Source organism: Chiloscyllium plagiosum, unplaced genomic scaffold, assembly GCF_037043375.1.
Source record: "Chiloscyllium plagiosum isolate Xiang-an unplaced genomic scaffold, Cpla_swu_hap1 HiC_scaffold_32, whole genome shotgun sequence".
Lineage (NCBI taxonomy): Eukaryota > Metazoa > Chordata > Chondrichthyes > Orectolobiformes > Hemiscylliidae > Chiloscyllium > Chiloscyllium plagiosum.
The window spans coordinates 31,944,535-32,065,076 of NW_028270170.1; the positions used below are offsets into that span (position 1 = coordinate 31,944,535).

Consider the following 120,542-nt stretch of genomic DNA (forward strand, 5'->3'; position numbering starts at 1 on the left):
AATTTAGAATATGGCTGCAATTAAATTATTCTACAGTTTAGCAGTAATTAATTCTGGCACTGTATGTAAGTGTAACTTTTTTGTTGACTATTTGCAACAGACATTATTAAAATTATAATCGGAAAGATCACTAGAAATTATAGAATAATTTAGTAAACCGAGACGCTGATGTGGAGATCATCTCAATGTGTAAAATTAGTTCATAAATTATGAATGAAATTTAATGCTAATGTGAAAGAGGAAAAGGTTCTATGGAAATCTCAAATGATTTGTTGTTTTGGTATTATGTTGATAATGATCCCTGTCTAACTGATGTCAATAAATCTATTGGAAAAAAATGGGACTCCATTCTGATCTGCTTTATGTAAAGCATTTCTGATGCTTTTTTCGTATGTTCTTATTTCCTTCCTCTTGTGCTTCTCTTCCATACTACATGGTATGTAATCTTTCCTATCCTCAGCAGTAGTCACATTAAACTATGGCTTCTTCAGTGCTAGATGCTCATAGGTGGTCCTTTAGTTTTTCATTTCAGTATAATTTGAGAAAACACTTAGCCTTCAAGCTTTGTTTGGATTGAAATTGGAATAACTCCATAGAGGCTAATATCCCATTACCAATTATCCTTGACACTAATATTAGCTCCCTAAGAGCCAGCTCTCTGAGTGAACAGAACCTCTGACAGTCCTGTTTATTTTTAAAAAATCTTCTTTTTTCCTTTTTCTTTTTTTTAATTACCCTCCTACTACCGCCTAATTGTGGTAGTGCTTATTCTTTCCCCAGCATCCATGTCGTGTGTGTGCGGGTGAGACAGTCCTGTTTATTTTTTTTCTGTTCTTTTTTTTAAACATGGAGAGTGTCTTTGCCACTGAGCCAGCTCCCTCAGAAACAGTTCTCAGAGTGAACAGAATCTCTGACATTTCTGGGTTTTTTTCAGAGCCAGCTCTGAGTAAGCAGGATGTTGAACATTTCTGATATTTTTATTGTTGTCTTTTTTTTTAAACCCCCACACTGCCGCCTAACTGCAGTAGTGCTTATTTTATTCCCCAGCACCCATGTTGTGTGTGTGCAGGTGAGACAGGCCTGTTTATTTTTTTTCTTTCTTTTTTGTCTTAATCTAGTCAAACCGCCTGATAGGGTTTCCCTGTTCCTTGAATTGAGTAGTAAAAACCGATAGCGTCTCAAAGTTTGGCTCTTAATACCAAAAAAACTGCCGGTCCACAAGCTGTCAGGAAAATTACTCATTGCTTTTCATCTGCCCCAACATCATTTGCCCAGAAAATCATAATGGCATCTTTCCACATACTGGGCCCAGTCTTTGATGGCAGGGTCAAATGAGTCAAGCTTCTCAGATAACAGCATGATGCCAGAATTGCTTACCCCAACTCAAAGATGACTGTTGTAAGTGAATTTCTTCAGGAGCATGCTTGTTTCTCATTGCAACTGCAATAACTCCACAGGGACCAGTATCCCGTCACCATGTCACCCTTTGTTTACACATGACAAGTCCTTGACACTGATCCAGCTCCCTCAGAGCCAGCTCTTAGAATGAACAGAACCTCTGACATTTCTGGGTTTTTTTTTCTTTTTCTTAACAGGATGTCTGACCCACCTGTTTATTTTTTTTTATTTACCCCCACACTACTGCCTAATTGCAGTAGTGCTTATTTATTCCCCAGCACCCATGTTGTGTGTGCAGGTGATACAGGCCTGTTTTCTTTTTTTGCCCTTGACTCTAGTCCTGCTCCCTCAGAGCCAGCTCTCAGAGTGAACAGAATGTCTGAAATGCCTTTTTTTTCTTTTCTGACCTTCCTGTTTGTTTTTTCTGTGTTTTTTTTTCCTTTTTCTTTAAATTAATTTTTTCTTTCCTTTACCCCCACACTACCGCCTAACTGCAGTAGTGCTTATTTTTTCCCCAGCACCCATGTTGTGTGTGTGCAGGTGATACAGTCCTGTTTTCCTTTTTTGTTTTCACTCCAGACCTCTCGTGATTGTGAATAGTTCAAATCAGATCTCCTCTTAGCATTTTTATTTCCACGAACAGTCGCAGCTGCTCCAATATATCTTGAGAACTGAAATTCCCTCAGAAATAACTCCACAGAGGCCAGTATCCTGTCACCAAGTCAACCTTTATTTACATATGGAGAATCCTTGACACTGATCCAGCTCCCTCAGAGCCAGCTCTCAGAGTGAACAGAACCTCTGACACTCCTGTTCTTTTTTTTTTAATATTTTTTCCCCACACTACTGCCTAACTGCAGTAGTACTTATTTTTCCCCCAGCACCCATGTTGTGTATGTGCAGGTGATACAGTCCTGTCTTTCTTCTGTTTATTTATTTAGATATTTTCTCTTTCTTTTCCCTTTTTTTTAACCCCTATACTACCGCCTAACTGCAGTAGTGCTTATTTTTTCCCCAGCACCCATGGTGTGTGTGTGTGCAGGTGTGAGACACAGTGAGAGACACAAGGTGCACAAATCTTTATTCAGTTACAGTCCTGTTTATATCTGTCAGCCAGGGCTTTCTGAACCAGATTAACAGCCTCATTCAGGGAACTTGTATTCTGTGAGGTCCACCTGGCTGATCTCTCCACCTCCCACCCCCTCTGAGTCTGAGGATATAGGCCAGTTCTTTTTGTTTTGTAGCTCCTCCTACGATGGTTTAGCACGAGGTCAAGTTCCTCCAACTCTGTCTCGGAAACACACAATAGCTCACTTCTTGTGCCCAGAGTATCACAGAAGAAATTCATTCTCTCCTTCAGTGGTATAAGCATAGAGGTGGCAATGTCCACTTGAGATTCCAAAATATCTTCAACGCTTTTGGAGAGGGAGAACTCAGATTCTGAACAGTCAGGGAATCAGGTGTGTTTCGCTCCCACACCATTTGTGAGGTTACAGCTTTCATATGGTCAATGTGTTTGTTCAGGACCGTCACACCTTCTCAAACCTCAGACGTCAGTGGACCTGACCTCACGTCAACTGTACCTCTCATCCATGCAGGGCCATTTCCGTGGTTCCTACATCAAAGTTTGACAAGCAAATTGTCTCTCGCTTAGCAGAATTTTGTGTCCGGCATTGGCGTTCCTGATGCCGTTTCGCCCACCCACTCCCAGCTCTGGGAAGATCAGATTTAACCTGCTGCTGAATCTTCTTCCATTTTGCAACATTGCTGGAGCTATACCTGTGCTTGCATATAAGGGGTTATCCTATAATCAAATAGGATTCAGGACAGTTTGGTATCTAGTGAAGCTATAGGCTGCCTTCAAATTTTGGACTGCTCTTTGCTTGACCATTGGATGATGGATGGTATGGAGCTGTCCTTATATGTTGAAATCCATTCGACTTCAGCAAAAACTCAAACTTTCTGCTGGTAAACAATGACCCATTATCTATGACCAACAGTTCTGGGAAATCCACGTACAGCAAAACATGCACGCAGTTTTTCTACTGTTGTCTGAATGAACTCTATGCACATCCAGCCACTTTGAGTGGGCATCCACAATGACCAAGAACAGTCTTTGCATTGACAGAGTCCCATCTATTGTGGGTTGCCATATTGCCAAATGGAAAAATCAAATACAAATATCAAAAGTGGACATCCATGAAATGTAGTGGGCTAACAACAGCAGCAAATTTGTATACCATCACAACCCCATGATCCTACATATCTCTCATTCTATCATTACCATGATGCCATTCTACCCAAAGTGGTTTAATTGGGAATGTACAAAAATACACTAGAAGCAGCATTATGCATCCTGAAAGTGCCCAACGCGTAAAGCTATAAGACAGGACTACAGGCATGCTAAACAGTGGAAGCAGCATTCTGATCAGTTGTGATTCCACAACCATTTTATGGAAGCTCTACAATTGTCACATCCAATTTTGAATGGTGGTAAACAATTAAGTGAGTAACAGGAATGGGAAGCTCGATGAACATACATATCTTTAATGATGGTAAAGGATAAGGCTGAAGATTTCACAATCACCTGTGGCCAGAAGTGCCAAATCCATTGTGTCCACTTCCTGAGGTGCCCACCCTTTCAGATCTGCAATGCCCTCTGATCAGTTTAGCTTCTGCTGGGACCACTGAGATCCAAACCTCATTAAAGCCTTGGTCTGAAGACTGAGAAGAGCTTAATTCCATCACCATAACAAGCATGACAATTTTTGACATCAAAAGTTTACACTTAACCAGGTACAGCATCAGGATGTCCCAGTAAAATAAAAGTGACTGGGGATCAAGAGAAAAATATCTATTCATTAGTTGGACTTGTAATAGTTCAAAGCTAGATGGTTGTGATTATCTTAGCTCCAGAACATCATTGCAGGACTTCCTCAGGATCTTGTCCTAGGTCCTATAATCTTTGGCTGCTTCAATGTTCTGCTCAGTAATAAAAGGTCAGAAATAATGATTGCATGGTGTACAATTCCATTTATAATTGCTCAGACAATAATGAAGTCATCTAGGCCTGAGTGCAGCAAAAGTGCTGAATGTAGGTTTGCTCGCTGAGCTGGGTAGTTCATTTTCAGATGTTTCGTCACCATACTAGGTAACATCATCAGTGCTTCATCCAGAGTGAGTTCAGTGAGCAAACCTACATCCTGAACCTCAACCTGAGCTCCAAATCTTCTCAAAACTTGCTCGCAGCAAAAGTGGGATAACATTGGCTGACAAGTATGTTATTAGCCAAATATCAGTGACACCTTGCATTTATTTGTAACTTGTGCCTATAATGTATATGCAATTAGTGACTCAAGCAGCAGGCAAAATATCCTCTTTACATTTAATGGCATTACTACCTCTGATTCTCCCTTTATCATCATCCTAGGGGGGTCATCAGTGACCAGAAAAATAATGTCAGCCACATTTGTGTTTTTGCTGGCTAAGTAAGGAGATCAGACGCTGAGTATCCTTAAACAAGTTACTCATCTCCTGATTCCCAAAGTATGATGGAATATTCCCCATTAGTTTGGGATGAGTGCAGCTCCCACAAGACTCAAACAGATCAACACCATCCAAGACAAGCAGTCCAATTAATTTGACAACTCAAACACTTCTTCTGCAGCCTGGCACACTGTGGATCAGATGTGTACTGTCTACAAAATGACCTTTTTTTTTACTAACTTGTGAGATGTGAGTGTTACTGGCGAGCCAGCATTTTTGCCTGTTCATACTTGTTCTTGAGAAGCTGATGGCAAGTGTGAAATGTGTTATAGCTTATCGTTATTAACTTACTCACCAGCTCGTTATACTTTACTGCATTTTCACACCTTATCAGCCCTTGCTATAAGCAGTGTTTACCTCTGAATAAGTGGTTCATACAGAACCGTACCATCTCCATCAAGTCTCTATGAAACATTATAATATTAATCAGCCCTTACCAACCATCTCCTGGACATGAATAGATTCTCCAATTAGTAAATATCTTTTAACTGGGCCATTATCCCTTTAAGAAACTAACTGACAAAACAGCACTTCCATGAAATGGCATGAATGAATGAAACTCATACCATCAAATAGTAAATAAATCTCACAACCCAGCTGCAGTAATCAGTTTATTCTTTTATTAAGTATAGGTACAATTTCTAATTTATTTAGAGCATGTAGGGCTGGTATTTTTACTAACATTTCATAACTTAAAAGACAAAAGGACTAACACCTCCTAATTATGCACGTATTCTGGACAAACACTCTTAATCCCATCAGAAGTATGAGCCAGCATTTAGCATGTTTTAACCCATCTCCTGCCTCCTAGGACAGAAGCCTTTCAAACCTTTGTGTATTATAGATTAAAAATGTCACACCATAGAAATGGAATCTTAATATAAGTAAGAACTGTATTTCAGGATTCTATGTCGCCTCAAACTTGTGCTGTGATTGCTGAATAAAAAAGGTTATTTTCATTATTCACCGATTCCAGTTGTTAATTGACCACAATATCACACCAGCTACCTTATTGCTGCGGTCCACGTGCTACAGGTAGATCCGAAATGCCATCATGGAGGGAATTACAGGATTTTGATCCAGTGAAAGTGAAGGTATGGCAATATATTTCCAATTCAGGATGGTGAGCGGATTGAGGGGAACTTGCAGGTGCTGGTGTTCCCATGTATCTGCTGCCCTTGTGGTTCCAGATATAAGTAGTCATGGGTTTGGAAAATGCTGATTTAAGGATCTTTGTCAAATTTCTGAAGTGTATCTTTTAGATAGTACAGACTGCTGCAATTAAGTATTGGTGAATGCTCATGGATGTGGTGCCAATCAAGTGAGCTGCTTTGTCCTGGATGATTTCAAGTATTGTTGGAGATACACTGATCCAGGCAAGCTGGGAGTATTCCATCACACTCCTGAGTTGTGCCTTGTAGATGGTGGACAGGTTTTGGGGAATCAGGAGGTGAGTTACTCACTGCAATATATCTAGTCTCCGACCAGCTCTTGTAGCCACTGTATTTATACGGAAAGTCCTGTTGTGTTTCTGATTAATGGTAATCCCCAGAATGTTGATAGTACTGTACCAGCTCACCAAGATTTCTTCAAGAGCACCTCCCAAACTTGATACCTTCAACACTGGTTTGAACACGTTGATGTGTGGGTTCTATGGGTATCCAGTCTTCTTAGTATCTAATAATCATCACCTCAGTAGCACATAGGATGTGACTGATGAGTTGTCCAAGAACATGGGCGGCACGGTGGCACAGTGATTAGCACTGCTGCCTCACAGCGCCAGAGACCCGGGTTCAATTCCCGACTCAGGCGACTGACTGTGTGGAGTTTGCACATTCTCCCCGTGTCTGCGTGGGTTTCCTCCGGGTGCTCCGGTTTCCTCCCACAGTCCAAAGATGTGCAGGTCAGGTGAATTGACCATGCTAAACTGTCCGTAGTGTCAGGTAAGGGGTAAATGTAGGGGTATGGGTGGTTTGCGCTTCGGCGGGTCAGTGTGGACTTGTTGGGCCGAAGGGCCTGTTTCCACACTGTAAAGTAATCTAATCTAAAACGTAATCTAATGTACACAAATTCCTCCACTGTACTGAAGCATAGGAAAGACATTTTGTTTGAGACCCCAGAAATTTCTTAGTCCTTGTTTACTGAGAGACACCAATAGATGTGATGTAGACAATGCCGACACAGCAGAGCTTTCTGATTCTTGTGTTCTTGAGCAAATGATCAGTTGCGGCTTGTGTGCTGCCGAATTAAACTCCCTTAAGGTGGAAAGTATTAGAATTGTCATAACCTCGTTAATATGTTGTGCTTCAACATTAGCATTGCCTGCCATACAAACTGACCATAAGTCAAAACAAGGTGAAGGATTCTTGTGTTTGTGATTTGGAAGTGGATCAGAGGAATCTTAATACATTGCATCGAGAATTGAAGAGTCAGGTAGCACAGGATCTACTTCTGGAAACATGAACCTGGGCCTAATAATATGTCATTCAGTCTTCTTAGTAGCAAACTTTAATCGACAGAAGAAGCAATGGAAAATTTTCATTAAATGTCATTCAATCTTCTTTAGATGAATAGTCATTTTCTTGTAGCGGCTGAGATACAGCCCCACCAAATGGAAGCCTCATGATCTGGGCACGGCACTACCTCACAAGATGGAAAGTGGTAATTATCTTGGAATATCTTCAATCTAAGATGGAACATCTGGTAGCTGGTATTGAAGACCAAGTTGATCATGTTTGCCAACCTGATAGAGGTTTATAAAATCATGAGGGACATGGATAGCTAAATAGACAGGCTCTTTTCCCTGAGGTGGAGGAGTCCGGAACTAGAGGGCATAGGTTTAGGGTAAGAGAGGTAAGATTTAGAAGGGACCTAAGGGGCAACTTTTTCAAACTGAGGGTGGTGCGTGTATGGAATGAGCTGCCAGAAGAAGTGGTGGAGGCTGGTACAATTTATAACATTTAAAAGGCATCTTATGCATATATGAATTGGAAGCGTTCAGAGGGATATGGGCCAAGTGCTGGCAAATCGGACTAGATTAGGTTAGGATATCTGGTTGGCACGGACAAGTTGGACCAAAGGGTCTGTTTACATGCTGTACATCTCAGTGACTCTATGACTGTACAATTCAACAAGGATCTGTTCTGACATTTTAATAACTCTACCATTGTAGGTAAGTCTTACCTCAAAACTACCTTTAACCATAAAGTTATGGCTTGCAGATCCTAGATCTTGACTTTTGATGGCTCAATACAATATAAAGCCACTTTAAGCTGTCAGGACTCAATAATAACAGCTCCTGAATTCAGAAAAAAAATTAGTATCAACATTTTTGTCTTTCAAAATTATAGATCAATAATTCTTTGCCCAGCCGATTATCTTGTGTTGTGGGGCCAACAATACTCACTTGACCAATGAAGATTATAATTTCCATCTGCATCTTGTTCAATTTGATTTACTTTCCATTCCTCTGAAGGTGATGAATGTGATATTCTTTCAACAGTTGATCAATGTTGTAAAGTTGCTGAAGGTGGTCATCTTTGCCCTCGAATAGTAAATAGAATCCCTACAGTGTGGAAGCAGGCCATTGGCCCATCAAGTCCAAACCAACCCTCCAAAGAACATCTCACTCAGCTTCACCCATTCCCTATAACCATGCACTTCCCTGAATACCATGGATAATTTACCATGGCCAATCTACCAAACCTGTGCACCTTAGGATGGTGGGAAGAAACCGGAGTACCTAGAGAAAACACACACAGACACTGGGAGATGAAAGGAAGGGAAGAACTTAAGACAATCATATTCACTGAGAAAATTATTAGAAATAAAAGCTGACAAGTTCCCAAGTCCTAATCCTAGGGTCTTAAAAGATGTGGCTGCTGAAATAGTAAATGTATGAGTTTTAATTTTCCAAACTCTTTTATTCAAGAAAGGCAGGAGACAGAGAGCAGGAAACCACTGATCAGTTAGCTTAACATCTATAACAGGTAAAATGCTGGAATATTTTATTGAAGAAGATATTGCAGGTCATCTAGAAAGCCACACTACAATCAGGCATAGTAGACAGGGTTTTCTGAGAGGGAAATCACATTTGCTAACTAATTGGATTTTTTGAGAATGCAACAGGTATTGTGGATAAAGGGCAACCTACAAATGTGCTATACTCACTCACTGACAGACTGGGACTGGGTGTCAACCTTGAGTCAAACTGATCCCAGCATTGTGCTTTGTGCCCAGTGTGCATCATTCACTGGCTCACCCTTTCTAAGTCAGTCCTTGCACAATAATAAATCAGGGGTATACAACTGAGTATTTGAAAGAATGGTGCACCTGTGGATGACACTACAGAAACCTAGATACAGTCTCCCAATACGATCAGTTTTTGGGATCCCTACCCAGACAGAACACATGCATACAAAAACAAATTGCGACTTAAATAAGCATCAAGGGCTGCTGGTACTGCTTGAAAAGATGTTGATGTTTCATTAATATCTTGCTAGATAAGGATTTCTTCAGGAATGATGTCCACTACATATAAGAAAGTACGCGCTTTGGGGGGGCATGTCTGCTTCAAATGGAGAGCTGAGGTGACCAGTAGAACTATGTCCTCCATATTTCCCAATCATGTGCTCATATCAAACGTTCATCTACATCAAAGGATTTCTGAACCTTCTGTCTTCTGGCTGGCACAGACAGGCTGCTACTTCTGCATATGCCTATTTTACCTCAATAGGGGTAAGACTTTGAGTATTTCACCTCACTTTGAAGAAGCCATCAAGCCACTACCTTCGGGAAATCTGAGAATTTTCATGTTCAATCTTTCCTTATTGTTCTTCACATTCTTCTGAGAAAACAGCACCATCTCCCTAACACCAATATCACTGTTACCATGCTTAATAGGCATTGATACATGTACAGGTCAGACTTCCCTTTTAAGCTATGTTTATAATATACATCACAGTAAGGCAATGGAACAACAGACTCTGAACTGCAAAGGGTACATCTCTCACTAAAACACTAACACGTGTCTATTGAGGTCACAGTGGCATACAAAGTAGGAACAGGAGTAGGCCATTTGGCTTCTCGAGTCTGCTCCAACAATCAAAAACATCATGGCTGATCTGATTACTTCACATTTCTGCCTACCTGTAATAACTTTTCACCACTTACTTACTTATCAAGTTGCTTGAAGTTCTTCTAAACACCACTGGGTACAAGCCTGGCCTGCCCAATTCCTCTTAAGACATTCCCTTCTAGGTATTAGTCCAGTAAATATGCTCTGAACTGCTTCCAATACACTTGCATCCTTCCTTAAACAAGGTAATCAATACGATGGACAGTACTCCAGAAGTTGTCTTACCAATGCTCTATATAGCTGAAGCATAACCTACTTTTGTTTTCAATTCCCTTGCAATAAACAGTAACTTTCTGTTCACATTCCTAATTACTTGCTATACCTAAATACTAATGTTTTGCAATTCATTCACGAGCACATCCAGATCATTCTGCTTCTTATAGCTCTGCAATTTTGCACCATTTATATGCTTTCTCATTCTTCCTGACAAAATGGATAATTTCATTTTCTCACATTTAACTTCATTTACCCGATCTTTGCCCACCCACGTAACTCCTCTATTCCCTTTTGTAGCCTGATATCCTCTTGACAATTTATTTTCCTATCTTTGCGTCATCAGAAAATTAAATAACCATACCTTCAATCTCTTCATCCACATCATTTCTATAATTGTAAAATTTTCATCACTGCTTGCCTCTGTGTAATCATTAAAACCAATCACTACAGCAGGGATATGGGCAGAAGGTGTGTGCAAATGCCACAAACTCCAATTTCCTCTCCAAGTGAAATACTAACCTGAATTGGATGTATGCTGCTATTCTTATGATATTGCTGATTCAAAATACTGCAATTCTTGAAGCAGTACTGAGGGAGTACCTTCACTACATGAACTACACCAGCTGAAGAAAGCTAAAGATCAATGTCAATATTAGTTTTGCCAATGATGTGCAATGATCACTAGTTCAAAACTGAAGCATGGAGATCAGCAAGAATGGGAGTAGAGTCACAGTCACACAGCATGGAAACAGACCCTTTGTTCCAACCAGTCCATGCCGACCATAATCCCAAACTAAAGTAGTCCCACCTGCCTGCACTTGGCCCACATCCCTCCAAATCTTTCTTATTCATATACTTATCCGAATGTCTTTCAAACATGTAATTATACCCACATCCACCATTTCCTCTAGAAGTTCATTCCACACATGAACCACTCTCTGTAAAAGTCTTGCTCCTTGTGTCTTTTTAATATCTTTCTTCACTCGCCTTAAAAATATGCCTCCAAGTCTTGAAATCCTCCATCACAGCGAAAAGAACCTGCCATTCAGCTTATCTATATTAGTCATAATTTTAACAACCTCTATAAGGTCACCCCTCATCCTCCTGCGTCCCAGCCTACCCAGCCTCTCCCTATAACTCACACCTTCTATTCCTGGCAAATCCTGGTAAATCCTTTCTGAACTCCCTCCAGCTTGATAATATCGTGTCTATAACAGGGTGACCAGAACCAGACACAGTACTCCACAAGAAGCTTCACCAACAGCTTCACCAACCTCAACATGACTTCACAACTCTTATACTCAAAGGTCAGAGCAATGAAGGCAAGTGTTTTAAATGCTTTCTTAACCACTCGGTCTACACGTGATGCAAACTTCAAAGAATTATGTATCCGGACCCCTAGGTCTCTCTGTTATTCAACATTACCCAAGGCCCTGCTTTTAATGGTGTAAGTCCTGCCATTGTTCACTTTACCAAAATGTAATACATTGCATTTATCCAAATTAAACTCCATCTGCCACTCCTCAGCCCATTGACCCAATTGATGAAGGTCTCTTTGTAATCTTAGATAATCTTCTTCTCTGTCCACTACACAACAAATTTTGGTGTCATCTGCAAACTATCTGCAAACTTATCAAGTTGCTTGAAGTTCTTCTAAACACCACTGGGTACAAGCCTGGCCTGCCCAATTCCTCTTAAGACATTCCCTTCTAGGTATTAGTCCAGTAAATATGCTCTGAACTGCTTCCAATACTCTATATAGCTGAAGCATAACCTACTTTTGTTTTCAATTCCCATGCTTAACCATTCTTTTTATATTCTCATCTTGATCATTTATATAAATGACAAACAAAAGAGGATCCAGAACCGATCCCTGTATAGCTATGATGGTAGCAGGTCTCCAGTCCAAGAAACAACTCTCCACCATCACTCTCTGTCTCCTGCTATAAAGCCAATTTTGTATCCAACTGGCAATCTCACCCTGAATCCCATGTGATCTAACTTTACTAATTAGTCGGCCATGCAGAACCTTGTCAAAGGTTTTACTAACATCCAAATAAACAACATCTACTGCTCTGCCCTCATCAATTTTTTTGGTTACTTCCACAAAAACTCAATCAAGTGTGTGAGACATGATTTCCCTTACACAAAACCATGCTGACTATCCCTAATCATTCCTTGCCTCTCCAAATGAGAATAAATCCTATCTTTCAGAATCATCTTCAAAAAGGTACCCACCACCGAAGTCAGACTCACAGGTCTCTAATTCCCGCCTTCCCTTTAAATCCCTTTTTAAACAAAGGCACAACATTACTGTAATGAAATGAGCAAGTAGAACTCTAAATACCAAAGCAGTAAGGTGTTTGATGAGTAATGAAGGATGTTAAGCAATCTAGAGAACCTAAACAAGATTGGTGGTGTCAAACATGTATGTGAATATTTAAGTAACAAATGGGCCAAGGTAGGATTGGAAGCAAGTGATATATTGGACAGTCATAGGGTGTATTGTTCATGATGGAGTATGCAGAGTGAGCTCAGAACCTTATTTGTGAGCATTCTGGTTCAGTTTAAGGTAGTAGCTAGTTGAGGGAGCTAATGATGGAGGTTCTTGTTTCTAAACATTTGACCGAAGGAAGTTACAATACATCCAAGCAAGTAACAAAGGTTGCTTGCTCTTGCACTATTTGATCTTGTCAACAGTTTTATCAGATGATACCAACAATAATCACAGTATGAACAAAAATTAATTAAGAAAACATAAGTATAAGCACAAATCAACACATGCATCTTTTCTGTACCTCTAGTCAGCAGTTACTGAGTAACCAGGAAATCAAGCGTTTGAAAGGTCATTTCAGAATTTACCAGACTATTAAGTGGATGGAAAAGTTAAAAGAAGAATGCTAACAAGCTGAATTGACAGGCTGACATAATGCTAAACTTGTCTTTTATGAGTGTTAATTTATGTCAAGAAATATTTAGTCAGAGAAAAAGTGCTCTATATATGATTTGTAGGATAAGTAATGGATGTAAAATTCCTGTCATATTTTAAAAAATAATTAGATGCTGCAAAGGATTTCCTCGAATTTACAGCACTGAAACAGGCCATTCCAACAACTGATCTGTGCCAGCCTTTATAATCTATTTGGGCTTCATTTGACTCTATCATTATAGAGTCATAGAGATGTACAGCATGGAAACAGACCCTTCGGTGCAACTCGTCCATGCTAAGCAGATATCGTAATCTAATCTAGTCCCATTTGCCAGCACTTAGCCCATATCCCTCCAAACTCTTCCTATTCATATACCTATCCAGATGCCTTTTAAATGTTGTAATTGTACCAGCCTCCACCACTTTCTCTGGCAGCTCATTTTATATCTTTCCCTTCTCATCCTAAACCTATGCCCTCTTGTTCTGGATTCCCCAACCCCAGGGAAAAGATGTTGTCTATTTATCCTATCCATGTCCGTCATGATTTTATAAACCTCTATAAGGTCACCGTTCAGCCTCTGACGTTCCAGGGAAAACAGCCCCAGCCTATTCAACCTCTCCCTATAGCTCAAATCCTGTAACCCTGGCAACATCCTTGTAAATGTTTTCTGAACCCTTTTCCGTCCAGTCTTTGGATAAAGGAGAAGGTTGCTTTTTCTCATCTACAACCACCTTTTGATCTGTGGAATCTTGCAGAGTCCAAATGGCAAGTAGACCTCCTGTTATCATGTAGATGTACCATGCAGGAAACACACAGAAAAGAGCTGGGGATAATCCTTACCTTATCCATTATTAGAACTTTGCAATTTTCCTTTTAAATTAAAATGCCTTGTAATGGAGGCTCCTTCCATTTGGATAGCAAATAAAGCAAATTACATAGGTTTTCACTAAATGAAAAGAGAATCAGTGGTGATCTGTTTGCTTTATGATTTAATTTGTAACACAGAGCTTATGAGTGTTTCTTTAAATTTTGTTGCTCTGTACTTTAGGCTAAGCTTTTTTTCCTTTTCTATAAATATATTTGGATTTAAGTTGTTTGATGAATGATAAGATTAACATAATGATGACTAGCCTTTATACGTCACTAACCGAGGACAAGGATGGTCTTGAGCGTGTAAATTTAATCAAACTTACGTATGGTAAGATTTTATTACACCCTCTCACATTGTCAGTCAGCAAAAGCATATGATAGAACATGTTTCAAAATGTTATAAAAAGCTCCATTGTAACAACCAGGACCAAGGTCACATGATTTTCCACAATTACAAAGATGAGAATGCGTCAAAGACAAAATATTTCACAAGTATAAAGAAATAAATAGAGCTGTGTTTATTTATTACAATGCACCATTTAGGAACACATCCATTATTAACAACTTTCAATGAGTAGAACCATCTGTAAATTTCTCTTGATCTATAATGCCTCAAATGAATCGATTTGATATCTTGACAAACCTAAAAATCAGTAATTGTTTTTGTTCCATCTGAGTAGGGCTCTTATGTAATAAACCCATGACTAACGTAAATGTCTGATGGTTCCTGAGTTGCATACAAATGTGGTACACGTGAAAAGTTATGGGTTCAAGGGCAGATGAGACATACTGAAGCTCTTGAGGGCAATCCTGTTATTGAAATTAAATAACTAGAGAAGAGTTTGTGATCACGGAGAAGTGGTTGTAGTACAGTGATAACGTTACTGGACTATTAATCCAGAACCCCAAACTAATGATCTGGGGACACAGGTTGGAATCCCACCACAGCAGATGGAATTCATTAAAAATCTGGAATTAAAAGCAAACCATGTAACTTCTGCTGATTGCCATAACAGCTGAGCAGGCCTACAGCGATATACTGCAGGGAAGAATATCTGCCGGCTTTAACCAATCTGGCCTACATGTGAGTCCAGACCCACACCTATGTGGTTGACTCTTAAATGCCCTCTGTAATGGCCATGAGCCATTCATTTTAAAGTCACGTAGGCACAGGTAATGAATGCTGGCCTTATCAGTGATGCCCACATCCCATAAGTGAAAACAAAATCAAGTAAATTTTGTGTGATAGCAAAAGAAATAAACCAGATTTATCTTACTTCCTGGGAGAAAGTGAGGACTGCAGATGCTGGAGAACCAGAGTTGAAAAATGTGGTGCTGGAAAAACACAGCAGGCCAGGCAGCATCCGAGGAGCAGGAGAATCGACGTTTCGGGCATAAGCCCTTCTTTAGGAATCCTGAAGAAGGGTTTATGCCCGAAACATCAATTCTTCTGCTCCTCGGATGCCGCCTGGCCTGCTGTGTTTCTCCAGCACCACATTTTGATGATGCTGAATAGTGCATTGGTGAAACATCCCCAGAGCACTACTACGATTCCAGTACGAGAACATAAGGATGCTTAAAGCAAACATTCCTGATGAAAAGCTAATGCTCAAAACGTTGAGTCTCTTCAGATACTGCCTGACCGGCTGTGCTTTTCCAGCACCACACTTTTTGACAACCCAAAACAAAGCCAACAAAAGCAACATCCCTGGTATAGAGTGTTTATCAGGCCATAAAAAAGACACAGAGTCATACAGTCATAGAGATGTACAGCACAGAAACAGACCCTTCGTTCAAATTGTCCATGCCAACCAGATATCCGAATCTAATCTAGTCCCACTTGCCAGCACATGGTCCATATCCTTCTAAACTTTCCTATTCATATACCTATCCAGATGCCTTTTAAATGTTGTAATTGTACCAGCCTCCAACACTTTCTCTGACAGCTCATTCCTTACATGCACTATCCTGTGCATGAAAAAGTTGCCCCTTAGGTACCTTTTCAATCTTTCCCTTCTCACCCTAAACCTATGGCCTCTAGTTCTGGACTCCTCCAACCCAGAGAAAAGACCTTATCTATTTACCCTATCCTTGCCCCCATGATTGTATAAATCTCTATAATGCCACCCCTTAGCCTCTGACACTCCAGGGAAAACAGCCCCAGCCTATTCAGCCTCTCCCTATAGCTCAAACCCTCCAACCCTGGCAACATCCTTGTAAATCTTTTCTGAACTCTTTCAAGTTTCACAACATCATTCCTAAAGAGGGAGATCAGAATTGCACACAATATTCCAAAAGTGGCCTAATCGATGTCCTGTACATCCACAACATGACCTTCTAATTCCTATGCTGAATGCCCTGACCAATACAGGAAAGCGTATTGAATGCCTTCTTCACTATCCTTTCTACCTGAGAATTATGAATCTTCACTCCAAGGTCTCTTTGTTCAGTAATACTCCCTTGGACCTTACCATTAAGTGCAGAAGTCCTGCCCTTTCCAAAATGCAGCACCTCACATTTATCTAAACTAAACTCCATCTGCCACTGTTCGGTCCATTGGCCCATCTGATCAAGATCCCATTGTAATCTGAGATAACCTTCTTTGCTATCCACTACACCTCCAATTTTAGGGTCATCTGCAAATTTACTAACTATACCTCCTATGTTCACATGCAAATCATTTATATAAATGACAGAACGCAGTGGACCCAGCACCGATCCTAGTGGCACACCGCTGGTCACAGGCCACCACTCTGAAAAACAACCCTCCACCACCACCCTCTGTATTCTACCTTCGAGCCAGTTCTGTATCCAAATGGCTAGCTCTTCTTGTATTCCATGTGATCTAACCTTGCTAACCAGTCTACCATGAGGAACCTTGTGAAACGCCTTACTGAAGTGCCATATAGATCATTTCCACTGCTCCGCCCTCATTAATCCTCTTTGTTACTTCTTCAAAAAACTCATGATTTCCCATGCACAAAGCCATACTGACTCTTCCTCATCAGCCCTTGCCAACCCAAATACATGCAAATCCTGTTCCTCAGCATTCCTTCAGGATTTCACAGAGATTAATAGGAATAGGAATTAGCCAATTGGCCCCTGAAGCCTATTCCACAAGTGAACTGCAACATTGTTAAGGCTCTTGATTACAACAAAGCTGAATATATTTCATCCTCTCTTGCCAGATTAAACAGATGGAACTGCTTCATAAGGATTTTCTGCTTCCGAATGACGCACATTCTGTATGCAACCTGTTCTGTTTGTGGAACATGTCAACTCTGAGGAAAAGGAATTCAACTCCCTTAACATCCAGCTGGAAATCAATGCATCATACAGTTCAATACCTGATCTTCTGGCACCAGACATAATGCCTTCATTCTGTGGCAGTTCACCATGCCATCTGCATTTCAGCCATCACTCTAAATCAAAGAGACACAACTGGGCAACAAGGGCTACCTTCGATGACCATGGCTTAAGGCTCTGGAACACAATCCTCTCAAATAGGCAGCATGCACATAATGAAAGTCAAGAATGAGAATTATCTTAGAATGTTATTTCTGGATGTGCCTGGCCAGTTTGACAAAAATCACAGTTTGAAATATATGAAAAGTATGACTGAGGTATTTCATTACAAACAAGATAATCAACAGGAAGAACAATTTGGCAGAGGATTGCCAGTTGACCTCAAAATGAATGTAGAAAATGACTAGCTGCTTTTGTGGAATATTATTATACCTATTTCAGAAGAAAGAAACTGCAATGGACTACAAGTTTGTCTTTTGTTTGAATTTATCTTGTGATGATTTTTGAGAAATCTTACTGCAATGAGGATATTCTCAATGTACAATTGATTTAATCTTTGGATCCTGTAATTTATAAGATCTACTTTATGTTACATATTGCAATAATTTTGAATATTTATAAGTATTTTAGCATGCAGCATCTTAAAAATATTTAACTGTATGGTAACTTGTGTATTTTATCCAACAATCTCCTTAAGTTATCTTTTCCAAATGGTTGTGACAGAAAGTGATCCATGTGTGTACATTCCTGTGCTTGGCCTGACTTTGAAAAGAGGTAGGAGAAAGTGAAGACGACAGATGCTTTAGATCAGAGTCAAAAAGTGTGGTGCTGGAAAAGCACAGCCGGTCAAGTAGCATCCGAGAAGCAGGAAAGTCGATGTTTCGAGCATAAGCTTTTCATCAGGAATGACCTGATCAGCTGTGCTTTTCCAGTGCCATACTTTTTGACTTTGGGAAGAGGCATTTTGGCAGAGTCTGAAAACAAAAAAATGCTGGAAATCACAACGGGTCAGGCAGCAAACGTGGAGTGACAGAAAGCTAACGTTTTGAGTCTAACAAATGCTTCAACAGAGCTAATGTCAAATGTAGAGGGGGCAGCATTTATGCAATAGTGTGGAGGTTGAATGCTGGAGGACAAGGGGTTCTGATAGTGCAGATTAAGGGGTTGGAATGTGAGAATCATCTCTGATCACTTAACCGCGCTATCAGCACCTGTTCTCCCCCAGCAGTCCACCCCCACATTACTGCATAGATGCTGCCCCCTCCACATTTTAGATAAGCTCAAATGAAGAGTCATTTAGACTCAAAACATTAGCTTTCTCTTACCCAACGTTTGCTGCCTGACCCACTGTGATTTCCAGCATTTTTTTTTGTTTTCAGACACTACCAAAGTACCTCTTTCCAAAGTCAGGCCAAGCACAAGAATGGATCACTTTCTGTTATGATCATTTGGAAAAGATAACTAAAAGAAATTGTTGGATAAGATATACAAGTTGCCATACAGTCAACTTCACATCAGCTTTGATGAACAGTTATCTAGATTCAAAACATTAGCTTGGTCCATCTTCACGAATGCTGCCTGACCAATTGTGATTTCCAGCATTTTTTTTTTGTTTTCAGTATACATTTCAGCATCTGCAGTAATTTTCTCCTATTATGGCAGAGTCTCTTGACCTGAAAGGGTAGGACAAGATTCAACAGTTTCTGTCAATGCTCATCCTGATCATCTCTGTAATGCTCGACTTCGATGTTCTAAGGATGTTCTAAGGGACACAAACTGAGACAAAAATCACTGGAGAACCATCACTTAGTGAATGACTATCTTTGATCTGTTTGAAACTTTATTGGTCTAAGTCGATGTCAATGACTAAGTGTCACAGATTGGCACTTACCAAGATCTATGACTGTGCACTTTGTGGCTTGAACTAAAGGTTGGTGCAGCCACAAATACTGAGTTGGGTGATTGACACACCTGGTTCATGAATGTCCTTTAGGGAACAAAATCTGCTGTTCCTACCTGGTCTGGTCTACATGTGACTCCAGAGTCGTAGTAAAATAGTTGACTGTCAATAACACTCTGAATGGTTTTGCAAGTCACTCAGTTTCAAGGGCAATTACATATGACCAAGAAATGGGACTTTGTGGCAAAGCCCGCATCAGTGAAAGAACAGAGGAAAAAAAAGTCCTGCAATTTATGGAATCATCCTGTAATTTAACATTTTGACCTGTGTCCTAATCATTGGTTCCTCAGGATACCATCTATCTCGTATTTTATGAGCAGTGAATGGGAGATTGCTTTACCTCTTGCCACTGTACTTTTACCTTTGGTGTCTGAACCAGTACATGTACTACCATCAACCTACCCAGCCAGGAAGATGGCCAAAGCATGACTCTCCAGTGAGGAGGAGAGACATCTTTCTGCCCTGCTTTGTAAATGGTAACTCATAGGTCGGAATTCACATATCTTATAAGGAGTGAGCATGTCTAAATAAGCTCTGGCAGGACCAAGGTTAGAGGGAGTAGTGGGTGCTGAAACTGAGTGAGTGAATGGGGGAGAGGTTGGGTGAGCAAAGGGACTTCACCGAATCTTTGAATATAACAGCAAACATAAGATCATTTGAGTTGCATCAATCGAGATGTGGCAATCTATTCAGATTGCAGCTCCACAACTGTTTTCCTTTTTTTTCCCCCAAGGTACTCCACATTTTTGGTCCGGACTTCCAAATTGGTCCATTTGAGAAATGTGGCATGTGAATGATCTGGAAGTCTTCCATCATCGTGTGGGATCAGTGCTGTAGACCAAACCATATCCTCTGCTTATTGCTGTAATCCAGCGTTTAAAGGTCCCAAAGCATTTGGACAAGCTGCAGAGACAAAGTCGATGTATAAGGTAGGTGGGTGATGGGATAGGATGACAGATGGTTAGGTGAGGGAGTCAAGTGGTGAAGGCATTGGGACAGAGAAGTATTGATTGGGATCGGTTCAGGTCTGACTCCAATTCAGAGTTGGGGACTTTTATGCAGGGTTCCAGACATTCGGTTAATTAGAGTCAGAGATGTACAGCCTGGAAACAGACCCTATCATCCAACCCGTCCATGCTGACCAGATATCCCATGCCAATCTAGTCCCACCTGCCAGCACCCGGCCCATATCCCACCAAACCCTTCCTATTCATATACCCATCCAAATACCTCTTAAATGTTGCAATCGTACCAGCCTCCACCACTTCTCCTGGCAGCTCATTCCATACACGTACCACCCTCTGTGTGAAAAAGTTGCCCCTGAAGTCTCTTTTATATCTTTCCTCTCTCACCCTAAACCTATGCCCTCTAGTTCTGGACTCCCTGACCCCAGGGAAAAGACTTTGTCTATTTACCCTATCCATGCCCCTCATAATTTTATAAACCTCTATAAGGTCAATTGCCCACCACCGACGTCAAGCTCACTGGTCTATAGTTCCCTGGCTTGTCCTTACCACCCTTCTTAAACAGTGGCACCACATTAGCCAACCTCCAGTCTTCCGGCACCTCACCTGTGACTATCGATGATACAAATATCTCAGCAAGAGGCCCAGCAATCACTTCTCTAGCTTCCCACAGAGTACACCTGATCAGGTCCTGGGGATGTATCCACCTTTATGCATTTCAAGACATCCAGCACTTCCTCCTCTGTAATGTAGACATTTTTCAAGGTGTCACCATCTATTTCCCTACAGTCTATATCTTTCATATCCTTTTCCACAGTAAATACTGATGCAAAATACTCGTTTAGTATCTCCCCCACTTTCTGCGGCTCCACACAAAGGCCATCCTGCTGATCTTTGAGGGGCCCCTATTTTCTCCCTGGTTATCCTTTTGTCCTTAACATATTTGTAAAAACCCTTTTAATTCTCCTTAATTCTATTTGCCAAAGCTATCTCATGCCCTCTTTTTGCCCTCCTGATTCCCCTCTTAAGTATGTTCCTACTGCCTTTATACTCTTCTAAGGATTCACTCGCTCTATCCTGTCTATACCTTATATATGCTTCCTTCTTTTTCTTAACCAAACCCTCAATTTCTTTAGTCATCCAGCATTCCCTATACCTACCAGCCTTTCCTTTCACCCTAACAGGAATATACTTTCTCTGGATTCTCGTTATCTGATTTCTGAAGACTTCTCATTTTCCAGCAGTACCTTTACCTGCGAATATCTGCCCCCAATCAGCTTTCAAAAGTTCTTGCCTAATACCGTCAAAATTGGCCTTTCTCCAATTTAGAACTTCAACTTTTAGATCTGGTCTATCCTTTTCCATCACTATTTTAAATCTAATAGAATTATAGTCACTGGCCCCAAAGTGCTCCCCCACTGACACCTCAGTCACCTGCCCTGCCTTATTTCCCAAGAGTAAGTCAAGTTTTGCATCTTCTCTGGTAGGTACATCCACACACTGAATCAGAAAGTTTTTTTGTACACACTTAACAAATTCCTCTCCATCTAAACCCTTAACACTATGGCAGTCCCAGTCGATGTTTGGAAAGTTAAAATCCCCTGCCATAATCACCCTATTATTCTTACAGATAGTTGAGATCTCCTTACAAATTTATTTCTCAATTTCCCTCTGACTATTAGGAGGTCTATAATACAATCCCAATAAGGTGATTATCCATTTCTTATTTCTCAATTCCACCTAAATACTTCACTGGATGTATTTCCAGGAATATCCTCCCTCAGCACAGCTGTAATGCTATCCCTTATCAAAAACGCCACTCCCCCTCCTCTCTTGCCTCCCCTTCTACCATTCCTGTAGCACTTGTATCCTGGAACATTAAGCTGCCAGTCCTGCCCATCCCTGAGCCATGTTTCTGTAATTGCTATGATATCCCAGTCCCATGTTCCGAACCATGCCCTAAGTTCATCTGCCTTCCTTGTTAGGCCCCTTGCATTGAAATAAATGCAGTTTAATTTATTAGTCCTACCTTGTCCCTGCCTGCCCTGACTGATTGACTTGCTTCTGTTCTCAACTGTATTAGCCTCAGATTGACCTCTTTCCTCACTATCTCCCTTGGTCCCACCCCGTCACCTTACTAGTTTAAATCCTCCCGAGCAGCTCCAGTAAATTTCCCTGCCAGTATATTAGTCCCCTTCCAATTTAGGTGCAATCCGTCCTTCTTGTACAGGTCACACCTACCCCAGAAGAGATTCCAATGGTCCAAAAATGTGAATCTTTCTCCCATACACCAGCTCCTCAGCCATGCATTCATCTGCTCTATCTTCCTGCTCCTGCCCTCACTAGCTCACAGCACCAGGAGTAATCTTGAGGACCTCTTTTTAAAATTCCTGCCTAACTCTATGTAATCTCTCTTCAGACTCTCAACCTTTTCCCTTCCTACATCGTTGGTTGCAATGTGGACAATGACCTCTCACTGGCCCCTCTCCCCCGTGAGAACATTCTGCACCCCCTCTGAGACATCCTTAATCCTGGCACAAGGGAAGCAACACACCATTCTGATTTTTCGCTGCTGGCCACAGAAACGTCTGTCTATACCTCAGACTAGAGAATCCCCTAACACAATTGATCTCTTGGAACCCAACATACCCCTCGTTGCATTAGAGCCAGTCTCAATACCAGACACTTGGCTGTTCGTGCTACTCTCCCCTGATAATCCATCCCCCCCCCCCTACAATTTTCAAAGCAGCATACTTGTTTGAAATGGGCATAGCCACAAAAGACTCCTGCACTGGCTGCCTAGTTCTCTTACCTTTCCTAGAGTTAACCCATCTATGTGACGGTATCTGAGACTCTTCCCCCCCGCTCCCCCATAACTGCCATCCATCACATACTGTTGTTGTTGCAAATTCCTCATTGCTTCCAGCTGTCTATCCAACCGATCCATTCGATCTGATAAGATTCACAACCACTAGCATTTATGGCAGATATAATCTACTGTAATCCTTAACTCTCTTTAAACTCCCACATCTGACAGGAAGCACATATCACTCTACTAAAGGCATTTTTGCTCCTTCTAAGCTGGGCCTTCTGAACATTTTCAATGTGCTTCTTTTATGTATTGTGCTCCAATGACTACTTTACAATTGGAAGATCCATGTCTTTTTTAAACTTTTGTGGGACGAGTGTGTTCTGGCAAGGCTAGAATTTGTTCCCCATCCTTATTCGACCTTGAACTCAGTGCTTTGCTGGGCCATTTCAGAGACAGTTAAGAATCAACTGGCACTGTATGGATCTGGATTTGCATAGACTACATACATCAGGTGATGAGGGTACATTTCCTCTCTGAACGAATATCTGTGAACCAGATTTTTTTTTTAACAAGAAAAGGAAATTGTTTTATGGTCACTATTACTGAGCCTAAATTTTAATTCAAACTTTCCCTGATTCCTGCCAAGCTTGGACTAGTATCTGTGTCATTCACCATCACCTGCTCTACTCACAAGTAGGGTATGACTGGTGTCTAAAGGCCTCTATGGTATACAAAGGGGCTAGTACTGTGCAAATAATTCCTTGTGTTAAGATATTTTTAAATCAACCTGTCAGAGATCTGGAGCAGGTGGGACCTGTCTTGCAGCCTGGAGGCAGGATTATACCGAGTGCTGCATTTGGATGAAAGCGCATGTGCATTCACTGTGCCAGTTACCTAGCATAGGCTAATTTTGATTCATCAGTCTCTCGTTTATGTGCTCAGCATGTTTTTGCTGCACAACTCTGTTCCTGTCATTTTGAACTGGACTGTGCCTCAGATCACTAAATGTTGAAAGAAAAACAATAATTTTCTTTATGCAATATTGGAATTGAAATTAATATCTGTGGAGTTGGAGGGGGGAAACTTTTTTTTTCTGACAAGAGATTCCAATTCTCAATACAACAGGAACTCTATGCAGGAAGGTTCTCTCACTGGTCATGGTGTTACAGCCTGAAGTTTGCTCTTACCTTTAATTTAAAGCTTGATGAACATTTTCTTTTATTAATGCCTGACAGCATAACAGGAGAATTATTTGAAGACCTTTCTGGCGCAATTGTTTCTGTCTTTGGAGACAGGCGGCTGCCCGGGACAAGGTTGGGGTCTTTCCTGAGTGAGTGTCGCGCGGTTGCCATGCAGTCGCGCTCCTTCGTCTGAGCGAGGTTTAGAGAGAAAGAGAGAGAGCGGGATTAAACCCGGAGTCAAAACTGGGAGAGAGCGGGATTAAACCCGGAGTCGAATGTAAGTCTAGCTAGTATCAGAACTCGAGTTTTGAAGATTGAGCAGCTTCCCCTCCCCCCCCATCATCGAGGCTGCTACCTCTTGGGCCTCCTTCCTCCGAGGTTGTGACATTATCACTGCACTGCAACAACCCCCAAGTGCTGTCTGATTAAGCAGTTCTGCACATACCATTATTATTACAGATACAGAATGTAGATACTTTCTAATTAACTTACTCAGAGATGTTAATACACACCTCTCTCTAGAACAGCTGGGATTTGAACCCAAGCCATCCTGGCTCAGACATAGGATCACTGCAATTGTGTGACAAGAATCCCCCACTAACCTGTATAAACATTGTTCAGTGTTCATGCAGAGAGAAGAGTCTTGTGTTTTTCTGTGAAATCCTTGCTTTATTTATAAAGGCCTGCATTATAAAAGCCAAGGGAGTCATGCAAAATCTCTCCGATTGGGCCATAGTGGAAATATTTTGTCTGCTCAGTTCAGAGTATCGTGCTTTAGAAGACATTGGAAAGGAAACAGAACTGACTAGTGTTGATTTTTTAAAAAAAATCAATATGCTGGGGAAGTTGTGGTAGAAAATTCATTTTGGACTTAACATTAACTTTGCTTCTTTCTGCATAGATATTGGTAGATCTGCTGATTTTCTCTAGCACTTTTGTTTTTTATTTCAGACCTTCAAAATCTTGAATATTTTGCTTTTACAACAATGAAGGATTGAAATTAATTAGACACGAAAAGCAAGGGTTACTCTTCTTAGAGCTCAGAAATTTAAGAGGAGATTTGATGAGAGCATAATTAATTAATTTGGTAAGAATAAAGAATAAGAAACGCTGTGTTATGGTTGTGTTCGCCGAGCTGGGAATTTGTGTTGCAGACGTTTCGTCTGCCACTACAAATGCCGGAGGAAAGATCACAGAAGCGCTTCACAGGAGGCTCCCAAGCACTGAGGATGTCACCTAGACAGGGGACGAAACATCTGCAACACAAATTTCCAGCTCGGCGAACACAACCTCAACAACGAGCACCCAAGCTACAAATCTTCTCACAAACTTTGAATAAGAAACTCTTTTCAGAGGAAGAGGATGAGTAACCAAGGACATGGATATAATAATAGTGATTTGAGGAAACACATTTTAAAAGAAAGTTGTTGTGATCAGAAATGTAAGGGTACTAAAAGCATATTCATCAGGACTATGGGGCAAAGTAAGATGATGAAAACTCTTTGGATAATTCTACCAAAGAACCAGCATAGGCTTGATGGGCCAAATTCTCACTGAAATACAGAATATTTTCACGTTAATTTCGCACCAATTTGATTCATACTGCTTGAAAATCATCTTGTCTCAGAGTTAAAAAGTCAAATTGTCAGTTCTAGAAATCTGAAGCAAAGTTTCAAATCATATATTGTTTTTGTATATTAATAGCTACCACTGTCCAAATTTTTCGTTGTCTGCTCTGATTACCTCAGTTTGTATGACTGTCTAATTTTGTTTGATATCGCTCCTGTAAAGTGTCTTTGGACATTTTATTACATTAGAATTATATAAAACCTTGTTGTTCTCTAAAATTTAGATAATGCATCCTGTTTTAGAAGCTGCATGTTCTGTTACTTTGTTTCCCTCAATTTTGGTTTCCTACTTTAGGATCTGATAAAATTATCTCGACCTGAAGCATTCCAAGTTTTTTGCCTTTTAAATTTATGTATTTATTAGTATTCACATGTCAAGAAAAAGACTGACTGGTTACCTTTGAACTACACTTAAGTAGTGACAGGAGAGCTCTAATTGCATCCGTCAGTTTCTTGGAGAAAGTGAGGACGGTAGATGCTGGAGATCAGAGCTGAAAATGTGTTGCTGGAAAAGCGCAGCAAGTCAAGGAGAAAGTGAGGACTGGAGATCAGGAGAAAGTGAGGACTGCAGATGCTGGAGATCATCTTCTGCCTAGGAACCCTCCAACCACAAGGGATGAACTCAGATTTCTCCAGTTTCCTCATTTCCCCTCCCCCCACCTTGTCTCAGTCCCAACCCTCGAACTTAGCACCACCTTCCTAACCTGCAATCTTCTTCCTGACCTCTCCGCCCCCACCCTCACTCCGGCCTATCATCCTCACCTTAACCTCCTTCCACCTATCGCATTTCCAACGCCCCTCCCCCAAGTCCCTCCTCCCCACCTTTTATCTTGGCCTGCTTGGCATACTCTCCTCATTCCTGAAGAAGGGCTTATGTTCAAAACGTCGATTCTCCTGCTCCTTGGATGCTGCCTGACCTGCTGCACTTTTCCAGCAACACATTTCCAGCTCCGTCAGTTTCTTGTTTATATTCCGAAAAACTAAATATTTCCCTCTTATTTACTAGTCTGTTACCCTTGCTATATAGCATTGATTTTATTAATATACATTTTATGTGGGGTTTGTTGAATACTAGGAAAAATTAAGGTAGAAGAACCTCCTCCACAGTTTCTGAATAAGATATAAACCAGGACGTTGAATTATCCTTATGGAATAAGGATAAAGAGCTTAATGGATACCTCTGAATTGTTTCCTCCCTAGTAGTTTAGCAGAAGAATTAATCCACTTATTAAAAATGCATTAATGCCATCTCATGCATAGAGTTATTTTAGAAGAACTTGTTATGTATTAACATACTATAATTCTGCAATGTATTTTGATCCCCATGCTGACCCAGGCACAATGGTCAAAATTATGGCCTTGTAATTTACATGTGCTCTATCATTCAAAGTGTATTTCAGCTGATCAAAATAGTAAAAGTGTTTAATGCATGTCTAGAAATGCATCCATAAATTTAACTTATCTTTCTATTTCAGACTTCTATCATGGATACGGACTTGTATGATGAATTTGGTAACTATATTGGACCAGAATTGGACTCTGATGAGGAAGATGGAATAGCTAGGGATGATGATGTGGATGAGGTGAGGTTATATTCATTGATAGACTTTAAGCTCAAATAACTTTAAAACTTTATTTGAAATTTATCTTGACAATGCCAAAATAAAATAAAAAACAAAGTTATTAAAATCATAACATATACGCTTTTAATTCGTGTTTTGCCAGTTGAAAGAAATTGCTATTGAATTTACATCCCGCAATTTATTACTTTTTAAGCTATAAAACATTTATCTGATGCCTGTTGGAATACTTTCAAACTACTAACCTTATTCCAAAATAGTCTGATTCCCTGGTCCCTGGCCTTTTTAAAAAATAAGCACAGTTAGCACAGCTTCAATCCTTTTCCATATACACTGTAGTCAAATATACAGTTAATTTCTGGAGATGAGGAAATCAACTGCAAATTGATTTGCTGTTTTAAAACATGGAAGGTTCTTCAATACTGTTTTAATGGACTAAAGATGTTAAGTAACAAGTGCTTAAACTACTGGATTTCACTTTGCAGAGTGTTAGAATTTTCATAATATTGTACTTCATCTGCTTGGTTATTGGATGTTTTAAACTTACCGCTTTTGATTGAAAGGAATTGGAGTTTCAGTTTTCTTGTGTTCTTTTCATGTTTTGGTCCAGCTGCATCATTGACCTGAACTTTGTAGTCAAACCTTAGAGTGCTTTCCACAAAGGCTGAGTGACATCTGCAGAGTATTTCTTTTTCTCAACAACAGTTTAAACCTCTTGTTGAGTCAGGGAGAATGTCTTGGCATGCAGCAGTGGTGACGCCAACAACCAATCATGTTAAAGTATACATACACACGAAAAGGAAGTTAATTCCACTTAAATCCTTGCATTTTACATTTTCAGTGCAATAAATGAGTTTGACTTGATTATGAGAGAAACCGTGAGATAAACTTCTAAAAAATGTTTTGTTTTAAAAATATAGAATTTTGTTTTTGATTGAATAAATTTGGTATTCCACAAATATAAAATCAGTTATCATAAAGTGAGAATATTTAGTAGTGATTATGCAGTTGAACCTTGCTAACAAGTGAGACAGCCAAAACTTTTCCTCATGCGCTCATTAGGACTGGGTCCTGATAAGTGCAAGAGAAAAAACTTCAACTTTGTGTCTCTTTTTGTACAAAAATTAAAGCATTGCAGTTATTTAGTTACAAAGTGAGTGCACCAAAACGTAAGTGTACCTCATTCAGCGTTTTCAAAAATGGAAGTTCTTATCAATTCGATTGATTTCAGTTGGATTGCTCAACAGCACAATTTCAGGAGAAGAAATCTTTGCTAGATTTACATACTGTTTGATGTATGTGTTTACTTGTGCAATTATTGCTCATTTGGGTGAGGTAATGACGTCAATATCTTAACTGCTTTAACAGCATTACCATTGCAAAATCTGGATTAATAATTTTAATATGCTGTAACCACAATAACGTTAAGCCTTGTGGTAGGCTAGCTTATTTGGTTAAATGGCTAGTATGTGGTTGAGAATAATACCAACCACATAGCTTCATTTCCCAATCTGGCTGAAATACATTTGGCTCGTCCCTGAGAGTGGCCGGCAATGGCAGACTACCAGTGACGAAAAACGGAAGAAAATGGCTCAGAGGAAAGCATCAGTACACCATAAGCCAGGGCTCTGGTTTCCAGCCTGAGCATGTATGACTAAGTGAAAATTAATCAAGTCTTTTAGGGATTAATATCCTATGATGCTATTGTGCAAAACAGTTTTTAGATTGCATTTCCTCTACTCCTGCTGTTATGATCACAGCAGAGACCGATAACTTTGAAAAATATATGTGAGCTTCCAATCGATGACTAACAGGATCACATGACAAGGTTTCAAATTTTAAGACTTTTATACCAAAATCTGAAAGCTACATTGAATAAACACTGTTACTGTTTCAACTTATACTGTAAACTACAGAAAAGATTCTACATTTAATATTTACAATGACTGGAAATTCCCTGTTAAGCTTGTACTTTATCACCTAAGTGGACACTTCTCTAGGAAACAGTCCAAATCTATTCTTAAATTCTCAATCCCTCTTTCTAACCAAGTCTAGTTGAATCTTCCAGATATGTTTAAATTCTCCTAAACTTCATGTCTTCAATCAGAGCACAAGCTCCCATCCACATCCTGCAAGAGGCTTTCTGACTCTATTTTACTCTCAAACTTGTGCTCGCTCCATAGCAACCTGAGTCACATTTCTCATAGTCACATGAGTCTTGTTAAATAGAAACGTTGATTAGTTAGTCTCTCTATCTCCAACTCCAATATATCAGGAAATTAAGCAGCTTTAAAGTGCAACAGTTTACAAAAGCGGCCATTCCTAACACATTCCTGAAGCTTGGAAATTAATTGTCTGTCCGTTGTCAGCAAGCTTGTTCAGATCGTCATTAGATTGTGAAAAGCTTGCATTTTCTTTACTGAAATACAGCACAGATCTCTCTTTCAATCCACCCTTATTCTTTAGCAATGAAGCCACCAACTTCGTTGTTGGCACAATTCAGGTTACATGGTCCTTTCAGTCATTCCTCCTACCTGAAACGTAAGGAGGCATTCCTTACAAATGCACAAGCATTTTAAATATATTTTTGCATCCATGTTTGCAATCATAAAGTGGAGTAGAGATTTCCAAAGTTGTTGCATTAATGTACCAAGAACTCTTTTAAAAGTGCTTTTAATTTGACTAATTAGGAGGACGACGATGATGAAGAAGCTGGAGATCAGGATGATGATAATGTTGGAATGGAAGTGGTGTTACATGAAGATAAGAAGTATTACCCCACAGCAGAAGAGGTGTATGGACCTGAGGTAGAGACAATTGTCCAAGAAGAGGATACTCAACCTCTCACAGGTAAAGTGATACAAGTGAATTAATGTGAAATGCACGGGCTTTGTGTTACTCTTCTCCAAACCCCTTGCTTTACTCTTAAGAACTACGTAATTGTTTACAACTGGTTCTCAGCTCTCTACTTCCAGACTTTTCAGCACACTATACAACACAAGTCTTTACCTGGTTAACTGATTTTATTTTATAGATTTAACTTAATAGGAAACTGCTTTCCCAAGAAAAATCAATATAATCTGGGCTTTGTCTGGAAATGCCAAGCCTTAAAAATGCAATACAATTTAGGTTGCTTAAGTTAATCATGATCATAAAGTTGTTTACTGCTTTTAATGCAAGGTGATGTTGATGGGTTAGGGTCACATTTTGGTTACTTTTTGAATAGCTAGTAACATAATTTCAGTCGGAAATATTTGATTATCCTTAACCCTAAATGTCACTTTTTTAAAAAAAAATGCTAAGTAAAATTGAATATAACTTAAAGCCTAAATATAGATAGATAAAGTTGGTGACCTTTGGTTATCTCACCTGAACTGGAATCTAATATTTACTATAATTTCACAAGGCAAATTAACCAATCTTTAACAGTTTTGTTGCAATGTAAATATGCACAGACTTTATTTAAGTACACAGATATGTGCAGCACTCTTCTTAGCTCTTTTATACTGCTCATTTCAGTTTTGCAGGTGACAAAGCTGTAATCAACAGATAAAGTAAATGTTGCATGTATAGAAAGTTCCCTTAGTCATGTACGTGTTTTAGTAGTAATAAGTTAATCCACTAAGTATAATTCACATGGAAATTGTAAGGTAGGTAATTAGAACTATCAAAGTCTTTTTGGGTAATTTTGCATCTAAGAGCTACTGGAGTGGAGGGGTATCATCTGTGAAAGAACAAGCTTGCATTTATAAAGCACCTTTCACAATCCCAAGAAGTCATTTAGCACTTTTTAAAGTTAAGTCACTATTTTAGTGTAGTGGCCTGAAACTGGATTGCGTGGTAGAGTTTTGGCTGGAGAAAAACAGTAGTAATAATCCACAAAGGAAATCTGTGATTGATATAAACTGAAGTAGATATAGAATCATCTTTGATCATGCCACTTTAACTCACACAAAATGAATAAATTTAACAGATTTCAAAATAAATAAATAATTGGTTTTCCTGATGAAATATGTTTTGAATGCAATCACCCCAATTCTAATTTTATAATTTTGAGATTTTTCAACTTTCAGAACCAATCATTAAACCTGTCAAGAAAAAGAAGTTTACGTTGATGGAGCAGGAGTTACCAGAAACAGTATATGATATGGAGTAAGTAAACAGTTTTGTCATTCCCTAAATGGTGACTTAAAAGCAAATAAAACACGTCATCATTGATTGTTCTCATCTTTAGGTATAATGCTACTACATATAGAATACTTATCTCTTGTGCCCTAAAAGAATGTCCTAAATGTTACCCAGAACAACCTTGCTACATGGCTATGAAGATTTCCACTTTCTGCACCAACCACTGTGTACTCTTCAACCAATATTGCCTTTTTCTTTCTATCTTGATTTCAGGATGATAAAGTGTTATATGCAAATGACCACTAGAACTTAGTGTCTATTCATAGACATATACAGTGCAGTAATCTTTTGCTTATAACTTCATTGAGGCTCAGACTTTAGAGTTAAAAGGTTCCCAGTTCCTTAAAAAGCTCTTTGAACATATACTATTTTGGGTATACCAACCAAATAGAATTCAATGCAAGCCACTGCCACTGCCACTTTTTCTTAAATAAGCATATGATTAGTGTTTTTTGTTAACAGTCATTTGCATGTTTGATGATCCAAAAAATAGAAATGTTTGTATGAATCATTGCATCTATTTTTTAAATTTCAGGTTTCTTGCAGATTTAATGGACAATTCTGAACTTATTCGAAACATTACTCTCTGTGGACATTTGCATCATGGGAAGGTATGGAAAAGATATGTAGAGATATTGTGTCAGTTCTAGAAAATGATTTGGAATTTACTTTCATTGTGGGATAAAAATCAAAGCTACAAAGTAGACTGCCTTTGTGATTGTTGCCTTGTGAAAGTGCTGATATTGATAAAGTCAGATTGAATATTTGTTATTTTGACTGGTTGTAATGTAAAAGAAGTTGTAGAAGTCAATTTTAAGTGAAATGTTGTTCTGTAATTTACACTTTACACTTTTTCTTTCAGACAAATTTTGTTGATTGCTTAATTGAACAGACTCACCCAGAGATTCGTAAAAAGGATGACAGAGATGTAAGCACCATAGCATCTATTTCCTTACTATTGTGTATTTATCTAGGGAACCTTATTGATAATTATATCAGCCCCAGTTGTATTTGTATTCGCTTAACCAATAGCAATATCATTTAGTGCTTTTTAATTCTTTCAAGCTTTTCACTAAAAAGAAAGAGACAATACGAAAAATCCATAAAAAAAAGATTCAACATTTGTTATATTGATCGATTGTTGGGATACTTGGTTGTTTTAATTCTGTTTGAAATCATAATTTTTTTTAACTAATCTTTAATTTTTTTTTAAAGTTCCAATTTAAAAGAAAATAGTATTTATGCAGTGGTGATTTACAATGTTGAAAATTGATCTATTGAATATCTTAATATATTAAAACTATTAAGTCTCAAGGATACCGTATGGCCAGATATTTGCTTGTTCAAAGTCAAACTGACAACTTCAATGGCGTAGATAGAAATAATGCTGACCCACACAACCTGCAGTGATAGTTGAATAAGCTGATTGGATAGAGAAGAGAAAGTAATTTGAGGACAGAAGATCAAAGTAAAATAATGTAAGGTGCAGCCATTTATTTTTTCCTGGAGGAGACAATTCAAGCGTAGTCTGAATGCAACACCAGCAGCTTACCAGAGCAGAAAGCCCATTGCAGAGTTGGGTGAAGAAGTACAAATGCGTAGAAACTCTGATATTTTGGTTGGGTATAATGAAATTATTTCTAACTAGTTCCACTGGACTTTAATACGTTGAGGTCCAACATAATTTTTTTTTGTTTCTGTAACCAAATGATTGCATTATCTGATTGAGTGTCAATCAAAAAAAAAGCATGAGGTAGGAGCATGAATAGATCTGACCTCAAGGTTGCTCCAGCTTTCAGTAAGATCATGATTTACCTTAAGTTGTATTTTCTTGTTTACAGCTTCGCTACACTGATATACTTTTCACGGAGCAGGAGGTACGTTGCATTTTATTTTAATTTATTGGAGTTCTTGAAAATACTCTTGGGTAATTTTTGTATTTTTTTTCTTCCAAGAGGGGAGTAGGTATAAAGAGTACACCAGTCACAATGGTACTTCCAGATTCTAAGGGCAAATCCTACCTCTTCAACATCATAGATACTCCAGGTGTGTACTTTGAATTCAATTCAAATGTTTAGTAGATTGTTACTCCCCATGTATAGATTATGCAGCTTATGCTTCTGAGCTGATGTAGATAAAGTAGTTTACGTTCAGCTATTTTCTTGATTCTAAATATATAAATTGTCAGCAACAATTTTGACTACATCATTGGCTTACAAGAAAATATACTTGCAACCAGCCACCTTAATCAACCATGGCTGACTAGGGAAGTCAGGGATAGCATGAAAGCATATAATGTGGTGAAGGGCAGTGGGAAAAGAGAGGATTGGGAAGCTTACAAAGACCACTAGAGGGCAACAAAAAAAGAAATAAGGAGGGAGAAGATTAAATATGATGGTAAGCTAGCCAGTAGTGTAAAGGAGGACTGTGAGAGTTTATATATATAAAGGGCAAAAGAGAGGCAAACGTGGACATTGGGCAGCTTTTTTTTTAAGATTAAATTCGATTCCCTACAGTGTGGAAACAGGCCCTTCGGCCCAACAAGTCCACACCAACCCTCCAAAGAGCAACCCACCCAGACCCATTCCCCTACATTTACCCCTGACTAACGCACTTAACACTACGGGCAATTTAGCATGGCCAATTCACCTGACCTGCACATCTTTGGATTTTGGGAGGAAACCAGAGCTCCCGGAGGAAACCCACGCAGACATGGGGAGAACATGCAAACTCCACACAGTCAGTCGCTCGAGGCTGGAATTGAATTTTGGACCCTGGTGCTGTGAGGCAGCAGTGCTAACCACTGAGCCATCGTACCGCCCATAAGAAGATTTCCGTTTAGGGAACATTTTCCTGACACCATTAAAAACGCGCACCTTCGCAGCCAAGAAAGAGGTTGGAGCTAGAACAACAATTACTATGTCCCTGGGTGGTTTCGAATCACCAACCTTTCGGTTAGCAGCCGAACGCGCTGACCAATTGCGCTACAGAGACAGGCTGGACAATGACCCTGGAGAGATAATAGTGGGGAACAAGGAAATGGCTGAGAAACTGAATACTTACTTTGAGTCAGTCTTCCCAAAAATTCAAGAGAGTGAGGGGGCAGAGTTGAGTATGATGGCCATCACTAAGGAGAAGGTGCTATAAAAACTGAATGACCTGAAGGTGTATAAATCATCTGGACGAGATGGACTACACCCCAGAGTTCTAAGCTGAAGAGATAGTGGTGGTGTTATTGGTAATCTTTCAGGAATCGTTAGAATCAGTGAGGGTCCTAGAGGGTTGGAAAATCGCTAACATGACATCCTTGTTTAAAAAGTGGTAAGGCAAAAGATGGACAAATTACAGACCAATTAGCTTAACCTCAGCTGTGGGTAAGATCCTGGAATCCATTGTGAAGGATGAGATTTCTGAATACTTGGAAGTGTATAGTAAAAAAGGGCAAAGTCAGCAGGGTTTCATCAAGGGGAGTTCATGCCTAACAAATCTGCTGGAATTCTTTGAGGAAGTAACGAGCAGGTTAGACCAAGGAGGGCCAGTGGATGTTATCTACCTGGACTTCAGGTGCTGCACAGAAGTCTACTGAGTAAGATAAGGGCCCATGGTATTAAAGGCAAGGTGCTAGCACGGTTGGAAGCTTGGCTGTCTGACAGAAAGCAGACAGTGGGGATAAAAGCATCCTTCTCGGATACAGCCAGTGACAAGTGGTGTTCTGCAAGGCTCCGTGTTGGGACCACAACCTTTCACTTCATACAACTGATAATCTAGATGAAGGAACTGAGAGCACTCTGGCTAATTTTGCTGATGATACAAAGATAGGTAGAGCAGCAAGTAGCACTGAGGAGGCAGAGAGGCTGCAGAAGGATTTGGACAGGTTAGGAGAGTGGGCAAAGAAGTGGCAGATGGAGCACAACGTGGGAAAGTGTGAGGTCATGCACTTTGGTAGGAAGAAGAGAGGCATGGACTATTTTCTAAATGGGGAGAAAATTCAGAAATCTGAAGTGCGGAGAGACTTGGGAGTTCTAGTCCAGGATTCTCTCAGGGTAAACTGGCAGGTTGAGTCAGTAATTAGGAAGGCAAATTCAGTGATGGCATTTATTTTGAGAAGACTTGAATATAAAAGCAGTAACGTACTTCTGAAGCTCTATAACGCTCTGGTCAGGCCGTATTTGGATTGTTGTGCGCAGTTTTGGGCTCCATATCTCAAAAGAATGTACTGGTCCGAGAGTGTGTTCTGAGGAGATTCACGAAAATGGTCCCAGGAATGAAAAGCTTAATATATGAGGAAAGTTTGAGGACTCTGGGTTTATACTCGATGGAGATAAGAAGGATGAGGGAGGATCTAATTGGAACAAACAGGATACTGAATGGCCTGGACAGATTGGATGTTGGGAAGATGTTTCCATTGGTAGGAGAAACTGAGGCATTGCCTTAGTGTAAAGGGAAGACCTTTTAGAACAGAGATAAGAAGAAACTTCTTCAGCCAGAGAGTGGTGAATCAATGCAATTCATTGCCACAGAAGATTATGGAGGCCAGGTCATTAAGTATATTTAAGATAGAGATAGATAGGTTCTTGAGTATCAAGGGCTACAGGGAGAAAGCCAGAGAATGGGACTGAGAAACCTATCAGCCATGATTGAATGGTGGAACAGACTCTAGGGCTGAATGGCCTAATTTCTGCTCATAGAACATAGAACAGTACAGCAAAGTAGAGGCCCTTCGGCCTTCGATGTTGTGCTGACCTATCCTACTCTAAGATCAAACTAACCTATATACCCTTCAATGTACTATCTTCCATTTGCTTATCCAAGAGTCGCTTAAATGTCCCTAGTGTATCTGACTCTACTACCACCGCTGGCAGTGCATTCCATGCACCCACCAATCCCACTGTCTTATGGTCTTAATCAGATGGGTTTAAATGGTTAACATCTTCATTGAAAGTTTAAAAACTGAGAAGTTTCATGTAAATCCATCCAAGATTACCAATAAGTGCAATTTTAGCGCACTCATTCACGTTTTTCGTATCCATAGATTAAACCAAGAACTCAGCTGGAATGTATTTAGAAACAGTTTATCGAGTGAGTCATATGCAATTTGTGCATTATTTGTCAGGCTTGTCATTGGACAACTACTTGAATGAAATCTTAGATTTTCACAAGTTTCTTTGTTATTTTTAAAAATTGTGTTTATAAATATAAATATAACTATATATTTTCGATGTGGTGCTGGAAAAACACAGCAGGCCAGGCAGCATCTGAGGAGCAGGAGAATCAACGTTTTGGGCATCCCACATTTTTCAACTCTGGTACTCCAGCATCTGCATTCCTCACTTTCTCCTATATATTTTCGATGACCAGTTCGCACCTTAGAGATGGAACTCTTCTCCAATGCTTTGTCCTCCCACCGGTAGCTGTACAGTTAGAACTGGTATATGAAACAGAGTACAATAATAGCTTTGAGAGTTAAGCTTTTATGATTTGATTTGAAAACTGCCCTCGTGTTGGACCTGTTATCAGCTCAAATGTAAAAACAGAAAATGTTGGAAATACTCAGCAGGTCATTTAGCATCTGTAGAGAGATTATCAGATTCAAATCAATATCTTTTCTTTAGCTGCCTTTTTATAAATGGTTACCAGGGTATCCAAGCTGGGAACAATGTGACATTTTGAAGGGATAGGCAGGAAGGAAAGGGTGGTTAGTTTGTTAGTACAACATTGAATAATTACAATAGCAAATAATGATTTTGGATTGGAAGACATAGACACCATAGGAATGGAGGTAAGAAAAAACAATGCTAAAAGGACATTAATTGGAGTAGTCTCTGGACCTTTAACAGTAGCTGTAGTGTAGGACGGACAATAAGTCAGAAGACAATGAGGGCATGTAAAAGGTTAAAATATTAATCATTGGTGGCAGTAATTTTCATTTAAGTTCGGAGCATCAAACTGATGGGTAGCCATGAGGAAAAATTCATGGAGTGTATTTTGGACAGTCTCCTTGAACTAGATGTGTAGTCCACCAAGCTCAGGCAATTTTGGATGTAGTAATGTAGAATTAGGTAGTTTGATAAAAGATTTCCAAGTAAAAATCCCCGAGGGAATAGTGACCATAACATGTTGAACTTGGGGACTCATATTAGAATTTAGAATGCTTAGAAACCTTATTGAAACATAAAATTTTTAGGGGGCTTATTAGAGTAGAAGTTGTTTCCGTTGTGGGTGAGTCTTGGACCAGAAGGCATAATCTCAGAATAAGGTGTTGCTGATATGAGGTAGAGGAGATGAGATGATAAGGAATTTCTTCTTTCAGAGGATATTGAAGGAAATTTGTTTTGACAGCATTCAAGGACAACTATTTATTGCAGAGAGCTATCAAGGCTGAGTCGATACTTAAGGCTAAGATATACAAATTTTTAATCAGGATTCAAAGCAGGAAAGTGGAGTTGAGAATGATCTCCATGAATGCCAGAGCAGACTCAGTAAGCTGAGTGGCCTTGCTGTGCTCCTACATCTTATGGTCCAAATGTTGTTTCTTTCAATTTAGGTCATGTAAACTTCTCTGATGAGGTTACAGCCGGTTTCAGGATCTCTGATGGCATGGTGCTTTTCATCGATGCAGCAGAGGGGGTAAGTGGGTTCAGTAGACCAAAATGAAAAGGATTTTTTTTTTTGGACAATTCTGAGAGTGAAGACGGTTTCAGGGTCCATTTATGTTTAATTTGGACATAAAGATTTGCTTAAAATAAGTTTCTTGCAGATTCTGCAGTCTGTAGTTGCCTTGAATTTTAAAAAAATAAGTCCTAAGATTTGGCAGTAAATTGACATTCTGTACATAGAAGTGAAAAATATATGACTATGTAAAGGCTTTTTTTAAAGGTTAGATGGATTTCTGATATTAAAAATGTGCATTTTCACCTTGAAAAGTGACCTCTTCTGAGATTCAAAAAAATGTTCTATAGATTCAGGATCAGTTCCTGTGGATTGGAGGGTGGCTAATGTTGTCCCACTTTTTAAGAAAGGAGGGAGAGAGAAAACAAGAGAATTATAGACCAGTTAGTCTGACCTCAGTGGTGGGGAAAAATGTTGAAGTCAATTATAAAGGACAAAATTACGACACATCTGGATAGCAGTAACAGGATAGGTCAGAGTCAGCATGGATTTATGAAGGGGAAATCATGCTTGACTAATTTTCTGGAATTTTTTGAGGATGTAACTCTGAAGATAGACAAGGGAGATCCAGTGTATGTAGTATACCTGGACTTTCAGAAAGTCTATGATAAAGTCCCACATAGGAGGTTAGTGAGCAAAATTAGGGCACATGGTATTAGGAGCAAGATACTGACATGGATTGAAAATTGGTTGGCTGACAGGAAACAAAGAGTAGTGATAAACGCTTCCCTTTCGGAATGGCAGGTGGTGACCAGTGGTGTGCCACAGGGATCAGTGCTGGGACTGCAGCTTTTTACAATGTAAGTTAATGATATAGATGAAGGTATTAAAAGTAATATTAGCAAATTTGCTGATGACACAAAGCTGGGTGGCAGGGTGAAATGTGAGGAGGATGTTAGGAGAATACAGGGTGACCTGGACAGGCTGGGTGAGTGGACAGATGCATGGCAGATGCAGTTCAATGTAGATAAATGTGTGGTTATCCACTTTGGTGGCAAGAACAGGAAGGCAGATTACTACCTAAATGGAGTCAAGTTAAGTAAAGGGGCAGTACAACGAGATCTAGGTGTTCTTGTACATCAGTCAATGAAAGCAAACATGCAGGTATAGCATGCTGGCCTTCATAACAAGAGGAATTGAGTATAGAAGCAAAGAGGTCCTTCTGCAGCTGTACAGGGCCCTGGTGAGATTGCACCTGGACTATTGTGCGCAGTTTTGGTCTCCAAATTTGAGGAAAGACATTCTGGCTATTGAGGGAGTGCAGCGTAGGTTCACGAGGTCAATTCCCGGAATGGTGGGACTATCTTATGCTGAAAGATTGGAGCGACTGGGTTTATATATGCTTGAGTTTAGAAGGCTGAGATGGGATCTGTTTGAGACGTATAAGATTATTAAAGGATTGGACACTCTGGAGGCAGGAAGTATGTTTCCGCTGATGGGTGAGTCCTGAACCAGAGGACACATTTTAAAAATAAGGGGTAGGCCACTAAGAACAGAGTTGAGGAGAAACTTCTTCACCCAGAGAGTGGTGGGTGTATGGAATGCTCTGCCCCAGAAGGCTGTGGAGGCTAAGTCTCTGGATATTTTTAAGAAAGAGTTGGATAGAGCTCTTAAGGATAGTGGAATCGAGGGTTATGGGGATAAGGCAGGAACAGGATACGGATTATGGATGATCAGCCATGATCATAATTAATGGTGGTGCTGGCTTGAAGGGCAGAATGGCCTACTCCTGCACCTGTTGTCTATTGTATATTTCAAGGGACATTAAGAATAAGTTAGAGGATGATTTTGTTTTTCATCTGACACATACGATATGTGGGCAAAGTAAACTAAACATGGATGGCTGCAGAAAATGGGAAAGTCACTCACCACTTGATTGTAAATATTTACCCTTGATTTATGTAGGAAGGACCTTCTAAAAGCATTTGAACAAGGATATAGCTATTATATATCAGACTGTATGTTTATTCAATGCTATTTCAATGCTTTTGAGAATGTGCTGAGTATATAATGTATTTTCTTTCTTTTGTAAACTTCCAGGTAATGCTGAATACAGAGAGATTGATTAAACATGCAGTACAGGAGAAGCTAGCTGTCACTGTTTGTATCAATAAAATAGACAGACTCATTCTGGAGCTAAAGCTGCCTCCGACTGATGCATATTACAAACTACGTCACATTGTGGATGAAGTTAATGGATTGCTTAGGTAGACCATAATTTCTCTGTTTTAAAAATATATTTCTTAAATAAAATTATATTTTTTTTCTACATTATTGAGGGGATTTAGTTTTTGTTATATTTTCAAAGTCTTTATAGTTTTAACCAAATCTACTTTCTTTTGTTTTTGGCCAGATTTGATTTCTTAATATTTGTATGAACTGAAAAAAGCTGAGTCAGTGAAACATGAAGGGTATGTGCTATAAACTGTCTCAGCAAATGCTCAGTGCACACAGTGAAATTGCAAATTCATCCCTCGTTATCTGCTTTTGTTTCAAGATGAGTCAAATTAAAAGAAATGTTATTTTAGTTTTAAGAGCACAATATTTCCATATTTGACCATGTATGAATTATGGACAAATTCATCAGCCAGAAATGTTTCCAAAGGCACTATTGATCCTGTTTTAACATTACCACCTCACAGAGCCTGAATTAGTGTTAAAGCTACCTCTGACCACCCTCCTTGAATTATTGTTTACCTAAATCCTGCTTTTTTATGAGAAGTGACTGACTAAATGTGGATTGATGAATGCTTTTGGTTTGGCAACATTTCTGGGACAGGCTAAGCTCCTTGTATACAGAATTGAAGAAATTGTGAGTGGCTTGCCAATACAATGTATTGTGGGCAAACAGCACTGCAGTCTTGACAAAAACAATTACCACAAGTAGAACTAAATTAGGGATTGTATAATGTTTTGCAAGTAAAATCTAGTAACTAGTTTAAGAGCAGCATTGTCAGAGGCCTAATTTAGGATTTCTGTTTTTTTTGGTTAATAAGAATATATTCTGTAATGCACATGGATTACAGAAATTATGGTTTGAGAGGAGACTCTTTGCCTGTTGCTGCTGTGAAGGTGCCTGCTTTCCAGCTGGAGCTAGCAACTCTAATCTCCTTTATCTACCTTTTAGAGAAACTCAAACTGAACAGGAAATAATACAACTCTTGTTTAAATATATTTAATGGCTCCTTTTTTCTCTCTCTCTCTGCCTGTAGTGTCTATTCAACAGATGAAAACCTGATTGTTTCCCCTCTGTTGGGCAATGTTTGCTTTGCTAGTTCTCAATACAGTATTTGCTTCACCCTGGGATCATTTGCCAAGATTTATGCTGATACATATGGTGAGCATTAGTTATAATTAAAGATGACAAAACATCTGGCACTTAACGTACATCCTTTGTAACACCAGTCTGCACGTGGTGGTCTGCTTTGTTCATTTAGCATAAGTTGAACACATTGACAGACAATACAGCGTGTTCCTATATGAAATATAATACTTGGATAACATGAGCATACTTAAGTTACTTTATGCATGTTCACAATCGCAACTAAAAAGATTAACACAGGTCTTCATCAGAAACAATCTAGTATATATAAGTGTAGAATGGCTTCTTAAACACACCATTGATCAGAACTAATCATGAATAGTGTGGAAATGTTCCCTGAAGAAAAACATACTGACCTTGGAAGGCATCCAACAGCAATTCGTCAGGGTTGATACTTGAAATGAAGGAACATCCCTATGATGATAGATTTGTTACTATATTCCTCAGAGATGAAGCATTTAAAATAACGAAGTTCTCCCTTTAGAACAAGGATGCAACATCTCAGAACTGAAAGATAACAAGATAAGGAAAGATTGAGCAGAACAGGGTCCTGTTCTTGGAAAAGAGAACAGTGATTAAAGGTGACCTTTATAGAAATCTGTGTAAAATGATTTGATTGAGTAGATATACAAAAGGTCTTTTTACTTATTGGGGAGACCAAACCTTAGTAACTGTAAATATGAACTGGTCATCAGTAAATGTAATAGAGACATTCAAGGGTGTTCTTTAACTCAAAGAGTGGTGTAATTGTGGACCTCACTATCATAAAGAGTGATTGAGACAAATTGTATGCAGGAAAAACTGAATAAATTCATGAAGGAAAGAATGGAAGGTTATGTTGGTTAATTAAAGAGGGCCAGAAGAGGTTCATGAGGAGTAGAAACACCAGTTTAACTAATTGGATCAAATGGTCCAGTTCTATAAATATGTGGATTATCTTAATCTATTAGCTCCATTTGTTAATCCAATTTAGTTTCTTCCAATATCTCCTCTGACAAATCAAGTATTGATATTAATTAGTATTAATATCACTATTGCCCTCAGTAGGAACAGGAAATGTGCAAAGATGTGCAGGTTAGGTGGATTGGCTCTGCTGAATTGCCCCATTATGTTCAGGGATGTGTTGGTTAGGTGGGTAAGTTGTGGTAAATGTGGGGTTACAGAGGTAAGGTGGGGGTCTGGGTCTGTGTTGGATATTCTTCAGTTTGTTATTGCAGATTCAAAAGGCTAAATGGCCTCTTATTGCATATTTCAATTAAGTAATGGCTGATCATCTAATTCGCTGCTAATTTCCTGCAATATCTACATATCCCTTGATATTATTTTTGCAGTTTTTGCAGCTGTTAAATCTAGTCTTCTTTCGAGGTGCCAGTTGATTGTGAATTGACTGCTTCCTCTGAGGGTCTGTACACCAGGGGATACAAATCTGGCTTTCTAAAATCAGAGATTACGAATTGCCTGGGTATTCTATAGTGCACAACTTTAAATATGTACTCCACTGATGTGGATATGTTGTTCAGGAGAGTTGGCGGGCATATACTGTTTTTTGTGGTTCGTTTAGGTGCAGAGATTGCAAACAAATTAGCTGCTTCCATATCCCTTTGATATCAAAGTTTTAAAGGCAAAAATTAGAAATTCTGCATTTAACATGTTTTATATATAGCACTACTAATATGGGGATTTCCTTTGATCATTCAAATCACAGAGCTAGCATGTGGGCTTCCAAATCATGAAATCCCAGAAAATAAACTGAACAGAACCAGGAAAGCATCGTGACCTAGAACCAGAGGCTAGTTCTAATACAGTCTCAGTATTGTTGTTGCTAACCACTTCAAAAACAATCATGTTCTCTGAGGAAAATAAAATCGCATAAAATTGCAAGAATTTCTCGCCCAGAATTTTTTATATGAACCTAAAAATAAACCTGCATCATAAACACTTTAAAGGGGAGAAGGTGTATCTATTCATAACACCTTTTCAAGTGCTCTAACAACTTTCCAATCCCGCCTGATATATTGTGTAAACTATGCGAACATCCTGATATCAGGTACGCTCTTTGTTTTTAACCTACAATCCACTTAAGGTGCAACTTTTCAGTGCATGCAAGAAAGTGAATATGTAGAGTGAACGACAACATTGTTCCACCTGTTTTGCTTTGTTGTTTTTTCTGTCACGCGGCATCAAATATTGTTTTCATCCAATCACACATGCATTCCCAACTAACTCTATAGTTTAGTGATTTCCTTCTCAGCTTCCCATGACATGACATAACTCTCTCACTCTTCTTTGAACCCAACTCTACTGCAATGGACTAATTCCCTGTTCCATCTCTAACTGCCATGATACATCCAGCAATGTGCACACAGTGGCTATACATAGCGGAAAGTGAGACAATAATAGAGAGAAGGTTTTGTATATACACAAAGATGAAAAATTAGACAAAGTCAAAACCAAAAATACTGAGTATTAATTGCAAAGAATAGAGAATTGCTGGAGTTACTGTCCAAAATGTGCAGTTTGTTTTAAAAACATTTCTCAATTTTTATGTTCTTTTTCTTTACAGGGGACATTAACTATATGGAGTTTGCAAAGCGTCTGTGGGGTGACATTTACTTTAACCCAAAAACGTAAGTTTGAACCCCTCATTTTGGTTCAAACCTTGTGATCCTAATACCAAAAGAACGCTGATCTATGTTATGGCCATTTTTATAAAAATTTATGCTTGTCATAGTGAAAGATATTGGTGGTGGGAAATGGACTTTATCTCTTTCTAGGAACTGGGGTCAGTTATGATACAGATGAATAAAATATTCCATTTGCTGTTCCATCACCAGGCCCTAGACATGGAAGGGTAACATCTGATTCTCTGGATGTGGGCTTCACTTAGACATTCAGCAGCTGGAAACTGTTCAGAAGAGATTTATCGGTTTGCTTGAGTTACATAGATAGGCTTGATAAGCTGGGACGTTTTTCACTGGAGCATACAAGTTTATAAAGTAATGAGCGATACAGTTAAAGTTAACGGTAGTTGTCCTTCCCTCAGTTGGGGGATTTCAAGAGTAGGGGTCACATTTTTAAGGTGAGAGGGGAGAGATTTAAAAAAGACATGAGGGGCAAACGTTTTACATGGAAGGTAGTTTGCGTGTAGAATAAACTTGTTGAGGAGGTGGTGGATGTGGCTACAATTAGGATGTTTAAAAGACATTTGGATAAGGACATGAATAGGAAAGGTTTGGCGCGATATGGGCCAGGAGCAGGCAGGTGGGACTAGTTTAATTTGGGATTATGTTAATCACGGACTGGTTGGACTGAAGGGTCTGTTTCTGTGCTATGTGACTCTTATGACAAGCTTTTTTGAAGGAGTGATGAGCCTCTTGAATCCCTGCAGTCCATATGCTGATGGTTTTCCCACAGTGCTGTTAGTAAGAAGTTTGAAGATTGTGATCCAGAGACATTGAATGCTGATGTTCAAGTTGGGATAGAACATAAGCCATACAAAAAGAATTTAGCCATTCAGCCCATCGTGTTTGCTCCAACGTTCAATCATGGCTGATTGTTTTCTCAACCCAATCCTCCTGCCTTCTCCCCACAACCTTTGATCCCCTTACTAATCAAGAACCTGTCTATCTGTCTTAAATACACCAAAGACTTGGCCACCACATCCTTCCATAGTAATGAATTTCACAAATTCGCCATCTTCTGGCTGAAAAAATTCTTCCTCATCTCCATTCTAAAGTGTCATCTCTTGGCTCTGAGCCATCATGTTTTAGTGTTCCTACCAGTGAAAACATCTTTATTTCCACTCTGTCCAGGCCTATTTGAATTTTTATAAGTTTCATTGCTATTCCCATTCATCCTTGTAAATTCCATTGAGTACAGACCCGAATCTTGAACCGCTCCTCATGTGACAAGGTCTTTATTCCCAGGATCGTTCTTGTAAACCTCTTTCGGGCACCCTCTAAGGCCAGAACATCCTCCTTTAGATATGGGGCCCAGAAATGTGCACAAAATTGCAAATGCGGTGTGACCAGAGTCTTATTCAGCTTTAGCAGTATATACCTGCTCTTGTATTGTCACTTTCTTGAAATGAATGCTAACATTGCATTTGCTTTCCTAACTGCCAACTGAACCTGTATGTCAATCTTGAGGTGGGACTCCTGAGTCCTTTTATGCATCAGATTTCTGAAGCCTCTCCCCATTTAGAAGGTAGTCTCTGAGTTTATTCTTTCGACCAAAGTGTACAAGCTCACACTTTCCCACATTATATTCTATCTGCCACTTAATTGCCCACTCTCCTAGTAAATCCTCTGCAGCCTCCCACTTCCTTAACACAACTGAACCCACCATCTATCTTAATTTCATCTGCAAACTTAGCAACAACGCCATCAGTCCCTTCATCTGGATCATTAAAATATGACATGAACAGTTGTGATCCCAACACTGGCCCCTACGGAATTCTGGTAGTCACCAGATGTACGTGATTTTAAGCTTTTTGAACCCCTGCAGCTCTTTGTTGCTGTAGATAGGCAAGATCAAAGCCTTGGATATTGCAAAGGAGCCTTGATGAGGGGTTGCAACATCGCAAATGTAGGTAGTATGTACTGCAATAGTTGAAGATAGTGGGTCAGTTAAGGAGACTGTTTTATTCTGGTAGTGTTTATTTTTCTTGCATTTTGATTTAGCCACACACATCCAGGTAAAAGTTAACCTCTCATTAATTTCAAGAATTATAGTAGATACAATTTACAAATGAATACAGATTTGAAAAACGTGAAACATCTTACCACCAAAACAGTGGATTACCTTCTACATGACTTAAACATTTGTGCAGTATCCAATTTTCCATAATCAAAACCACTGAGGGCATATCAGTCAAGCACCAGAAATGGGAAATGACCTGTTCTTAAACAATGTGAGGATGCCTTTGTATTACAAGTACAAACTTAAAATGAAGCAGTTTTACTTTGGAGCTACATTGCCAATGCAGTACAAATGTAACCTGAATTTCGAGTCAGAACTCAACCTGCCACTAAGCTAGAATCGCAGTGACTTCTCTCCAGTGTCAGTTTTGACTTTACATTTTGACATCAACACAGAACAGTGGCTCCTCATCAGTGCCAAATTTGGAATGTAAGTGCACTCTAGGCAATTTGCCCTGCACTCCACTGGGACATTTCCCAGAGGCTAGCTGTGTAACATTAAGCTAAGTGTTTCTTAAAGTTTGATTTCCAGCTGATGAACACAAAGATATATTCTTGTTGCAGACGGAAGTTCACCAAGAAGGCACCGACCAGCAATTCTCAGAGAAGTTTTGTGGAGTTCATTCTGGAACCTGTTTACAAGATCCTTTCTCAGGTAACTATATCAAAACGATTGACACACTACATGGTGTATACGTTTATTATACTAACAAAATAGACAGTATATAATTGATAGAGTTTCACGGCAATAATTTAATCCAAGTTAAAATCTTACAGATGCTGGAAGTCTGAACAAAACAAAGGTGAATTGTTGTGATGTCTTCACAGCCATTATTTGACTTATTTCAATTTACCTAAACCCTATTATGCCCCTTCCCCCACCCCCCAAAAAACTTTTTCATATCCTATTTATAATTCTTTAACTCAACCTCTGATATGAAAAAATGTGAATGATTAACTGTGTTCCATCACAAAACCACATGATGAAACATTTGTTTATTAGCTGCAACTGGACACCCAAAAATGTTTGACCACATACATTCTTGATTTTGTTTGCAGTTTAGGAAACCCTTTCTGTGGGAGTGAGTCAAGGAAAAAATGTTTCTTGTGTTTTCATACAAGTTTATAAGCCAAGAATGTAGATTTTCATTCTGCTGAGAAACTTATTAAAGCTTTGTACTTGCAATGCACAGGTTGTTGGTGATGTAGACACCACTCTGCCACGTACATTGGATGAGCTTGGTATTCATTTGACAAAGGAGGAATTAAAGCTCAACATCAGGCCATTGCTGCGGCTCGTCTGCAAGAAATTTTTTGGTGACTTTACAGGTAATTAAATGCTCAGCTTCTAAAGATTGCAGGAAGTGTTGCATATTTCTTGTTAGTTTGATGCTTGGTTTGCAAAGAAAACTGAATGTGCTCAAAATTTAGAAGAAAACAGAAAATTGAGGAAGGAGAGTCTGCATTAACTGGGTGAAACTTTTTTTAAAAGAGTGGCCTCATTCTTAAAACTGCTTGAAGAGAGTATATATGATATATAAGTGGAAAAGACTGCTCCAAATATTATATTTTGTACTCTGAGTTTCATGGAAGAGCACACAAGTGGTGCTTTAAAGGGACATGGCTAAGGTGAATATTTTAGAATTTTAATATGAAGAAAACCCTAGACTGTTCATAAATTAAGCTGTTGGAAATGAGCTTGAAAAACGTATTTATTTTATTCACAACGTTTTCAAATCTGGATGGTTCAGCACTTAATATTTTCAAGTTTATTAACTGCAATGGTTCATGTGTAATTTCTATCATTGGCTAGTCGTAAAGATTTGACTGCAGTATCATAATTTGTAACTTATTATGGCAATACAGTGACAATCTTTTACCTAGTATTTACTGAATTACATTTATCCATTCAGTCTCTTTTAGAACCTGATTATAAACAAAGATAATCCAAAAATGAGAATATATGATTCAGTTCAGTGGATTTGAGGCATTCTGTTTTAGTGTGGATATAGTAGGCTGTCTTTATGGAAGAGGTAGTGTACAAAATGTCCTGTTACTACTTGATCTTATCTCTACTTACTAATCCTCAATAGCCAGTGTAATGTTTCTACAGGGTTGGTAGATATGTGTGTGCAACACATCCCATCCCCACAGTCCGGTGCAAGGAATAAAATTGAGCATACATATACAGGTAGCCTGGATTTGGATCTTGGCGAAACTATGCTTGAATGTGATCCTGATGTAAGTGAAGTTTTCTTTTAAAACAATCTTCTAAAAGCTTTTACTGGTAATGATTTTTTTTAGTCTGTATAATCCAATAATGATGCAACCAATAACCTGATCCATGCTGATCACCTGAAAATGCCAGGGCTAACACCACTTTTCGGTATCTAATGCCAGCTCAATGGAGAGATTAAGAGTTTGAAGTATTTTCTTGGTGGTATTTCATCTGCTGTAGAGAGCTAACTGCTATGATACTTGTTTTCTTGACCAACGTTTCATTTTGTCAGTTTACTGTAACTTGGTATGACGGTGGAACCCCTTCCATAGAATCCCCAGTGTGGAAATAGGCCCTTTGGCCTAACAAGTCCACAACAACCCTCCGAAGAACAACCCACCTAGACCCACTCCCTCACCCCACTATTCTATATTTACCCCTGACTAATGCACTAACCCACACATACTATGGGAAAGTTAGCATAGCCAATTCATCTAACCTGCACATCTTTGGATTGTATTTTTTGTTATTGCACAGGGCCCTTTGATGTGCCACACCACTAAGATGTACAGCACAGAGGATGGAGTACAATTCCATGCATTTGGTAGGGTGTTGAGTGGAACCATTCATGCTGGGCAGCCAGTGAAAGTACTTGGAGAGAACTACACACTGGAGGATGAAGAAGATTCACAAATTTGCACAGTGGGTAGGCTGTGGATTTCAGTTGCAAGGTGCTTATTCAAAGTGTTTCTACTAATCAGTTTGGCTGCGAATTTGAATGAAGTGGATAACAGTTTCCATTCTAGATCTACAGTCTGCTTTCTAGATGATATGAAGTTATGTATAGTGAGCATCCAAAGAGACCTGGGGTTCAGGTGCGTAGATCTTTAAACATGTCACAAACAGGTGCAGAAAATAAGCAAGAAAGCTCATGGAATGCTGGCCAGACTGTTCAGAACAGAGGGTGGTGCAGAGGAACCTCGATTATCCAAATGAGATGGGCAGGACAACAAGTTGTCAATGAAGTCTGCTCCCCTTTCAGGAGACTAGGCAGCAGTACACCATGGGCTACTCCTGTTCCTATGTTCCTATCACCACTGTTGCATTAAAACAAATCTATTGTTTGTTAGACAGTTCCCCCCCCCCCCCCAAAAAAAAGCCAGATATGTGATATTAGTCACTACTCTTGAAAATTGTTTCCATTGCTCTTCTTTGTAAAGGGAGTAAAGTTAGTTAACTTGTTATGCCCCAATTTATTTGGTTGTTATATCTATCACGTTTATTACTTTGCCTGATACATTGGATGGATTGCACATTGGCTCCCATGTAGAAATCTGTTGGATGCTAAATAATTCACAGGACCTTGTCCAAGTTATTATTTTCTTGCTGTTCCTATTGATTCTTCATAGAATACAGCATTACCTATCTGACAAGGTGGTTACCATGACCAGATATTTGATAATTCCATTGAGGCATTTATTAAGAATTGACTGAGTGACATAACTTGGTGGTTTTAGCATAATAAAAGAGCTGGAGGTACTTCACATGTATTATACAATGATACTTGATCCACATAAGGTGACAGTAGAATAGATGACCATATGTTTAGTCAAAGAATTAAGTGTCAAAGAGGAAAGCGAAGTACAGTGGCAAGATGCCCAAGTTTAAAGATGCAATTTTCCTTCTAGACTTTCAATTCAATGAAAATACTGGGCTCAACAGTACCTCCCTTTGATGCCCTGGACAGGATTAGAAATGTATCTTGGTAATGGTGGGTACTTATCCATGGCCTTGATGTGCAGCACAGGCTTTCAGTGCTCCAAAATCTTAAACTGATTACAACATAACAAGTGAAGAATGCATTCAGTATGGTGTCTCCCACTGTTAAAGTGTGTTACCTGAGCTACCAATTCACTAAGGCAGCTTCAGGCCAATCCATATCAAACACTGTGCTCTAAAAATTCAGCTCCTATTTTGAGAGTTATGAAAAATGTCAACAGGGCCAGCTGAGAAAATTTGCAATAGTGTAAAACAATTAACATCATTATAAATTAGCCAATTCATCTAAGTATACAAATTAGGAGCAGAATTAAGCCACTTGGTGTCTCAAGCATGTACTGTCATTCAATAAGATCATGATCTAAGCATTCTAAAAGAAGAAATCAGTTCACCTTATCAACCTATTTTAATGTAGCTTTTGAAGATAGTTCCTGGATCTGGATCTTTGCCAAAACTAATTGTTTCTTCCTTAGTCCATGCCCTATCTGTGTACAAATCATTGAAATCTGTACATTTGATTTTTAAACATATTGTTTGTAGACAAATAGAACAAGAAACAGGTAACAGTATTAAGCAGCATAATTGCATATCTGACTGGTTAAAATACAAAAATAGGTTCATCATTGATTTACATAATTATAAAATTATTAAATCCCTCACTGTATTCTCCTCTAACCTAAAAATGTTATGGTTTATCCTTCAAGGTATCATATAGAAGTTAACAGAGTTCCAGCTGGTAACTGGGTGCTCATAGAAGGAGTAGACCAACCCATTGTAAAGACAGCAACCATCACAGAACCAAGAGGCAATGATGAGGTAAAGCACATCACTGTCATTAAAGATAGCATCTGAAATTGAATTTGATCAAGAATGAAGGTGGCTCAGTGGTTAGCAATGCTGCCTCACACCACCAGGGTCCCAGGTTCAATTCCAGCCTCGGGCAACTGTCTGTGTGGAGTTTGCACATTCTCCCTGTGTCTGCGTGAGTTTCCTCCGGGTGCTCCGGTTTCCTCCCACAGTCCAAAGATGTGAAGGTCAGATGAATTGGCCATGTTAAATTGCCCATAGTGTTAGGTGCATTAGTCAGAGGGGGTGGGTTGCTCTTCGGAGGGTCGATGTGGACTTGTTGGGCCGAAGGGCCTGTTTCCACACTGTAGGGAATCTAATCTAATAAACTATAATAAAATACTTTTTGTAGATCTTGAGACAAAAACAACAGCATGTAGATTAGATTAGATTCCCTACGTTCTGGAAACAGGCCCTTCGTCAGCCCAATAAGTCCACACCAACCCTCCGAAGAAAAACCCTATATTTACCCCTGACTAATGCACCAAACACTATGGGCAATTTAGCCTGGCCAATTCATCTGACCTGCACATCTTCAAACTATGGGAAGAAACCGGAGCACCTGGAGGTGACCCCCACAGACGCAGGGAGAATGTGCAAACTCCATATAGTCACCCAAGGCAGGAATCGAACCCGGGTCCCTAGTGCTAGGAGGCAGCAGTGCTAACCACTGAGCCACCATTCTACCCCGTGTCTATGTTATGATTTACTGGTGTTTGCCATGGAACTGATCAGTTAATTGATTGCTTAAAATTCGCAGTCACTGGTAAACTGGTAAATCTTAAAAAAGAAATGCCCTGACATGCAATGCAGTGGGAATAAATTTCTGTAGAGATTCTATTGATTGTTAAATGTAAAATTGATAGGAAAGTCACAGGCACAGATCAAAAGAAAATTAAATAGTATTTGGGTTATTTCTGGGCAGAATGTTCTAAAACTTGAAGATATATGAGCAGAATTAGGCTATTCATCCCATTCAGTCTGTTTCACCATTCAATCATGGCTGATATGCTTCTCAACCCCCTTTTCCTGCCTTCTCCCTTTATCCCCATACTGATCAAGAATCTATCTACTTCTGTTTTAAAAACACTTAATGACTTGGGATTTTCCAGCCTTCTGTGACAATGAACTCCACAGATTCACCATCCTCTGGCTGAAGAAATACCTCCTTATCTCGGTTCTAAAGACTCTGGTCCTAGTCTTTCCTGCTAGTGGAAATATCTTCTCCATGTCCACTCTATCTAGGCCTCTAGATATTCTGTAAGTTTGAATGAGATCCCTATTCTTCCTCAAGTACAGACCAGAGACCTCGTGTGACAAGCTCTTCATTCCATGGATCATTCTTGTGAACTTCTTCTGGACCCCCTCCAAGCCTGCTTAATATGGGGCCCAAAACTACTCATAATACTCCAAATACAGTATGACCAGAGCTTTATATGGCTTCAGCAGTACATTTCTGCTCCTGAATTCCACCTCTCGGCATGAATGTTTACATTGCATTTGTCTTTCTAACTGCCAACTGAACCGTATGTTAACCTTAAGAGAATCCTAAATTAACATTCCAGAGTCCCTGTGTTCTTCAGATTTCCAAAGCCTTTCCCCAGTTAGAAAATAGTCTATGCCTCTAATCTTCCTACCAAAGTGCACAATCTCAATACTTGCCCACATTGTTTTTCATCTGCCACTTCTTTGTGCATTCTCCTAACAGGTCCTTCTGCAGTCTCCCCACTTCCTCAGTATCAACTGTTCCTCCACCTATCTTTGTGTCATCTGGAAATTTAACAACAAGACCCTCCATTCCTTTGTTCAAATCATTAATGTTGAACATGAATAGTTGCGATCCCACCACTGAGCCCTGCAGAATTCCACTAATCACTGGCTGCCATTCTGAGAAAAACTCCTTTATCCCTTCTGCCAGACAGCCAATCCTCAACCCATGCCAGTACCTTGCCCCTAATACCATGTGCTGTTATTTAGCCTCTTGTGCAACACCTTATAAGTGGTCATCTTGAAATCGAAATAGAGCACATCCACTGCTTCTCCTTTGTCTGACTTGGTAGTCACCTCCTCAAAGAATTCTAATAGATTTGTCGGACTTGACCTCCCTTGTCAAAGAGGTGCTGATTTAGCCCTATTTTACCATGCACTTCCAAGTATTCCAGTCTCATCCTTAATAATGGACTCTAAAGGAAGTGGTTAAATTACAACATTTAAAAAGGAATCTGGATGAGTATATGAATAGGGAGAGTTTAGAGAGAAATGGGCCAAATATTGGCAAATAAGACTAGGTCAAATTGGGATGTCTGGTCGATGCAGATGATTTGGACCAGAGGGTCTGTTTCTGTGTTTCTATGACTCTGTGGTTCATCAAAGATCACCACCAATGCTATCACAATCTCCTTGGCTATTTCGTCAAAACTCTGGAGTGCAATCCATTTAGTCCATGTGATTTATCCACATTTAGAATTTTCAGCTTCCCTAGCACCTTCCCCTTAATGATAGTCATTACATTTACTTCTACCCCCGACTGTCTTGAAGTTCTGGTTGGTGCTAGTGTCTTCACTGTGAACTGACACAAACTACCCATATAGATCCTCTGCCATTTATTTTCTCCCCATTATTATTTCTCCGGCCTTATTATCCAGCGGTTAAATGTCCACTTTTGCCACTCTTAATTTTTTTATTTATGTAAAAATTCTCTTGCAGTTTTTCTTTATGTATTACTAGCTAACTTATCCTCATTCCATATTCTCCTCCCTTATTCCTTTTTTTAGTTTTTCTCTTTAATTTTAAAGGCTTCCATCTTCTGGCTTCCTACTAATCTTCACCACATTGCGTGCTTTTTCTTTTTCTTTCGTGTTGTCTCTAACTTCTGTTGTCAGCCGTGGTTACCTTCTCCTCCTTTTAATATGTTTCTTCATCCTTGGGATGAATTTCTGCGGCGTTTCCCAAATAAGCCCTCAAAGTTCCTGCCATTGCTGTTCCACTGTCTTCCCTGCTAGGCTACATTTCAAGCAACTCTGGCCAGCTCTTCCATCATGCCTTTGTAGTTACTTTTACTTAATTAATATATCATTATGTCTGATTTCAGTTTCTCTCTCTCAAAGTGCAGGGTGCATCCTGTCATATTATGTTCCCTGCCCCCTCAGCATTTCCTTCACCTTAAGCTCCCTAATCAAGTCTGCCTCATTACACATCACCAAATCCAGAATTGCCTGTTCTCTAGTGGGCTTTACAACAAGCTGCTCCAAAATACCATCTCTTTGACATTTCATGAATTCCTTTTCATGAGATCAGCTCCCAACCTGATTTCCCCTGTCCACCTACGTATTGAAGTTCGTCATGTTTACAATAATAGTGCTTTTCTATTTCTTGTTTTATTAGCAATTTTTGAGAAGATTTGTAGCTCAGGTTGAGGTTCTGGATTTGGGTTTGCTCGCTGAGCTGGAAGATTCATTTCCAGATGTTTCGTCACCCTACTTGGTAACATCTCCAGTTGGCCTCCAGGTGAAGCACTGCTGATAATTCCTGCTTTCTAGGAATTTCCTGTTCTTTTTCTCAGGGAGTGGTAGATGGGGTCTAACTCGATGTCTAACTCGATGTGTTAGAATTCAACCGGAAATGACTCCCCCACAGGAAACGATATCACCAACCCAAAGAAACCCAAACATATAAATAGAAAGCAGGAATTATCAGAGTTAAAAATCACACAACACCAGGTTATAGTCCAACAGGTTTAATTGGAAGCACACTAGCTTTCGGAGCGACACTCCTTCATCAGGTGATTGTGCGTCGCTCCGAAAGCTAGTGTGCTTCCAATTAAACCTGTTGGACTATAACCTGGTGTTGTGTGATTTTTAACTTTGTACACCCCAGTCCAACACCGGCATCTCCGAATCAGGAATTATCAGCAGTGCATCGCCTGGAGGCCAACTGAAAATGTTACCTATAGAGTGACGAAACATCTGGAAATGAACCTTACAGCTCAGTGAGCAAACCTACATCCTGTTCCTGCTTTATTATCTTCCACTCATTCAGCTTGGAGGCCTTTGTATAACTCCCATTGATGTCTCTTTCCTTTACGGTTCCTGAACTCTGCCCACACAGATTCCATGCTTTCCAACTCTATATCGTTACTTGTATTGATTTAATTTCATTTTCTTACAAACAAGTCAGCCCTACCTTTCTGCCCATCTGCCTGTCCTTTTGATAGGACACATATCCTTGGATATTTAGTTCCCAGGACTGATCCCTTTTGCAGACATGTCTCTGTGGTATCAACAACATCGTACCTGCGAATTTGAATCTTTTCTACAAGCTTATTTACTTTCTCTCTTGTACTGCATGCATTTATGTACAGCACTGTCAGTCCTGCATTGATTGTCCCCCTTGTCATAGTTGTCCCCTTATCTAGTGTGCCTGAAATTAGATTCATAATTTTCATGCTCTCTGTCCTATTATTTGTTCTAGAAAGTTTAATAACCTCTGCTGAGTCCTTCACCTTTAGGTTTTTCCATGAAACTGAACCCCCTCCCTGGACTCTAGTCCCAGTATGATTCAGGTGGAGCCCTTCCCATCGGAATAGCTCCCTCCTTCTCAGGTACTGGTGCTCGTCCCATAATTTCAAACTAGTTTCACCCAACACCAGTCTTTGAGTCACACATTTTGCCTCATTAATCTTGTTGACCTTGTGCCATTTAACTCATGGCTCAAGTAGTATTCCAGAGATTTTTACCTTGTTGATCCAATTGCTAATTTAGCTCCAAGATGCTCATATTCTCTCAGCAGAACCTCTTCCCTCTTTCTACCTATATCATTTTACTAATATTGTCCACGACAACTGGATCTTTCCCCTCCCACTCCAAGTTCCTCTGCAGCCCAGATGAACTATCCTAAACCAGGCACCACAGCCTTTGGGACACTCAAACCTGGCCAGTACGACGTGTCTGTTCCCCTGACTATACTGTCCATGATTACAACTACATTTCTCTTTTGTCCCCTCTTTTGAATGGCTTTACGTACATGGTGCTATAGTCTGTTTGTTCATTTTCCCAATACCCCTACTCATCTACATGGAGCAAAGAGCTCAAACCTGTTAGACAAGCTGAGGCTCCTTCAACACTACCTCCTGGATCTCTCTACTGGCCTTGCTTGTAGTCACACCTTCCTGTCCCTACCACTATCTGAATTCAAGGTTGGCCTTGCTTTGGTATACCAAGTTTCCCTTGTTTCAGACGTAGAAATTAATGCCTTGCTAATGGTCATGTCTAATTTCAGGCTCAGATCTTCAGGCCTCTCAAGTTTAATACAGCATCTGTCATTAAAATTGCTGTGGAACCAGTCAACCCATCTGAGCTTCCGAAGATGTTGGATGGTTTAAGAAAGGTTAACAAAAGCTATCCATCACTAACTACTAAGGTATGAATACAAATAACATTGCAGAAAAGTTTTTTTTATATGCTCAAAGAAAAGTTTTGCATTTATATCATTTAAGGAATAGGAATATTCCATATTGGCCATTGGTGGTGCTTGTATGTTCAGCAAGTTCAAGGCTCATCTTTCGTATGAACTCAGCTTTTTTCCAAACTCTGGAGAACACAAGCATTTTACAGCCATTAAAATATGTTTTGAAGTATAGGTGCTGATGTAGTGTATGAAATGTGGCAGCAGATTATGCACAGTAAAGACCCACAGATAGCAATAAAATGCTAATAAGATGATCTGATTTCTGTGACTTGAGAGAAAAGTATTGGCCCAAACAACAAAGTAAAGCTCCCCGCTCTTCGCAATGATGTTATTGGATCTTCAAAGTTTATGCAATAAGTCAAACCAGACTTCAGTTAATATCTCATCTTAAAAGCAGCACCCATGCCAATACAATGCTCCCTCAATATTTAAGTGTAGGTTTTGCTCTCAAGGCTCTGGATTCAGTTGAACACACAATGTTCTGCTTCAGAGCAAGAGTTCTGTAGGTGATTCATTTTCTAATTTCAGGACCATGTTAACTATCCAAAGTCTTCATACTTTGAGCAGCATTACACTTTATTCTTTCTTGCCAGTGTTTGCATGAAAATGCTGTTCTTTGAATATTGCATTGTGCAGAAGTGGTGGATCATGTAAATATAATGAGGTTAACCTCTGGATAAATGAAACACAAGGTGTGCTCAATTGAAGACTTTCTAAGCCTATGAAGCAAAGATTTTTTTTGTACTTGAGAAATATTGACCTGCAAATAACTGAAGCATTTTGAGGTTGAATTGGTTTTTAAAAAAGCATTGCCTGTTTGAAAAAAAATGAATGTACTACATTAAATACTGCAGATTATTTGGAGACTGGAACATAGTTGAACTAGCAGTATTCTTCACAGTAGGTGGGAATAGGAACACCTTTTTTTTCTACAGTTTTCACTATTTGGTTACAATTCTACCCTACTCATTCAAGAGTGTTTATTTACAAAAAATAATTGTTGGAAACAACATTTTCCTTTCTTTTTACTGGAGTACAGAAACAAGTTCCATCTTACGTTTGCTGTTGACTACTTTGATTTTATGGTTGAATTTTTATCCTTTAAAATTTTGTAAATAAAGCCTGTGATTTTTGGTCTGTGCTGTTCTCTAACAATTTGGAAAAATTATAAAATGGCAAAACTATTCAGTCCCTTTTTATAAAATAGTGTTGATTATTTTCATTGTCGAAGAGTGTGGTGCTGTAATTCCCCTTTATCAGTTAGTAAGGATTGAGATACTTCTGTCATCATTTACTTGACTTCAAGCATAGATGATGGAAAGGAGTGAAAAGTTATGAAGAAAACATTGAATATTTTAACTATTCTGGAAGGATTCATAAGTATTATATCTATTGAGCTCTAAGCATGTCACACAGAGTCCACAAAAATCTTTCCTACTCTTAAAACTTATGGTAACAAAAATATTATTGCTGTCATCACAGAGTAAAGTGAGCAATTTTACTCTTTAGTCGAGAGTGTGTTGCTGGGAAAGCACAGCAGATCAGGCAGCAACCAAGGAGCAGGTGAATTGACGTTTCTGGCATAAGCCCTTCATCACAAATGAGGCTTGTGCGCTGGGGGACTGAGAGATAAATGGGAGGTGTTGGGGTTGGGGGGAAGGTAGTTGAGAAAGCAATAAGTGGATGAAGGTGAGGAAGAAGGTGACAGGTCCGGAGGGCGGTGCTGAGTTGGAGACTTGGGACTCGGATAATGTGGGGGGGAGGGGAAATGCGGAAGCTGTTGAAATCCACATTTACTCCGTGTGGTTGCAGGGTCCCAAGGCGGAATATGAGGCTTTCTTCCTCTAGGCATTGAGTGGTAACAGTTTGGCGGTGGAGGAGGCCCAGAACCTGCATGTCCTTGATGGAGTGGGAGAGGGAGTTGAAGTGTTCAGCTCCAGGGCAGTGGGGTTGTTGGGTGCATGTGTCCCAGAGATGTTCTGTGGAACGATCCGCAAGAAGGTGTCCTGTCTCCCCGATGTAGAGGAGACCACACTGGGTGCAATGGATGCAGTGGATGACATTGGTAGAGGTACAGATAAATTTCTGATGGATGTGAAAGGATCCCTTGGGGCCATGGACAGGGGTGAGGAGAGTAGTGTGGGTGCAGATTTTGCACTTCCTGCAGTGGCAGGGGAAAGTGCTAGGAGTGGGGTGTGGGCTGGTAGGGGGGAGGGTGGACCTGACGAGGGAGTCAAGGAGGGAATGATCTCTCCGGAGCGCTGATAGGGGTAGGGAGTGAAATATATCATTGGTGGTGGGGTCCGTTTGGAGGTGGTGGAAATGGTGAAGGATGATGCGTTGTATGCGGAGGTTGGTGGGTTGGAAGGTGAGGACCATGGGGGTTCTGTCCTTGTTGCATTGGGAGGGGTACGGTTCAAGGGTGGTGGTGCGTGACGTGGAGGAGATGTGCTGGAGGGCATCGTCAACCATGTGGTAAGGGAAGTTGCAATCATGGAAGAAGAGGGCCATCATATTTTGCCTTGGGACCCTGCAACCACACAAGATAAATGTGGATTTCAACAGCTTGCGCATTTCCCCTCCCCCCACATTATCCTAGTTCTAAGCCTCCAACTCGTCACTGCCCTCCAGACCTGATCATCACTCTTCCCTCTGATCTATCACCTTCTCCCCCACCTTCATCCACCTATCACTCTCTCAGCTACCTTTCCCCCAACCCCACCTCCGGCCCCATTATTCTCTCATCCCTGGCTGAAAAGCCTCATTCCTGATTTTTAGATTTTAGATTCCCTACAGTGAAGGGCTTGTGCCCGAAACATCTATTTGCCTGCTCCTTGGATGCTGCCTGACCTGCTGTGCTTTCCCAGCAGCACACTCTTGACTCTGATCTGCAGTCCTCACTTCCTCCTAATTTTATTCTTTACCCTAACAATAATAACCATTCATTTATCTCTGCTTTCTCCCATGAAAGGTGGAAGAGTCTGGAGAGCATGTAATACTGGGGACTGGAGAACTTTATCTGGACTGTGTAATGCATGACCTTAGGAAGATGTATTCTGAAATTGATATAAAGGTAATTCTCCAAAATTGTGACTTCAAAACCTGTGTATGGTTATTTATATTTCTTTATGGTAATACATGCTTCATGTAAAATTAATTGTTGCTGTCTTAGTAACTGTTATTTCCTTCTTGCAGGTAGCTGACCCTGTTGTAACATTCTGTGAAACTGTTGTGGAAACCTCATCTTTGAAATGTTTTGCAGAGACACCCAACAAAAAGTGAGTTTCTCACGTTTCCTGCATGCCTCATGCTACCATGAAAACTACAGCTCTTAGTTTCCATTAAGTTGTAAAGCTGCAAGTGAATCATTTGTTTTAGCCACAAATCCATGTGTGAAACATCTATATTGTTTCTGAATTTTGTCTACACATTCTCTGCTGTTGTTTAATGACCAGTTGCTAAAGTTGTTTTAATCAATTTTCGCAAAATTCCCTTTTGTTAAGTGGTGGATTAACAAAAACTGAACCTCTGCTGAATTTTCACCAAAAACCCATTTTACCAAAAGGTTGAAAGTTCATACTCATTGTCTTTTCATGTCAACGTTTGGAGTAGCCTGCTACGTTGACTTTGTACATTCCTACACTTTGGTTTAGTTTGCTACAGAAAATAGACTGAGGTTTTGCAGGTTATACTTTTATAATTTTTGCTGTCTTGTTATGGAAAATATGGAAGATGTTGTGGTTGTGTTTGCCGAGCTGGGAATTTGCATTGCAGACGTTTTGTGCCCTGTCTAGGTGATATCCCCAGTGCTTGGGAGCCTCCTGTGAATCGCTTCTGTGATGTTTTCTCTGGCATTTATACTAGTTTGTCTCTGCCGCTTCCGGTTGTCAGTCCCAGCTGTTCGCTGCAGTGGCCGGTATATTGGGTCCAGGTCGATGTGTTTGTTGATAGAATCTGTGGATGAGTGCCATGCCTCTAGGAATTCCCTGGCTGTTCTCTGTTTGGCTTGTCCTATAATAATAGTGTTGTCCCAGTCGAACTCATGTTGCTTGTCATCCGCGTGTGTGGCTACTAAGGACAGCTGGTCGTGTCGGTTCGTGGCTGGTTGGTGTTCATGGATACGGATCGTTAGCTGTCTTCCTGTTTGTCCTATGTAGTGTTTTGTGCAGTCCTTGCATGGGATTTTGTACACTACGTTGGTTTTGCTCATGCTGGGTATCGGGTCCTTTGTCCTGGTGAGTTGTTGTCTGAGAGTGGCTGTTGGTTTGTGTGCTGTTATGAGTCCTAGTGGTCGTAGTAGTCTGGCTGTCAGTTCAGAAATGTTCTTGATGTATGGTAACGTGGCTAGTCCTTTGAGTTGTGGCATGTCCTCATTCCGTTGTCTTTCCTTAGACATCTGTTGATGAAATTGCGGGGGTATCCGTTTTTGGCGAATACATTGTAGAGGTGTTGTTCTTCCTCTTTTTGCAGTTCTGGAGTGCTGCAGTGTGTTGTGGTCCTTTTGAACAGTGTATTGATGCAACTTCTTTTGTGTGTGTTGGGGTGGTTGCTTTCGTAGTTCAGGACTTGGTCTGTGTGTGTGGTTTTCCTGTATATCGACAAAACCCTAGCCACAGAAACAATAGCCAACCTGCTGGACATACAGAACAGACAACAAGACGGGGAACAGATTACAGAGGAGGAAGTGCTGGATGTCTTGAAATGGTTAAAAGTGGATAAATCCCCAGGACCTGATCAGGTGTACCCGAGAACTCTTGTGGGTAGCTAGAGAAGTGATTGCTGGGCCTCTTGCTGAGGTATTTGTATCATCGATAGTGAGCTGCCGGAAGACTGGAGGTTGGTAAATGTGGTGCCACTGTTTAAGAAGTGCGGTAAAGACAAGCCAGGGAACTATAGACCGGTGAGCCTGACCTCGGTGGTGGGCAAGTTGTTGGAGGGAATCCTGAAGGACAGGATGTACATGTATTTGGAAAGGCAAGGACTGATTTGGGATAGTCAACATGGCTTTGTGCGTGTGAAATCATGTTTCACAAACTTGATTGAGGTTTTTGAAGAAGTAACAAAGAAGATTGATGAGGGCAGAGCAGTAGATGTGATCTATATGGACTTCAGTAAGGCGATCGACAGGGTCCCCCATGGGGGACTGATTAGCAAGGTTAGATCTCATGGAATACAGGGAGAACTAGCCATTTGGATACAGAACTGGCTCAAAGGTAGAAGATAGGGTGGTGATGGAGGGTTGTTTTTCAGACTGGAGGCCTGTGAGCAGTGGAGTGTCACAAGGATCGGTGCTGGCTCCTCTATGTTTTGTCATTTACATATATGATTTGGATGTGAGCATAAGAGGTGCAGTTAGTAAGTTTGCAGATGACACCAAAATTGGAGGTGTAGTGGACAGCGAAGAGGGTTACCTCAGATTACAACAGGATCTTGACCAGATGGGCCAATGGGCTGAGAAGTGGCAGATGGAGTTTAACTCAGATAAATGCGAGGTGCTGCATTTTGGGAAAGCAAATCTTAGCAGGACTTATACACTTAATGGTAAGATCCTATGGAGTGTTGCTGAACAAAGAGACCTTGGAGTGCAGGTTCATAGCTCCTTGAAAGTGGAGTCACAGGTAGATAGGATAGTGAAGAATGTGTTTGGTATGCTTTCCTTTATTGGTCAGAGTATTGAGTACAGGAGTTGGGAGATCATGTTGCAGCTGTACAGGACATTGGGTAGGCTACTGTTGGAATAATGCGTGCAGTTCTGGTCTCCTTCCTATTGGAAAGATATTGTGAAACTTGAAAGGGTTCAGAAAAGATTTACAAGGATGTTGCCAGAGTTGGAAGATCTGAACTACACGGAGAGGCTGAACAGGCTGGGGCTGTTTTCCCTGGAGCGTCGGAGGCTGATGGGTGACCTTATAGAGGTTTACAAAATTATGAGGGGCATGGATAAATAGACAAAGTCTTTTCCCTGGGGTGGGGGAGTCCAGAACTAGAGAGCATAGGTTTAGGGTGAGAGGGGAAAGATATAAAAGAGACCTAAGGGGCAACTTTTTCACGCAGAGGGTGGTACGTGTATGGAATGAGCTACCAGAGGATGTGGTGAAGGTTGGTACAATTGCAACATTTAAGAGGCATTTGGATGTGTATATGAATAGGAAGGGTTTGGAGGGATATGTGCCGGGTGTTGGCAGGTGGAACTAGATTGGGTTGGGATATCTGGTCAGCATGGATGGGTTGGACCGAAGGGTCTGTTTGCATGCTGTACATCTCTATGACTCTATAAACAAACCTAATGATTTTTGGTCGAAAAAGTTAGATTTTATAAATAGCTGCAATTGTTTGTTCCTGCAATTCAAACCTTTTCTAAAAGAAAGTGATAATCAATTAATAATTTCACTGCCTCAGTCCACTATTTAATGCCTGATGTTTTGCTATAACATACATATCTCATCCAGCTTTCAAACAGTGCAGTCTAAAATGTGTCGAATGTGATTGAATTTGTGTATATGGAAACAATTGCATTCACACATGCTTTCTTGATTTCATTCTTTCTTCTCCATTGTTACCTGTAAATAGGCAATTGAGGGGAAATTTTGAGGAACTGATGATAGTAAACAAAGAGAGGAGAGAAAGACTAACAAGAACATTCTATGACCTTAGGTTTGACTTTGAAGGACACATTCATACCCGCAGGCTTTGATTCTGTGTCTAAATAGATAACTAGGTTTTTTAGTTTAGCAATCTTTGTTCATCTTTGTTTATCTACAGCAAAGTTCTATGCTGAATTTCTTCAAATTTAATAGGATATTTAAGGTTCAATCTTATTCCGTTTTAATTCTAAAATAGAAACTGAAGTACATGTAAAATAACTTGATTGAGGGAAACCAGATTGGCACTTGGTAATTCCTGTGCTGCCCTAATACCTAGCCTGCAACAGCATTATTGGAAATCCGAGGGCATGTTATGGATTTGGTTACAACTGGTAGTAGATATTGGGAGGTGAGGAGAATAGTGGGGAGATAATAGTTTAGAGTAAGGCTTAAAAGAAAATCTGTGAACCTTAGCACATAAAACATACCCCAAATATTATGTTTTTCTCTTTCTTCCCAAAAGGAATAAGATCACAATGATTGCAGAACCCCTGGAGAAAGGTTTAGCAGAAGATATTGAGAATGAAGTTGTCCAAATTACCTGGAACAGGTATGAAATGCATAACTGCCAATTGGGCATGTAATTATTTGTAATGTCTATGTGGTGTATTTGTAAATAGCACATTGTGAAGTAACCAAATATACTTTGGACTTTGCAGCTAAGTGATAGAAACATTTTGACATAATTTGTTTGCAAAGCAGAACTTGAGTTATGTACATTGTTATTTTAATGCAGCAAATTGACCTTTAAAACTATGTAATTAAACTTTTTTTTTGTACCCAACTACAGGAAAAAACTGGGTGAATTTTTTCAGACAAAGTATGATTGGGATTTATTGGCTGCCCGTTCCATTTGGGCTTTTGGACCTGACACAACAGGCCCGAACATTTTGGTTGATGATACATTGCCATCAGAGGTAAATGTGTAAAAACGAAAGTACTTTTCACAACAGCTTTGTTATTTGTCACAAATCATTTCCATGAAAATGTAAAGTTAAAAATGAACTAATTCTACTCAAGTTCAGTGTAAAAAAAAAAAATGCATAAATCTCGAACTGCTTGAAGCCACATTAAGCCTTCCTGGTGTGTTTATAAGAAGTAAATTCCAGTGTAGCATCTGTTGTACACTAATTACATTGCAACCATCTTCCAAAGCCACCTTTTCAACATATTTTGAGTATTTTTAACATGAGCATTTTTCATACTTGTAATTTGGAAAGTATTTGATCAAAGAATTGTTAAATGCAGAAGGTGGCCACTTGACCAATATTTGCACCAGCTCTTGAGTGTTTTGAGTTAATACCAAACTCCTGCCTTTTCCCATAACCCTGCACACTTTAAAAAATTATCCAGCATCCTCTTGAAGGCCTGAATTAAACCTCCATCCTCCTGATGGTAATATCTCATGTTTGTTTTAAGTTCTAACTTCCAGTTACCTTTGGGTTTTAGCTACTAAGCTTTAATACTTTGTTGTTGAATTTACAATAAATATTGTTTGGGTTTTGCAAGAAGATTGAATTGATGTTGTTCTGTTATTTGGATCCTTAATCCATGCACAGTCATAGAAGGAATGTTCCAGTATCCAGGTACTGGTCAAAAGGAAAGGCAGAGACTGAAACAGCTATGCTTCACTGGCAAGGTGTTAAACCTCACAGATAATATCAAAATTTTAAGATTTAGCATGATTTGGGCCTAAAGTGAGGAATCCATTAGTTAGCTAGCATGGCAGCTGATGTTAGCTCACTCATTCTGGAGCTGGGGAAGTCACACCAAGTTTTACTTCTTTGCTGTAAATATTTAACTTAATAAACTTAGTAATCTGAATGAGCCTACATTAGACTAACCTGTATATTGTTTTTAAATTGGTCCTCTTGTAGGTGGATAAAGCACTTTTAGGTTATGTGAAAGATAGCATCGTCCAGGGATTCCAGTGGGGAACTCGAGAAGGACCACTTTGTGATGAGCGTATGTATTGACAAGCAAACAATAAAAGCAATATGCGTAATATTTTAGTAACTGGTAGAATCACTTTTTTAAATTCAAGTGATAAATTATAAAGATATTGTTAATACGCAATATAAAATAATTGCAGATGATGGAAATCTGAAACATAATATGCTGAAATTCTCCCCATAGATGCTGCCAGACCTGCTTAGTTTTACCAGCAATTTGTCTTAACTTCGATCTTTGTCTTTTTACAGTAATGTTGTTGTGTTAGTCAGCCTAATAAACGTTAGTGTATAAATTTAATTGATCCCTCATATGTTCCATTGTTTGTTTCTGTCACAATTGGATGTACTTTGCTCACTTACTCATATCTGGCTCTCATAACTCCATTGCAAATCATTGCTTTGGTGAGTTATATGGCAAAACTAATCCAGAGTGATTTTATTTAAGTGAATCATTGCATTTGAGTGTTGATAATCTGGAGCTCTGTGATGATCTATGATTAGAGTCATACCTAGCACAAAAGAAAGTGGTTGTGGTCAATAGGATAATCATCTCAGCTACTACGGGAGTTATTCAGGTAGTGTCCAAGGCCGAACCATCCCAACTGTTTCATCAATGATCTTTCCTCCATTGTAAGGTCAGAAGTGGGATTTTGGCTGATGATTGCACAGTATTCAGCAGCATTTGCAACTCCTCAGATACTGAAGCAGTCCCTTTTTCATGCAACAAGACCTGGACAGCATTCAATCTTGGGCTAATAAGTGGCAAATAACATTCATGCCACATAAGTGTCAGGCCACAGTCATCTCCAACAAGCAAAATTCTAACCAATGCCACTTTATACTCATTAGTATTATTATTGCTGAATCCCTCATTATGTAAATCCTGGGGTTTACAATTGACCAGAAACTGAATAGAACCAACTGTACAAATACTGTGGACACAGGACAAATCAAAGGCTGGAAATTCTGCTGGAAGTAACTTAGTTTCTGACTTCACAGCTTATACTTCCTCTACTAGGCACAGTTCAGAAGTGTGCTGAAATACTCTGTATTTACTTGGATGAGTGCAGCTCCTATAACATTCAGAGAAAACGTGCCACCCAGGTTAAAGCAACCCATTTGATTGGCACCCCCATCTGCCACCTTCAGCATTCATCCCCTGCACCGTTGACACACAATGACAGCAGTGTGAACCATCTATAAGATGCACTGTAACAGCTCAGCAATCCTCTTTTGACTGCACCTTTCAATCTTACAATCTCAACTACGTAAAAGGACATTGGCATCAGATATATGAGAGTGCCACCAGCAGTAAGCTCTTTTTCAACATACACACCATCTTGATTTGAAATTATATTGCTGTTCCTTCATGGCAGTGAGTCAAAATCCTGAGAATCCCTCAGCACTGCGGCTATTCCTCTGCTTTATTCATGAAGGTAGCTCACCATCGTTTTCTCCAGGGCATTTAAGGATGGACAATAAATGCTGGCTAATTCAACAACCCTATGAATGAATACAACACACAATATTCTCATCCTGAAGTGGGAAGAGGCATGGTTGGATGTGAAGTCACACTAACATTCCCCTGTAATTCCATGAAGAAAAGAGATTTCTCGCTTCTCTGAGAGGTTAGGGCGTTGGAAAAGGAGTCATTATATAACTCCTCAGAGTGACAATGGTAGGAAACAAACTTTGACTGCAACTGAAAAGTTGCACTGAGAAATCTAATATTTTAATTTATTATTGCCATATGGGCAAGGTGCAGTGAAAAGTATTATTTTGTGTGCTAACCAGACAAATCATACCTCATGTAAGTACATCAAGGTAATAGAACAGAATGCACAATATAGTATTACAGTTGTGGAAATGGTGCAGAGAAAGATCTCTTCACAAGTCTGATAACAGCATAGACTCATAGAGATGTACAGCATGGAAACAGACCCCTCGGCCCAACCCGTCCATGCCGACCTGACATCCCAATCCAATTTAGTCCCACCTACCAGCACCCGGCCCATATCCCTCCAAACCCTTCCTATTTATATACACATCCAAATGCCTTTTAAATTTAGAACTGTTGGCAGGAGCATTTCTTCACACAGAATAATCAACAGTTACATATAAAGTACTGAAACTGCAAATTATTGAGAGCCAGTGGATGCTGTCGTGCGGGATCTTTAGGATCACTCTAAATTGGTGATCTTCATTTAGTGGAATGGCCTTACTCAGTTTTAATAACCTGATTAACCTTTCTTAATGCATCTTGTAATAGATAATGGAAAATATGCTTGCATTCTATCAAAGCTAACGGAAAGATTACAGTGTAACACTTTTGTGTGTAAATGTGATAATCATTTTTGTGTACCAATAGGTGTCAAAAGATAAATAGTTAATCCTACATTACAGTATTGATTGAAGGGATGTTAACTAGACAGTAAGAATTTTTTATTCTTCTTCTGATCATGATTATTTATCATCCGCTGTGGCAAATGAAGCATCAGTTTAAAATCACATTGAAAGGATGAAAACTCTGCAAAAGCATTACTTTGCTGTTTACTGACTCAGTCAGACGCACACTGATACTTCTGTAGATGCTTTGGTTTCACTTAACCCAATAATCCAGAATAGTATCCTTTATTTGCAAATGTATATAAGTATGATTTAATAAACCTTCCAAACTTTCTTCAGAAAGGAGCAAGTGCTTTGCATCTCCAATTTGAAATTAATTTGGTATTAAAATTAGAATTATCACAAATGTATCTTGGACTTTGTATCTTCACAGCAATACGCAATGTGAAATTCAAGATACTTGATGCGGTAATAGCTCAGGAGCCATTGCACAGAGGTGGAGGACAAATTATTCCTACAGCCAGACGAGTAGTGTATTCAGCTTTCCTGATGGTAAGAGTTTTGCTCTAACATTTTGTGTCTTTTAACAGTCCATTGTTACGGTGCATCATTTCCTAATTTATTAAGTGAAATGACGAAAGTATTAAAAACTTTGTTTTACCATGCAAAATATTTCGGTGTATATTTGTCTATGTATATGTACTCTTTAAATAAATTTCTGTTTGTTATTTTTCATGTTCTTTAACCATTCAGCATACTAAATTTTAACAAATTTATTCAGATCAATAATTTTTTTGCTTCAACCTTTGAATTGTAAGATACCTTTCTAAATACAGTTTCTCTGTTCTGTGATATACAAGTAGGTTTGCTAATAAAAGAATGCTTTCTTATAGGCCACACCTCGTCTGATGGAGCCTTATTACTTTGTGGAGGTGCAGGCACCAGCAGACTGTGTTTCAGCAGTTTATACAGTCTTGGCTAGAAGGAGGTATGCAGATTAGTTCTACCCATGTCAGGTTTAAGCTTTATCTTGGATTTTAGATAGCACAAATGTACTATAGTATTCTGTGAAAATGTTGCAATACTGGCCGTGGGCAGAGGGAAGCAGCAAAATTAAAATTAAGGGTATGCTTTACCCCTGTTCAGTTTTATTTAAATACTTTTTAGAATTACATATTGCCTGTTTAAATGAAGGAACTTTTAGTTCTTTTAGTTTTGAATATATTCTGCAATACACTGTGCCATTTTTAAAAAAAAAGTAGGCAAATCGATGGCAGTGTTACGTATGGTGTAATCTGGTAAATTAAAGTGATTTTGGATCAATTGCGAATCAAATCCTAGCAGTAAGGTTAGGATTTATTGACCTCGCTTTAAAAATGTGCCTTTTCATAAGCTCCTTTGGAGCAAGAATTAGATCTCAAAGATCAACCTCCAATTTGGGGAATAAAAGAGGATTGAAAAGACCTAACCACTGTTAATGCTAAGTTGGAGCTCCATGGCAGCCACTTCTGGTTTGGAGCTTGCGACTTCAGAATCTCCTCTCATGGTCCCTTGTGACCCACTGCTTTAGAAACCCTGGACTAGATAGTCAGTCATGGAATAATGGCAGTACAGAGACTACAATGGCTTCATAAATTTTCAATCATGAATTGCATTGGAGATATTTCAGTACTCTAATTAAGATAGCAACTTAGCACACAATTATAAAGGCTCAAAGGAGCTCTCTGGTCAGAATTTGTTATACAAATAATTTTTACTCTGGCATTTATTGTCCAGTGCAGACTGGATAATGTAAACATGCAAGCGCGAACATTAGTTTCTCTGCAATTTTTTTATTTACAGAGGCCATGTGACACAGGATGCACCAATCCCAGGTTCTCCACTTTATACAATCAAAGCATTTGTACCAGCTATTGATTCATTTGGCTTTGAGACAGACCTGCGGACACACACACAGGGGCAAGCTTTCTCTCTCTCAGTCTTTCACCATTGGCAGGTGAGAATTTTACTTTCAGAAGCAAACAACTGCTGTGTATTAATTAGAAAGCATCTCATCCTTTGTGTTGCTCAAATCTTTAATCAGCTGCTGTCAGATGTTAGCATGGCATGGTGGTGATCTTGGAGTCAAAAGCTGGTGAGTTCAAGTTTCACTCCAGGACATGGACGTCCAATAGGTTGCCATGTCTGTTCAATACAATAGAATATGAAATTGTTACTGTTTGGAATATGGTGTCCCTACACATCAGTGGCTGAATATGCTTTCCAAGTCATTTATTTTCTTTGAAATATCCGAGGATGTGAAAGCCACTTAGAGAATACTGCTTTCTGTAAATAGATACATCATATGTACAGGTGAAAGTGCAGTTTTCCTATTGACAGCAGTGTTATTCAACATAAAAATCACCATTTTTCTAATCTAATTATTATGAGGTGCATTTGAAATTGGGAAATAGAAAGCTGGTGTGAGTGCTATTTTTAAGAAAGCACGATCAGTAAGTTGTTGGGTCATCAAAAAAATTCTCAAATAGTTTCCTAATCTTCTCTTATTTTAAAAAAATGTATGATTCCAATCCCATGTCAACGGCTTGTGTCTTGTCAGCTCTCTGAAGACATTAAGTTGTATTAAATTCTCAGCAACTAAATGCTGACCTTGGCCATGATGTCAAATCCTGGGAATGACTGTTTTAAGTGTTCATAACAATTAATTCCTTTTAAATGAAATACCAAGTAAAATGTTCTGAAATTTTAAATTATTTTCAGAGACTGGAGGAATAATTGTTAGCTGTAATTACTTAATGAGATTTGTGGTTCTGTGAATAGATTGTACCTGGTGATCCCTTGGACAAAAGTATCATTATCAGACCCTTGGAACCACAACCTGCACCTCATCTGGCCAGAGAATTCATGATCAAAACAAGGAGGAGAAAGGTAATCAAATATCTATTCCAGAACTTTTGGTACCAGTAGACACGAAACATCGATCTATTCTGCACGGTATTGTTTCCTCAGCAATATACGCCAGTTAAGCTTTGTTAAAATATATGTGCCATTTTTTCAATGTGGCCTATCAAGTTATCTATTTGATTGCTAACCAACACAAGATATCTATGATTATTAATTACAGTGAGACTCTTAAACTCTTGGTCCACCTAACCTCACAAACATTCAGTTTTATGAGTCTTGAACTTTTGCTAACTTTTAGATTGACATCTTGGACTGTTGGCTTGAAGTTTAAATGGGTGGCATAACCAGAGGTGATGAAAGATCTTATAAATCACAATGAGCATGTGAGACAGCAGACCACAGAAGTTCCACATTTTCTGTTAGATTCTGAAGAATCTGATTATTGCACATGTTGACAGTGTGGAAATAATGTTTTGTACATATTGCTCAGTCTAATTCATTACTTCAACCTCCAACCAATAGGAAAACTTCTTAAAACTAGCCAGTGGTTGAAGTAACTACAGAAATTTCAGAACGCATAACAAGTATTTGATTATTCTGAAGAGAGATGATTTGAGTGTAAAGACATTCCTAGAGACAGAATCACAATAAATGAAGACGTGGGCAGAACATCTATCCATTAAATGTCTTTGTTGCAAATTGAATAAACAGAGATTTTATTCCCTGTGCTTTACTTTTCATATACTAGATCCCAAGTCTATATTCTGCTTCTCTGCCACTATCCTTACCTTTACTTCTCCTCCTTTACTGATCTGTTCCAGTTCTGGTCTCCCTACAAAGGAAAGATGTTGTGAAACTTGAAAGGGTTCAGAAAAGATTTACAAGGATGTTGCCAGGGTTGGAGAGTTTGAACTATAGGGAGAGGCTCAATAGGTTGGGGCTATTTTCCCTGGAGCATCAGAGGCTGAGGGGTGACCTTATAGAAGTTTATAAAATCATGAGGGATATGGATAGGGTGAATAACCAAGGTGTTTTCTCCAGGTTAGTAGAATGCATAGGTTTAAGGGGAATGATTTAAAAGGGACCTTTTCATGCAGAGGGTGGTGCGTGTATGGAATGAGCTACCAGAGGAAGTGGTGGAGACTGGTACAATTACAACATTTAAAAGGATCTGGATGGGTATATGAATAGGAAAGGTTGAGAGGGATATGGGCCAAATTCTTCTAAACGGGACTAGATTAGGATATTTAGTCAGTATGGACGAGTTGGACTGAAGGGTCTATTTCCATTCTGTCCAGCTCTATGACTCTTTATCAGAGCTTAATTCTAATGGGAGAAAATTAATTGTATTAGCAATTCTCTTCAAACATTAAAAATTGTTTGACTATTGAAAATTGTGCAAACTTAAAAGTGTAAATAAAGCTACCAAAAATATTTATTGGAATATATTGCTTTAGTAATTGGAGAGAGCCATGGAATGAGAATACAGTTAATGCTACCTACAGACAGCTTTCTACCAGACAGCTGTCCTTTTCAGCATGGAGTTCTAAATCTGTTGCAGCCTGGGTTTGGGCCTTGGTCTTCCAGTACAAGGTTCTGAGGTGGCTTGACAGTGTAGATGCTGAGAAGATATTTCCACCACTGGGGGAGTCTCAAACTACAGAATGAAAGGATACCCATTGAAGACTGAGGTGTAAAGGAATTTCTAGATGGCATACAATAGGTTTCAGAACTATACTCCACATTCAAGAAGAAAGAGAAAAACAAATGATTTTCTGATCCTCCTCTCAAAACTTTGAATATCTTGCCTGCCCAACTTTTAGCAACTTAAAATAAATGCACCGCCATGCAAAGGTAATGACACTAGTATACTTTAATTTTTCAAGCCCTTGATAGCCTTCTTATGATATATCAATGTAATGGCAATCAATTTCTAGGGCTAGACTTTGTGTCAAAACTGAAGAAATATGCCAACTTCTATTCTCTAATTTGCCCGTGTAGCTTTGGGAGTTAAGCCATTGTACTGTAATTTGAATCAGATCTTTTATAACATCACAACAAATAAAGTTCCTGAAACTGTCGTACCCACATAGTACTATGCAGAAATTACATTTGCTGGCTTTTGTTTTCAGTTCACGTCTTAAAAAAGTGGCATCTAATTTTACATTAAAACTGTCATTTTGTGATTCCCAACCTACGTAATGCCACTAAATGAAATTATTCAGTGAATCTTTTTGGAGATTACTTTGTATTGCCTCTTAATATTTGAGATATTAAGTGTATCAGGTAGAAATAAATCTTAATAAATGTTGCTGCTTCCTTTATTAACAGGGCCTCAGTGAAGATGTCAGTATCAGCAAATTTTTCGATGATCCCATGTTGCTGGAACTTGCAAAGCAGGATGTGGTTCTCAATTATCCCTTATAACGAAAGCAGCAGTTTCTGCAAGTAAGGACCAACTACTTACATCCCTCACAGGACTCTGTACGTTGTATGCTCAGTCACACTGATGGCATCAGCTGAAATCGTACAATATGGAATGAAAAAACCTGAATGTGAGCTGATCTGAACTTTATATTTTAGCTTTGCAGGTGAATTGTTTTTAATAGAATACACCCCAAAATAAAAAAAAAAGCTCTGTTTTCCAATTGAGTTGATTGGATTTTTCTTAAAAAATATCGAATTGGTGTGCTATCCAGGTGGATTTCGCATAGGTTTGACTTTGTGAACAAGTTATTAGTTTTACATGGTGTTCATGTATGCTGTGCATAAAAATCAGACTCCAAACAAAATTACTTAACCTTTTGTACTTTGCCTTTGTTTATTAATGAACAGAAAATTCTCAGTGCAAAGAAAAGCCAGTGTGCAAAATACGAAACTGCCAACCTTTGGAAAAAAACATTTCATGTCAAACCATTTGTGAGGATGTCATTGCTTCAAGACATCTCAATACCAAGTGAGACATTAATAATAATACATAAATATATGCAGCATAACATAGTGAGGAGATTTACTTAGAGAGATTTGCTTCTCTTGGCTTCACCACATATTCTTTGTACATGGAATACAGGACACCTGCAAAGACAGTTGAGAACAAGACATGAACTCAGTTGTTTGACTTCGATGCTGAGTTTAGAAAATGGATACATATACTAAGAACATAAAAATTATGTGCCTTAATTGTGGAATACCATAAATATGCCACAACTGTTAAAGGCAAGTGTCCCATGTGTTCAGTTGGCACGATTTAACCGATTCAACTAAATAGTCATGTTGAATGCTAAACGTTAACTCTGTTTCTCTTTGTATTTGTATCTGTATCACAGATACTGCCAGACCTGCTGAGTTTCTCCAGCATTTGTTTGTGTTTCAGAACAGCAATTGAAATGGTTACAGTGAAAGAAATTCCTACTGGCATCAATTATTAACATCTAGTTCCAGAACAAGGTTTAGCTGGCTCATCAATGAGCTGAACAAATTAGTGCTTTGGAAGAAATGCACAAAAATATGAAATTGTGCAATTGGATTTATTTCTAAAATTGCCACAGCTATTGTCCCAAGCCAAGGTTCTCTAATAATTCATCCTTAATTCTGTTTGTTGTATAATCTGTAAAATATAATCGAAATACTACTTTCAACTATTGCAGTTGACCCATATTCATTAATGCAGATAGAAATGAGTTTGGGCTCACCTTAGCCTTTTGTGGAAAAAAGAGGTCCGTAATCAAACCAGCAAACATAAAGTTAGTTCTGTATGGTCAATACTAACACTGGATCATTTAACTCTGACTTTTGAATCAGACAGTACAGAAAAGGCCTTTTGGCACACCAGGTTTATATGACCAAAATTATGCTAATTTCTTGCACTAGGCACATACTCTTGACTGTTATGGCACCTCAAGTGGTCAAACAAGATTTCTTATTACATTGTGAGCTTACCTGCCTCAACTAACCTCCCAGGCAGTGCACTCTAAATCCCCACTACTTCTGGGTGATAAAAGATTTTCCTAAATCCCCTCGGAGCTTTCTGCATTTCACTTTATGCCCCCGAGTTATTGATCCTTCAATTTAGGGGCACAGCTGCTCTATTCACCTAGTCCAGCTCCTCAATGTTTATATACTTCTATCAATACCCATTCCATCCTCTCTGCTGTAAAGAAATCAGCCCAAGCTTATACAGATGTTCTTCATAGCAGAAATGCTCCATCCCAGGCAACATCCTGGTGAATGTCCATTGCAATGATATCCTTCCTATAGTCTCATGACCAGAAACTGCACACCAGAAACTCCAGCTGTGGCCTAACCAAAGCTCTGTACAGCTGCAACATGGCCTTCCTGCTCTTGGAAACAACTCCACGTCTGATAAAGGCAAGTGTCTCACATGCCTTCTTAAATACCCTATTTAACAAGCATCCCAAGATCCTTTCATTACTCTGAGCTTTCTAGTGTGTGAGTTCAAGTGCTGATTGCTTTTCTGGAATCAGCTTTATTCACCTTAGAGCAATTTTTGAATGGTTGTGAGAAGCTTTTATTTTTTATTTTTAATACGTATTCCTTCCTGCTAACACATTCAATTTCACTGAAAACCAAAACACTTACCCAAGGTCACAGCTCCCACTACACATGCCTGTGCAGCCACACGGGTGTGTATAAGGTGCACAGACATTTTGGTGTTCCCTCTGGTTCGCAGTTTATAAAGTCCCAATCCAACTATTGCTGCAAATCCAGTCATGCCTGCAGTGAATGTTAATTTTAGTCAGAATGTCTTAGTTCTTCATGCAAATTATTTCTGTTGTTGCAAGTCCATTGCTAACCCAGAATTCTGCCAATTCATCTGTCTGAAAATATTTCTACTGAGAGATTAGCAGGTGCTATTCAGAATAAATTCAACCCAATTGTAAGTTTACATTGTCCATTAATGTATTGGTTGGAGCTGTACCTATCACCTCCATCCCCACTCCCATTCACCTATTGTACTCTTTGCTACCTTCTCCCCAGCCCACCACCCCCCTGCCATTTATCTCTCCTCCCTGGAGGCTCCCTGCCTCTATCCCTGATGAAGGGCTTTTTCCCGAAACGTCGATTTTCCTGCTCCTCGGATGCTGCTTGACCTGCTGTGCTTTTCCAGCACCATGCTGATCTAAACTCTGGGTTCCACCACCTGCAGTCCTCACTTTTGCCTGGAGGTGTAATAGGCTGACACAGCACTGTCAAGCTGTATAAAGCTGGTATGGAGGAAGATCTATACAAGTACCCAATCCCACTAATACTATCCATGTGGCATCAAGCAGTGCAGTACCTTATTTCTTAGATGAAAGCAGACAAAAAATTAAATTAGATCTCACTGAAGAGCAGATTTTTAAATTAGACAATGCCTTTCATATACAGTGCAAACTTCTGCACAAAGTCAGTTACAGTACTCGATTGAAAATCATAATTGAGGTTCAAAAGGAACAGAGTCTTACAATGTTTCATATACTGTTAAATACTGAAGAAATTGATTGCAATTTTAATGTGTTTTATGTTCACCATATTCCCCTTCTAATTGGCACTCCGAAATGTCACATTTTCTTAACCATTTATAATTGAAACATAAATTTCAGATGTTTACAATTATTAACTATTTTATTTTTTGATCAAAATAATCATTTTCCTTAATATCACTCTAAAGTTGGTGCATATTTTTTAATTTATTGAAATAGAAACCATACTAATGAGCCATTTGTACACAGAGTTAACCTTTGCATTACCTACAGAAACTCACCTATTGGAACAAAAGGTGACTCTTTGGACTTGTCAATCAATTTTGAAGCTGGGCTCTGAGTCTTGGAACTCCATGGGGTGGTATCTGTGGACATGTTCACTACAGCAGCAGTAAATAACAATCCATCTTAGTGCACTATATTAAATGGAATGATTTATACTTTCAAAAACATACATGTCTAATCTGGATTTATTTACACCACCTAAAATTCTGGAATTTTTACAAATCTTTATGCCAAACTCCAAGGAGAAAATGTTCACATTTTAGAGTTTATGTAAGCACGGTCATTAGATACATTGCTAATGATTTTTCTATCACCCTTTCAAGATCGTTTTATGAAACCTTTCATTAGCTCTTCTAATGAATACTTGTAGTTCTTGTAATTGAAACAGTTCAGTAATTCAGACGGGTCAGGTCTGCAGTTTATACATTTAAGGCTAACTATGAATTGTGCTAGAAGAACTCCGTCTATTTAATTAAATTTCTTCTCATTCAAAGCGGGTAACCTGAGCTCAAGCTGCATTTCTGCCTAATAAAAAAACTGGGAACAGGAATAGGCTATTTGGACCGGCTCGGCCATGTTTGATCATCCAACTCAATACCTTGTTCCCACTTTTGCCACATACCCTTAGATTCTTTTAACGAAAGGAATTATATCTATCATTTTGTAAACACGATGTTTTGGCTTCAGCAGTGGTCTATGCAAGAGAATTCCACATGGCTTGCCACTCTCTGGGTTTAGAAATTTCTTCTCATTTCAGTCATAAAAGGCCTACATTGTATCCTTAGTGTGATGATGCTGCTCTTTTAACAAGTTTATGTTGTCCTTGTTTTTTTTTCTCAGAGCGGTCTAGGTTTGAAGAGTTTTAGGGCCAGTGTGAGTATAGCTACCAGATACTGCCTCAGGCAAAAGGCTTTCAAGTTTAGAAAAACAATTTGTACAATGAAAGGGGAGTGGCCAGTTCTGTCAGCTCAGCCTTTCTCTGGTTTGGTGTGGGTTCAGTTGTGAAGCTGCTGGACCCAAAGAAGCAGGTCCATGCTGATCCTCTCTCTCCTGTAAGACCTTGATTTTACCTTTTGTGCCAAGGGGTGTTTATGAGCATTGTTGCAAGTATTTGGAACAGCATCATTAAATTGAGGTAATCTATTGGGTTTTTGGATAGGTTAAGTTATTCTATATTCTGTTCTCTCTTTTTTGTGTTTCATTCACTAATATTGTAAATAAATTCTGTTTTGTTTAAAACTAAGTGGTTTGACCACAGCTGAATCTCCCTTCTGGGATTTCCACTTTACACCTGCTTAAAATGGCTAGCAAAGTTAGGATCTGGGCTACATCCTCAAAATGGTTTGAGAGGGTCTAGCCTGGTCCTTAACATTAGACTTTGACCGCTGGTTCTGGAATCCGCAGTCATCAGAAATATCCTTCCAATATTTGCCCTGTATGGTCCTGTTAGAATTTTATTGGTTTTGTGCAATCTCTCCTCATTCCTCTAAACTCTAGGGAACATAGTCCTAGCCAATCCAGTTTGTCATCATATATCAGTCCTGCCATCCCAGGAATCTGACTGGTAAACATTTGTTGCACTGCCTCCACAGCCAGAACATCCATCTTCAGATAAGGAGACCAAAACTGCACCCAGTGCTGCAGGTGTAGTCTTGTCAAGGCCCTGTAATTGCAGCAAGTCATCTCTGCTTCTGTACTCAAGTCCTCTTGCTATGAAGGCCAACATATTATTTGCTTTCTTTACCACCTGTTGCACCTGCATGCTTACTTTTAGCGACTGGTGTATAAGGACACATGGGTCTCATTGCACTTCCCCCTTTACAAATCTATCGCCATTCAGATAATCTGTCTTGTTTTTGCTACATTTATCCATATTATACTTAATCTGTCATGCATTTGCCTACTCACCAACTTATCCAAATCACACTGAAGCATCTCTGCATCATGGTCACCCTCCCACCCAACTTTGTGTTGACTGCAAACTTTATCATTAATAGATTGTGAATAGCTGGGATCCCTGCTGTACCCATTAGACACTAGTTTATTCCTACTCTCTGTTTCCTGTCTGCCAGCCAGTTCTATGTCCATGTCAGTACTCTACTCCAATCCCATGTGCTTTTGTTTTACATGCTAATTTCTTATGGGAGATCTTGTCGAATGCCTTCTGAAAGTTCAAGTATTCACTGGCTCCTTCTTGTAACCTCTACAAGTTACATCCTTGAAATGCTCATAAAATTGTCAAGCATGATTTCATTTTCATAAATCCAAGTTGACACTGTGCAATTCTGTCACTGTTCCAAGTGCTCTGCTATTAAATCTTTTATACTGGACTCTAGAACTTTCCCTACTATACTGATGTCAGGCTAACCAGTGTATAATTCCGTTTTCCCTCTGCCTCCTTTATTCAATATGCTACCCCTCCAATCTATAGGAACTGATTCAGCGTCTATAGAATCTTGAAAAAAGACCATCAATGCAGGCACTATTTCTAGGGCCATTTCCTTAAGTATTCTGGGATGTAGATTATTGGATCCTGGGAATTTGGTAGCCTTTAATCCCATCAGTTTCCCCAATAGCATTTCCCTACTAATACTGATTTCCAGCAGCTGTGAAGGAATGGCAATTTATTTCCAAGTTAGTCTCGTTCGAGCGGTTGTTCCTCAACATTTTTAGGTCTTTGTGTCCCCTTTTGTGAAGGCCAAACTAAAATATGCCATATTTGCTCCCCATTTTAATTTCTCTGATTTCTGATTTTGATGAACCTACATTTGTCTTCACTAATCATTTTCTCTTTGCTTTTCACCCTTTTGCCCAGCAAGAATCTATCTCTGCTTTTAAACTATTCAAGACTCTGCTTCTACCACTTTCAGGAAGCATTCCAAAGACTCTTGAGCAAAATGGACAGCCCCTAATTTTAAACATTGATCCCTAGTTCTAGATCCTCCCATAAGAAGAAACATCCTCTGCAAATCTACCCTGTCAATGCCCATCAGGAGCTTGTATCTTTCAATCACATTACCTCCTACTTTTCTAAATACTAGCAGATATAATTCTTTGCTCACAAGGCACCCACCTCAAGTACGTCTAGACAGAACTGTCTCCGACCTTCCTTAATAAGGTGACTAATACTGTGCACAGTAATCCAGATTTTGACTCAAAAGTGCCCTGTTCAGCTGAAGCATAACTTCCCTACTTTTGTACTCAATGTCTCTTGCAATAAATTAGAACAGTCTATTAGCTTTCCTAAATGGTTATTTAATTATATAACACTTTGGGATGCTAAGAGAAAAGTAACATCCTTGCTAACGTCCCAATCAATGACTGTCTTCAATAAATGAAGGTAACCATTTCCCTTTGGGTACTATATTTTCTGATTCACTTAGTGTCAACATTCTGACTGTCACCACTAATTACAATCTTAACTGGCTGTACAATATGAATACTGTAGAAGGCTCTTGCAATGCAGTGGTAGATTTGGGACCTTTGTTCAAGTCCAGTCCAAACCACAGGTGTGTTATAACACATCTGAACAGGTTGTTTAAAAATTATTTATAAATACTGTGGTTACAGAAGTAGGAAAGGGGCTCATTGTTCTTTGGTAAGCAAGTCACCTCCTGATTCTGCAGAGCTTGCCCAACATCTGGGCACAAAGTGGATTATGACATAACACTATTCACTTGGCTGGATGAGTGCAGCTTCAACATTCAAGAAACTTAAGACAATTTGGCCAAGTTTGACGAATTCCAACAAAACTGGAATTGGGATGTAACTCTACACTGATTGGAGTCATCTTGGTACATAGAAAGGCGGATGTGGTTGTTGGAGGTCAGTCATCAAAGCTCTAGGGCATCTCTGCAGCACTTCCTCATGGTAATGCCCATGGCCCAATTATCTTTAACTGCTTCATCAGTGACCTTCCCTTCATCATAAGGTCAAAAGTGGGGATGTTTGCCAATGATTGCACATGTTCAGCACTATTTGTGACTGCTGAGTTAATGAAGTAGAACAAATTCAAATATAACAAGATCTGGACAATATCCATACTTAGGCTGACAAACGGTAAATAACATTCACACCACACAAATGCCGTGCAATCACCATTTCCAATGAGACAATATAACCACTGCCTTCGATATTTAGTGGTGTTACCATTCACTGAAACCCTGACTATTGACATCCTAGGGGTTAGCATTGACCAGAAACTCAGTTGGACTCACAATATATTACAGTGGCCATAAAAGCAGGTCAGAGGCTAGGAATACTGTAGCAAGTAACCCATCTCCCAATTCCTCAAAGCCTGTGCACTCCCCACTTGCCTGGATGAAGGCACCTTCAATAACACTTAAGACGTTTGACACCATCCAGGACAAAGCAACCCACTTGATTGGCACCATATCCACAATGGATTCCTTCCACAGCCAACACACTGTAGCGTGTGAACTATCTACAAGATGCATTGCAGAATTTCACCAAAGATCCTTAGATGGCACTTGCAACATGACCACTTCCACTAGAAGGACAAGTGCAGCAGATACATGGGAACACCACCACCTGCAAGTTACTGGCGATATAAATTCTATGTTCTATAATCCTGCCCCACTAGCTACCTGATGAAGGAGCAGCGCTCCGAAAGCTTGTACTTCCAAATAAATGGTGTTGTGTGATTTTTAACTTTGGAAACACATTGCCATTCCTTCAGAGTTGCTGGGTCAAAATCCTGGAATTCTGTCCCTAAGAGCATTTTGGGTCTCCCCACAGCACGCTGACTGCAGTGGCTTGAGAAGGCAGCTCACCACCACCTCAAGGGCAATTACAGATGGGCACTAAATGCTGGCCAGCCATTTCCCAGGAGTGAATAAAACATTGTCCAGCATCTTTAGTAACAATGACTGCAGTGTGTACTGTCTACTAGACATATTGCAGCAACTCACAAAGACTTATATAGAACATCTATCGTCTAGAAAACACCAAGTGCAGGTCATACAGCATGCAGAGTTGGATATACTTCACCCTTCTCATCATAATTTGGTTAAAATTCTGGAGCTTGCTAACTCACTACTGAGAACATCTTAACACACACACTGCAGCAGCTGAAAGACTGGCTCAACATCACCATCCAAAGGTCAATGTATCCTGGTCTTGCAGGAACACCCAAATTACAGGAATAAGAAAAAATAAATCTAGCTGGAAGTAAGGCTAAGATTGAAGAACATCACTATAACATTGATTTAATTTGTTATTCATATAGGATTAAAGTACATCAGTAGATTGGACAGCACAATTCTCAAATTACCATGAAACAGTATTTTGCAGAATTGTTTTATATGTGCTCTTTGCTAAATATAGCTCTAGCTCACACAGAGTAGGACGCCTGGATCATGGCTGGTCGTTTTCTCGCACCGAGGGATGTCCTGAGGTTACAGCAGACGGTGTAATCCCGTTTTGACAGTGGTAGGGGCGAGCTCCAAACAGAGCCACCTTCAGCTGTTACACTAACCATTCAATCCAACCCAAGGCCCACTTCTGACGTTTTTACAATCCATCAGATTTCAAAAGCCGCTGTTTAAGTGACTTTCACAACCTGCAAGCTACCCTGAATCGATCAACAATGTTTTAAACATTAAATATCAGTTTAATCTTTGCAGACATTACCTTATTCGGAAATCAGCCCTGCTTAGAAAAAGCGGTGCTACTGCTCCACTCGTTACAGTCAAGCTACTTGGTACATTTCCGGGTTGGACAGATTTTCAAGAAGCCGATGATGGAAAATCGATGTCTTAATGAGATATCGTAAATGTTTGATTACGCCAGAGTTCAGCAAATAACCTGCTAAAGGAAGGGTTGAATTGAGGAACTTGGTGTTGTTAAGACCGGCTTCTGAAGTTGATGCTGCAATGTTGACCTTGTGTGCTTTGCATTTTGTAAATAATTATTTCATCGCCTCTTGTATACAAAAGGCAATTCTGCTGATTACGCAAATGAACTTGGTCTTTAATTTGTGTAGAAATCGTGTTGTACTATTTTATACGGAGGATGTTGATCAGAATTGCAGAGCAAATTGGGTGCGAATGATTTGTGCAGGTCAGGTAGTTCGTGCCTCTTTAAGGAAAACGGAAAGTGTTGGAAAGCCTCGGCACATCAACGCCTGTGGGGAAAAACAGAGTTCATTTTTCAGGTATTGGTGATCCTAGGCAGCTTCTTCCCAACCGTATAGGTGCAAATTACTGCAGGTGCTGGAATCTGTGCAGAAAACAACAAAATGCTGGAAATCACAACAGCTCAGGCAGCATCCATGGGGAGAGAGCAAGCTAACCTATCAAGTCAAGATGACTCTTCATCAGAGCTCATCAGGTCTTGCAAAGCCTGACCACAACCATCCCGAAGGACATGATCAGCAACGCCTCCTATCAGTTCTCCTCCCAGCCACCCTTCATCCTGACATGGTTCAATATTCCTGTACTCCTGGAATCTCCACCCTAACTGCAGTGTGGATGCACCTGCATTAAACAGAATGCCATGGATGAAACAAGCAGTTCACTGTCACCTTCTCCACTGCAGTTAGGGACTAACAATAAACAGTATGTGCAGGTGATTTATTGTGGTTTAGTGTTAGTCCCACCAGCCCTAGAGTTATGTAACAACATCTCTGAATAAGTTGATTAGAAAATACCTAAACAGTAGCTCAGCCAGCGACAGCCACAAACCATGAACAAACATATTAAAAAGGCTGTTTGAAGAATCATCACAACCTGAGACAAATCTCTTTTCTGACCTGCTGAGTATTTCCAGTGCCTTGTTTTTATTTCAGATTTCCAGCAGCAGCAGTTTGGTTTTGGTTTTAATAATGATGGCCCAGTGGTATTATTGCTCGACTGTTAATTCAGAGACCCAGGTAATGTTCTGGGCACCTGGGTTCAAAATTCTGTCGTGGCAGATAGTAGAATTTGAATTCAGTAAAAATTTGGAATTAAAGTCAAATGATGACCATGAATCGATTGTCAGAAAAAAATTCTACTCGTTCACTAATGTCCTTTAAGGAAGGAAATTGCCATCTTTACCTGGTCTGACCTGACTTCAGAACTACAGCAATATGGTTGCTTCATAACTGCCCTCTGGCAACTTGGGGGTGGGCAATAAATGCTGGCCTAGCCAGCAATAGCCACATCCTTTGAATGAATGTTTAAGAATAAAATGGAGTGTTTTAGTGATTGGAAGTAGAGTAGATTGTCATTGTTGATTGCCTCATCCTCCTTCTCTTGGTCATCACATCCTTTAGACCACCCTCCCTTAGTATGTAAGGATTTACTGCATCCCATGCAGGTCATGAGAGCGATTATGATCAGTTTATGAGATGTGACCAGGCTGCCCATTTCTTAATCCCCTCAGTTGGCCACAACAAAGATTTTTTAGCACACAGTTATGTAAGTTAATTTACCTGCAGTGCTATTCAAAATGAAGGAGCCAATTACAAGGTTAGTGAAAGAAAAGCATTCTATTACTTACTAACCCTGAGAACATGACACAAATACACATATATCATTTTAATGGAGAGAACATCTTGTACAAAAGGAAAGATCATGAATAAATCATTTTCAAAAATGCCTAGATTTAATCTGGGACCACCGCTGTTTCATTGATGATTTGTATTCTTGGCAGTGGTGAAAGTTTTAGACATAGAGTCAGAGTTTTACAGCATGGAAACACACCCTTTGGTCCAACACATCCACTGCGACTAGATACTCTAATCAAGTCCCATTTGTCAGCATTTTGACCATAGCCCTTTAAATCCTTCCTGTTCATGCATCCATTCAGATGCCTTTTAAATGCTGTCATTGTCCCAGCCTGCATCACTTCCACTGGCAGTTCATTCCAAATGTGCACCACCATTTGATGTTCTCAGTAAATTGATGTTTTGTGCAATTTGCCTTTAACCAGCTGTGGTTTTCTGAGAGGCTAAGACATAAACTAGTTGAGAAAGAGCCTTGTGGTTCTGCTGTTATGAAGCCATCGTTCATCCATTATTAAGTTTTTTAAGGAGCAGGAGGTTGGGGCGGCTTTGAGGAACAATTCTTCATGCAGCAGGTTGTAGATACCTGGAATTCACTGCCAAGAAGGTGATTGAAATGGGAATCCTCAAGGCATTTAAGAACTATTTAGATACACACTTGAAATGTCACCTTGTGCTTCCAAATAAACCTGTTGGTGTTGTGTGATTTTTAACACTTGAAATGTCACTGCATACAAGGCTCCAAGCCAATTGCTGGGAAATGTGATTAGAATTGATGACTGGCATAAACACGAACGGCCAAAAGGACTCTTTCCACGCTGTTAAAACTTTGTGATTCTTTATCTCTTTGTGCCAAAAAGCTGATGCCTGAAATACAATTTCATTGTGTATTCATGTGTCTAAACCTTTGTTTTCCAAGCTGGATAATCTGCAGGTGACTTTTTTTTTCAAAAATATACTTTATTCATAAAATATTCATACGTAAACATTCCATTTCTTTGCATACAGAGATCAGAATTTATCATTTGTATATACAGGTCTGTACGTTTATCAATCACATATCAATATATTTAGCTGAGGCATCAGCAGAACCCATTTTTAGCTGAGGCATCAGCAGAGCCCCCTGTTCTTCTTAGGCAGGCAAATGTTACACAGTGGTCTTTCCCCACCGCGCCTTGGAGGCAGCTGCCCCAAGCTTCAGCGCATCCCTCAACACGTAGTCCTGGACCTTGGAACGTGCCAGTCTGCAACACTCAGTCGGGGTCAACTCCTTCAGCTGGAAGATCAACAGGTTTTGGACCGCCCAGAGGGCGTCCTTCACCGAGTTGATGATCCTCCAGGCACAGTTGATGTTCTTCTCGGTGTGTGTCCCAGGGAACAGACCGTAGAGCCCAGTGTCCCGCGTCATGGAGGTGCTCGGGAGGTGCTCGGGATGAACCTCGACAAACACCACTGCATTCCTCTCCAGACTTCTTCTGCATAGGCACATTCCAGAAGGAGATGTGTGATAGTCTCATCCCCCCGCAGCTGCTTCGAAGGCAGCGTGCGGTACGGGAGAGAGTCCGGGCGTGCATAAAGGATCTCACAGGCAGAGTCCTTCTCACCACCAGCCAAGACATGTCTTGGTGCCTGTTGGAAAGTTCTGGCGATGAGGCATTCTGCCAAATGACTTTGACAGTCTGCTCAGGGAATTCGATAGGATCTGTCCTCTCCTTTTTTCGAAGGGTCTCAAGGAAACTACGTGCTGACCACTTCCTGATGGACTTTTGGTCAAAGGTGTTTTTCTTCATAAACTTCTCCATGAAGGACAGGTGCTCTATCACAGGCAACACCATGGTGGAGTTTCTCTGGATCTCCAACGGTGCAATCATATCCATCCTACAGTGCAGTGATTAGAATTGCACACAATACTCCAGCTGTGGACTAACCAAAGAGCTGTACAGTTCAATATAATCTTCAGGCTTTTATAATATGTGCCACAATCAGGGCAAATGTTCTGTATGCCTTCATAATTACCCTATAAACCTGTCCTGCCATCTTCAGGAATTTGTAGATAAGCTTCTCGAGATACCTCTGTTCCTCCAAACTTCATTGTAGCATCCTTGCTCCATGCATCTCTGATTTCCTGCTTAATGCCTCCATTACCTCACCACTACTTTTTGGAGGCCTATAGACAACTGGGACTAGTGTTTTCCAATCCTTGTTTGCTTCTTAGCATTATGCACACATATTCTGTATATAGATTTCCCACACCTATATTCTTTCTCATTGGTGCACTGATTTCATCTTTTATTAATAATGCCACCTCACCTACTTTTGTCCAGCCTGTCCTTCTGAAAGATGAATAAACTTGAATGCTCATTTCCCAGCCATGGTCACCCTGCCCTCACCAGGGCCCTCACCTCCCGCGCTCCTCTCAGTGACGGTGACTATCCGTCACAGAGTTCTCACCTCACCTGCTCCTCTCAGTGACACCGACTGCCTGTCCTATGGTCCTCACTTCACCTGCCCCTCTCAGTGATGTTGTCTGTCTGTCACAGAGCCCTCACCTCCCTCGCTCCTCTCAGTGATACTGTCTGTCAGAGGGCCCTCACCTTTCTCGCTCCTCTCAGTGATGCTGTCTGTCTGTCAGAGGGCCCTCACCTTCCTTGTTCGTCTCAGTGATGCTGTCTGTCTGTGAGAGGGCCCTCACCTCCCTCGCTCCTCTCAGTGATGCTGTCTGTCTGTGAGAGGGCCCTCACCTCCCTCGCTCCTCTCAGTGATGCTGTCTGACTGTCAGAGGGCCCTCACCTTCCTTGTTCGTCTCAGTGATGCTGTCTATCACAGGGCCCTTACCTCCCTCATTCCTCTCAGTAATGCTGTCTGTCTGTGAGAGGGCCCACACCTCCCTCGCTCCTCTCAGTGATGCTGTCTGTCTGTGAGATGGCCCTCACCTCCCTCGTTCCTCTCAGTAATGCTAACTGCTGTATCAGAGTCCTCATCTCGCCTGCTCTCTCTGTCTTCCTCAGCCACTACATTTACATCCATAGTCATTTATTACACTGTGGCAATTCTCTTTTAAAAATAAGCACATGTTGGAAATTAAAGTTTGATGGTCTGTAAATGACAGTCCCAGACTTTATACTGGTGCTCACTGAAGAAGACATGAGAATGTGTATCGGATATAAGCAGGCAGGGAAAGAGTTAATTTCTGAGTTTTGTGAAACAAGAGGTTCAGCTGAGCATGACTCAGATCAGATAAGAGCTTATAGTTAACAACGGGATTTAATGGGTTAACAAGGTGGAAAAGTATTCATTATGTAGCGCTGTTTAACAATATTGGAAGCATTCTGTACACAAGGTCAGCTAACAAGGGGAAAAGTATCCATTATATGAATCAAGTTAACAAGGTTAAGAACATTCATTGTATTACAGTAAAAGGCATGTCCTCTGCTATTGATACTCACTGTTTGTAACGGTCACCCAATTAATATGTGTGTTGCCTTATCTGGATGCTCCTTCCTATAAAATGACTATGTTCATTGAGAAACTGCTATTGCAGAGAAGACCGTGAACTCATGTCTCTGTGCACATGGGCGATCATTCTCTCTCCCTCCAGGGCCTGGAATAAAGATGAAGGAAGTAAAATTACGTTGCATCTCTGAGCGTTTTGCTTCAACTGGGGAGGGGGTGGTGGACAACGGGATGACAGGCAGATTGCATGTTTCTCTAATGAAGTAAAATATCACATTAGACAATCCAGTTTGTGGAATGTAATGATGCAGGGCTAACTCTTTATTGAACAGTAGTTATATTGGACATAATACAGGATACAAACTGTATATTCTTGACAGGTCCAGAAACACAATATTGACAAACCATATGATTCAGGTTGATCTAGAAATTCTTCAGTGGAAGAAAAATGGACACATAAGCAAGTTAAACTGTTCAGTAAAATGCAAGTCTAAATACAAAACTTTCAAAGTAAAATCATGAAATTAACTTGACACATTTTGCTTCCCATTTATATAATTAAACAGTGATGGACTAATCAAGGTATCGCAAGATTACTTCTCTTGAGCTGACAGCACACTGCTTGTGAAAAGGCATTCGTGATCATTGCAGGGCATTGTTGGACCATTATACTACAATACACTAACAATCTTCGGTTCAATCCCCTGGATGTCAGAAAAACTTTGTAAATTAATTACCTTTCTAAGCATGTTTAATTCCACTTCTGCACAAATTCCATTTGTTATTAAAGGGATTAAGGGATATGGGCAAACGTGTGTACAAGGCATCAGAATCATAAAATCCCGACAGTGTGGGAGGAGGCCATTTGGCCTATCAAGTCCACACCAACCCATCCCCCTACTTTATCCCTGTAGCCTCACATACTGAATGGCTAACCCACTTAGCCTGCACATCCCTGGACACTACGGGCAATTTAGCACGGCCAGTCCACCTAAACTGCATATATTTGGACGGCAGGAAGAAACCTATGCAGACACAGGGACAATGTGCAAACTCCACAGAGACAGGGCCAAAGTGAGGACTGCAAATGCTGGAGATTAGAGTCGAGAGGTGTGGTGCTGAAAAAGCACAGTAGTACCTGATGAAGGGCGTTTGCCCGAAACATTGATTCTCCTGCTCCTCGGATGCTGCCTGACCTGCTGTGCTTTTCCAGCACCACACACTTGACTCCACAGAGACAGTTGCCTGAGGATGGAATCAAGCCCAGGTCCCTGATGCTGTGAGGCAGCAGTGTTAAACACTGTGCCACCATGCCACCCCAGTATTTATTTACTAACATGGTATCTGCATCTACAATTTCGTATCCTATCAATCTTTAATTGACCCGGTCATTTTATTAACTAATTTTTTACTATTCATATATTTCTGTGGTTTTTGGATTCACCCCTCTCTCATGTGCAACACTGAATGTTTCTGTCTGATTCACACCTTCATAACACTGAGGTGAATTTCACAGCCTTCTGTACTTTCTGAAGAATCAAGACTATCGTACTGAATTAATATGAAAAATATATCTTGATTCTGCATGTTTTTGCGAGCACTGCTCAGTAGGAGCCACTGTATAATGGGGAGAAAGTGAGGACTGCAGATGCTGGAGATCAGAGCTGAAAATATGTTGCTGGAAAAGCGCAGCAGGTCAGGCAGCATCCAAGGAGCAGGAGAATCAACGTTCCGGGCATGAGCCCTTCTTCAGGCTGAAGAATCCTGAAGAAGGGCTCATGCCCGAAACGTCGATTCTCCTGCTCCTTGGATGCTGCCTGACCTGCTGCGCTTTTCCAGCAACACATTTTCAGCTCGTCACTGTATAATGGTCTAAGATTTTGAGAATGTTGCCTCAACTTATACAGTTGCTTGATTATCATTGAATTACAGCAAAAAAACAAATTTCCCCTTAAGTGCATTCATGGTGTGTGCCTCAACTATTCCTCCCGGTCATGGGATCCGTCCTCTCAGATAGAAAGGATCCTCCTGAAGTCCTAATGGTGATATATTGTGGCCAATCTTATATTTATGGCCTTTGTTTTGATCTCCCCAGCAAGAAGAAACACAAATGGAGGACCTTCATCTCTGTCTATCAGATGGTCTGTGGAATGTAGAAGAATTGGTCAGTCAATCGGATTTTCATTTTCCATAAAATTATGTTGCTTATGCTCCTTACAATTGAACACCATATGGAGCAAATGTCCCAGGATCGGATCAACTACAATGAAAATCAATGGAGGCCTTCTCGAGGATAATAGTGGGTGTGTAGATTGAATTCAGCTTGTGTAAGATCCCTCTCACATTCCCATTGTAGTTAATGGAAGAACGTGATAAAATACATTTTATAATGAATACAGAAACATCCATTGTAATGTTTAGCGTGCACAGCCACATGATTTGCTGTAACTGCAAAGAGGTGAATTGTGTCAAAGTCAAAAAAAATTTACAAGCGTATAGAAATAAATAGAGCTGTGTTTATCTGTTACAATGCACCATTTAGGAACAAGTCCATTATTAACAAACTTCAATGAGTCGAATTGTTTTTGATTCTTTTCTTACTTGTTTTGATCTGCTGCTGACCGAAGCATCAATAATTTTGTTGTTGATTGTGTTGGGCTTTTACGCAATAAACTCAAAACTATTGCAATAAGTGCTTGATGGTTCCTTAGTTGCACAGGCACTGGAAATGTGGGACAAAACAAATGTTAAACCTTTTGGAAATATCTTGCCGCTTTCAAAGTTAAAAATCACACAACACCAGGTTACAGTTCAACAGGTTTATTTGGAAGCATTCGCTTTCGGAGCGCTACTCCTTTATCAGATGGTTGTGGGGTACAGGACTTATAGCAAAAGTTTACAGTGTGATGTAACTAAAATTATATTTTGAAAAAGTCCTGGATTGTTTGTTCAGTCTCATCTTTTAGAATGAACATGTTGGTTTCAGTTCTTTCATATGTAAATCACAGACCTTTTTTAAAGTTACATTCTCAAGTGAACTTTAACAATTGGTTTGGAGATGCTGGTGTTGGACTGGGGTGTACAAAGTTAAAAGTCACACAACACCAGGTTATAGTCCAACAGGTTTAATTGGAAGCACACTAGCTTTCGGAGCGATGCTCCTTCATCACCTGAAGGTGTTTTGAAGGTGTGAGGTGCCCTGTGTGAGACTGTCTGTGCCACAATGTCCAGACTGATTCTAATCTAAAAAACGGATTAACAGAATCTTACATGGATTCATGCAGTTTTTGTGCAAAATAAAATGCAATTCTGCAAGTACAAATTCACCCCACAAACTTATGTATATGTGCATGTGGGTGTGTGTGTGGTGGGGGGAGTTATGAGTGTCTGTGAAAGAGTTTGTGTAAGCGTATGTGTGTGAGTATGAATGTAAAGGGGTATAAGTCTGTGAGAGGGTGGGTGTGAGTGTGGGAGTGTATGAGAGAGAGCTTGTGTATGAGAGAGGATATGCATGAGTGTATGGGTCTGTAGGAGTGTGTGTGTGTGTAGTGCAGAGGGGTCACCTGGTAGTGTGAATGAATCCAAGATCCCAGTTGAGGTCATCCCCACGGGTACCGAACTTGACTATCAGCCTCTGCTCGGCCATTTTGCTTTGTTGCCTGTTCCGAAATCCGCCTTGAAGGACGGTCACCCAAAGGTCCGAGGTCGAATGTCCCACACTGCTGAAGTGTTCTCTGACTGGGAGGGAACACTCCTGTCTGTTGATTGTTGTGCAGTGCCCATTCATCCATTGTCATAGCCTCTGCTCGGTCTCGCCAATGTACCATGCCTCAGGGCATCCCTTGCCTGCAGCATATGAGATAGATATGAGTCCCTGCTCTGTACATCATGGGAAATGGCCCCCACGTGTAGTGGTGGTATCCGTGTCGACACTGACACATCTTGGAGGGCCTATAGGGTTGTATGATGTTGTCCTGAAAGCCGGGCAGTTTGAGGTTTGGTGGTTATTTAAAGGCAAGAAGTGGAGGCCTGGGGAAGGACTTGGTGAAGTGCTCATCCTCATTAATAATGTGTTGCAAGCTGCAAAGAACATGGTGTAATTTTTTGGCTCCTGGGAAGTGCTAGACAACAAAGGGTACCCTGTCGGTTGCAGCACGTGTCTGTCTCCTGAGCAAGTCATTATGGTTCCTCACAGCGTCATGTCGGAACTGGTGGGCGATGAGTTGACCACAATGTTTTCATCTTTGACAACCAGTTCTTAATCCAGACACACGGAACAGCCGTCGGGACCAAATTTGCACCCAATATGCCAACATTTTCATACACAAGTTTGAACAAGACTTCTTCTGTACGCAGGACTTCCAACCAACACTATGCACTAGGTGAATTGATCATGCTTTCTTCCTCTGGACTCATGGTGAGGAGTGACTGAAAAACTACATAGTGATATCAACGAATTTCATCCATCAAACTCAGCATGGACTACTCAGCATGGACTATCTGTCTTATTCTTCAATATATAATTTCAGTTAAATCACACTGTAAAACTTTGCAATAAATTCTGTGCCTTATGATCTTATACTCCACAACCACCTGATGAAGGAGCAGCACTCCGAAAGCTATTGCTTTCAAATAAACCTGTTGGACTATAACCTGGTGTTACGTGATTTTTTAAATTTGCACACCTCAGTCCAATGCTGGTATCTCCAAATCTTGACTGTTTCAGCTCTTGGATATCCTCCTGCCTCACTCCACCAGTGACAGAAACCTATTGTGTTTTGCTAGTTATCTTCCCCACTGGACAGGATTTCAGCTGTTTGTTACCTCCTCCGCACTGTCTACCATAATGAGTGTACAAGCATCCTATGGACCCTTAATTACAGATTATGTGATTTATTCAGATAATTCCTTTCTTTTGTTACTGAGGCTGAAAATTCACATGATTCACACAGTCCCCATAAATCACTCAATACAATTATTCTGAGAATTCAAACTAAGCAAAGGATAGAAAAAAAATGTGACTTAATACTGATGAGTATAGGAATGATTAACAAGATAAATAACGCCGCAGACAGTATAACCAACCTAACATGCAGCCTCTGTTTTGATTGAGTCAATAGCACAAAATGTTTAAAGATTGAAAGTTATAATCCAAACTCCAAGGCTATTTATAATTAAAGTTGAATCTCATAATTGCAACTATCGATTTAGTTTCTGATTTAATCACAAAGCTCATCCTCTGAGATCACATGTAGATTTGGTGAATGCTTTGCAGAAAACTTTTGCTGAATCACCTAAGTGGCTCTGTGCTTCACATGTTATAGTAATTCGCCTCCATCTTGCTCCCATTCTCCCATTCCCTCCTGCTATGTTATAATGAAACTCAATATACGCTTGAGGACCATAATTTTGTTTAGCCTCTTAATAGCCTTCAACATTGAGTTTAACAATTTCAGATCTTACCCTCTACCCTCTCTTACATTTTCCTTTTTTCTTCCAAAAATTTGGTTTTGCTGTCTCGTGTTACTCTTTCTTTGCTTTCGGACACCTGCTGTTCACCCTTGACCCATTACCCTCTGCACATTTTGATTGCTTCTTTAAAAGCAAGGAAGTGCAGGTGCTAGTGATCTGAAACAAAAACAGAAAATGCTGGAGAAACTCAGCAAGTATGGCAGCATCTGAGATGTAAGAAACAGAGTTACCATTTAGGTGGTGCTCTGCCTAAGCATCCAACCTCATTCCTGATGAAGAGCTCCTGCCTGAAACGTCGATTTTCCAGTTCCTCGGATGCTGCCTGACCTGCTGTGCATTTCCAGCACCACTCTAATCTTGACTGAAACCAACATGTTCGTTCTAAAAGATGAGAGACTTAACAAACAATCCAGGTCTTTTTCAAGCTATAATTTCAGTTACATCACACTGTAAACTTTTGCTATAAATTCTGTGTCTTATGAACTTATACTCCACAACCACCTGATGAAGGAGCATTCCTAAGGCATGATGTGAAGGTACTCGTGTTGGACTGGGGTGAACAAAGTTAAAAATCACACAACACCAGGTTATAATCCAACAGGTTTATTTGGAAGTACTCGCTTTCAGAGCGCTGCTCCTTCATTCGGTGGTTGTGGAGTATAAGTTCATAAGACACAGAATTTATAGCAAAAGTTTACAGTGTGATGTACCTTGAAAAAGACCTGGATTGTTTGTTAAGTCTCTCATCTTTTAGAATGAACATGTTGGTTTCAGTCAAGATTAGAGTGGTGCTGGAAATGCACAGCAGGTCAGGCAGCATCCGAGGAACTGGAAAATCGACGTTTCAGGCAGGAGCTCTTCATCAGGAATGAGGTTGGATGCTTAGGCAATGGAGAGATAAGTGGGAGAAGGGTGGGGCTGGGGAGAAGGTAGCTGGAGTGCAATAGGTGGATGGAGGAAGGGGTAAAGGTTATAGGTCGGAGAGGACGGTGGAGCGGATGGATGCGAAGGAAGATTGACAGGTGGGACAGATCATGAGGATGGTGCTGAGCTGGAAGTTTGGAACTGGGATAAGGTGGGGGAAGGGGAGATGAGGAAACTGGTGAAGTCCACATTGATGCCCTGGTTCTGAGGCAGAAGATGATGTGTTCTTCCTCTAGGTGTCAGGTGGTGAGGGAGTGGCGGTGGAGGAGGCACAGGACCTCCCCACTCTGCCAAGGAAATGCAGGTCCTGGGCCTCCTCCACTGGGCCTCCTCCACTCCCTCACCACCCGACGCCTGGAGGAAGAACACCTCATCTTCTGCCTCAGAACACTTCAACACCAGGGCATCAATGTGGACTTCACCAGTTTCCTCATCTCCCCTCCCCCAACCTTATCCCAGTTCCAACCTTCCAGCTCAGCACCATCCTCATGACCTATCCCACCTGTCAATCTTCCTTCCCACCTATCCGCTCCACCCTCCTCTCCGACCTATCACCTTTACCCCTTCCTCCATCCATTTATTGCACTCCCAGCTACCTTCTCCCCAGCCCCACCCCCATCCCCTCCCATTTATCTCTCCACACCTGAGGCATCCAGCCTCATTCCTGATGAAGGGCTCCTGCCCAAAACGTCGATTTTCCTGCTCCTTGGATGCTGCCTGACCTACTGTGCATTTCCAGCACCACTCTAATCTTGACTCTAATCTCCAGCATCTGCAGTCCTCGCTTTCACCTGTGTTGGTTTTAGTTCTTAATACTAGACTCTCCAGCCCTTTGTATTTCTTTTTGGTTCTTCATTTGTTCCATTAGCATTTGCTTTGTTCTAGGACTAGCAACCCTTTTTCTCTCATGCTTTGCACCATATCACCGATTGTCCATTTTGTTATTTTTTTTCTGGTCTGCTCCCTTTCACTTGCACATAACCTATTACATCTCTAAAATTTCCATTTATGATGAAAAGCCATCAACTTTAAACACTAACTGTTTCCCTCTTCCTAATTGCTGCCTGGCTTGCCGAATATATGCAGTATTTCCTGTTGTTTCCTATAACTTGTAAACAATAATTTAAAGAAGCAATGTATCTGAAAGAGTGACCTGAGACCATTCTTGTCAAATTAGTATTGGTTTGAGTGCTTGATGTTCTAAATCATTGTTTCTCTGCACATATTGGACCAAGTTCCCTAGTGCTATGAAGAAGATACAAAACAAAAACTGATAAGATTGCTGGAAGCTTCTAGAACAAAGCCATTAAAAATATGTTGGCACTTGTGCTCAGTGTTTCATCTCAATCATAGCAAAACTGGCTGTGATATGGTCTAATGTTAAAGACAAATCTTTTAGAACTCTTCTTTTAGGACAGAAGTTAACGTGGTCAACTTTAGCATGGTTAATTCTTTCAAAGGCTTTCATGATGCTTGATTTGGGCCCAAGCAAAATCCATGAGAGACCATTTCAATGGAATAAAGTAAAATTAGAGAATTCATATGAGTTAACATTCATAACCTGATAATGCAAATAATTTCAATAAAAATTATAAAAACTTAAAAGGATAAATGTTTTAAGCAAATTCATTGGGGTAGCAGAGCCCATAATTTCTTCTTGGCCTTAAATAGTGGTAGAGAAAAGAGAGAAACCACAGAGGAGAGAAAAATCCCTTTTCTGTCTTAGAGGCAAAGTTATTGCTGTTGCGTGTTCACAGGACATCAGCAATGGAGCTCCACCAAAAGAATTCATGACTTGGCTGAGATCAGGAGTTAAGCTTTACAATGATAGCCTGATGAATCAGCCTCAACGGTCGAAAAGCCAGAGTTAATTGTTAATTCCTCTAAGCTATGCTTTTCCATTAATGTTTATAACAACTCATTGCCAGTGGAATAGAGAGTCCCTCTTTTATAATCTTCGTGCAGTTCCTGTGTTTAAACTGCCTGGTATTTATACATTTACAATGACATCAAATCATTATCATTTTCAGGATTTTACTTTAGTTATGCAATCCTTGTGTTCCAATTACTGTAAAATCAGGGTAAACTTTTACACAAGGTACATAAAAAGTACTTTTTAACCAAAAGTCATGATGTTGATTTTTACATGAGGTTAACTTTTGCAATGGTAAAGTAAGTATACCCCATAGTCGCAAACATGACAGCATTATCGAACAAGCGTAGAACTTGAAAACGATGTAACTGGTTCAAAATTATCTTGTGTACCTTCGTATGGTGCTCCAGTTTGAGCCTAAACTATCAGTTCCAGGTTTTAACTACTTTTATTTCCTTAGAGCTGTCTGCTTTAAACAGTTAAATGCCTCAGTTAAAAGAATGTTGAAAGGAAATTAAGCCCCTTTGAGTTTGCTAATGCCATCTTTGGCCCCACTCCAATCACCCAGTACTTTAGCTGAATAGCCATCAAACTTGTACCATTTGGAGAAAGGGGTAGCATAGTGTGGTGTTAATGCCAATGTCTATGGACTAGTAATCCAGAGCCCTCATCTAATGTTCTGGAGGCATGGTTTCAAATCTCACTACAGTGGATGTGAAATTTTAATTCAGTAACATCTGGAATAAACACTGCCAATTGTTGTGAAACATATCAAGCATGATTAAATGGAGTAGACTCAATGGACTGAATAGCCTAATTCACATCACATTCACTAATTTAATTATAATTACATGGCCTGACCTACTTGTGACTCCAAATTTGTGGCAAGATGATTAACGCTTAAGTGTTCTCTGGGCAATAAATGTTGGCCTCGCCCATGGAACCCAGTTCCCATGAACGAACAAAAGTGCCAGATTAACCTATGGATAAAACTATAACCATCTGATTCAGAAATGAGTATGTTATTTGGGTTGGACAGCATTGGCAGGAGGCGGCAGGACATGACCTTACCCCTTACATCGCTCCTCCTCCCATCTCCCATACTTTTATAAATAATAAGGAGAAGTTTGCATGGAAAATAAAAATAAACACCTTTTAAAAATTATTCCTTTGGTTTCTCCTGGTTTTCTTGCAGTAATCAGTAGGAAGTCAACATTTAATAGAAGGCACTGAGACTATTTAGAAAGGTGGTAGTCCTGAAATATACTGCCTGGAGCAATGTGTTATTTCATTACCTATTACCTGTACTTTGTGATGCTGTGATACAGTTCAGCGTATAACTCATCATAAATACCTGGGTGTTTGGTTCTGCAATGACTTTAAGTCTTGATTACACACTGCACTTGACTAAAGTACAGGTGCAAAGTGCTATGACCGTATTTTTTCAGAAACAATAAATACCAATGTACGCCCTTTGAATATTTAACAAGCACTATCCCTTTATACAAATTATAACTTGTGATAAATGTCAAAAACACTGAAGATCCAGTCACGAATATCTGTAGTATCAAACAATTCCATGAAAAAAAACTTGCCAATCTCAGGAGAAAAAGGAATGTAGCTGCATTTCGATGAATGCTTTTGTAAACGTTGGTTTCTGCTGGAACCATGTAATATATCCTGGGCAGATTCATCACCATTAACCTTCTTTGCTTGTATTGCTTTCAGTGACCCTAACATGTGGAGAAGGATGTCCACATGACGTCTTAGGCAGGAGATGGCACTGTCTTGATAAATATAACAAATGGATTTATTACATATTAATTACTAGTTCATTGCATTACATCTAATACACTGATAGTCTTCAGTGAGACATCAGACCCAACTTAAGGGTAAATACATGTTACTACTTTAGCATTAGTAATATGAGGGACAAGCACTAAAGTATACTGGAGATGATGGAAACCTAGTACAGCAAACAAACAACACAGACAGACACAGACACAGACATATACATACACACACACACACAGTGCTTTTGTATTTCAGCAAAAAGATGCAACAGAGCACTACACTTCTTGATTTGGTCACAGTGTGTCCTGAAAACCTTCACTTAAACAAGTCAAAGAGGAATCAAGTTGCTTCAAGATGAACAGGAAATATTACAACATTACTCACCCAAGCTCTTCTTATGCAACAGACAGGAGTTAAAGCTGAGTCACTATTGTGGCCAGTTAACAGTATATCTAATCACTGTCTCAGGTTGTCCACAATATTGGTAGTGTTCTCAGTGCAGGGCAGAGCTGTTCACAACAAAGATCATGACAATTTGATCTTGGTAACATCACCTTCCTCAGCACCTGCCCTCAACCCATGTGCTACATAATCACCCATCCCATCACGTCCCAGAATTAACTATTGTTTTCCTGGTTGGTCTCCCATCCTCCACAATGTACAACCCTCAGCTCCTCTAAAGTTGTGATACAGTGGTAGTTCCCGTATCTCTGAGCCTGGAGGCCTGGATTCAAGTCCCACCTGTCGTAAAGGTGTGTTATTTCATTTCTGAACTGGCCAATTAGGAAAGGAAAGAATCTACCACCTAAATTCAACAATGCACCAAGCCCCAAACATCTAGCAACACTGTACTTGCAGTACTAAATTGGCTGTGAGTTGTAGAGTCATACAACAAGGATACAGACCCCTTGGTTCAGCTCATCTCTACCAACCAGGCATACCAATCTGACCTCGTCCCATTTGCCAGCATTTGGCCCATATCCCTGTAAACCCTTCAAATTGTACCTGCCTCCACAACTTTATGTGGCAACTCATTCCACATACGCACTTCCTTCTATGAGAAAAGAGTTACCCCTCAGGTCCGTCTTAAGTCTTTTCTCTCGCACCTTAAACCTATATCCTCTGGTTTTGGACTCGCCCACTTTAAGAAAAAAGCTTGGTTACTCATCCTATCGATATCACTCATATAAACCTCTAAGGCCACCCTTTAGTCTGCAGAAAACAGCCCCAGCCTATTCAGCCCCTTCCTATAGCTCAAAAGTCTTTTCAGGCTGTTATATTTCATGCAATAGAGCATTCATTCATTTTATGAAAATAATGTATTACTCCACACTATGCCTATATTCCTAAGGCAGTACAGATGGAATGATATACTAGTTATATTAACACAAGTTGTCTTTGTCAAAAAAAATCACACTTTTCATTAAAGGATAAATATTTTCTAATTTTAAAGGAGAGCAAGAGCATGGCCTAGGGTGGGTGTAGATTACATCACTGAGTGAGCCTATCAGTAGCAAAGTCTTGTGATTGGAGATGTATTTCTTTACAGAGTCTTTCCTTGTATTTTAAACACTGATCCACAGACTAAAATGGGTCCTTGGCCAACTGGACTTTGGCCAATAGACTATATGGTGGCCATCTTTGCTGTGGATGGTACACCGTAAATAAAAGGTGGAGGGAATGGATGGTTGATGGTGAATGGGATGTGGATGAAATAGGCATTAGCATCCTACGATTATGTCATTCCAACACAGTGATGTGCAATGTCCGACTCTCCCACCCTCTGCAAAGAAGCCAGGTGGTGAAAATGCCCGAAATGGAAGTCAGCACGATAACCTGGTGACTCCAGTCCACCACCTGCTCCTGTGGATTGCCAGCAGTAACCAATGTCTCAGGGTATGCTCCATTGGCAGCAACCACATGGACCCTGCCCAGCAGGACCTCCAGCTTCCTGCTGGCAAAGCAAGTGCCAATTACTGTCTGTCTAACATATCCAGAGGCAAACAGCGCAGGGTAGCTGTGGACTGCCAGCGGTTGACTGGGCACACAGCCAAGTTTTAAAGATGGTGCCTGTGCCAGGAATCCCTGGAAGTCCTGGCCGTGGGCAGTACTTCCTCCTGCAGCAAATGGGTTGATGTGATGAGCGGGATACCATAGGAGCATGGTGCATTGGTAATGAGGTGAGTTCCGGATGAAAGCGTAAGAAACTGTTGAGGCCTTGCAGACAGAAATCCTTCTCAAAACCTGCCAAAGATAACGCATAGCCAATTTCTGGTAAAATTCAGCCGAAAGGCTTTTAAGGCATGGCTGGAAGGAGGAGACAAAGTTAGGGAGACGTAAGAGAGAAGGAAAAAGTGGGGACTGCAGATGCTGGAGATCAGAGTCAAAAAGGTGTGACACTGGAAAAGCACAGCAGGTCAGGCAGCAATAGGGGAGCAGAAGAGTCGATGTTTTGGGCATAAGCCCTTCATCAGGAATGACCTAGGAGAGAACTCAGGCAGTAAGTCATGAGGTTACAATGTGAGTACTTGAAGCAATGGCTGCTAATGGCAGACTGACTAAAAATTGGTGATATCTGAGAATTAGAATAGAATGTAATGCCAAGATTTCAGAAGACTGTATGACAATCAGAATCCTCATGTTCAAATGACAATCCTAGTGTACTCAACCAATTCTTCCTTGTATTTAAGTAAATTTTGTGTAAGACCATAATAGTGCTGCATTTAAGATGCACAGTAAATAATATCCCTGAATCCATACATATATTCCTGATATCTACCAATCATTTCCTACAAATGGTGTGTTGATGAGCTGAATGTCAATTTTCTGGACTACTGAATAGTTTATATTTAAAAGCTTAAATCAAACAAAATAATTCACAATGGAAAAATTGTAGCAAAATCCAGGGACCAATTTTCTGTACAAATTGAAAATGCACTGTTCAGTTCATCAGTCCATAGATTAGTGGTGTTGTGGGGGTTAATTTCAGTTCAGTACTCATCTGTTTATAAGAGCATCCTTCTCATTTGGAATATCATCCCACTTGTACATAGAGGTCATGTGAAAACAAAATATATTGTATTCCCAAGGAGCTATTTGCATGAGAGTTTATCAAGAAGACAGGCAGCCAACAAGTCAAAGCATGAGGTCCCCACATTGCAAAATCATCATTTTGTAACTATCTGTGCTGAGGACTCTTTTAACAAAGGGAATTGCACACAGGGTCAAAAGTTGACACTTAATGTGCTTCAACTGAAAGAAACAAATCCACAGTGAGCAATTTGCAATAGTGTTAATTGTCAATGGGAAGCTGAAACCAACATGTACTGGTGTTAAACATGTGTTGTGTAAATTTGAAATCAAGGACTGAAATGACTCCTATCGGAAGGATGTGATGAAACTTGAAAGGTTCAGAAAAGTTTTACAAGAATGTTGTCAAGGTTGGAGGATTTGAGCTATTGGGAGAGGTTGAATAGGCTGGGACTGTTTTCCCTGGAGCGTCGGAGGCTGAGGGGTGACCTTATAGAAGTTTATAAAATTATGAGGTGTATGGATAGGATAAATAGACAAGGTCTCTTCCCTGGGGTGGGGGAGTCCAGAACTAGAGGGCATAGGTTTAGGGTGAGGGGGAAAGATATAAAAGAGACCTAAGGGGCAACTTTTTCACGCAGACGGTGGTATGTGTGTGGAATGGGTTGCCAGAGGAAGTGGTGGAGGCTAGTACAATTGCAACATTTAAAAGGCATCTGGATGGGTATATGAATAGAAAGGGTTTGGAGTTTATGGGCCGGGTGCTGGCAGGTGGGACTAGATTGGGTTGGGATATCTGGTCGGCATGGACGGGTTGGACTGAAGGGTCTGTTTCCATGCTGTACATCTCTATGACTCTGTGACTCTGAAGAGAAGTGGAGTGGCGTCACTACCTGTGGGGGAAGTTTCTCATCTTTATTCTAATGTAAGTCTGTGTCCCAAATCCACATTTATGCTGTAACTGCAGTCCTGGCAAAGAGTGAAACCATTTTTCACTGATAGTGTAGTTTCAACTATAGAGGCAAAAGCCCAGAACTGAAACAGTCCCTCAGATAAAAAAAATACAATAGCCTTGTAGATATTTTTACATCACTCTGTTCAGAGATTATATTACACCCCTCTGGGGCAGGTAGGACTTGAATGCTGGTCTCCTGGCTCAGACCTAGGGACATTACCACTGCACCATAAGAGCCCTTTACACTAGACCTGCATATTTATACGAGGGGCAGTAGGTACACTTATTCAATGTGATTCCATAAAAAAATCCATATGGAATTCTAGAAACAGAATGCCACAACCCACTTCTGACTTTGGAAGTCAATCTCTGATACAGTCATTGTTTGATAGGCTGTCCTTTAACCCAGATATGTTGGCAGTTAAATATAATCTGATCAATTTGAGCGTTAAAACCAAAAGGTTTTGCTGCATCATTTTTAGGTTGACCATGTATGCCCTCTACTGCCTATAATTAGTATTTTTTTTCCTTCATGTTCGCATCTAAGGCACCTACATGCAGAAGACTGACTGTATTAAACGTCTTTTTGAACTTCTGTTTAAACATCTAGTACAAAGTTTGCAGGGAAAGGGGAAGGGTGCTCTCTGTAAACAGCACAGGAAAATACCGAAATATATTAAGACAGTGAAATGAGAGGACCTGAAAAACATGTCCTTCCTGAAAATAAATAAATTTGATAACTTGCATTAAACAAACAATTTCGGAACAAACTAATCACCAGTAATAGGCCGTGTAAATTGATGGAATTGATTATTAGAGGAAAATTTGAATATTGTATCTATCAGCAATAACTATATACTATGAGTCAACATGGTTTGAGAAAACAAAGATTGTATTTGATAAATCCCCTTGGCTTCTAAGAAGAGTTGAAACCCAAGTAAACTGTGAAAAGCCCTATGGTTTTCAAAAGATATTTTCCCCCACTTACCTTCCTTTGCCCATAAGAAGAATATTTTAACATTTTGTTTTTGAAAAATAAAGCACACCTTTTCTATTATTTGCAGAAATCAAGCTTTTTCCAATACATAATTTGAAACAATATTAGCTTATTTGGGTGGCACGGTGGCACAGTGGTTAGCACTGCTGCCTCACAGCGCCTGAGACCCGGGTTCAATTCCCGCCTCAGGCGACTGACTGTGTGGAGTTTGCACGTTCTCCCCGTGTCTGCGTGGGTTTCCTCCGGGTGCTCCGGTTTCTTCCCACAGTCCAAAGATGTGCAGGTCAGGTGACTTGGCCATGCTAAATTGCCCATAGTGTTAGGTAAGGGATAATGTATGGGTGGGTTGCGCTTTAGCGGGTCGGTGTGGACTTGTTGGGCCGAAGGGCCTGTTCCACACTGTAATGTAATCTAATCTACTCTTAAAATGGAAAAGAACTTGTAAATATCTTCGATTCCTTTTATGCTGTGGCATATTACTCACCTTATTTTCTGCCTTTTTGTACAACTTACATCGTTGAATTTGTGTTCACGACGTTCTGTTCTGGAAAGTACTGGGCTGGATGTCTGCCTTGCCCAAAATGAGTGAAGATAAACAGCTAATGCATTCTTGCATTTAAGAAACTATAATGTTAACATGCTGCTTCCAATCTATCATTGTGTCATAATCTGTCAGGCCACCAAATTTACTGCTGTTTGTAAGTACACAGATATTGTATACCTCTGGCCTTAAGTACTACGGTCTTGTTTAACAGAAATTTGCTGAACAAATTAACCAGGTTCTCTCTGAACTGCTTTGAAATCCCTCCTATTTGCATTTACTTGGCAGTTATTTACATATGTACGTGCATATTTTCATATGTACATATACCATACCTGAATGCTTTTGTAATTTTCTCCGTCACCTTTCTCCCTTCCTACTGTGAACATTGTTACCTTCTTGTGGGGGTTTGGTTCTGTGAGCTAGAGTTTTATAGAATTCTTACAGTGTGCAAACAGGTCAATTTGGCTCAACAAGTCCACACAAACCCTCCAAAGAGTATCCCACCCAGATCCATTCCCCTATTACTCTACATTTCCCCTGACTAATGCACCTAGCCTATGCATCCCTGAACACTATGGGCAATTTAGTATGACCAATTCACCTAACCTGCACATCTTTGGGAGGAAGCTGTGGGAGGAAGCTGGAGCACCCAGAGGAAACCCACACAGACAATGTACAGGTTCCAGATGGACAGTCACCCAAGGCTGGAATCAAACCCAGATCCCTGATGCTGTGAGGCAGCAGTGCTAACAACCACTGAGCCACCATGCTGCCCGTTTTATTCAGGTGCTCTGTACAAATAATATGACGTGTCAACGCTGTTGACTGTAGTGGTCATCAAAGCTGCACCTGACTCTGTCTTTGCCACAGATCTGTGAAAAACGTATTTGCAAAATAATTAGCAAGACAACATGACCAGAAAGCTAGGGGTGCAACAGACTATTATGGAGCTGTTATTGCCGCCTGCCTAAAAATCTGCTAACTCTCTGCTTTTTCTCATAGATGTGGTTCCAATTTACCAATAAATAGAATCATTGAATGCCTACAGTGTAGAAGCAGGCCATTCAGTCCATCAAGTCCACACAAGCCCTCTGAAGAGCATTCCACCCACACCCACCCTGTGGCTAACCCACCAAGCCTGTACAGCCCTGGGCATTATGTGGCAAGTTAGCATGGCCGATCCACCTAACGTGCACATCTTTGGACTGTGGGAGGTAACTGGAGCACCCGGAGGGAATCCACACAGATACACGGAGAATGTGCAAACTCCACACAGGCAGTACCTGAGGGTGGAATCGAACCCAGGTCCCTACCACTGTGAGGCAGCAGTGCTATTTACTGAGTCACCATGCTGCCCTCAAGTATAGAATTATTAAGCTAGCATTTAGTCCTGAAAGATGTATGGTAAGTTAGTTGAACTTTGATGTTACATAAATATGTATGAAACAGCACAAGTCTCGGTAGAAGTTTCATGATTCTTATGTTTATTAATGTACGGTATTACCAAAGAGTTAGTGCAGTTATGGAGGGATGAATGACTTCCTGTTGTGCTGCATAATTTAAGAATGACAGATTGTATGACTGTGTTGAAGACTATTCTCAAATACATGCTCCTGTGTTTATTGTTGATGTACTTTTCACACAGTCCGTATTTTAAAGTTTTGTATGTTGTTAAAAACAGACTAAAATTTTTCTTTTAAAATTCTGCAAGAGTATGTAAGTGTTAATTACAAACTCTAGCTTGTCACAGATTTTCAGATTATAACCATTACAGATTATCAGTTATATAACCCGATCCAAGATGGCAGCGGACTAGGACCCTCCAGCCAGATCTCGTTCTTCTTTTCCTTTTATTATCTTTTCTTTTCCTCTTCGTGTTTTTTTCCCTTCTTCTATCCCAGCCTCCTGTGACAATATACAGCCTCTGGCCAACTCTCTGCCTCCAAAAATGGCCCGACCTGGCACAGTGGCCTCCTCACCCATTGTAGTGGTCTCCCAGGATGCCCTCCCAGCGTGGCATTCTCGGCCTGGCATGGGTTCCTCGGCCTGGCGTGGGGTCCTCGGCCGGGAATGGTGTTCTGAACTAATCTCCCTGCCTCATGATCCTCAAGGTGAAGCCTGGCACGGTCAGGAGCAAGGGCCCAGTGAGGACTGGATGGCAGGTCCCAGCATAGTCTGGGTTGGACATTTTATTTCTGCAATGCCAGATATTTTATTTCTGCAATGCTGGACATTTTATCTCTCTACTTTCTAAGATCTTGTAGTTGAAGAAGTTGTACCTTGGTACCTTTGTACCTAAACTGGCGTTGTAAGTGGCGACATATCATTTTTTCACTGTACTCATTGACTATATATGACAATAAAGCTAATTCTAATTCTATTCTATTTAAAGGGAGTGAGAGAATCACTTAATTTGTAACAATTGTTGGAAAGTTGGCCAGCTGACCACTAACATGACTATTACAAATTTCTTACTGAGGCATTCTACTTTTGAATCATGTTGATGTCTTTCCATTTGTGTGTTGATGGAGTTGCCAGGTGACCACTTTATGAATGCACATCTCAGCTCCCAATGCTCATCAATATAGCAGGGATTCATTCACACTGGCTGAAGTGGAGTGTTAGGTTTGATGAAATGAAATATTTAAAAAGATATATTAAGTTATTCTTTCTTCTACTTCCTTATGCCTGTATGTTTATTTGATCAGGATTCAAAGTTGTGAGGTAAGATAAAGCTTCAGTTATTGAAGTTATGAATCGCAGTGTCAGATTGACATTTTGTAAGCTGTAAGAACAGCCGTTTTCTCCATGCAGGTTTCTGAATGAGTCTTTTTGTTCATGAGCATTTCAAGACTTGTGATTGTTAGTAAATGGCTCATTCATTCTGAACATAGGCATAATAGATGAATGGGCATGTAGAATGGGGGCCTGGCTGGGAACCATGAAGGAGTATGGGGCGTGGAAGAAGCCAAAGGACATGAGCATTTAAAGCAACCTTTCCAAAGGTTCTGAATCCAGTCTAAGATTTACAATGTCTCTGCGAGGCCATGAAGGGAATAGCTTTGTGCAGTGACACTGTTGTAGCTAGTGAGGTTTAAGCAAGGCACAATTACTATTTGTTGAAAACTTTACAAAGGGATGTTTGATACCAGCTCCTCCATTTGGAAATGGCCAGACTGAGAACGCAGGGTGAGGGCTTGCTCCTAGAACTGCTGTCTCACAACATTAAAAACGAAATGCTAGTTTTGAAAATTGAGGCAGCAAACCCGGAATCTGGTCCCAGCCAATGTTGTACTGTAGGAATCAATCAGCAAATATCCTAGCCATTGGACTTAATTAACTCTTTCAGTTTGTAAAAGTATATACCTCCAATCAAGTGGCTCAGGGTACAACATGTTTCTGCAGGAAGTGGACAATAAATGGGACAATGGGAATGAGTATCTGGGATTAGTTTTAAAAAAACTATTCTGTCAGATTTTCTACATACTTTCCCCTCTAGTTAAAAAGTCTTACATATCCTTTCTTCCAACATCTGGGGCCTGTTAAAAATGTTTATATAATCCTTCCCGTGAGAGAGGACAATCAGCAATATCATTTTGAATTATAGCTGTGTCAAAGTTAAGTGAACATGTCTTCTTTAAATGATTTGTGATGCATCGGGCACCACAGTGGAACAAATATTGACTCAGAAATGCCATGACTGACAAACCTGGCACATGCATCGATGTAATGAGCGGGCTAAGATTTGAAAACATGAAATTCCACAAGATTCAGCCATATATGGGCCCAGTGAGAATTTTGTCTCTCTTTTTAACCCACATTATCTGCAGATGCAACTGTACCTATAGAAATCCATATGTTGGGACAGATTTTCCGAGATGTAGCAATCTTACACACATTGCCATGCCACTGTCTCCTCTTCTTTAGGAAAGGAGGGAGCTCCACATTTCTGAGGGGAGATTCCAATCAGACCTCCTTCAGAAATGCAGGACGCACTTCCTTTCTGACTGCTCTTTTGTAATGATATACTGTCAGGTGAGGGCAAACCGCAGCAGTCAGCAAATGACAAGACAGCCACTTTTACAACTGCTGTCAAAGCAGTGAATATGTAAAGTAAGTTCAGGTTAGAGTGCCAGATGGGTGACAGGGAAGAGTGCCAGGTAGGTAGGGTGCCAGGTGGGGAGAGGAGGGTACAGAGCAGAGGGCAGGTGTTTGCTAGGGAGGAGGTATTGCGTGTTGAGTGGCAGTAGGGTATTGAGTCCACAACAGAGGAAGAGTTGAGTCTGGAAGGGGCAGTAGCCCCATGTCCCAAAGGGAATCAGATCAGGATCTATGGAGTCTGGGGGAACGGTTTAACTGGGGGTGTATGATATAACTATGGGGGTCAGGTAGTTGGTTACTCAGGCGTTTGACTAGGCATTGAATAGTCTCTGTTTCAATGGAAGAATAGAGGAATTGCTCAGTGGAATCTTCAATTTCTGGTGCAGTTCCTTTATAGTCTGCTATGATGGGGATTCCACAGGGTCCCCGTGTGTAACTCCAATCTATTCTGGAATAATGGCAAGCTGACCATCAGAAAATCCAGGTCATTCTTACTGCAGAACTGAGCACAGCCTATTTTCACAGAATATTTCAAGCTGATTGGTCCAACATTAATATACCATTACACTTTCAAAATCTCAATTGTTCAGTCTTTGGTCCTCAGCTCGTTCTCTGTAGTTTGCAATTTGCTTAACTTCAGCCTTTTCTCATAGCTGGTAGCATTGTGGGTGGCACGGTGGCACAGTGGTTAGAACTGCTGCCTCACAGCGCCAGAGACCCGGGTTCAATTCCCGACTCAGGCGACTGACTGTGTGAAGTTTGCACATTCTCCCCGTGTCTGTGTGGGTTTCCTCCCACAGTCCAAAGATGTGCAGGTCAGATGAATTGGCCATGCTAAATTGCCCGTAGTGTTAGGTAAAGGGGTAAATGTAGGGGTATGGGTGGGTTGCGCTTCGGCAGGTCGGTGTGGACTTGTTGGGCCGAAGGGCCTGTTTCCACACTGTAAGTAATCTAATCTAATCTAATCTAAAGCTAATATTGTCTTTCACATTGGTTGTTCCCAATTTACAGCCACTATCTCCACTTCCTAAAGTGCAGGGAAGGTTGACTGGAACAAGTCTGGGAGGCAGCTGGTTTACCATTCATCCCCAGATCTGGCCAGACCAGATAAAACACTACAGGAATCTTCCTTCATCTGCAAAAACTTATTGTTCCAGGCTCATGCTGGAATGCAACGATAACCCCTGACATCCTTCGTTTGAAGAGGTAAAAACAATGACTGCAGATGCTGGAAACCAGATTCTGGATTAGTGGTGCTGGAAGAGCACAGCAATTCAGGCAGCATCCGAGGACAGGCAAAATCGACGTTTTGGGCAAAAGCCCTTCATCAGGAATAAAGGCAGAGAGCCTGAAGCATGGAGAGATAAGCTAGAGGAGGGTGGGGGTGGGGAGAGAGTAGCATAGAGTACAATAGGTCAGTGGGGAAGGAGATGAAGGTGATAGGTCAGGGAAGAGAGGGTGGAGTGGATAGGTGGAAAAGGAGCTGGGCAGGTCGGACAAGTCCGGACAAGTCGAGTTGCTGGAGGTTAGAAACTAGGATGAGGTGGGAGAAGGGGAAATGAGGAAACTGTTGAAATCCACATTGATGCCCTGGGGTTGAAGTGTTCCGAGGCGGAAGATGAGGCGTTCTTCCTCCAGGCGTCTGGTGGTGAGGGAGCGGCGGTGGAGGAGGCCCAGCACCTCCATATCCTCGGCAGAGTGGGAGGGGGAGTTGAAATGTTGAGCCACTGGGCGATTTGGTTGATTGATGCGGGTGTCTCTGAGATGTTCCCTAAAGCGCTCTGCTAGGAGATGCCCAGTCTCCCCAATGTAGAGGAGACTGCATCGGGAGCAACGGATACAATAGATGATATTAGTGGATGTGCAGGTAAAACTTTGATGGATGTGGAAGGCTCCTTTAGGGCCTTGGATGGAGGTGAGGGAGGAGGTGTGGGCACAGGTTTTACAGTTCCTGCGGTGGCAGGGGAAAGTGCCAGGATGGGAGGGTGGGTCGTAGGGGGGCGTGGACCTGACCAGGTAGTCACGGAGGGAACGGTCTTTGCGGAAGGCGGAGAGGGGTGGGGAGGGAAATATATCCCTGGTGGTGGGGTCTGTTTGGAGGTGGCGGAAATGTCGGCGGATGATTTGGTTTATGCGAAGGTTGGTAGGGTGGAAGGTGAGCACCAGGGGCGTTCTGTCCTTGTTGCGGTTGGAGGGGTTGGGTCTGAGGGCGGAGGTGCGGGATGTGGATGAGATGCGTTGGAGGGCATCTTTAACCACGTGGGAAGGGAAATTGCGGTCTCTAAAGAAGGAGGCCATCTGGTGTGTTCTATGGTGGAACCGCTCCTCCTGGGAGCAGATACGGCGGAGGCGGAGGAATTGGGAATACGGGATGGCATTTTTGCAAGAGGTAGGGTGGGAAGAGGTGTAATCCAGGTAGCTGTGGGAGTCGGTGGGTTTGTAGAAAATGTCAGTGTCAAGTCGGTCGTCACTGATGGAGATGGAGAGGTCCAGGAAGGGGAGGGAGGTGTCAGAGATGGTCCAGGTAAATTTAAGGTCAGGGTGGAATGTGTTGGTGAAGTTGATGAATTGCTCAACCTCCTCGCGGGAGCACGAGGTGGTGCCAATGCAGTCATCAATGTAGCGGAGGAAGAGGTGGGGAGTGGTGCCAGTGTAATTACGGAAGATCAACTGCTCTACGTAGCCAACAAAGAGACAGGCATAGCTGGGGCCCATACGTGTGCCCATGGCTACCCCTTTGGTCTGGAGGAAGTGGGAGGATTCAAAGGAGAAATTGTTAAGGGTGAGGACCAGTTCGGCCAAACGAATGAGAGTGTCGGTGGAGGGGTACTGTTGGGAACGTCTGGAGAGGAAAAAACGGAGGGCTTGGAGGCCCTGGTCATGGCGGATGGAGGTGTAGAGGGATTGGATATCCATGGTGAAGATGAGGCGTGGGGGCCGGGGAAACGGAAGTCTTGGAGGAGGTGGAGGGCGTGGGTGGTGTCTCGAACGTATGTGGGGAGTTCCTGGACTAGGGGGGATAGGACAGTGTCGAGGTAGGTAGAGATGAGTTCAGTGGGGCAGGAGCATGCTGAGACAATGGGTCGGCCAGGGTGGTCAGGCTTGTGGATCTTGGGAAGGAGGTAGAACCGGGCAGTGCGGGGCTCCCGGACTATGAGGTTGGAAGCTGTGGGTGGGAGATCTCCTGAGGTGATGAGGTTGTGTATGGTCTGGGAGATGATGGTTTGGTGATGGGGGGTGGGGTCATGGTCAAGGGGGCGGTAGGAAGAGGTGTCCTCGAGTTGGCGTTTGGCTTCAGCGATGTAGAGGTCAGTGCGCCAGACTACCACTGCACCCCCTTTGTCCGCTGGCTTGATGGTGAGGTCAGGATTGGAGCAGAGGGATTGGAGGGCTGCACGTTGTGAGGGTGAGAGGTTGGAGTGGGGGAGGGGGGTCGACAGGTTGAGGCGGTTAATGTCCCGGCGGCAGTTGGAAATGAAGAGGTCGAGGGCAGGTAATAGGCCAGCGCGGGGTGTCCAGGTGGATGCAGTGTGTTGGAGGTGGGCGAAGGGGTCCTCGGAAGGTGGGCGGGAGTCCTGATTGTGAAAGTAAGCTCGGAGGCGGAGGCGGAGGCGATGGAAGAATTGTTCGATGTCACGGCGTGTATTAAATTCATCTTCCGCCTCGGAACACTTCAACCCCAGGGCATCAATGTGGATTTCAACAGTTTCCTCATTTCCCCTTCTCCCACCTCATCCTAGTTTCTAACCTCCAGCAACTCGACTTGTCCGGACTTGTCCGACCTGCCCAGCTCCTTTTCCACCTATCCACTCCACCCTCTCTTCCCTGACCTATCACCTTCATCTCCTTCCCCACTGACCTATTGTACTCTATGCTACTCTCTCCCCACCCCCACCCTCCTCTAGCTTATCTCTCCACGCTTCAGGCTCTCTGCCTTTATTCCTGATGAAGGGCTTTTGCCCGAAACGTCGATTTTGCCTGTCCTCGGATGCTGCCTGAATTGCTGTGCTCTTCCAGCATCACTAATCCAGAATCCTTCATTTGAAGTTTCACCCTTACCTACATCTGTAAATGTGAGGAGATCATAGATATTTTGGTCACAATGATTGAGATCATACAATCATCTGCCTCTGTGCCTCTGTCACATCCCCCTCTCCCATTGCCTGTAAACCATCAGGCTAACTTTCCTCCAATACTCCCTCCTAATGTACCCTTGAACTTTGCCTTTCTCTTTCTCTCAGAACTCCCTTCATGCTTTCTTTGAGCTCAGCTGATCAGTGAGATCCACTTAACCTTGCCTTGATGCTGTTTCAACTACTGCCCAATGATTCTCCTTTCTGGCTCCCAAGTTAGCAATATTGTAAATGGCATCATGGTGGCTCAGTGGTTAGCACTGCTGCCTCACAATGCCAGGGATTCAGGTTTGATTCCAGCCTCAGGTGACTATCTGTGTGGAGTTTGCATGTTTTCTCAGTGTCTGTGTGGGTTTCCTCTGGGTGTTCTGATTTCCTTCCACAGTCCAAAGATGTGCAGGTTACGTGAATTGGCCATGCTAAATTGCCCATAGTGTTTAGGGGTGTGTAGTTAAGGTGCATTAGTCAGGGGAAATGTAGACTAATAGGGTAGGGAAATGGGTCTGGGTGCGTTACTCTTTGAAGGGTTGATGTGGACTTGTTGGGCTAAATGGCCTGTGTCCACACTGTAGGAATTCTACGATTCACTTCAGGGGTTGTTCTCAACCCCATTTCAAGACTGCCATCATTGTCTCCTTTCTTACACAAAGGACCCTTGGTACCTCTGTCATGAAATCATAGAGTCTATGCCTATGGAAACAGACCCCTCGGTTGATACTGGCCAGATATCCTAAATTAATCCAGTCCCATTTGCCAGCATTTGGCTCATACCCCTCTAAACCCTTCCTATTCATGTTCCCATCCAGATGCATCTTAAATATTGTAATTGTATCAACCTTGGCCACGACCTCTGGCAGCTCATTCCATATACACACTAGCCTCTGCATGACTCTTTAGGTCCCTTTTAAATCCTACCCCTCTCACCTCAAGTCTGTGCCCTCTAGTCTTGGATTCCCCTACCCTAGCAATAAAACCTTGGCTATTCATCCTATCCCTGCCCCTCATGATTTTATAAAACTCTATAAGGTCACCCCTCAGCCCCGAAGCTCCAGGGAAATAGCCCAAGCCTATTCAGTTTCTCCCTATAGCTCAAACCCGCCAACCCTGGCAACATCCTTGTAAATCTTTTCTGAACCCTTTCAAGTTTAATAGCAGGGAACCCAGAAATGAATGCAGTATTCCAAAACTGGCTTAACCAATGTCCTGTACAGCCACAGCATGACCTCCCAACTCCTATACTCAATGCACCGACTAATAAAGGCAAGCATACCAAACACCTTCTTCAATATTCTGTCTACGTGCTCTTGTAAACTAATGAACTATCACCAACCTCTCTTTCCTTTTCAATGTCCTTGAAGGTGTTTTTGCTTTGTAAAACAATGTTCTTCCTTTTTGGAATTCCTTGTTTGATTCCCTCCAATCAGGTTGACAACGAAAAGTTCTAAAGAAGGGTCACAGGACCCTAAGCACTAAGTCTGATTTCTCTCCACAAATGCTGCCAGGCCTGCTGAGTTTTTCCAGAAACTTCTGTTTTTGTTTCAGGGTTCAAACCAATATTCACTCTAAGCTGCACACACTCACACACACACACACAGACGGTCCAAGGTTCCATGTACGGAGATCAGTACTGGAATTCCGATTGTGGCAGTGCATGGACCTGTGACGGTCCACCTCATATTTTACCCAAGCTCAGCTTCCAGCACCTCTCCATTGTCATCCTGTTGGAAGGGACTGCTCTCATATTCTTATTGATAGAATTTAAGCTTGGTCATTATGTGCAATGATTTCCCATCCTTTTTTAAAAATTTCTTCATGGGATGTAGACATCACTGTCTAAGCCAGCATTTATTGCCCATCCTCAATTACCCAGAGGGCAGTTAAGAGTCTATCATTTTGCTGTGGCTCTGGAGTCATGTGTAGGCCAGACCATGTTAGGACAGTTGATTTTCTTCCTGAGAAAACATGAGTTAACCTAAGAGGTTGTTATGACAATCAATATTAGTTACATGGTTTTTATTAGGTTAGTTTTATTTCCAGATTTTTTTAACTTAATTAAAATTTCACCATCTGCCATGATGGGATTCAAACTCATCTCCCCGGAACGTTAAGCTGGGGCTCTAGATTACTCGTCAATTCATGTTACATGACTTCAATGTCTGCCTCTAACTCCTAGGCCTTTACCTTGGACACCCCCTAAGGACCTATACTTGGCCTCTGATTATATGCCATCTTTGTGGGGACCCTTTGTGACATCATCTGAAGGCACGGTATTCATTTGCATTGGTCCATTGAAGATTGCCTGCTCTCCCTCACCACCACCTCTCACAAGCCCTTCACCATAATTAAGTCATCAGACTGCTTACTCAATGTCCAGTACTGAATGAACAGAAATTTCCTCCAACTAAATATTTGGAAGACCAAAGTCTTAAGTCCCCATCATAAGCTCCATTCTCTGCCACTTGCTCTACCTTTCTCCATGGTAACCATCTGAGGCTGAATCAAGTTGTTTGCAATCTTGTCATACTTTACCTGAAATTACTTTCTCACTACATACTCATACCATCTCTTCGACCTCTTATTTTTATCTCTGCCTGACTCTGCTCCTGCCTCTGCCTACCTGTTCACACACTCATTTCTTACCTCAAGATTTGATTGTTCATGGCTGGCCTCCCACATTTAACCCTCTGGAACCCTCAGTTCATCCCAGGCCCAGCCACATCTGTCCTAACTCACACCAAGCTCTGTTCATCCATCACCCTGTGCTCACTGACCTACATTCCTGAAGAAGGGCTTATGCCCGAAACGTCGATTCTCCTGTTCCCTGGATGCTGCCTGACCTGCTGCGCTTTTCCAGCAACACATTTCCAGACCTACATTAGTACCCAGTTAAACAATCGCTTCATTTCAAAATTTTCATATTTGTTTTAACATCCCTCCATGGCCTCACCACTCCTTTTCTCCAACACCTCCATCACTTTACAAAGCCTCCCTAGATATTTGCAACCTCTAATTCTGGCCTCTTGATGACCTTGATTTGAATTGTTTAATACTTGATGGCCTTGCCTTAATTTCCAAGTCCCCAGCTCTGGAATTTCCTCTGTAAACTTGTTTATCTCTTAATTGTCCTTTCAGACATTTCTTAAAACGTATTGCTTTGATCATTTCTTTCAGTCATGCACTCTAATCCCCACATGACTCTTCTCAAATATTGCTCCTGTGAAGAATATCCAGTGAAGAGGTTTTATTGTATGCAAGAGCCGATAAAATTTTTAAAAATAATTCCTTTATTGTAGTTATCTTTAGCATCATGTCCTTCTCAATAAAAAGGCATTTGTCTCCATCATACATCACTTCTTCCCTCACTGTCCCAGATCTACACCAATCCTCCAGTGCCTCAGATTGAAAGTCAGCATCCTTGTGATGCAATCACTTCACAGTTTTACCTTCCCTGTTTGCGTGAATTCAATAATATCTATAAACACCAGCCTCTACCCTAGTAGCCCACCAAACTTTGGATTCTTGTATTTTGGTTTCATCATCCCTCAGGGCCAATACCTTTGGTTGTCTCGGTTCCATGCTTTTGAACTCTTTCCCTCAACCTTTCTGAATCTCTGTCTCTCTCTCTCCCCAACTTTTAAGAGTCTCCTGAAAACTCAGCTCTTTGGCCAAACTTTTGGTAAATTTTTTCCCCACTTCAACTTCCTTGACTTGGTGTCAGTTTTGCTTCAATTATACTTCAGTGAAACTCCTTGAAATTTCTTTTCTACTTTATACGTGCATCATAAATTGAAGTTATCCTCAATTTCAATTTTTCTGTTCCACACCTTTGGAAGATGCAACATTGCTACAATGTCTTCAAGTAACATGAGACAGTTTCTAATTTGGAAATAGGGTATTTTTGCCAGCCAAATGAGGCCTAACTTTGCCTGTTGTCTGCATATGCACCCTTCAAATAACTTTTTTTTGTGTGATAGTGACTAACTTAATAAGAAATGGTGATTGAAGTCTGTATAAGTTCTCCATTCGGACAACATGGGATCAAGGTTACAATCAAAAGATGGAATTTTATTTCAGCACAACATGATTTAGCTAAATACACATAGTTTACACATGGTGTCACACTCCAGGTGATCATTCTGAACAGTGTAGCAGTGAAAACTAAAATCATGTTTCAAATAATGTTGATTTGCTTCAAGTGAGCTTATGCTTATGAACAGGCACAAATGACATTGAACTGTAAACCTTCACACATCAAGACCAACAGCCCTTATTCTACCCTGCAGTTCTGAAAACAATCTGTGGGACAGTTACAAATATAGTGGTGTGCAATGCATAATCTTGAGAATAGTGATACTAAACCCACACAGTGTTCTGTTTCATGTTATAATCTCAGTAGGGACTGGTAAGACTTTTATTACGCAAATTTGAAAAACCAGTATTTACCTGACATAAATACTTCACATTCACTGCTTAAAATTAAGAATTTTACTACAGAAAAATCAAAGAACATATTTAAAAATCCACTCTCAGAATGTAAGCATCAGTGGCTGGGTCATCCCTACTTGCCCTTGAGAAGGTGGTGGTGAACTGTCTTCTTTAACCATTAGGCCATGTGCTGTAGTCACATCCACAAAGTTGTTAGGACGGGAATTCCAAGATTTTGACCCAGTGACACTGAAGGAACAGTGATTTATTTCCAAGTCAGAATGGTGAGTAGCTTGGAGAGGAACTTGCAGGTGGTGGTGTTCTTATGTATCTGCTGCCCTGGTCCTTTAATTTGAAAATGTTTGTGAGTTTGACAGGTGAATATTAATAAATACATTAACGATGCTGAAAGTAACACAGAAAATTACTGAGGGTAGAATCTTTGAGGGGTCTATACAATGTGGGATATGATAAGATTTATGACAAATTTGGACAAAAGGTTTGGGGAAGCCCATCTCAACAGGGGGAGAAACTCGTTCCATCTTTTTTGCTCTTGCCAAGTATGTTGGCAAATTCTCATGAGACAGCTGTGAGTTACCAATTAAAGATAATTATTGCTTGCTAAATGACTTACTGATGGCCCAAAGTACCTCATTAATATTCAGATTTCTGCCTTACCAAATATGTCAAACAAACTGAGTGTCACGAAAACCCAGCATGGAAAACAAACAGATACATGACAGATTCATCTCTCCACCTGGTGTGAGGCACTTTTGTGTTGCTTACAGCCACTCAGCTTCTCAGGGCACCAGTTACATGCACTAGGGTCATTTGCATCCAGAACCTCTCATGGCCCCTCACCAATACGCTGGCCAGCTGCTTAGGAAGCACAAGCTCACATTGCAAGGTTCACTGGCAGTGAGCATTGTAAAGCTGCAGCAGGAAGGCTCTGTAACATGTCAGGCACCCATTTCCAGGTTGGACCAGGCTACAGCCCAGGGCTACTCACTTGCTCCTTTAGCACTTGGTGCTTAACTGTGCGCTCACAGCTTCCATGCCTTATCTTGCAATGCCATGTTCATCAGTGCATTCATGCTTCAGCCAGAGCCAATGGTTTACTGTACCACTATGTTGAGGTGCTCATTTATGCAGGCACAAACACTGGCTGCTTGTCATGCCTCTCAGTAAGGATCTGTCTTGGGGTGGGTGTGGGGACAACATCCTGCAGTGCTGTACACCAAGATGTCAATCTATTGCCTTCAGTGAGTGCTAGCTGCTTGCATGGTTAACACACTGCTTTCAACCAAATGGCCATGTCTGAAACTTGTGGGAACTAATCCCTAGTCTAATCATGAGGAGACCACTGTCAATCAGGGGGTTCCCAGAGGCATCAGTCAAGCGCATGGTCTGCACACAGTCCAAAGGCTTGGCCATGGATAGTTGTCTGCTTGGGCTGCTCACAGTCAAGGGTTAAGTCTGTTGACAGTCCAGGAGCTTGAGCACTGGTCTATTCTGTAGGGCCATCACAGTTTGTCAGCAGAATCATGTCTCATCATCTCAGTCCAGGAGCTGCAAAGACAGTGGTCAGTCATGACTCGAAGCTGCTCATTGGCTGGTCAGAGGTCTGGGACATGATTACAGTTTTGGTCATTCAGGAAATACGAGGGGCTGGGGGTGCTGTAAGGGTAGTAGGGAGTCACTGCTGAAAGGGATGTGGGGGAGTTGAGGCTGGAGGATGAAAGCAAAAGCATTTATGGAGGCAGGACAAGGGCGATGATAGGGCAGAATCTCAAGTGAATGGGTTAATGCAGAACAGCAGTAGAGGATAGGTAGGCTATGGGTGTGGGAGGCTGGGGGTCACCGCTGTGACCTCCATGGGATTATGGGATGAGCATCATTTAAGTTGTAATGTCAGAGCTCAGAGGAATGGGGAGGACAGTAAGAAGCAAAGTTCATGTGGCGGGTGTCCGTATGGGAGTGAAGAATGGAAATGGGCTGTCAGGGTAGTGTGAGGTATAAAGGTGCTCAGAGGTTCTGATGGGTTATCCAGCGACCAACTGGGCCCAATGCTGATGGTGTCCACTGCAAGCTGCATTTCCTGCCATCATTTTCCAGTCTATTGATAAGAATTGTGTATAGAAAATAGATGGGACGATATCCAGGGTAGGCACAGTCAATGTCTGTTGATGAGTGAAAGTGTGGGGTCCACGTTTGCTGGGACATCACAAGAGATATTTTCTAACCAAGCAGTTTGGAGATTCTTATTACACATCTCTGAACCAGGGACACTACCACTGCACCATAAGACCCCTCTTGAGATACACCCTTAATATTCAAGTTAGATACTTATTAGAAATTTGATGGTAAACCATTTGGTCTGAGCACCATTCAAAAAGATTTGCTTTTGATCTCCTGGATCTTCCAGCAATTTCTATTCAGCGTATTCTTTCAAATTTCCTCTAGGAATCTCATGGTTGTGAACTCCTAGTAAAATATTGGTGTCATCAGTGTCTTGGCTTAGAATTCTCCTGGTTCTAATGTTCGTAATCTATGGTGTCCTAATCAGGAAATCTTACAAGGGCTTGAACAATGTTGGCTATGGTGGGACATGGAGCAGAACCATGTGTTATTGATGTCTACCTTGATGTCAGGAACTAATTGCATCTTTTTACAAAGTTTTGGGTGTCAAGGCAAGATTCTCACTAAGTAGCGGATAATGACCTTATTAACTGCAAATATCATCTCAATAATATGCAGATTTCTATTGTACCATTCACCCTGATCAATCTCGAAACTGAGAATTCTGGACCTTGAAGGCAGAGTGGGCACTTGGTGACTCCAGCTTGTTGCTCCGAAGGATCGCAAGCACCAACATCTCAGGGCACACTCCATGGGAACCAGCTTCACACACTCCTTGTCCATGGCCATTAGCATTTGACATTTAAGGACCCTCATTGCACATCTCCAGTCCACTTCCAGGACTCCTCTACAATTCAATGCTGCTCATCAGGGTGCAATGGAAACTCTCAATGTAATATTGCAGCTAGGACACTTTTCATTGAATGAGGCTGGTAGGTGTAGGGAATGCTGGATGACTAGAGGAATTGAGAGATTGGTTAAGAAAAAGAAGGAAGCAAATGTGAGGTATAGACAGGATAGATCGAGTGAATCCTTAGAAGAATATAAAGGCAGTAGGAGTAGACTTAAGAGGGAAATCAGGAGGGCAAAAAGGGGACATGAGATAGCTTCAGCATATAGGTTTAAAGAGAATCCAAAGGGTTTTACAAATATATTATTGACAAAACGGTAACTAGGGAGAGAATAGGACCCCCAAAGATCAACAAGGTGGCCTTTGTGTGGAGCCGCAGGAGATGGGGAAGATACTAAATGAGTATTTTCCACCAGTGTTTACTGTGGAGAAGGACATGGAAGATATAGCATGTAGGAAAATAGATGGTGACATCTTGAAAAATGTCCATATTACAGAGGAGGAAGTGCTGGATGTTTTGAAATGCATAAAGGTGGATAAATTTTCAGGACCTGATCAGGTGTACCCTCGAACTCTGTGGGAAGCTAGAGGAGTGATTGCTGGGCTCCTTGCTGAGATATTTGTATTATCGATAGTCACAGGTGAAGTGCCGGAAGACTGGGAGATAGACTAACATGGTACTACTTCTTAAAAAGATATTTTTATTGAAAAAAATTTTCCATACAAAATTATAAAATTACAAAAATATGAAAATATAACATTATAATGACAAAAGCAACAACAATAAACTATATACCAACTATTAGAGTACTCTACAAAAGAACTCACAACTGCATTCATTACACATCAATCAATAAATAAGTAAATAAATAACACCGCTCAGCGTAACAAGACCTCAGCTCTCAACCTTCGAGAGCATTAACTATTAAACCCATGTTTGCTTGAAATTCTTCCTCTCAGGACATTATTAAACCAAACCACCATGGCTAGACAAAAGCCCTAATCAAAACGGCTGACAGATCTGTTTACATGTAATTCAAAAAGGGCTGCCATGTCTTATAAAAATTGTCCATTTTCTGATGCACAATGTTTGTAAGAAAGTCCAAAGGAATGTGTTCCATAATTAATTTATGCCACCCTGACAGACCTGGGAGGGGGGGGGGGGGGGGGTTCTCAGACACCCAGCACATCAGAATGTTCTTCCTCGCACAAAAAGTGAGGATGCTAAAAAGCTTTCTCCCGTGTATATCTAAGGAAGATAAATTTGGCAAACCCAGGAGAAGAGGAACTGGATCCACTTTGACTTCGGTCCCCAAGACCCTCTCTATTACGCCTGCCACAGCTCTCCAGTACACACAGAGCCTGTGGCTGGACTACAGACATTGAGGGTACCTGTATTTATTTTACATTTGGGCCCATTTAAGACACATCCTGCTTAACTTTCACAAGACAATCTGCGGCCAGATGAGCTCTGTGAAGAATCTTTAACTGCATAGCCTGGGTCCGATTATATATCGAAATCTTCCTCGCATTCTCACAAATGTCCTCCTCAGTTTCTGGAGTGATCTCCACCCCTAACTCTCTCTCCCGGACCTCCCGTAATTGCTCAATGTCACCCGAGGAACCTCCCCCCAACAAATGACACAGAGTACTCACTGAAATAGTGCTCTTAGCCTGAAGCACCCTCTTTTCCATATCAGATCAATAACACTCAGTCAGAAGCGAAGTCTCTTTTTGGATAAAATCTTTGATCTGAATAAAATGGAAGAGGTCCCTGCTCGATAATCCATACTTACGAGTTATTTGATCAAATAACATCAACATTTCATCTTTAAACAAGTCACCCAAACAAGATATTCCCCTATCCGCCCAGGACTTAAACCTGGGATCCATTGTCCCTGGCCAGAAACCTGGCATACCAGCTATGGGAGTATAGAAAGATGTTTTAGACGTATTACCCTCCATCTGTCTCATTGCCCTCCACGCTTTGACAGTAATAACTACTGGATTGCAG

The 120,542-nt window shown here is 40.7% G+C and overlaps 3 protein-coding genes and 1 non-coding gene across 6 annotated transcripts in view; 2 read left to right on the forward strand and 2 right to left on the reverse strand.

Moving 5' to 3' along the window:
* The window catches only part of LOC122539968 (phosphoethanolamine/phosphocholine phosphatase-like), a 26,111-nt gene extending 25,768 nt beyond the window's left edge, over window positions 1-343 (forward strand). For both annotated transcript variants that reach the window (XM_043675204.2, XM_043675205.2), the window contains exon 2: window positions 1-343. This exon is cut by the window's left edge and continues 6,796 nt beyond it. The gene's annotated coding sequence lies outside the window, so the exon portion shown is untranslated.
* Window positions 344-20,152: 19,809 nt separating this feature from the next.
* Window positions 20,153-73,211, forward strand: eftud2 (elongation factor Tu GTP binding domain containing 2). 2 transcript variants are annotated; one of them, XM_043675200.2, is made up of 28 exons: window positions 20,153-20,292; window positions 27,425-27,532; window positions 30,220-30,379; window positions 31,603-31,681; window positions 32,253-32,328; window positions 32,580-32,645; window positions 33,559-33,594; window positions 33,673-33,763; window positions 38,262-38,344; window positions 40,427-40,593; window positions 41,599-41,723; window positions 44,272-44,335; window positions 46,973-47,063; window positions 47,602-47,737; window positions 48,522-48,649; window positions 49,164-49,357; window positions 51,110-51,221; window positions 56,529-56,669; window positions 59,689-59,790; window positions 59,913-59,995; window positions 63,825-63,911; window positions 64,152-64,278; window positions 65,239-65,326; window positions 68,093-68,211; window positions 68,553-68,647; window positions 69,502-69,655; window positions 70,480-70,587; window positions 72,895-73,211. In XM_043675200.2, the coding sequence occupies exons 1-28, from the start codon at window positions 20,284-20,286 to the stop codon at window positions 72,988-72,990; spliced, it is 2,925 nt and encodes a 974-aa protein (XP_043531135.1). In that variant the 5' UTR covers window positions 20,153-20,283; the 3' UTR covers window positions 72,991-73,211. The 2 variants fall into 2 exon arrangements, with proteins under 2 accessions (XP_043531135.1, XP_043531136.1); XM_043675201.2 differs by lacking the exon at window positions 20,153-20,292 and adding an exon at window positions 24,475-24,598.
* Window positions 34,638-34,711, reverse strand: trnas-gcu (transfer RNA serine (anticodon GCU)). The gene has a single exon. It is a non-coding gene; the product is annotated as a tRNA-Ser (tRNA).
* Window positions 73,212-73,359: 148 nt separating the features above from the next.
* LOC122539969 (HIG1 domain family member 1A, mitochondrial-like) lies at window positions 73,360-82,182 on the reverse strand. The gene is made up of 4 exons (XM_043675206.2): window positions 81,984-82,182; window positions 76,328-76,426; window positions 75,163-75,297; window positions 73,360-73,638 (listed from the first exon to the last, which is right to left on the reverse strand). The coding sequence occupies exons 2-4, from the start codon at window positions 76,419-76,421 to the stop codon at window positions 73,574-73,576; spliced, it is 294 nt and encodes a 97-aa protein (XP_043531141.1). The 5' UTR covers window positions 76,422-76,426; window positions 81,984-82,182; the 3' UTR covers window positions 73,360-73,573.
* Between the last annotated feature and the right edge of the window lie 38,360 nt (window positions 82,183-120,542).

Excerpts from the sequence above, each read along its gene's own strand:
- LOC122539969 (XM_043675206.2), bottom strand. The coding sequence starts at position 76,421 with ATGTCCACAGATACCACCCCATGGAGTTCCAAGACTCAGAGCCCAGCT. Across the intron at positions 75,298-76,327 it reads GTCACCTTTTGTTCCAATAG|GCATGACTGGATTTGCAGCA; the intron begins GTGAGTTTCTGT and ends CATTCACTGCAG. Across the intron at positions 73,639-75,162 it reads AGTGGGAGCTGTGACCTTGG|GTGTCCTGTATTCCATGTAC; the intron begins GTAAGTGTTTTG and ends CTGTCTTTGCAG.
- eftud2 (XM_043675200.2), top strand. Across the intron at positions 32,646-33,558 it reads GTAAAAAGGATGACAGAGAT|CTTCGCTACACTGATATACT; the intron begins GTAAGCACCATA and ends TCTTGTTTACAG. Across the intron at positions 33,595-33,672 it reads TACTTTTCACGGAGCAGGAG|AGGGGAGTAGGTATAAAGAG; the intron begins GTACGTTGCATT and ends TTTTCTTCCAAG.